The sequence below is a fragment of the Chamaea fasciata genome, unplaced genomic scaffold (assembly GCF_029207755.1).
Source record: "Chamaea fasciata isolate MVZ Bird 193981 ecotype frontalis unplaced genomic scaffold, bChaFas1.0.hap1 SCAF_1, whole genome shotgun sequence".
NCBI lineage: Eukaryota > Metazoa > Chordata > Aves > Passeriformes > Sylviidae > Chamaea > Chamaea fasciata.
The window spans coordinates 143436170-143580348 of NW_027094086.1; the positions used below are offsets into that span (position 1 = coordinate 143436170).

At 39.3% G+C, this 144179-nt stretch overlaps 2 protein-coding genes across 10 annotated transcripts in view; one reads left to right on the forward strand and one right to left on the reverse strand.

Moving 5' to 3' along the window:
- The window catches only part of DIP2C (disco interacting protein 2 homolog C), a 309083-nt gene extending 303480 nt beyond the window's left edge, over positions 1 to 5603 (forward strand). For all 6 annotated transcript variants that reach the window (XM_066200565.1, XM_066200584.1, XM_066200575.1 and 3 more), the window contains one exon: positions 2447 to 5603. In XM_066200565.1, coding sequence (XP_066056662.1) covers positions 2447 to 2699 — 253 coding nt within the window. In that variant the 3' untranslated portion in view covers positions 2700 to 5603. The remainder of the gene's footprint in view (positions 1 to 2446) is intronic.
- A 7811-nt stretch (positions 5604 to 13414) lies between these two features.
- On the reverse strand, positions 13415 to 118620 carry ZMYND11 (zinc finger MYND-type containing 11). 4 transcript variants are annotated; one of them, XM_066200618.1, is made up of 16 exons: positions 118395 to 118620; positions 74514 to 74648; positions 57318 to 57477; positions 44284 to 44328; positions 41356 to 41517; positions 32373 to 32450; positions 31923 to 32015; positions 30376 to 30463; positions 29213 to 29268; positions 28332 to 28409; positions 27666 to 27784; positions 25643 to 25850; positions 23754 to 23822; positions 21715 to 21987; positions 20504 to 20689; positions 13415 to 15838 (listed from the first exon to the last, which is right to left on the reverse strand). In XM_066200618.1, exons 2-16 carry the CDS (start codon positions 74627 to 74629, stop codon positions 15716 to 15718), a joined length of 1854 nt encoding a protein of 617 aa, XP_066056715.1. In that variant the 5' UTR covers positions 74630 to 74648; positions 118395 to 118620; the 3' UTR covers positions 13415 to 15715. The 4 variants fall into 4 exon arrangements, with proteins under 4 accessions (XP_066056715.1, XP_066056724.1, XP_066056731.1 ...); XM_066200627.1 differs by lacking the exon at positions 118395 to 118620 and adding an exon at positions 117930 to 118038; XM_066200634.1 differs by lacking the exon at positions 44284 to 44328.
- Positions 118621 to 144179: the final 25559 nt, after the last annotated feature.

The window sequence follows — 144179 nt, forward strand, 5'->3', positions numbered from 1 at the left end:
ATTTAAATGTCAAAGTCTCAAAAGAGGAACAGAACAGAGCTTCCTGGAATTTACTTAGAAGCAAATTTTACACAAAGCTACACAAGGTATTTGGAGAAGAAAACAATTAGGAGTTCCTTTCCCTGGAAGTGTTTTTGCAACTTCCTTGTTTTTCCTGTAGCATTTGGTGACATGGAAGAGCCATTCCCAGCTCAGTGCATTGACTGGTTTGCATCTATTGGGTGTGACTTGATTATTGTGACTCGATTATTTCTTAAGGAAAGGTCAGCCTTTCTTGTCCCTAGCTCTTTGGTTTGAGTTTTTTTATTCATCAGGGCTAGAAAGTTGATGTATGCATAAGAGAGACACACTAGCTAATGGATCTTCATCTCAACCAGTGAGAACATAAAGAGCAGTATTTCCTTTTACTTCCACTGATCACCAGTGAGTTAGAACCATGACATGTGAAATGAGTTTTAAATTAAATTGAAGCCTCTTGGGAGTGTCACTGATTTTAGGACTTTAAAGAAGCTTCATGAAAGTTTTGGGAATCAGTTTCCTAAATTCAGACAAACTAATTTATTCTGAGCCATGTTTTAGGGACCTGCTCCTGAATCTTGCTATTAATTGCTTTCCCAAGTAACAAGCTAACAGTAGTTTCCAGGCATGGTTTTAAATGCTAACTTACATTTCAGTGAACCTCCCCAGGGGTTTTTTTGTTAAAATATATATAATATTACTTTAGATGTTTGTACAACAATCAATAAAAATCCCAGGACCTGTCTGGAGATGGTCACCTGTGCAGATTGATACTTCATTTTGTTAATATTCAGCATCAATCAAAACTTTCTAGAATGTCTGTGAAAACATAATTACAAATGAAAATTCATTTCACAGCAGTACTAAGTCAAAAGGGGCCTTCTCATCCTTGCTTTGGCTGCTCATTAGTTTTCCAGATCAATAAGCACATAAGAATTCAATCAAATAGTACTTTGGCAGGATCTGATTTTTTTTTTAAAGAGTTAAGTATTTTTCTCCTAAAATCCATTCTGTCAAGCACCAACACTTGAGCACATTTTCATAGCTAATTTTTGGACAAAGTAAGATATGTTTCCACAGTACATGGATTTTCAGAACTGTCTTAAGAGGCTAAAACAGTGTACTTCTGTCTCAATCAAGCGTTGACCTTAGGGTAAGAAGCTCTTTTTGAAGATTGCTTATGTACATAATACATTCTGACTTTCAGATGCTTATGCTCAAGACAGTTCTGGGAAGTTATCCCCTGATTTTATGAGGTAAAGGCGAGTAAAGTACAGGGCTTGATGTGTGGCTTACAGGTGTAGAATATTATTATTTATTCTGTGGAATAAGCTAGAAGAAAAAGTGTCTTAAATACCTGTAAGAAAGAATGAGATTGCTCTTTGTGGCTCAGCTGTGTTGACATCCCATGAGATGCAAGACTCTGGAGACTCTGGAGATGTGAGGAGGAAGATGGAGGGGAGCTGTAAAACTGCTCTGGATGGAAGCACACACCAGATTTGATACCCTCCAAGCCTCCATATTTGGAAGGATAAATGCATTATCCTTACCCAGAAACGGTCCCAAGTAGCAGAACCCAAAATTTACCTTCTTTGGCTCAAGGGCTTAACCAAAACTTTGGGGTCTTACGAAGTTCTTTTAGCAAAGAGGAGATAATGGGGATAATGTTGTTCCCTTGACCGCCTCAACTGTTAATCAGGAATGTTAAAACTCCTGTTCCCTTCAACGCAACAGAAATAGACAAAATAAAACAGATGGAGACACAGCCTTATTTCTGTGGAAACCAATTGGCCCGGAAGAATTGCAGCTTTTTTTGTGCTGAGCTCTGACCTGCCTGGTCAGCAGCCAGCCCACTCCCGACGGCGCGTAGCCATGTTTGCCGAGCAGGCGCAGGGAGGGTGCCCCCTCCCCGGGCACCCCAGCCAGCCTGCACTGTGCCATGTGCCTTCCCAGGGCCCCACACCTCTTCACTGGCAGGGGTTATCCCACAGACCTTGCAGCTCAGACTATGCTCCTGCTGTTCTTCTTGGTGCCTTCTCTCTTAAATTCCTTGGTTTTCTGGGCTGCTCTTCAAAAAACCCCGGAGAAGACACCTCCACACACACATCACTCCATGAGCGCATCAGAGCTGTGGCACTTCCCTGGCTTCAGGGGGAACCACATGCTGTCTTACTACCTCCTTCCATGACAGGCAAGTTTCTGTAAAGTTCAGCCTAATGCCTAAAATTGCAGCAGTATTAAAGAGAAAGCCATTGGGGCTGTTCTGCCCCTGCCGGCAGCATGTTCCCTCTTGCTGTTTACACTTTGTCCAGAGCACATGGAAAGAGCCTAAGGAGCTCCAACAAAAGGTAACCAAGGTGCAAGAAAAGGGATAAAAAACGAAATGGGTGAAAAAAAAACATGACTAATATTTTTTCTTTTGTTCCAGTGCGGTGTTTACCTGGACAAATTTATTGGTCGTTGTAGTTGAGCTGGATGGATCTGAGCAAGAAGCTTTGGACCTTGTTCCTTTGGTCACCAACGTGGTCCTGGAGGAACACTATCTGATTGTAGGGGTGGTGGTGGTTGTGGACATTGGTGTAATTCCTATCAACTCCCGTGGAGAGAAACAACGTATGCACCTACGAGACGGATTTTTGGCAGACCAGCTAGATCCCATCTATGTGGCCTACAACATGTAGTCTTGTACCTTAAAGCTTCCATGGACTTTACTATAGATGTATAAAATTTTTTTGTGTCCACTAAAAAAGTGTGCAGATAAGATGCTGACACTCATCAGAATGGAACTGTTTCTATTACGACTTTTCAAAGCAGTCACGATTGGCAGGAAATATAATGTGAAATGTTTTCTTTTACCACTAAATTTTAGAAAAGAAGGACTATGGGGTAAGGCCCTTCAGTGTGTTGGAAAAGCCCATTTTGAACTTTTTTTTTTTTTTTTTTTTTGCCTATTGGACAATACTGCTTTTTGAGTAAATGTGGCTTTGTATTTTACATTAAGCAAGCTGAAGTAGATTTTTTTTTTAATTCTGCCCTCCAAATGGATTCTTTTAAGACAATTTGCATACTAATACAAATAGTTGTTTCCTTCATTTGTTTTAATGTCATAAAAAGCTGATGAATACAGATCCATTACTAACTTAAGCCATTTTAGATCCCACATCTTAGGAAAATATGTAGTGGTACGAGGAGAAAACCCAAAGTAGCACCTTTCAATTAGAAATCTTGCAGCTTTCTGTCAAAGATGCTGAAAGCCCAAAGGCCAAAGAGCCTTTGCTGTTAGCGTTAGAATGGAAGAAATTTATAAATAAGGTGTATTTCGGCAATGAGCTTGCAAATATCTTTGTACTAAACTAAAAAGATGAAATAAGTTAACTACTTCTTCTGTAATTATGTACAAAACGTTTAATTTATTTTGATCTCTTTAGAAGTATAAAAGAGAAGAAACATTCAAGAATATTAAACTCTTGAAATGTTTGCTAATATAAAAACAAAGTGTTGTATTATCTTGAGTGGATAGTATCACATCAAATATATATATATGAAATATAAATTCACTAATGACAAAAGATTTTAAAGATTAAAATGCAGTACTTGTCACTTGCATGGTGTCTCCCACTGTAGATAATCAAATGTTACTCACAAATTTTTTGGAAAAAGAAAAAAAGCAATCCTGGATTGCTAAGTATCCCTGTCAAAAAGAATCCTCTAGATACCAGCAAGTGAAATTATTGCTGCCTTTAAGGCAGTGAATGAATTTAAGACTAAAAATGCACTACAATAATTTTCTTTTCTTTGCCATGGAGGCAACAATGAATATTCGTGCTGGCATGTGCATACACTTGTTAGACTTAGAAAAGGCAGGTTGAGGAATAGCACTGTTGTCTAGCTGCAGAACTTTGTTGCACAATTTTTTTCATTGTTTTAGTTGGTGTTTTTACTGCTATAAGGAAAAATTTTGGGGTTTTTTGCACAGAGTTATCAATTTGCCTCTCAGCTAGGACACGTAGCTCGGTGGCCAACGCTTCCAGTTTACATTTACAGGAAACGATTATTTCGATGGTCTTTAATTTATTCCTTAACGGAGAGGAGCGTACAGTCACTACCACCCTTGGCACGGATCGTGCATCTGCTAACTAGTCCCTAAACGCATTAAAACATCAGAGGAACCCATCTGCCTGGTTAAGGAACGGAACAGTCCCGTGGTCTCCAGCCTGAGGCCACCACGGGAGAAGAGTAGGAAAACATGCATCACAGCTGCCTTCATTTTACTACCTTTGGAGAAAAGAGGGGTTTGATTCCCCGGTTCTGTTGTCTTCCCTGCCCCCCATGCCCCCTTTTTTAAAACCTTCCCCTTCCTTCATGTGGTTGTAACTGAATTGACCTGTTTGTGATCGAGAGTGGGATTTACCAGCTGCAGTCCAAGAATGCTTTTCTTATTTGTCCCAAATGACGTTCATGTGCTGGCTCTCATTACCGGATATGCATGACTAAGATTGTTGCAGGGCAAATGTTATCATGTTTATATCACGTATAAGGGAGTCTCAATGCTGGGTGTTAAAAATCTTTTTAAAAGGTAGGGACGTTTTAGTCTGCATGTACAGTACAGAGCATCTCGCCACGTCAGACGCGTTTTCTTTCAGGCCATCTTTTCCGCCCTCACTGTCCTGTGAATAGCCCTATTCATGCTCTGCAGACCAATCCCATACTTTGTCAAATTCATTTTCTGCTCCCTAAAAAGAATAAAATCTGTTTTTAATGGCAAGTTGTTGTAAGGTTTCAGACAAGATGTTGATTGATTACAAACATAATTGCAGTGTGTGAACTAACTTGTGAAGTCCTGCTATTGCTGATCTCAGTACTGCAAAACAAATACCGCTGTCGTTCAAAGCATCACTTTAACCTTCACGAAGTCAACTTTGCATTTGTAGAGAATAAAAGAACTGCAATGCAGTTGTGAAACGCAGTTAATAACAGCTCTCTTCTGCAACCTGTCATCTGTGGTTGTTAAATCCTGAGTTAAGAGAAATGATAAACTGAGTTTCTGGTTTTGTTGTGCAAGCAAAAGGAAGGAAACATTTAAGCACCATCAGACTGAGCAATAAAGAAGGATTGTTCTGTATTAGAAACTGTACTGTAGATAAACCATTCATGAGAATGTATAAAATGTTTGTCTTGTGACCTTGTGCTTTTGGAGTCAGACAAAACCATGTAATCAACTCGATGCACATGCACAAAAAGAGAGGGTACACAATGAACATTTAAACACAAAACTAATCAAACAGGAGCAGATTCCTCATGGTGCTTGTTTATTATATATATTTAATCCTGCTTGACACTTTACCCAAGGGAAGACTGTCCCTTTTATCAGTTGAATGTTAGCAGCGTTATTTCATAGAGTGTGGTGACTGGTTAGAGAAATTCATGTAACTCAGCCAATCACAGATTCAAACAAAAATTTTTATGTGCAAAGGACAGCAACCTTCTTGTATGTTAAACCACCAGTACGCTTTGTACATCTGTGATAACGCCTGTTTTATATTCAAATGAACAAATAAAAGCTTTTATTTTTGTTGCTCTGAAAATATCAGTTTCTTAATTAGTCATCTAAAATGGAGCTTCCGAGAGCTGCGGATGCTCGATGGAGGAACGTGGAGAGCTATACTGTAATTTTATTTTGTTTACCTCTCTTGTTGCATAATTTATTAGTACAAATCATTATACTTTTAACAATGTTTAAATACTGGTGTGGGCATTTATTGCTGAAAGACTTTCATATGGCAACAAATGTTTTTTGTGAAATGTTTTTTTAATTCTTTTTAATATATTCAAATATACTGTTCACATTTTTGCTGAAAGTGTAAAGATTATTGTAAGCTTGGTAACATTTTGTGAGAAGCAATAACAAGCATTAGTACTGTAAAAGTCCTCAAATTTGTCACTTATCACTTTTGTTGCAAGGTCTTGCTACTGACAAGCTGCTAATCAGTCACCTGAGGAAGTTACTGATCCAGGTTTAACAGCTCTGGTGGAACTTTCTGCCAGTGGAAGTTTATGGGTTACAGCTTGGTCACTCAGGCATGTGGGGCTAGAACCTCCCTATCTGTTCAGTAGCCTTGGGCAGCCAGATGATCCCTCTTGGAAACGTGACCTGCCCAGTTCCATTGGCATTTTCCAAAAAGACCTTGATTTCAGAGCTGGCTCACAGCTGCTGAGTAGCAGCATTCCCAGGGAAGAGGTTTGGCCCCAGCTCTCATTTTCCAAATGTGATTTCAAAGGGTGAAATTCTCAGTCCTTGTGTCTTTGGAGTCCTGCCTGAGAAATTCAGGGTATAAAAGCCCATCTCTGCTGGATCAGATTTCAGGTTGCTTATCACAAGAGGTAGGTGCAGTTTTGTGAACCCGCAATTACCCTGAGCAGAAAGAGAGATCCAAAAATTGTGGGAAAGAGAAAGCAAATTAGAGACGGCAGAAGGAAGAGGATGGCAGAACAGCAAGTAGTTCCTGATTCAATTTTACAAATCATTTCATTAAAGCCAAAAAGTGGATTGATTTTTATGTTAATGGGATTAAGGTTTTTAAAAGGTTAAAATATTTCAATTCCACATTTTAAAAACAATTTTGGCAAAATGTGGCTATAATGCTGCAAAGCTGGTGGGAAATCTCAACCAAAAAAAAATTTGCAGGGTTAGAAGAATCATGCACAATAAGAACAGCATAATTTCTTCATTATCACATTGATACTAAGAATGTAAAAATTGGAAAAAAGTCTGATAAAAGACCATACAGCTTTTGTTTTCTGGTTTTCAACACAAAGATTTGCTTTATGCACTGTTACTATCAAGGGAGGGAGGGAGGGGCATGCACAGAGATGAACAGCAAATTCTCACCAGTCGCCTTGAGAGCAGAGCTGAGTTTGGGGGAGTTTTGAGCTCTCTCCAGAACAGCTTATCACAGTCCCCTGCTGGGCCATAGAACCCTCTGCACCCCTGGAGAAGCAAATCCAGCTGTGGCTCTTGCCTGGGCGCAGTGGTGGTTTGAGGGGGCTGGGCTGGGCTCTGTCAGGATGGGCAGTGGGGGAGAGGTGCAGCCTACAAGAGTCATCCCAAGGGGGATGGACCCCTCTGCCCCCAGGGTAAGAGCCAACCCTGATTTTGAATTTTTTGTTTCTTTTCTTTTATTGGAAGAAGTTTTTGCTTTAAAACTGAGATTTGAAGAGGAAAAAGGAAACAAGTAATCAGATTTAATATTGTGAAAGTAGAAATTAATCATTTGGGCAGGGGATAAAGTATAAAATAGTATATTGTTAATTTTTTCTTAAACATAAATGTATGTTATTTTTTTACATTTGGAGTGCTCCATTTGGCAACCCACTTTCCCCAAAGCTCTCACTCACCTTACCATGATTTAGGGTTCTCCTTTTCATGGTTTTTCTCATCTCTTTTGAGGGGTATCACCTTCAAGGTGGTACAAAAACCCTCTCAAGCTTTGCCTCATTTGTGCTGCACCTGGCTGAGATCAGCGTCTCTGGAACAGCAGCTCCCCCTTTCTTACACAGCAGACCAGGATGAGGCCATCTCTGCACCTTCTGGCACCATCCTGACACCGGGAACTGCATGGCGTTTCAGATTCACTCAGGTTTACTAAGCAGATCATGCTGCGTCACGCCAGTCAAAGTCAGCGCTCTTCTTTCTGGCCTACACGAATAAGATCTCTCCAAAGGCACTGTTGTAATTCTCCATGATCCACGTGGGAAAAAAAAAAAAGTCTTTTTCCCAGGGATCCTACAACACATCTAATAGTAATTTTAAAAGGATTGCAAAGTATTCTGTGGCAATGACCAGTTAATGGTGGATCCTAAAGGCACAAAGCTGATCTTGTTTTAATTTTGTGCTTTGGCAGATTGATGCTTGTAGGCATGTGGAGAGTGGCTTGAGGAGGGGACAAAGCTGATGGAATCTCCACAGGGAGTGGCTTCCAAGTGTGACTGGCAGCACATGAGAAAGGTTTGGAGACGCCAGGAGAGGCACCAAGATTACAGCTGTACTGAGCTATCAGGATAAAGACACCAGTGGAGGAAACCATAGAAGAAGGGTAGTTTTAGGAAGAGCATTTGGTGTAGAAGGCGAGGCCAGGAGAGAGGTTGTGCATATGGAAGTAAAGATTAAGCAGCTGAGACTATCTAACCCTGTGGCATCAGGCACCCAGTTTTAGGGACCTACCTTTTAATTTTGTCACCTAGGGAAATACATTTCAATCAGGAAGCTCCAGATGCTGGGACACACCTCTCTGCTCTTAGCCACAGGTTCTGACTGGAGGCTTGGATGAGCTACCACTGCTGAATTCAGCCAAGGGCTCTGCAGTAAGACTCAAGAGAGGAAGTGTATGGAGGTGGGAGGACAGACGTGCAAGGAAAGGACAGACTTTATCCCAACCCCAATGGTCTGGGAAACTAAAAAACAACCAGGCCTGTATCAGGTAAGTGGCAGGACTGAAGAACAGAAACCCTGGGAGAAGACAGGAGTAGGAAAAGCAGCTGCGGGCAAGAAGAAAATGTTTCCATGAAGCCAGGTCAGGAGGCGAGTATGGCACGGGCAGTATTCACAGAGCAGCAGGAGATGAAAATTTGAGCCAACAACTGCCCAAAGGAAGCTGGGGGCTGAGGAGGTACAAAGGAATTAAACTTTCCATTGCAGACACACATGTTCATTAGCATTTCTAGGATGCCTCTCTTAAACATTTGGGTTTGGATACTTTCCTGAAATCCGGAGGAGAATTTTTTTTTTTGCATACTCCTCTCTCTCCTAACCACAAGCATCTGCGAGCTGGGGTGAGGCTACACCCTCGTGTGGCTCTGCAGGGTCCCTGCGTGGCTCAGTCCCGGCTGGCTGCTGCAGAGGCAGGGATGGACTTGCACAGCCTGAAAATGCCTCTGGCCACCGGGGCAGACATTGGGCATTCACCGTGGAAACCCACAGCCTACCCTGCCAGTCCAGGGTGTAGGGCCACAAAAACTGAATGGGAATGTTTAAGTTCTCTCGCAGCTCTTTGGTTAGCAAAGAGAAAGAAGAAGTGTGGTCTCAGCTATATATTTTTTTCTTTCAGGGGAAGGAAGTATTTTTTCATCTTGGAGCAAAGCCTTTTTGCAGTACAAGAGGCTTTTAACTACTGTTTTAATCCATAATAAAATGACTGTTATGAAAACAAACCCCACGTTTTCTTAAATGAAAACTTCCATTAAAAACTCCTGTTTCCAGCGGAGCACCTAACAGGGCCATAGACTTGCTGCCAAACTGCTGTGACTGCATTTTGCTATGCCTACATAAGCCACCTGTGCCGTCATTGCCCTTTACTTACAACTGCCAGCACCATTTATTTCTCCAGCATGATAAAGACAGTGCATCCGCAGGAGAGAAACAAAGTCAGGATGCGACCTGTCGTTTTGGGATGTGGCGAAGTCCCATTTTGATTGGGAAATGCTGAGCCACAGGAACAATAATAATTAGGTCTGTAATGGGACAGGCAACTCCAGACACTGCTCTCCTTCACCAAATGGTGACAGCAGTAGTTGGGAGAGGTGGAAACATTCCGTCTGCACAGGGAGGTCTGGAGCAGGATCAGAAATGGGAGAAAAAAAAGGCAATTTCTGAACAAGCTGTTAAGAGAAGTCTATAAATAGATGATTAATAAAAAAAATAGAATCATCTCCACAGATGATCCTGTACAGACAGTGTACTTCCATGAGCCTTGGGCTACAGAGAAAGGCTCTGGGAGTGGATGTAGTACCAGGGGCAGAGCCCAGACAGTCTGGGCTGTGCCAGGCTAAGGAGGAGCTTGGGAGGCCTCTGGCTTTTAGGCTTGGTCTCGTTACAGGGCCCCTCTCTGTGGCAATTGTCCACAGTTTTCCAAGGGAGGCTCCTGCATCAGGAGAAGCCTGAGGTGGCGCAGAGCTTCCCAGTGGTACTTCAGGACAGATCCAGTCCCTGCAGCAGGGACCTGCTGTGTGAGCTGTCTTCTGCTCCCCTTCCCAGCCCCAAAATCCCAGTGCCACCCCCACTGAATGGCGGGAAAGAAACTCCGGGGTTTGGGGGCTTTCCTTGCAAGTGCAGCATTGCCCCCACCCAAATTTGTCAGAGGGAGGCAGCAGGAGCACTGCTGGTGGGAAGGGCTGGGCAGTGCTGGACTCTGGCTCAGCATCCAGCACCGACTCCCAACAGTTTGCCCAGCATGGAGCAGCTCCCTGCTGGGGCAGCCACTGGCACTGGGGAGCCCAGGGTTAAAATGATGCTGGCTCCAGCGTCGGTGGGAAAACACAACAAGCAGTTGCATGACTGAGCTGTACATCTTGCGTTTCTTTGGGGCAAAACTAAAAGGCTTTCCAGCCCTTGTGGTCTTTACGGACTTGTGAAAAGACAGGAAAAGGCTCTGTCACTCAGTCAAGTGTTGTGTCAGCCAAAGAAATTCTCTCCCCAGCACATAAGCCACGCATGGCAGAGTTTCTGGCTGTGCTTCTCCTTTGGAAAGGAGCCACTGTTGCTGCTCCTTGGTGGGGCTGAGCTGCAGGGCTGGTAGCAGGGGATGCGGCAGGGGATGTCCCTGCCTGTGCCCTGGGGTTTGGAGGCCTCATTCTGCCAGAGGGGTGGCCCATGCCAGACGAAACCCTCTCTCCTGGTGACACGGACTCCTAGAATTGCTGTGTGCAAGGCACTGAGTTCCTTTTCACTTTTAATGAAGCTGTTTTACACCTTGAGGGCTCTGTTACAAGGGACAAAAGCACATTGCTGTGGCCAAGCGTGGTGGGATCATGGCTCAAAACCGGCCCAGTGCAGAGCTGGCTCCCACAGCTCCTACAGGAGCGAGAGAAGGAGAGAGGCAGAGCTGGAATGTGGCAGCAAGTGGGGCCTTAAGCTGCCTACAGTGGCTCTTTGCAATAGCTACCTTTCCTGTTAATGAAGTAGTTAAAAATGAAAGTGCTCTGGCTTTATTAATAAACATTGTTTTCTTCTGCAGAAGTCCTTTTCCAAACACTAGTAAAGCAATTTGTGTAACCGGATTCACAGCGTCTTCTGATGCAGAACTCAGTTTATTTTTAGATACCTCTCTAGGGTAAATCCTATTTCCATTGAAGCTTCACGCCAGCTTAGTTTTCACTCAGGGAGTTTACAGCAACTGGCCGGTGGCTTTGTAAACAAAGACATTTAGCATGGAGTGTTCTGGCTCTCTTGGCATTACTTCTGAATAATCTTCAATTATCAGTCCCTTTCCATGTACAAATTATCTACAAAGTGGGTGCTGTGCTTAATTTCAGCCTCTTCATTGTTTGCCATCGCTGAAGGAATGAAAAATCCCTTCTATACCTCATTATGACTCCAGGTTAATGGGGCTGGAGGGGTCCTGGGGCAGGCACGGCCTTGGGGAGCAGAAGGGACAGTTCAAAGTTAATTTTTTCTTGGTTCTCTTTCTTTTTCTGATTTTACAATTTTGAACCTTTAGTAACAAGCATTTCTTTTTCAAAGAGCCTTACTCAGAGTCTATCATATTTTTGAGGCTTTAGACATCTGGAAATAGGTTTTATTAGGGTAAAATATGGGGTTTGAAAGGTCCAAGATAGTTGGTTTTATTCCTTTTACATTACCTATAATTATCTCCCACTTAACCCCAAAAATATTCTAGTATTCTCACAAATGAATGGACCTTTCTACTTGCATTTCCTTAACATAAAACAACTCAAGAAGGGCCTCTCTGGTTTAGATCCCTGCCCCCAAATCTGATTTATGAAAGCATTTGAGAAGCATATACACAGATCATATATGTACTCTCACTCAGGGAGGCTAAAATTGACAGGGTGGCCCCTAACTACCAGTAACAAATCCCAAACATATTTCACACACTTGGTCATTTAAGACTGTGAAAGGCAAACATGCCATGAGCTGGGCAGCGCACTCCACCTAAAGGAAGCAGGAGGCAGAAACCACAGCTCCTCTTTATTAAAATAAAGGAATAGCCAGAGTTTAAAAAATAATAAAAAATAATTAATTAATGACAACAACAGCAATAATGATAATAGTAGAAAAAGGCAAAAATAAGATGTTTAAGCCTTTAAGACTGATGCTCTAGGACCACCGCCTGCAGTGGTGATGCTGCAGGAACTCAGAGAAGCCCCCACTCACCCTGAGATTTCTGATGGAAGGAAACTTGCAGAGCTGGGGCAGTGCAAGGACAGCTCTGCCAGCTGGCAGAGACAGGGCCCACTGTGGGACAGGGAGGGAGTACAGCAGGTCACAGACAATCCGTGTCACACAGTGCAGGTGGGAGGCTGCCTTGGCACGTCCAGAGATCTGCTGGATCCTGATCCTGGCCACACTGGTTACTGGGAAATGCACATGGGGAGGGGAGTGGAGAAGCATTTCCACTGGGGATTTCTGCCATTGGAGTGCGGGTGAGCAGTGTTGAGCTTGAAGAGTGACCGCAGTCATCAAAAAGGGAAAATGCCCTGGGACAGGAGCTGAAGGGAGATTCTGCTTATTCCTGATCCAGCTCAAGTGATTCACTATGCTGGCTGTTGATATTTAATTGAGTTTCATCAAGATGAAGGAACAGAATTTGGCTCGTGTAAGAACAGAACTGTTTGGATAGTGAAATAATAAGAGGGACTTTGAGGGATCCCTTGGGACTTGCAGGTCTTGCCAGGTCTTAATTTCCATACGGAAATTTCGAATTGCCACGCTGAAACCAGCTCCCGGAGCGTCCCTACTGCAGCCCTGAAGTCCTGGTGGAGCTCCAGGGTGACCCACTCTGCCTTTGGCTTGTTCCCACGTGGTCCTTCCTTTTGGGTGGCTGCAGCATGTGCTCCACGGGCCCTCAGCTCCCTTGGACACCTCACAGAAGCGGTGGCTTCACAAGTGAGCGGGACTGTGCCGCTCAGGGCTTGGCAGGAGAAATCCTGCTGCACTCAGGTGGTGCTGGGCTCAGTCCCAGTCCCTGCAGAGGGAATTACTTCATGGATAAAACACAGGACAGGCACAGGCTCAGGGTGGGTGAGGGAGGAGGCAGAGTGGGGCCTCTGCTGAGGGGAGGCCCGGGGCGAGGTGGGGCCGGGCCCCGGCCTGGCTGCTGCCGGGGCAGGGTCTGGCTCTAAAACCAGCACTTGATGGCCCTGCATGGCTGAAAGGATTCATCGTGCGTGCAGAGATGCACGTTGGATGCTGAAGCCCTTCCATGGCCCTGCTGGCTCCCCTCGAGTCAGGAACAAGTTCCTGCGAGTTCAGGCACGGCTCCCCATGCACAGCCCCGGCCTCCCCTGGTGAGGACAAGTACTGACAGCAGCCCCAGGCCTGCCCACCCCAGGATGGGGGGACAACTGGCCAAAATCAACACAGACACATTCAGTGAGGTGGTTTTTTTTAAATACATTTATTAACCAATGTTAACACATTAAATGACTCTATATATTGCTAGTCAGAGCAGCTTACAAAATGCCAGAATGCATCATAAACTGGACAGCCACAATGAATAATTACAATGTGCATAGTGGCTAAGCTCAACACTTTAATATAGCTTTATGATTTGCAGAAAAATTAATTTTAAATCATGGTTCCTAAAACAATCAATTGTAATTTTACCTAAAACTTATACAAAACCAGGCCACAATCTTTTTTTTTGTGTTTTGTTTTTTTTTTTCTTTAAAACACACAGTTTTCACACTGTAGTAACTTGGAAATGTGCAACCGTGTCAACAGAGACAAAAAAGCCAAAGTAACACGAATCTTACTTTCATGCAGCTATCAGTTAAATATTACATATTCTGGAATGATTTTACACCAAAAATATTTCCACAATACTTGCTTTCATAGGGGTGGATCGAAGTTTTGGAACTCGTAAAGTAATCGAACAAGATTGATTTTTAGTTGTGAAGTGTTTTACAGTCACAACACAGAGGCGACAAAAGTTAATTACACATTTATCAGGCAATAATGTAGCTGTGGTAATACAAGTTACCATCTACTTACTATTTTTTTGAATCAACTTACCACTCAATTTCTGCAACATATTGGGCATTATTTGGCGGTATCGAGTCAATTAACTTACATCACCACTGTCAGTAAAAAAGGTCAGGATTTCAGTGGTAGTTCACAGAAGTCTTAGTTATATTTTTGTCTTTACAATGACCCTGACAAATCCTAGAGAAAACTTTTTAAAAGGCTTTCCTCCTGATTCTTCAGCTTCCATCGTTCCATCATGTAATTGCTTTCAATAAATATCAAAGATCTAAATAAATATTTACAAATTATCCCTCTAACTTCTCAAAAAATAGCTGGATGATTAATGGGCATATGACTCAGTCTAAGACCAATCTTTGAAAGAAACTAAAATGTGGAGACACTTTAAAAGAAAAGCTATTTAAGTAAGCTTTACATCTATTTAAAAAATTGTCTCTGAACATGGATGCAATTCATATATCTATATATAAAACAAACAAAAAGAAAATCATTTTTCAACTATCGATCCATTCCTATTGGTAATGCTTCTTAATCCAGACATTCCGCAAAATACAGACTTTTTACAAATCACGGCATCTTTAATACAAGAAAATTAACATGCATTATTCTTCATTCTGAGTACAGTGATGGAGCTCATTATTAGGCAATGACCCATTACTACAAACATAACGGCTTCTGTGAAACTTAAGTGCTTTTTCTCCTTTTATTATCAGTTACAATGGACCAGGTGACACCAGATCAGAGGTGGTCAAATGACATTGAATTGAGGAGGCTGAAGGGGGGGGAGGGGGGGGGGCGCAATAAAGTAATTTGTTTGCCTCAAAATTCCGAGTATGAATAAAGGTAGTTGGGTTTTTTGTTTGTCTGGTTTTTGTTTGGTTTTTTTTGGCTTTTCTTGTTCTTGTTATAAGCACTCATGTTAGAACAAAGACGAAATGTGCAAACTTCAAAATTTAAATATTCATTTTTCTCTAAGATCCAGCTCAGTAAAAGATTACCCCAGTTCCCTGTGATTTTAAACTACAAGATCAAAGCTAATATTTTGTTATAAAAGTTATATATTGAAAAGAAATAATGAAAATAAAACACAGTTGGGAAATATTTAAGAAAAAATACGCAGGACTAGCACCTGCTGTGTGAACCCTGTTCCCTAAATTCAATCATGTACCCACTGGTATAACCAATAGATAATGCCTTTAAACAGTAAAATTAAGCTGAACAAAACCAGCTCAACAAGGTTAGGAAATAAATGTTACATCAAGGTAGTATGCTTCGTTTTTCTGAAACAGTTCTGTACTTCTTACATTCAGAACTAGTTTTTAAATGTTCCTTTTGTTAAACTTGCATCATTTTTTTGTTTTTAGATCTGCTGTTTTTAAAGATTAAAATCTCTGTAAAACCTAAAAATGTCTTAAAATTTGCTGAAAATGCAACAAATCCTCTAGTTTAAAATTATTTGAAGTAACCTGCTCCCACAGATGTTCAATTCGTTTTGCCGACAAAATTTTGGAGGAGCATTTTTAACAGAAGACTGAAATAACTGTGCAAAATTTCTTTTACGAAAAGTGTTTAAAGGCTGGTGCAAAATGGGAAGCAAATTCTAAACAATTTTGGCTTTTTTTTTTTTTTGGAAACAAAAACCGCTCTGTCTGAGAATAGCAATCATTGGGGTGGTGCTCTAGGGGAGGAGTGACTCTTTCATCTTTTCCTGCGGCAGGTACGTTTGTGTTCGGCATGCCAGTGCTCCTGCTGACACTTGATGGAGCAGTAGGAAGTGTTCCAGCAGCAGTGGTACATGGCCTCCTCTTCACAGTTGTAGCACTGGGGAGATCAAAAAAGATGGGGTTACTCCCCTGGCAGGATTCCTCCTCAACAGCCCACCAGCATTCCCCCACCTCTGCACACACCAGCACGTGCAGTGCAATGCTCCTCTTATTTCTGCTCAGGGGCACCCAGGGGCATGAGGGCATTTTTCACACAAGCTGAGTGAAGCAGCAATCTTCAGCAAATCCCCACAATGCTTTCCTGTTTTCCAGAGTCTGGATTATTGCTTTTCAAAAAATTATCTCTCACTTAGAAAGCTCATCTCTCCAAATGGTGGACTGACATTTTCCAGCCACGCAGTGCAGGAACCATCTTTTACCTACCCTACATTTTTGTAACATCTTACCCTACATTTGTGTAATAGCACCCTGATCTATTTCTTAAAAGCTCCAATATATCAACAGGCTCCGCATAGGCTTGAAAATCAATGTTTCTGAGGTTTCTTTATAAGCCAAATCTGTCCAGAGGTTACTTGGGAAGACCCTTTTGGTCAACAAAATCTCAAAAGTCACAACAATAACATCCCAGGAGACAAGAATTATTGGTTTGTTATAGCCCATCTGGGGTCAGCCTGCAAGAACGCTGCTGTCACCAGGGTTTGCTGACTGCCAACCAGCACTACCACCTCCTGAAGGGAAAACCTTTTGCTCCATCAGTGCTACTGAGCAGATCAAAAAAGTGGATTTTCCTCCAAGTCTTAGATAAACCCAAGAACGCCTGTTGTACACAGGTTGGCTACCTGGGCTCTTGCCCTTTGTCGTGCCTGCCAGAACTGCACAAATGTCCTGAAAGAAAGATGCTGCACAGCCCATGATTTTTGCAGAATTATTTGATTCTGGGGAAAGCTGCAGCAAGGATGATTTCCTTGGAATACAGAGAACCCCCCCCCAGCTTTCTAATAGCTGGAAGAGCCACTTGGAAAATAACCCTGTGGCCTCTGAGGGACTAAGAAAGGGAATGCAACATGCTGGTCAGCACTACAGGTGGCCATCAAGGAGGTCCAGTACCCACACAGGCAGTCTTCAGGTGGGTTTATGCCCCATAAAGGAGTGCTGCAAAAGCAGTAACTGTCACTTTGACAAAACTCCATAAAGTAAGGTGGCACTGCAGCTAAAGGTACCATTTATCCATTTATACTTCTGAGCCAGCTTCTAACAACTTCAAATTTGTCTTTCTGAATTTGGTCTGCTCAAAATCAAGAAGCATCTTTAGGAATCCGGTCTGAAATGCTTATTGTGTGATGGGGAACAGGGGAAGGGATATCACAGTCTGTGTAGGCCGCTATCAAACCACAGAATAACATGCAATTTGCTTTTTATGTCCTGTCTATCTACAGCTTTGCTAATAAAACAGGGAATTACAAAGAACACGCACTCAACTGCCTCAAAAGAAAAACCACAACAACCCACACTACTGAAAGATAGATCCAAGAAAGCCAACATTTACATTGGCTAAGCTGATAACCATTCGTTTACATCAGCAATAAAGGGACTACCCTAGCTGTGTGAGAAGGGAACCTCTCCATTTTCCCTTCGTAATTTAGCTCCTGGGAAGTTTATTCGTAAAAATGTCTGCAAACAAGTGTCCTCTTGAGAGCTGTTTTCCTGGTTTTCATGTTGCTGGCTGCCCACCAGCCTGTGGGAGCCATTAGGATCATCTGCTGGAAAGGTGCAGGGAACAGCTGTGTCTCTCCATTATGTACAGCATGGGCCTCAGCCCAGAGACCAAATTCACATCTGCTGGCTTGGAGAGATCAAAAAATGCTACGACAGGAGAGGACAACTGATCTGTGGGTGCTGCACTTCCCTTTACATATGCTGGCCATAAGTGTGGGACATAAATCTCCACTTACAAAAGGAAAATAGTGTCATCTGTGCTGGTACCCGCACATGTGGCACTGGAGGCAAAATGCCAGCTGGCCTCAGGCCTCCTCTTTTCTTTGTATTTTCCTCTTTCTAAATGTTATCAATCACTTGGGGTTTTGTTTCAGACAGTACACATCACAGACAATGCTCATTCACTTAAAGACCACCTGTTGCAAGTTAAAATAAATATATGTGTAAATAAATTTGAAAGAGAAAAAAGTTAAAAGCTGTCAATGGAGATTACCTATGCACCAATTTAAATGAGGTTTATGCACAAATTAAAGAACTTGGAGAAACTAAAACAGAAACATTGTCAAGATCAGCACTCCAGCCTGCACTCTGGAGGCCACTGAGATGCATAATCTCATTATTCCTGCTTTTACATTTCTTCCTTTTTTTTTGCTGTTTACTTGAGGTATCTGTATTAAACCCAAATTTTCTGAAGGTATAAAAATGAAATTGGGCTAAGCCAAGACGATTGTGACCAGCTGGAGAAAGAGGAACTGTTATTCTTTAACTATGCATTAGTCTTCTGAGTGCTGGAAGCACATCTCATGTCCCATTACACCATCAGCAAAATGAGCCCTCCATCTCAACTGCACTTTTTTTTTCGGTATGAGAAAAAGACAAATACAGTGTGAATAATAGCAGCTGGATTCCCAAGCCTAGACATCAGCATTACACAAAAGCAGAGGTCTCTGCTCCTAATTAAAAAGCAAAGCCACCAAAACTCATTTAGTATGTGTGTTAATTACATGAGATTTTGGTAAGGAGGTATCATTATAATAGCGGCATACAAGTGCAGTACTACACACCAGGGACTGTCATTAGTACCACTGAAGGAAGAATCACTGGGGAGTTGTGTAATTGGACCAAGTCCAGCTGCCTGGGGCTGTGTGTTGGCAGGCAGATCCATCAGCTTGAATTCAGAGGTATTTATCCTGACCCTCCCTCTCCTGCCACATGCAAACCAGCTGCCTGCATGATGCCTTCATTTAGGGCGGTGACTGACAGGCAGTTCGGGGCCACAGAAATAGGCAAGATTGTCAAATACACTTTCTATCTTTTGATTGTTTTGCTCAGTAGAGAGGCTTTATGTCTTCATTAATAAATTCAGTGATGTGGTACCAGGGCACCTTCTGATTAGTCTGAAGGATATGGTAAAGGCACATTGGGGCAGATAAAAGTAACTCCAGTCAGTCTCTTTTGAAAATTCTGCCTTCAAAACTACCAAAAAGCAGCTAGAGCTGAGTCCAGCCTCCCAATCGAGTTATTGTGCCCGAGTTACCGCATGGTAGCTGAATGGTGACAATGGTTCACATGTGTGCTCTTCACTTCTGACGGAGCAGAGGTAATTTGACATATTCTATAGCGGGCAAAAGCAATTCCATTTCCCTCTCCAGTGCCACAGGCGAGCACGTGCACACAGACACCAACAGCTGGTGACACACTGAGCGCAATAACTCGATCAAGTCAGTCATAAATAACTTCTCTGGTCTGCAGAGACAGGTAGACAGGGAGGAATTCTCTTATTGACAGAGACCCAAGCACTGCACCGTCATAACACCCACAGTAAAACCTCTGTGAGGAACAGAAATAAAGACTCTACAGGAGCTCTGGCATTTGAAGTAATTCTTCTCTTTCCAAAAACCAAACTCATAACTGTGATAGTCAGCGACCAACTGTCTCGCCTGAGTATTTTTTCCACTCTTCTCCAGAGCAGAGTTTTCCCTGCAGGGACCATCATTTCATGTAAGCAAGGGACTAATGAGGCTGAGCAGCAGCAAAACAGCCCTTTATAGCAGAAGGCAAATGGGGCTGCAGGGGGGTGGCAAGACTGTCCCTTGGCTCGTGCCATCTCCTGGAGGCTCCTGCTACTTTCCAGCCCCACCAGCGCTACAGTCCTGTGCCCACCCCTCTGTGTGTTACAGACAGCTGTCACAGTGCTGTGTGACTTCCTGAACGATGGCTTTTGCTCCCCTGTTCTGTGAAAATCAGCAGAGAAATAGCAGAGTTTGTGCATGTGCCAGGTCCCAGCTCCTGAGCAGAGCAGTTTCCACCTGCACTCTGCTCCTGGCAAGCAGCAGAGTTTATGGTACTTGCAGTGTTTGGCTAGGTGCTGTACTGCCATGTGGGAGAACACACTTCAGCCTGAGAAAACACGAGCCACAATCCAAATAAAACCAGGGAAAAGTTTGTGGTGTGTAACAGAACAGTAAGTTAGATGCCTATTTTCACGTTTCTAAAGGGCACACCAGCATGGTTTTGGTAGCTGATGCTGCAGATTTGCACGTAAGGACCAAACAAGAGAGGAATGTATTTCAGAATGTCATGTCTTAAATAGAAAGGAATATAAAAGAGCTGTAGAAAAAGCAAGGAGAGGAAAAGGCCAAAAGGATATCACTAATAGCCTTATTAGCAGGGGAATCCAAATAGATGCAGCCAGATTTTGTACCCTCTGAGGTCTCAAGATCAAAGGAGTGTGAACATAATGCAAAGCATGTCTTATACAGAGTAAAACTTCATTTAGAGAAAAATATTTTTGATACTATGATCTGATCGGACTCGAGAAGATGTTGCTGTTAGCACTAACAAATTAAGGTGGAAAGTAATCAAAACACCAAGTTGAAATTTGGAGAAGATTTGAAACACGTAATATGAAGGAGAAAGCCTTAGTGCTCAAAGACCAGTGAAAGAGCAGAGCAGTTAAAAGCAAGGAATAAATCCCCTTCAACTGGCCTGCAGGATGGAATATGCATTTCCACTTACTCTCTTGTGACAAATTTTTGAAACTTACCCACTGCTTCTTCTTGGTCTGGGAAATCAGTTGCTTGTGCTGACCTGCTAGTTTCTTAATTTCTTCTAAAAATTCTTCTTTGCACTTCTCTTTTACCTGCTTACATTTTCTGTCCATCTCTCCTTGTGCGTTGGCCACAGCTTTATTTACAGCCTGCCTTTTCTCTTCTTCCATCTCTGTACGCAGCTGCCAAAGACAGTCAGCAAAGCAAGTCAAGGGACAGCTACTGGAATTAAAAGTGTCGTATTTAAACCTCTACATTTTATACCTCTATTACTGATGCAGGTGGACGTCACCTAATTAGAGATTTCTCCTATTTAGGAAATAAAAATTACTCAGTTAGAGATATAACAAAATCAGATTTAATCAAAAATGTCATTGTATTTCTACTCTGCTAGGCATCTCCAATAAGAGTTAAATAAGTTCTATGCATATTTGGTCAATGATCAGTTTATAAACTTATTAATTTGTCTGGAAATGGACACAATGGAAAACACAAAATAGAACATTCCTGAGTTCATTAAGAGGTACCTTTAAGTATTCACTGTCAGTGAGGTTCCTTTGACCTTGCTCGGGTATCTAAATGTTTGGGGTCTTAATCCTACAGGATTAACACTTGAACTCCCTAGGTTCATTTCACAGTCCTCCATCCAGAAGGAAATTCATCTTATCTTAAGACAGGTACTTAAGAGAGGTCAGACAAATCATCCTCCAAACTGCCCTGCTCTCTCCAGTCAAAGGTGACCAGGTCAAGCTTAGACATTGAATTTTAAACAGGTTATTATTAGATAAGAAAATTCAAACAGATTTCAGTGACCCTATTTGATCTTTAGTCAGAAGATGGACAAAAGAAGAATTATTTATGACTAGCAGTTAAACAATGACATTGTTTAGAGTCACACTTAACAATGGAGAGAAAGGCTTTGGAAACATACTTAAGAATGAAAAATTAGTTTCAGTTTTGGATCACAAACTGATTTCAGTGGACAAGAATCAAAAAAGCCATGAGTTTTCTGTTTAAAGTAAGTTTGTTGGTATAGAAATGGTCTAAAAAAGCCATAATGAAGACTATTTTTATGTGGTCTCTTTGGAAAAGGTTTTCTTTAAGTTATTTTGGTAAGAGTGGTTGTTACAAAAATAGAAATGAATGTGAAAAAATCCCTAAAATCACCTCCCTCAACCCAGTGTAAGTGGTGTTCAACAAGCGTTACCTTTTCCACTGCCTCTCGCACAACTCTCTCAGTTTCTCTTTTGTGATCAGCTTTCATCCTGTCCTTGAAATCGTTAAAGATTTTGGTGTATTTGTCATGGCACATGTTCTGACACACTCCATCATTACTGGTCTGGGTGCTCCGATGCAGCATTTTTGGAGAAGAGGCACTTAACTTCTTGGTCTGAGTTGAGACTGAAACTTTTTCAATGGGCTGAGGCATTGTGGGAATTTCCTGGCTTGAACTTACTGCTTCAGTTTCAGGTTCTGGCTCCTGCAGAGAAAGAACAAACTTGTAAATCAGATATCGAAATAGAACAAGTCAACCTGTTAACTTTTCAGTTCCCCCTGAAAAAAAAATATTACATGACTAATATCAGTGTAATTAATGTGAAAGGTGACTGTTGAAGGCCTGTAGTGCTAATGAGAGGGATCCCTGTGGAAAACCAGCTTTAGAGTGGGCAGGCTCTTGGGTCAGGCTTTTCTGACTTCAGCCAGCCTCACCTCCCCAAAAGTATGAAAAACCTTGGAGGCTGTGCTGACTCCTTGGGATTACTAGAGGTTTGCTAGAGATATTTTTTCTCCACAATATTCTGCCTAAAGAGACTGTAGCTGCATGGCCAAGGCTCCTGAATTGTTTTGGCAAACTCTGGGCTTACTCTGACCCAACAGGCTGCACCGGAGTCTGTGATATTCCACTGATTCCATAGAACTGCTGGAAAGATTGATTAGTACTTCAAAGGTCCTTTGAAGATGAAAGGCTAATGAGAGTCTATGTCTTGCTTCCAATAATACAGAACTAAACTTGGATGACCACAGAAGCTCTGTATAATTACACAATTACCAAGAAAGAAGTCACTGTTACTGTAGTGTACTGTACTGAATTTAGCTGCCTGTGTTATTACAATGTAACACAAATTGCTCCTGCTCTTTAGAACAGATCGAAGTTATACTCCTGGAAATGCTCATTGCTATTTGAAATATCTGAAGACACAAACAATTTTTTTTTTTTAATGTTAAATGTTTTAATGCTCATTTAGCAGTGTAGAGACAAAGCCTTGCTCAGGACTGGACTTTGTGTCTGTCTGTGTGATGAGGCATTGCTCACACCATTCAAAAGGCTGACTGTGTATTCCCTTTTGCAATCAATTACTCTCTAAGAGGTCACTGTGATTGACTTCTGGATCACTGATCAGAGCTAAGAAGGCAAATGTTAAGACATAAATATATGAAGCAAAATACAGCATTAGCTTGACAGTAAGAACCGCGAGACATCCTCCTGTAATCTCCCTGTCTTGCACTCAAACACAGTTTGTGCCCCAGGGCACAGACTGTGTCACTGCCTCCATCCATGACGCTGTCTCCTGCAGAGTCAGGTACAATGGGGAGGCAGCTGCCCAGGAATTAGGAGTGGCCATGTCCCTGTTCCAGCCACCACAGGGAGCTCTGCTGCTACAGTACCTGCACCCTCCTCTGCAGTGGCATCCCGAGCCCTCTTGGCAAGGAACGGGCATACGCGCAAATTTTTCGCAGCGTTCCTCAGGCAGCTGGAACAAGGCCAGGAAAAAGTCCTTGGCGGTTCGGGAATAGATTTACGGCTCTCTCTGTAAGTGCCCCCTTGTGTACACGCGCAATAACGCAGCCCTTGGCTCCCTGATCCTGCAAGCGGGATGCACAGGGAAGCCCCACAGGCAAAGTGAATAAGGTAGTTCATAAACTTCATAGTCTCGATTGCACTTCCTAATTTCTCCTGTTTATGGACTTATGATATCCTGAATTTGTTATTTAAAAAGAAATGTTGTAAGCTGTCTTGCTTTATTCACAATACAGAATATTCCCATGATGATGCACATTACTTGGGGCATGTGGGAGGCACAATTACATTTGTTAGCAAGGAGTACCGAGCTGTGGGGCTGGAACTTCCAAGACTAACACTGTAACATCACTAAAAGGCGACTGAAATTGAAGGAGTGTCTATTAAAATTTCAGACTTTTTTATACTTTGCCATCTCTACAAACACAGTAGTTGAGGTTACTCACTTCTTTCTTGAGTTCCATACTCTGGTTACGTCGTCCTTTCTTTGCTCTTGGTTCCTGAGTAACCTTCAGCTGTGAACATTAAGAAAAGCATATTGAATCAACCCAAAAACCAGTTCATGTAAGTGGCTTTCATTGTAACATGACTGATGTGCGTTTTATTTGTGACTATTTGCAATTATTAAGTGCATCAAATAGAAATGTTAATTAAATGTTCTTAAATGAGAAGTGCACACAATAAACTTTCTACATTATCACCGATGACTATGACTGCACAAAGGAACAAAATTAATGAACAAGTTCTACCATTCAATATGCACTTGCTCAAATACTCTTAACCATTCCTTTCTTCATTGCACACACAAGTTCAAACACTTGTTTTCTGAGACATTCTAGTGACCCATACTTAGAAATCAGATCTTGTTGGATGCCAAAAAACAGCAGTGATTATAAAGAGAATGTAAGTATGTAAATAAGGTAAGATCATCCAGACTAGATTATAACTGGAGGGGTATGGAACTTTATGCTTTAGAATAAAAGTCAATCTCCCAGTAGAAACAAGAATGAGATCTAAGTGGATGATAATTATCTCACAGTGCTTGCAGAGAAGTTCTTACGCCTGCGTTTGAAGCATGCAGTACTAGCTAGTGTTAGTAACAGGATATTGCAAACTACAGCAGAACAGGGAGTTTGATGGCTACTCCCGTGTTCCTGAATCTGGGAAAGCAGTAAAACAGGTAGAAGCATTAGCCAAGTCAAGGATGAATAGCTGGCATTGAAGAGAAAATACGTAAATGGACACTTCAGACCCTGTGACTGATACTTCTGAAAAAATGGGAAAATACCAGTTATCTTTTATTTGTGACCATTTTCCTGTTTACCACAAGCCATTGAATGACTGCACACAAGACTTTAAACAAAGGGGCTACAAAGGGTTAGCTAAACAAAGCTAAAAAACCCTAAAACCACTGTGATAAGGAACAACCTTCCACCCCAACATAGGGTCTTATAAACTTTAAAGTTTTTAATTCCAAATTGGACGATAGATGTGTTTGACAAAAGGACAAAGGAAGAGGGTCAAAATACGCTGATTTTTTTAAAAATACAGACTAGTGGTTTTAAATGAGGAAAGATGTTGCCAGCGAAAGGGCTGCCAAAAACACAGAGAAGCATCCAACAAAGAATGAAAGTCTTACTGCCAAGTCACTAGTAGTGAATATATAACATCCTCTTGGACAATGAATGATTAGTAAAGATCAGCTATGATAAGGGAATTTCCATGAGGAAATGCAAAGTTTTGCATCTTGGCCATTTGTGCCCTTTGTTAAAATAATGTAATTTTTCTTGTTTTGCAGAATTATTTTTAATGACTTTAATCAGTTGCTGGTCACATGGTCCTCAAGTGCAACGTTTGCACCTAACTTTAGTCGGACCTGCTGAAAATGTCATGGCTGGTGTTACTTGTGGATCTGGAGGCAGAATAGACCTTGAAGTGAACATACTACAGTTGTGAACAGGCTGAGCAGCTACAGGGCTGTCCCTTGATAGGGCTCCAAGAAGGCAGTGTCACAGTCCATCTGATATCTGTGACATTTGACTTGAACATTCCTATTTAACTTTAGAAATCTTGACCTGTCTCATCAAGGTGCTGTACGTGACAAATGCTTTGAAACTTCACAAAGGTCATCCAAGAAACTGAGGAAAGAGGAAAATCTATATTCTTGCTATTACTGAGCTACAAAACATAGGGAGAATAAGTCTTTGAACAGTCTTGTCATCACAAACCTGCAGACAGAGCACAAGGCTAATTTAATAGCACATTAATCAAAAACACATCGTCTTTGTACTCTTTAATGAATTTCCCCCACTGCTAATACTGTAGCAGCACTCACTTGCTCATTGCTAGTGGAAGAGATACTTGACTCTGCTTCCTCTTCCCCTTTGTCCTCATTCTTTGATTTCCAGAATCTCCCCTCACGGAGAAAACGCTGGTGCAGTTCCAGTTCATCACAGGCCTTCTTCCATCCCATGCTGCGTTTCACGTGCAGCCGGTGGATGTTAACTGTGATGTCTTGAATGTTTTCAGAGGGGATCCAGGCCCTTTTGAATACACAGGACAGACAGGTTCAGAAACATTCAATACAGGTGAAGGATCTCGACCTGAGAAACTGACTTCAAAAGCAGTTTTTCACAATGGCCGATCCCTGACAATTCGTTTTTACTTGGATTTTTTTTTTTTAAACTCAACACATTTGAAAAAAAAATGGACTTCATGCTGTTGGACATTCTTGTTAATATGAACACTTGTTAGCTGTTGGTGCCATGGCTAAAAGTCTCTCTCATTTTTAATGAGCCACAAACGTTTGCCAGCACCATCTCTTACCTGCTCTCTTGCTAAATGCCCTGACTCAGACACAAACATTTTTTCACTGGAGGTTCATATGCTAATCCAATTTAGTTCTTCGCCTCTTTCCTAAAACTGTCAAGGAATGTACCAACTCATCACCTTGAGTAGAGACATTTTGTGTCCTGGGCCCCTGTCTATCAGGACTGAACTTCCATGGGGACTGTCATGCTTCTTTGGACTGAATTCATGACATGGTTCCAAAGTCACTTTGTCGTCTTAAATATGTTCAGAGAATCCTCAGAGAGTTATATAGGCAGGTCTTGACATTTTGAAAGGTTATACCAAGCACCAGGCAACACTGGACATTGAAGATACAGAGTCACTGCCATGCACATCTGCCTAACAGATTCAACACTCAACAAATGACATGTTTATGAAAAGATTCTTGATTCTTGCAATATAAATTTAATTTGAGTAAAGACAAAGAAACAATGCCAATTTACACCAACCAGGAGTTTGGCCTTTTGTCCAATTCCAGCACAGTAACTAAGCAATGACTCTCTAGTTAAACATCCTTTGCCTTCCCTCAGGTGGCAGGTTCCTTTATTAAGTAATTTTAAACTGTGTGAACTTAAAGCCAAAGATAACTAATGAAATAAACAGTATTCATCAACCGATTCAAAGTAAAAAAACATTCTGTGACTGAGGCCCCAGCAGAGACCCTTTACTCACTTTGTGACTAAAACAAAGTCTTGGTAGTTCATATAAAAAGTGAAAGGATGTTATATACTCATGTGCAAGTTACATGAAAGCAATTTAAATAAACAATCTACCCAAACACTGTTACTGATTTCTCTAGGCCCTTTTGGGATGCACCAAAATATACCCTCTCCCAAGAACCATGAATTACTTTAGAAATGTCTCCTTTCCTCACATTATAGGCATAAAAATAAAACAGTAAAAAAATCCAAACCAGTACATCCACTGTCACACTGCTACAAACCTCCCCAAATGCTGAACAACCAGCTGGAGAGAGAACCAAAAGCTGATCTCTAAGAGTCAAGTTTCCAATGTAAAGAGGGATTCTCTGAAATTGCAAACTGGCTCCCAGCAGGAGGCCTGTCAATGTTCTAGCAGTGAGACAGAAACATTTGTGATACATATCATGGTACTAAAGCACAAAATTATAGTGCCTCAGCTCAAATGAGAAATCGCCTGAAGTCAATACTGCTGGTAGAAGGAATACATTTCTGTCCAATTTTCACCTTGGCCTGGATTAGCAGATTGCTATACATTTCAAGAAACAGCTGAAGTTCATTTACTGTCTTTAATTAAAATGGCATTAAGGAACATCCTTCTGGCAACTGCGGAAAGAGAATCTCTGAGCCACTGAATTTGGACACATCAGATGTGTTAGACTGAACTTTAAATTTTCTGAAACAATTATGGCAAAGTATTCAGGATTTCTAATGTTGGCAACAAGCTGAGCCAGTATTAACAACATGACAGATGAGATAAATTATTTTAATATTGTTTGTAAAAGGCAGCACATGGAATTAATAAATTACCTTTGGTGGTGATGGCCAAAAAAGCGAACATCAACTTGATTGTCCTCTTTCTGCATGACTTTGGCTGGCCAAAACCCAAAGCCTTTCATTTTGGCCCAAACCAACTCATGATTCGGTATCTGGAAAAAAAGGTTGTATTTATTAGGGGATACAAAATATTATATTGCTATCTCCCACAAACATTCTGCTGTAATACTATGCTAGTATCTTAAGAGTAAGGTTACTGTTTGTGTCTAGTGCTATTTTCATTTTTATCTTCTTACAATACATTTCCCTGTTAGATTAGATTGGATGAACGTAAAAAAACCCCAAAGCTACAAAGTCTGAAAAGGGTGTAACTGTCTATTGAAAACAGAGATCTTAAGCAGCCTAAAAACTGACTTGTCTTTCTAGCTTCATTCAGGAGCAAAGTTTTAGTTCTGTAAGCTCCTTATTTTCTTGTGAAACTGTTGTAACTGGCTGATTCCCAAGTTTTATAACCTATATTGTTACAGCTTTGAACTTCAATCAACACTTCACTTGTGTAAAATAGCCAGGCTTACAGAGTCTTAACCATGCTTTTGAAATAATCCCCCTGAAATGTAATATTCAATGCCTTAATGGCACCAAAACTGCAGGCTTTCATACAGAAAAGCAAACAAATAAAAATCTGTGTCAGCAACATACACAAGGATAGCAGAACCAGTTGTCAGGTCGTGCATTTGACAAATAGAAACAGTTCTTGCAAAGCTGCAGTTCATCCAGCTGAAAAACAAAAAAAGGTAAATGAGCAAAAAAAAATCCTATTTATGTGATTTCAGTACCATCCCTCTCCCTTAAGTAGTAAATTTTTTCAGCCCTGCTTGCTAATTTGGTGGAGATACTTCCATCCATGCAAACTAAAGGTGTGAAACTGAGGTGGGCTGTGAGAGGCTGAAAGACGACTTGAAGAAACATTATTCATGTTTCAGAAAACCCAGGCAGAGGGAGAAGACTAATTGACATATTAATGATCTATTATAGATGAAATGCAAAGAATAGTTCTTAAAATTCATCAAATATTTAAAGTACGCTGTGAAAGAAGTAATTCAGCTGTACAAAAGGAGAAAGTATGCCAGCTCTGCAGCTGTATTTTTTGGTCTCCTCTGAATGTGGAGAAATGTTTTGATGACAATTACAGAATTTAGTAGGAATCTCATCTGAGATTCAATTTATATTAGTAAGTACAATTATTTCTAGTCCAAATCTGTATTACTCAATTATTTTCAAAACTAAAATTTGAATATCAGTGTTTTTAAAATTATAATCTAGTTGCAAAAAAAAAAAAACCAACCAAAAAAACACCACCAACAAAACCCTAACAACTACAACAACAACAACAAAACTCAACCAACCAACAACAAAAACCAAAAGAAAAAGGAATTCTGAATCAGCTGCTAGACTGTCTGAAAGAAATTTTTAACTCACTTTCACGTGATTTTTATTTTGTAATATGAAGAATGATTTCTTAGATTCTGAAATGAAAATCAAGTATCTTGACTACATCTTGGTTACTTGGTAGTACTTACTTCATGGCAGGTGTCTTTGTAAAGCATCCTTGCTATATCAGCTTGCTCACTGTCCACTATAAATTAAAAATAGATGGTATAAACAATCACAGTATGATCACAGTGCTCACAAAGATTTGCAGCTGTCATTGCTGTGACTTTCATGCTATAATTGTCGTGCTTAAGAAGACAAAACATAATTTAATCACTTGGATAGCCCTTCCATTTAAAATTTTCTAACAATCAGTTCAATATTTGCTTTCTGTGTCATATTTATATGCCACAATACTGCTTTTACACTGAACAATGCACACATCTGAGGAGAAGCAGCAGCAGGGAGACACAGTTGCTCTTAATATTGCTTCAGTTCCTTTCTCTGCCTGTGTCTTAATGGCACACTGCAGTTCCTAAAACATCTCCTCTCTGCTCTGTGCTCTGAGTGATGCGTCACAGACTGTTCATCTCCGAGTCTCCCTTTACACCCATGTATTCCTCTCTTGGCTTATTCACATCTCTCCCCACCAGTCAGTGTGAATCTCCTGGGGCTGCAAACAGACTGGTGCCACCCTCCTTCCACTCTCCCTGATGGGGGCCATGTCTGCAGAGGAGAACCACATCCCTCCTGAAACAGTGGCTCTGGAAAACAGGACCTGACTACAGCTTCTGGACATGGTGGTGGTGCTTTTTGACTTCGTTACCTTCCCAGTGCCTGGCAGCTTCTCTGATGGCTGTACCTCCACACTGTACCAGCAGCACACTCCTGGTGTGGATGTAGCTACATTTGCTGTTACAATATGGCAGATACTGCCCAACAGTAAAAGAAATATGTCTATAGTACATGTTTCTGCTGACACAGCACAGAAAACCCTACTGTGCCCTAGGAAAACCAATGTATGTTGGCAAAAATCTGCAGTATAGACTGACTTAGGACTTTGCTGAAGAAGAAGCAGGATAGAACAAGTGTAGTTCTCACTAAGAGGTTTAGCCAGGGAGGATGAAAATAGTTCTGTAGTAGGTGGGCCAGAAAAGACCCTAGAAAGTCCTTATGCACTTTGATTTTTAAGAGCATTCAAATTACCTCATTCACACTTGAGACTACTTAATACCAAATTCATCCTGGAGTTGTGAGTTTCCTACAGATAAAGAGAAATCAAACATGGCAAGCAGTAAATGTAGTCTTTTACCTCCATAGAAAATCACTGTGTTGTGTAGAAGCAGTTGAGCATCTGCTTTGAACTCCTCATAACTCCTGTACTTTCCTTCATTCACTTTCTACACAAAAGAAAACACAAGACTGTGAGAAAACTCTTCAAAGTGCTCTACCTGCTTTATGCAGAGAAGCTTTCACAGAAATCTGCATTATGCAACACAGATGAGACACTGCTTTTCCCGCATACAAAAGGAATACTTAGAACTCTTTGACATGGTTTGTTAGCAGCGAGCACTGGCTGCCCTTTATGCAATGCCCAGAAGTAAAATAGCTTCTTTAATACTTGACCAAGTTTAAAAAAGATTTTCCTGGTTGTAACAAGGTGAATCTGGAATAGCTGCAGCTTAAGGTGTGGCCCAGAACATTTGTTCAGACTGAAACACGTTCCCTGAGGTGAACATTTTGTACCTTAAAATACCAGCTAGTTTCAAATCAATGTTGACTGCCTTTGAACTTCCAGGATCTTTACTTGATAGTCCGTATTATCTGATGAAAGCTGATTGTCCTAGTCTTCCAAACTCAGAACAAATACCTACATGGAGCCATGCAATTCATTTTCTTAGTATGGCTTTGTCCAATAGGGAATGCAGAGTTTTCAGCTGTGCTCTCTCAAGAACATCTAATGACAATTCCAATTATCAAGCAAAACAACATCAGCTTATAGAATGCCATCAAGGCCAAAAGACCTTCCATGGAAGAAGGAGAAGTTGACAGAGTGAAAGGAAGGCCTGACCTATTTTCAGGCTCAACCAGTATTGCCAGCACTTCTAGACAGGCAGCAGTGCTGGTCTCCAAAACTGTGAGTGAAGCTATTGTTTATTCATGCATTTTAATAACAAAACAAAGGCTCTTCACATCTGTGCTTGTAAAGGGCAAGATATACCACAGCACTGCATAGCAATCCAGTTGCAGGAATGAGTAAAGATGAATATGCTGTTCATTATGGTCATGTGCAGTTGATTTAAATGAGTCATGATCAGACCTTTGGTTCAGAGAAAAAGGGACAATATATTTATTAGTACTTTATTTTTGGAACAATTAATGCAAAACAGATGTTTTGGGTGAGTCTGGTTTTTCATGATCAACAAAGTGATTGGTTCTTTATGAATCATTTAGATGTTTATAAAGCTGACACCCACACAAGGGCATTATGAGTGAAATCAGAATATGGCGAAAAACATTGGGCCAGAGAAGCACACATAGGCACTCGAGTTTATATTAATTGATTTAGTTAAATAGAACTTTCTCTGAAGCTTTTAGCTACCTGCAGATCCTAGCATAACCTTAGTACAAAAGGAATTGAAGATACTCTGTGTCTGAAAACTAGGCATGACTCAAAATGGTTTTACTCGATTACCTATTTATGAGGAAAATTTGACATGTTAAGCTTCCATATCTAATGCTGGATACAATACTGAAATACTGATCATAAAGGGAATTAAACAGGATTAGGACTTTTTAGACTTTCACTGTTAAAAGACACCAAAACCAGTGTGGAAGTTAGAAAGCAAGTCACTCTACCTCCTGTATAGTAGGAACATCAACAGCTGAGTGCACCAGCCTTCGATACATTGGGTGTTTGTTGTCCTTCCCTTTCTTGTTTAGATCTATAGCCTGAAAGGACCATGAGACAGTGTTTGTTACTGCATTTGCAATCTGCTTAAAACACACAAAAGAAGATTAGGAAATGCATTAGCTTGGAATATTTCAGGTGGGGACTACACAAGGGGAAAACTGGGGATCCTCAACCCATGATATTACGTGTCTTTCAAACCTGAAAAATGTCCATGTGACCTGGTGACACTGATCCAAATCACAGGGCCTGATAAGTGCACGTGAAAACACACACAGTGCTTATGACAGAAGAAATAAAAACCACCCTCTTGTAGCCCTCCTCCCTGCACAGTCACACCATAATGACCCTCCTCAGTGCAGCACAGCGCTGAATGAACCTCCCTGCCTCAGACTCACCCGCTCCTTCATACGAGACACTATGAATCGCAGGTATGTGCTCATCTCTTGTTTACTTGTGTTTTTCTTCTTGATACTCTGCCAAAGAAAAATGGGATCATGTTATTATTTCAAACTTGACGTCAAAATCCAGACAATAAACATTTTCTCTGCATTAACACTTGGTTTGAAAAGGTAACTTTGAATCACATAAAATACTATTTCTTAGGGAAAATATTTTCTGGGAAATTAGTAACACTAACACGCCACAATGACTATATATGTTGCTTTGAATTATGTCTGGGCTGAGAACCTCAGCTACAGAAAAATTACAAGTTTTATATCCACTTGTATCCATAATAGTTTGTCAAAACCTCTCATAAAAAAGTGTCTAATTAGAATAATGCAACGAAGAAAATCATTTGAGGGAGCAGGTAAAAAATTATTTAATGGTCTTTTTATTAGCAAGGCATTAATAATTTTAGTAAAATAAGAAATAATTTAAAAAATAATATCCTGTACCATCTACAAATTATGTGCTTACTAAGCAAAGTGACACCATCTGGGAGGAAGACAAATTGGCTCTGGCCAGTAGAAACTCAGAGCACTTTTTACTGCTCAAGAAATATAGCAGTCTGGGATTTTTGTGGTTCTTCCTTAACAAAATATAATCCAGATCCTGGAACACAGATCACTATTTCTTAGCAGTTCAGGATCCAGAGTTTTTTCCTCTCATCTTACACTATTATAGAGACTTATCCCCACCCTTCAAAGTATAACCAGTCTAGTGGGAAGCCCTGCAAACTGAAAATGTGCTGCTAAAGAGAAGGTGTCTCTCTGCAAGTGCCTAATGTGCTCTTACAAAGCAGCCTTTTCATTCCCAGCTCACAGCAGCAGTGCACAGCTCTGCCCGGCCCTACAACAGCTGGGTGGAAAGTGCTACCTCCCTTCCAGCTTTTACCTCCAGTAGCTCTCCAAAACAAAAGCACAGCGAAACAACAGCATGGGTTACAGGTCTATTACCCTGAAGTGTTTCTAACTGCTCACATCCCCTGCAAGGCATTCACTACTCCTCACACCTTCTTGTGCACTGACTGCCAGCTCTCTCCTTCTCATGCCTCATTTCACCACTTGTGTGCAAACTGTGTGGACCAAACTGGCTCAGTTACACCCCCATCCTCAAAATCTGATGGTCTTTAGCAAGATCCACATAACTGTGCTGATGACGGTTGCTTAGCAAACACAAGAAAAAAATGAATCCATGTTCTAATAGGTAAATAAAAGAGGCTTAAAAATTATCAGTCACTAGAAGTGTGCCATTTTACATTGAAATACTTATATATGACTCTGGACATAGGGAGCACACACACTGAGAACAGAGCATCTGTTTTTACAAATTTACTTGGCAAGAGTAAAATTACACATTAGCACAAAAAAGCTGATAGGGTTTGATTGTGTCTCCCCTGTTTATATTCCTTCTGCAAGATACTGAGGACTGAAAACCACAAGCTGTTCCCCTGTGTTACAGCAAACTTGCAACCTATACATCTCAGGACTGTACTTACTACCTTTCTTGAAACAAACTGTACACAGCACTACCTGCAAGGCTGCTCATTTGATTGCTTAACAGCAATTAGAATCATTACAAACTGTGCTGAAATACCAGTTCAGTCACAAACCTACTCAGATACTGCATTGTGCATAGCAACTCTATCGCTTCCACCTGCCTGGGAAAAACTGTGTAGTGGAAAGGGCCAGCCCCAGGTATTTCGAATACCTGCAGTTCCTTTAAGCAGTATTTTCATAATATTAATGGTTGCTTGACCTTCCTTCCAAACTCGGGACTGACAGAGAATTTATCCTGCACTATATATTTGAATCACATTCTGTACATTCATGTTTCACTCTGACTGCTGAGAGAACGTGCATTCTGCTGGAATTCAAATCACCTACTCAGTTTCTCATAAACCAACATTGCCGCTGCAAATGAAAACCCAAATGTGCATTAAATTATCTGCATTATGAAACACTGCTGTCATTTTGTCATTTCAGGCACTGGAGTGCTGTGTGCTTGCTAATGACACAGCATTTTAAAAGACTGAAACTTAAAAGGACACAATAAAACTCACATGCACTGACTAGTCCTACACCTCTTTTTCTGACATGGCTCTGAATTTATCAACCTTTGAAAGTATTTCAGAATTCATGTGAACCATTTTTCATGCCTTGCTGTGCAGGACAGTTTGAAAGAGACTGTTGAGATAGATGGTTTACAGTCTTATCCTTCAGTTCATAAGAAAAGATAGATAGCTGGCTTTGTATAGTTATTGATGTCAGCAATTAATATCAGCTTAGGCACCAATGAAAATTATATAATTAACTTGCCAGTTCTGGCAAACTTTAATTTTTCCACTTTTCTTTCAATTCCTTACACTGATTTATTTTAAGAAAAACTTGATCTCCATGTTCCTCTACTAAATTTTGAAAGGTAATAAATTTAGGTAATTGGAGCCTATGAGCCAGCAAAATGTCTTTTTATGGCAAGGTTGCTCACCCTTTGTAGAAAGCAAGTAACATTTCAAGCACTTCATTCACTTTTCAACAATAATTAACCATTTAGGAGGTAGCATTCACACATTCTTTGGAAGTTATAATGGAAAATGTCTAAGATTTTATTAAAAAAACTCCCTCTTTTGTATTTTGAAGATTTGAAGTCGTCTCAGAGAAGTCGACCTAGGGCCACTTAAAGCAAGAACATAGATAATATTAGATGGGGACTATGATTTGCATAAAATCTATTTATATTGTTCTGACACAAGACAATATACCCACTCTCAGGTCCCCTTTATAGGCAGAGTGATATAGAAGCAAATATAAATTAAAATTAGGTCTGCTAATTTCCTACTTTCAGGAAACAAAGACAATGATAGTGGCAAGCTCCACTATCTTTTCCCTGTCAGATCTACTAAGATACTCTACTGGAAACCTTGTCAAGTTCAAGTTTGTTTCAAGGAGACTGCTGAGATTCAATCCAGCCCCCAAAATGTCAGGATCCTCATGCTTTTAGATAGCCTATTTGTGGGATAAATTATCCTAATGTAGGACTGTACCAGGTCTGGCTGGGATGAAAGTAATTGTCTTTACAGCAGCTCGTATGGTGACGTGGTTTAGAATTGTGACCAAAACAGTCTTGGTAACACATGGATGTTTTAGCTCTTGCTGAGCAGTGCCTGCCCAGTGTAAAGGCCTTGGCAGTTTCTCACTCTGCCCCCACAGTGAATGGTCTGGGGAGGACACAAGAGACTGGGAGAAGACACAACAAGGCAGACAACCTGAACTAACCAAAGAGCTATTCCGTGCCATATAACCTCATGGAAAGGAGGAAGAAGGGCCCTAGGGGGAATTTAGCCATCTTGAACTCAGGAACTGTCTGGGCATTGATCTACCCATGAGGGTGGGGAGGGATTGCCTTTGCACCACCTTTGTTTTGTTATCTTTCCCATTTGGGAGTTGAGGAGACATGAGAGTGCAGCCGTGTGGTGCATGGTTGCCTGCTGGGGTTAACCTGCAACATGGACAATTCCTAGGTCACACCACTGCTTTAGAGAAATCTGCAAACCCTCTGCTTTGAATCAAGGCAAACTGAAAGACTTGGTCAGGCCTGTGTGTTTACACAGGGGATGAAGGAGTGAAGTAATAACCTTCACAATAGCAATCCTCATGTAGAAGATTAATGAGATTTGGTAGGTGAAAGGCCAAGCCTGCAGCCTAACTCTTTTCTTGTGGGTGCAGGAAATACCTTATATGAGCCTTATGCTCTGCAGCACATCTGTTTCTTAGAAGCTGGTACCTTAAGGTTACATTGCTCTTCATATTTAATATTCCAGATTAATTATACGGCCTAGCTGTTCAAGAGGGTAGCAATATATTGATTGCACCATGCAGGTGTGACTTACTTAGCAATTCTGACATGCTTATAGTGCAGGACTTCACTGCGAGACTTTACGAACCACATGAGGCTAAGAGAAGCTAGGGGCACTTCCAAGAAACACTCCATCCTGCAGTAGCACCAGGGATGATGGAAGTGACAAACCTCTGCAATCTGAGTTAGCTCTCAACTCCCAGGGTGGCAGTGGCCATTGTGCTGCAGTTGCTGCAGTCTTTCATTTGAAGAGGAACAAAATAGGAAAACTCAAAGAAACGCAAGGTGTCAATGCCAGCATTCTGTCTAGCTATAAGCATTTAAATTACATTTGCACTGTTTAAAGAGGTTTCTGTTTCCCTATAATCTCCCATTAATGAATACTTTTTCCCTTCCTCTCTCACCTCTCCTGGGCATACACATATCAAAGAGCTGCATTTCAGTTCAGTGATGGATTATGTGAAGGCTGCTCAACGACAGATATCTGTTTCTAAGCCATCAGTTGCATTTTCAGAAGCAATTCAGGTTTCCAGGGGCCTATTTGCAGAGGGGAACTATGAGCATGAGTCTAACATACACTCACCACTGCTCTTTAGAAATTTCTTTCTTTACACACTGGCCCTTGGACTTCTTTGGGGCTTAAATTGCCAGAGGAATTTGGTGCTACATATGGAAAGCTTTACCGCTCCACCACCCTCTCAAACTACCAACCCTCAGGTCCTCATGTTTCCTGTACCATTAAGAAAGGTATGCAGGCACATGAAATGGGTCTCAGAGCAATCAATGCACTGTGTGCCCTAAGTATCACACAGAAAAGCTCCTGCAGGAGCAAAATATGTCCCAAGACTTGCCTCTTTCATGATCAGATGCAGTAAAATCAGACTTTTTAAAGCATCAGGTGCTTTTGGAAATGTTACAACTGACTCCACAAATTGATTTCCACTTGTATGGTGCATTAAGCACTTTCTGAATATGAAGCATCATATGAATTAAATATGCTTTTATCTGCACAAAGAAGGTGGCAGCAGGCTCTAAGTGGAGGTTTCCCAGTTTTCTCACTGCTGTGGACAAAATCCTTTATACTTTATTCAGTATGTCCTGTGCAGCACCCAGTTCTGTCAGCACCCTGATTTACTGCAGGGTGCACGGGAGGGACTGGTGAGGACTAACACCTCACAGGTGTGGGCTCTGTCCACTGAGCCATGTGCTGCTAAAACTGGTCCCACACTAGGACTGCCTTTACCCAGCAACCCATGACTACTATTAGTAGCAGTATACTGTTTCAAGAATATGTTTCCCCATACAGGTCTCAAACTCCTACCATAACACTATGAAATAAGTCAGTAAAGCCAAATTCTTTCCTCCTTCCTTGTATTTTACATTAACCACCTTGACTGGTACCTAAAGCTGGTACCTAAAGCCCCCTGATCTAAGCACTTGAGTAACTTCACTTAAGTAACCTCCATCTTCCTTTGCTTCTGTCTACTGCTTGTCATCCTCACTTGTCAAATTTTGTCTGAAGTTGATTGTGAACTGCATAATGGTTTATTTTTATTTTTACATACTCCAGGAAATGCTCAGTACTGTACCAGAACTGAGAAAAAGCCTATCAGAATACTTACCAGCACAGTATTTAATATCTTAAGCTCTACAGATTACTTTAGTCTCCTATGTATACACCCCAGGAATATTGGAATATTCACTATGATAGGTATATTTGCTCTAAGTCCTTGCCAAGAACATGCATGGATGACCAATCTCTGATCAGATGATTGTAAAAAAAATTAGGAGTCAAGTGAAACCACATGGCTAATTCTTTCCTGCTGTTTCATAAATCAAAATCTATTTCTCTGCGACAAATGATATATCAAAATGCTTAATTTTGCCTTCTTATATATTTTTTTTAATTTGGATTTTTAGACAAGGCATAATAATAGTCAGTTACACCAACATGATCAAAATTCTCTTATTCATAATTTTGTATATATCTATTCCCCTTCCAAAAAATTAGTATTTTGGCAGTACTTTTTGTAGTCTTTAGGTACTATATTAACAGCTGAAGAAAATGAATTCCCTTGTTTTATTTAACTGAAAAGAAGCAATAAATGTACAAGTCTCCTACATCCTTCAGAGAGCAAGTTGACTAATCCTGTCTGGAATGGACTATTCCAGCAGTGAAAAATGTAATCTCTAAGCTCATTTAATATTAATTTTTTCTCCTGTAACCTGTCTACCAGGAATTTTGCTGATAATGCCAATTTATTTCACTTAAGACAATGATTAGTCAACAGTCAGGGAAAAATTTCAATCAGTGCAATGTGGTTTGAGTTGAACTTTGTTTGACTTTTGACTCCTGCTGAGAGTTATATAGGGTACAAAAATATTCAGAGTGGTACCATCAATTTTAAAAAAGAAACAAATGAGGAACTGGACATTGTTGTTTATGGATGCAATAGAGAAAAACCACAGGCAGGCAAACAGAGTTCAGAACAAGGTTTGAAAGGGATTGTTATAAATTACATAGGGGGTAAAAAATTTAAGTTATGAACAAATCCTTAGCAATGGCCTTTATAAAATATTTCTGAGTAGTCAAGTGTGCAAGATAAAGCTGCACAGGTTGATCAAACCAATACACCCAGCAATTGTGAAATGAAAAATCCAAAGGCTTGCTGACCTTGGCAGCATTACAGAGGCAATCTTTACATAAGAATGAAGTGTTCTTAGATGATTTTTCCCAATATATTATGTTTTAAACATGCTTTTATTTCACCTTTGTAAAGAGCTTTGAAATCTCCAAGTGAAAAGTTCTATGTCCAGTTATGGAATTAAATATGAAAATATATGTATCTCTTTGTCCCAGCTATCTTTTTTCTTGAAGATACATATTTACTGCTGATAACGCCATGTAAATCCCCCACTGCCCTTATGCAAGATGGTTAAGCTCTGTTATGCCCTCTGGACATCAGCCAGGGCTCTCTCCACACTATTAGTTTTTTGAATATAGGCCACTTTCTTGCTTTTAAAATGAAATTAGAGCAGTCATTTCCTAGGAGGGTGGGGAGAAAGTAGCAGAATACTGAAGGATGAATACTGACACAGGGATGCTGACTCCCACACTTACAAGGACTGTGCAAACCTCCTTAGTCCAAGTTGCAGAATGAGGGCTTGAAGGGATTTGAATTAACGACAAGAAAAATAGGAGCTGCTGGCAGAGGGGGAAAAAGGATGCCAAGGCATTCACAATGGCAATATCCACAAAAATAGGTTGATCATCACCTGAGGGACTAAGCAAGCCAAAGGCCTCTGGGGCAGGAAGTGTTTAAGAGCCCCCAAAACCTCTTCTTAATATTTGTATAAGAAAAAAGGAGCCAATATGCAGAAAGACAGGCAGAGTGCACATGGCTCAAGTTTCACAGAATTTTTTTTTTTTTAAGGTAAACATTTATTTAATATCATTGCCATAAAGGACTTCATGGCTTCATGGTGAAAGTCAAACTGTTCTCAAAGCTGACGTATCAGAGTGTATTTCAAGCAATGATTCAGCATTTCCACTCTGAGGACATCCATGCTGCAAGATGGATGTTATGAAACCACCTCATACACACAAGGTGGCATAAACCATCCACATTCTCTACTTTCATCAGGCATCATCTAAAATTCCTGGCAAACTAGAGTGGAGACTGGATGCAGTTTATCTAATTTTAACTATTTATAGGAGTTATCAATACTTATTACAAGACCCAACAATTATTAAAGAGATTTATTTAAAAGTCTGAGATTTTCTGTAATTCATCTATATATGGTCATACTTTTTGTTTTTAACAGAGAGAATATTGAGTAGCTAAATTAAAACACTAGCAATTCAATATGGAGTGATACAGTATGTCTTTATTCTTAACAGTTTTTTCCCTGCCACTGCTTCTTTTTCATTACTTTCAGCTTCCTTAAGGCAGGCCTGATTTTCTTGCTGTTTCCCTAAACCTTGGGAGCTCCCAATCTGAGGCAACAGCAACAGGTTTTTTGGAACTCATTCTAAGGCAACAGCAGTCATAAAGTGCTGTTTTGAAACAAAACAATCCACATGTTTTCAACAAGTGCTTCCCCATCCCATAAAGTTCCTGAAACCTTACATTCCTTGCAGCACAGATCATCTTAAGGTCAGTCGGCTGCTCTACAGCTAATCCAAGCTTTTAGCAAAGGAATTGCCTCTCTCTCCAGCAATCCTAGACAAAGCGGAACTGGCAGTTTTATGCCTTTCTGTAGCAACAATTTTTATCTGAAACATTGATATTCATTATTCCTTCCACAGGAAGGGAGCCTAGCTCTGTAGGAAGCCCGGGGAAGTGCTCCTCTTGGGGAGGTGACACAGACATGACAACAGCAGCAGGTACTTGGCTGATTCAAGGCTAGCTATCAGTAAGCACCATCCTGACCAGAATGTTTAATCTTCTAATGACATGTAGACAACATATCTGCCCATTCTTGGAAAGTATATAAAAAATGCTTCTTGCTGTCTCCCTGCCATACTCATAAGAATAGCATTCCTAAAGGAAAAGCAACATAGATATGGATGCCATGAGTGAAATCCATACTGCCCTTTTTACACCAATAGAATCCACACCAGTAAATGAAAAGCAGGATTTGACTCCATATTTTTGATACTAGCCTCACCAGTAACGAGTGTTGCTTTATAATGTAAAATACCATTACAATAAAAGACTAAGAGAATGCAAGTCATCAAAATACAAAAATGATTCATTAAAATGACATTAAGTAAAAACAGTAGCATCTTATACAGCAATTTGTTTACTCTTGTTGAAGGTTCCCACACTTTACTGCACTCAGGTACACACTCTCTGACACAGGGTATTGTGCAAGTAAAACTTGCTAGAGTCTTCAAAAGTGGCCATTTGCTGCATGCACCACATTTTGGTACCTCTGTACAGATGCTCTAGGTATGTACCATTGTTTCAATATTCAGTTCTTTACCCGTTAACCTGGCCAGACCATCTGGACACCTTAATAAATCTATTAATGAATATCAATCCTCTAATCAGCACATGAAATCTCATAGGTACTCACCCTGCAAACTGGGCACTGCCAGTGACTACTGCTGTCTCTAAGCCTGAACTCATCAGACAAACACTTGGAATGATACACACGAAAACACAGGTCACATATCAACACCTCTCCAGGCAAATGGCATTCAAAACAATACCAGTCATGATTTTCTGTTTCCCAGTCCTACAAAAAATACAAAATATTTTGGTATGACATTCTGTCAAAATCTGCAGGAACTAAGAACAAAATTGATATGTCTTGAAATCCAGCAGCAATTAGACATTATAAACATTTTTAAGAAGTGTATAATGTTTAAAAAACAGGGGAAAACCTATGTGCTTAAAGATCTTCATCAATTGAATACACACTAATTCCAATAGAATATGAATGCCAAGTTTTAATTTTTTCAAGTGTCTGATTAGTTACAGTTTCAAATATGAGCTCTGTCCACAATGAAAAGTGGGTTTGTTTTCTACCTCTGTGTAAAACATTTGTTGACCTCTCTGTATTAGACTGCAAACAAGAGTTTGTGCACCTCAACAGACCATACCAATTTTCTTGGACTATTTCACTTAGTTTGATTGTTATTTTATATTTTCAACTGTAATTTTCTGAAGGGCAGTCCCTTCCAGTCTTTACTCTCTTAAAACTGACAACTTTGCAGCATCAAAGTGTTGAGTTACAAGAAATAAATGAAATCATGAACCAATTACTGCAAGAAATGTTTCTGCTAAGCAATCCCAATGCAATCCAAAAAATATAAAACGTTTCACTTGCCGTGCTCAACAGCACCCGGCTCATTCCTGAAATGTTCTACAGAAGACAAAGGATATGGTTCTGCTGATGCACAGATGTCTTTAATATACTCCTCCTTGAAAATTCACCCCCAACGGCCAAATTCTGACCTTTGAAACATGCACAAGCTTTGCTGAAATAAATGAGAGCAGCATGCACATAATTTGGAGGCAGAATTTTGCTCTAGGAATCTATAGTTCTAAAACCAAGCAGAATTGCCAGTGGCCACTGTTAAATGTTTATGTTTGTTATCTGAAATGCCACAGTTTTCTCTACACTTAGAAGACAAAATAGCTGTCATATCTCAGATAAAACTCCCAATGCCTTTTCATGTCAAATGTCACTTTTCAATGGGTTTAGATCTCTGAAAAAAACTACTCCTATTCTTCAATAAATTATCTTGATAAAAATGTGATCAAGCTATTTCTAATGTCATGTTGTAAAGGTGGAGTTAGCAATTCCCACCGACTGCCAGAACTGGCATTTGTCTGATTTCCATTATTCTGTGCCTGGGAACTGCGGTCCTTGTGTGAAAGGTCTCCTCCAGCAGAGCAGTGTAAGAAGTGCCACTCTCAAGTGGCACCTCCAGTCCCTTGTGCTGAAGAGCAGCTGTGTTGTGTACAGAACTCATCTGACCAGAGCCCCCGTGAACACAAGAGATTTTGGGACAGCCTCAACCCAGACTGCCTGCACTAAAGTCGATGTACCATGGATGCTGGATTGCAGGGGCAGCAAGTTTAGAGGGGGGAAAAAACCGTCCTATGAAATCTTAAGCAGTGATTTTTGAACTCAGAACTTTGCCCTCCTTTGTTATGCAGATTAACAGTGTTACTTGACCTTCTGTCATTTCTCCTCATTTCATTTTATTGGCAAATTCTGTGTATCTCAAAATGGCATAACACCACCAAATTTGGCTAAAAAGAACATATTCTTTTTCACCAAATCATTCCCCTCCAAAGTCTCGTGGCTGTGTACTTTGGGAACCCTTTCTTTAGGATATTTTGTTAACAACTAAAGATACTGCATTGTTGGTGTACTTGATTTGCCTGAAGACTGAGAAAAATCAGGATAAAGTAGAGTTTTGTATTTCATTTATATTAACTGTATATATGAAATGGAAAAAAAAATCAGATGGCAGTAAAGGGCCAATTAAGCAAGAAAAATAACCAGGTTTGGTTGAATGTATATTTAGATAAAAATTAAACTGAGAAGACCCCAAGAGGTCCTGCAATTTCACCACAGAATCAGGACTCCAAGGTCCTTAACTTTTATTTGCACTAGTTACGTATTCATATCTCCCAGATATTCCATTGTTAAGAAATATGCTGGCAAAGAGATGTGGAATTTCATAAACATACGGAAATATATTTGCTGGCAAGAAAACTCATACACTCAAGCCAGAAACCATGACATTAAATAAAACACCAGAAGAGGCTTCCTTCAGTATTCGCACTGTAAAGTTTTGAAAATCTCATTATTTCTAAATACAAGGTTCTTCGCAGAAAAAAGTTTTAGTTTAATGCAGTATATTTAGTGCATAAGTATACATAAAACACTTATTTGTGCAATACATTTGAAAAGCTAGTAAAAAACGATAAAAAAGGTACATAACCCTTGTGGACAACTGGCCTATTGACTTCAATAGCGAGGTCAGAGGCATTAATTTTCCCCCAACAGCAATGAAATGTTGGTTATTGCTTCTCTCGGTTTCCCTAAGTGTGAATGGGAGGGGAATGCGCTCCCCGCACTTTATTTGTTAATTTATTTATTTATTTTCATGCAGGATATGGGATTAGTTTAGCTGTGCCCGGCTCCGGCTGCCAACTCTCGGGGACGGGCAGGTCAGGACGCTCCCGCAGCCGCGGGCGCGGCGGGGCTGCAGTTCCCGCTCGCACCGCCAGGTGTCGCCGGGCGCTCCCGAAAGCGGCGGCCCAAGGGCGGCCGCGGTGACAGCGGCGGGAGCTGCGACATCCGAGCGGCCACTGCCAGCCCCGGAGCCCGCCCGGCACTCGGGATGCACACTCAACTCGGGAGCGGGAGTGATATGGATGATGGTGGTGGCTAAGAGAGTAAACTAAGCTATCCTAATGGAAGACAGAAACGTAATAGAAAATATGACAGAATTCAAAACCACATAGTGCAAAAATTGTTCACCTTGTTTTTTGCTGCTGTCTGGGAAAAAGGCTGCATACCGTAGGCCTTTCAAAATAAAAACAAAACAAACTTTGTATCTATACTGTAAGCCATCTGATTATCAGGATATACACAAGGCTAGAAAGAATTCATGCACAGTGACCAGGAAATCAATCTGTTCGTTCTAACTTCTGGTTGCAAACATTTCCTCCTGCATTCCTGGAATGCTACCTGACACTTTCACCACATTTTATTTCTTTAAAAATCCCATGTATTTATATGATTAAAAGAACCCAACACCCATCATTCTTATCCATATACACAACCCACCACCAGGCCAATTTAAAAATCATCAAGAATATTAATGACTGTTAATTAATGCACTCTCTTTGATACGTAAACCTTCTGCGGGCGTCTAAAAAAGATCCTTCTAACAATAATTTACTGCACGGGGAGTGGCCCCACCAAAAGCAAAGCAACACCTTTGCTGCATATTATCCAAGGTTAGGCTATCACTTTACCAATACAACTCACAGTCCTTATTTGTGTATGGGAGGTGGTACATTTTCCCAGGGCCATGCAGACTGCAGGAAGGATCTCCGGCACGGGGACTCGGTTTCCTGGCGCAGGGCAGGGGAGGCCTCCCGGGTCACTGTGCCGGCAGACAAAGGGAATCCTCTGCCGGCCGCCCGAGTTCAGCGGTGCAGCGGCACCAGTGACCGGCCCCGAGAGGGAGCGGATTTGGCAGCAAAGCCGCGTAACCGAGAGCCAACAGGAGGCCTTCCCCTTTCGTTCTGCCCAGCTGCCCGCTGCATTCGTGGATCTATGCATCAGCAGGGCAGCAAATGAATTTGGGGGACTGCGTGTGATAGCCTAAGAGCTACGCTCTGTTAAGCAGAGCGGGATCTTGCAATCGTATGGGTCACAAGTGGTCACTCGTTCTTTATATTCAAATGCGTCAAACACTGTATCATAAAGGTCACTTTGCACTGACAGAAATAGCTGAGATTTCTCAGCAACATGAGTGCAGTACTGCAACAATTTCAAAAATACATCTTAATTTATGACCGGCACGTAAGCTTACTTTTCTTTGTCATTTGTCTTAAGTAGGCTGTCTTAAAGCAAATACATACATTTATTCTGGAGGTACAGAAAAATAACATGGGATAGAAAATGTCAGGCTATCCAGAACATTTGACAATTTAAATACAGATAAACCCAACAGAAAGGAATGAATCATCATGTCGTAGCCTTTACTGTAAAATAAAACACAGAGTTGTTGTCAAGGAAAGAATAATTTTAGAGCACAAAGAAAATGTCCATTATAATGCAAATGTACATGGAAAAGAAATGCTTACTCATTAGTAATGGAGATTTACTTAGCTGTAATTGAAATAGGGAATCTGTATGTTGGAGAATGTGACATCCTGCTGTACAATTAGCATACCATTAAGTAGGAGATGTGAAGCACATACTGACAGTAAAATTAACAATAACTTAGAGGTCACAATTGTAACTATTAGGTCACTTCCACACCACAGCAAGCCCATAATTATTGTAAAAAAAAGATGTTAAAACAAGCAATAAATTTTCATTTTCATATAAATTATTTGTAGGCATAGCAGATGAAAACAGTATAACCTCCTTTCTTAGACTTTGTCTAAAAGGACCACTTTGCCGTTTTATAATGCACATTCCATTAACATAGCTCATTTCTTACCTGTTCATTTGTTTTCTCCAAGTCCCTTAATGGTAGCCCAGATACTCGGTATTAAGTCACTCTACTATCAGGTGGAGAGAGGAAAAGGGAGGGGGGAAAAAAGCAAAACTCTATTCATGAAACTCCCCCTCATGGGGATTTGCTGGTTTCACACTGTTGAACTAGATTTCCCAAACAATCCAAATTTTGGATATCCTTTGGACCCAACAGTAAGCTAAAAAAAAAAAAGGGTCACATAGATGGGAAAGACAGTTATAAGTCAGTTATCCCTTTGGCATGATCATGTTTATTTATGAATAGTATACATACAGTTCTGTTGTCCTAAACTCAATATGAAGCAAATGGAGGAAATAATTTCCCATGGAGTTCATGGTTCCCAGCATTTTCTGTGTGGCACTTGTCCCATAACAGTCTTTGCACCATTTTTCCCCCAGTTGTTCAGTTTTAAGTGCTTCTCCAGTGCTGCCTTTACATGTGTGCTGCTGTGGCGTTCCCCTCTCTCTCCCCAACACTCATGCACACACAGCTCCTTCCAGATCACCGGATTTTCATTCAGACCCTCCTGTGCAAAAATTCACTGTCAGCCCTGCATGGTGTCTATGCTTTAACAGTCTCTAGAGCTCCAGCTGCCCAGTAAATAAGAAACTTAGGGCAGTTTTTCAATAGTCTAAACGAAGAGAATTAGCAGATACACAGTAGGTTTCACCCACTGTGTATCATAACACTTTTGGTCTGTCACAGTGGTGGAATCTAGAATGGCAACAAGGTCCATGCCAGCAGAAAGAAGTAATTTAAAAATATAAATTATTTAAAAATCGTACTATTTGCATGCTACATTTATTTCAAGATATTTTCAAATCACCAGCCCAAGACTTCAGTGTAATCTTTCCATGACTATTTCATAACCCTTTAAAGAATGTCAATAAAACAGTTCCTACTATTTCTCAGATCCCCATCTCCTTAACACATAATGAGATAGGCCATGCCCAATTTAAAGATACAATTTCTGAAGCAAATGTTCCGGATTCTGATATTTTAGGATTTGGGAACAGCCATAAGGAACACTTCCATCTCTTCTCACCTCCATCAGCTTTAACATCAGAGTTCTTTACATTTTCCCCCCTTCAACTAAGAGAGAAGCTTTTCAAATCTTGGATTCTGATGTCAACGTTTCTTTGCTGGCCTTCAGTAACTCTTCACTGGAACCCAACAGAGTTGACTACCAGTCCATATCAAGTAGAAAGATACACTGAAATAAATGCCTCACAAGAATGACGCACTTTTTCTCACCTTTTTGATTTTGCTTAGGTTTTGCAACATGAACCAATCATCATCTGCTGTTGGGAAGTAATTCCTATCTCCTCTACTTTATCTTTCATATTTCAAACTTTCTGCTGTAAATTAAAAGCCTTTATTATCTAAGAAGTGGGGTGCTGCATTCTAGCATGGATGTATCTACCGTTTCATTACTCTTCTCTGGTATCCGGGTCCTCTCTCCAAGAGGACTCAGGGAATGCTGCAGGAACCTATACCCCCACTCACATTAAACGAAACAGAATATATTTCTGTTTAAACACATTTTCCATTCTTAATAAATCAGTTCCTTTCCGTCTTTTTCAGGCAGCATCTGCTCCATCAAAGCTTTCTCAATTAGACATGAGCTTTACTAAAGGTAATTGCTAAAACCTTGCAGTACATCTTTACGACTCACGACTATCAGGACCCACGGTGGGGGTGCACTACCTATGACACTTCTGTCCTCCAGTACAAAACCTGAAGAAATGCTTTTTACTTCCACATTTGCTGCAAATAGCTACTGCCCACTTCATTTATCAGTTTTGTACTTCTCTCAAGGTATAAATACTGGAATCCCTGCCCCACACAAAAGGCAACCTGAAACAGGCTTGGACAGGAGCAATTGTTAACAGCCCTGAAATGCAGAAATACTAAACCAGCATTTAGCTCAGCTTTGAAATGCCTCCCTTTGCCCATCGATCCACTGCTTTTGCAATTCTGTTCAACTTCCAAGCAACAGCTCTGCAGTAAGAGGAGTTTTACAAAGTGTGGCTGATTGTCTGTAGAGCCTTACGCCTTTTTTTTTTTTTTTTTTTTTTTTTTTTCAGAGAGTGCAAGTGGATGTGCTACGTGCACACTGGCCTCTATTTTAAACAGGCTCTATCTCATTGGGTACAGCAGCCAGTAAGAAATCTCCAGCTTATCAGGGGTCTCTGGCAGATGTACTGATTTCCACTCAGACACCAGCATATACCAAATAATACCTGGGTTGAACAAGCACTATGTTTCATGGAAGATCATTCCCAGTATTTTCCTGAATGCAGTGTGGACACTGTGTTTGTTTTTCACCAGAGGCCTTAGCCTACTGTGAGGGCAATCTTCATACTGCCCTTTGGGTCAGCCTTCTCTTTGTGCCACGTCCCTGGCTCCACCTATTCCTTAGCAAGCAGGAATCCTTCTGTAAACATCCTCTCAGTAGCCTACAGGATCTGCTTTTATCTTTTCATCAGAACAATGATGAAAAGGTTAGGCTTCAAACCGAGGAAGGTGTGATTAATTCCTTGATGGCTCAGAGGACTTACTCCATCTTTGCAGCAGGTAAATGGTGAGTTAGCTGTTTAATAAAGTATTTCCCTTTCATCATTGCTGTAAAGGATCCATATTTGATCAGGACGATTGCTTTCCAATGATAAAAGTTTCTTAGATCATCACATGTTTTACATTTAATGCTAGAACAATGCTTTGGGGTAAATTCAGCACCAAAATAAGCTTATTTTCACCCCTGCAGTTTTCCTGTACCCATGTGTTTACTAGCTATATTTCCTCCTGTTTTGCATCTCTGTTTTTCCTACTGCTTTTGCTCATCTTTTATTGCTCAGCAAATAAATAAGCATCCATCTCTCTTTCAAAGCCAAAAAGACTTCAGCAGCTAGAATCCCTTTGTGAAAATTGTTTCACTTTATCTTTTCCTTCTTTTTCTAGAAAACTACCACAGCAGGTAGCTACAATGTGTGCTTTTACAGACAGGATAATCTATCCATTCAGATCAGTTGCCTTTATAGACTCTTTCCTTCACTGACCTGGGCTTTATCTTTAAAATGGATTCCCATAAATTGTCTCTGTAGGATACTTTGTAGGTATTCATTATTCATTTTTTATCACAAAGAAATCCTAAGTAATTAGGAATTCTTAAGTCCTCACAACTACTGAGGCATCTTGCTTTTTATCAAGTACATTTATTTATTTTTTTGTTAATTATGGCCAAGGTTTTAGCATCTCAGCAATTAATTGGAATTTCTTGTTTTACATGATTTTTAAATTCTCTTATTTTAGAAACCCCTTCTTTTCTAAAAAGAACTAACACAAAACCATCAGACAGGGGAGAGACCAAAATCTTCTTCTCCATAGTGCATGTATTTATGGGCTTGTAACAATCCTTTTCCATTTTCTTCACTGGTAACTGCTTCCTGTTCTGATGCACTGATGCAGGAAGACTCAGGTTCTGCAGAGAATTCCACATCCTTTCAGAACACTTTTGGCTTTCTTTCACTGAATTTAATCTGCACGACTAAGTTTGTCTAATTAATTTATTGCCAGCTAGTCCTAGAAGTCTTCAGTTTCTGGCAGAAACCACCCAAGTCTTCCCTGGATTCCTGCCAAGACAGGTAGATTTTTATTCACCTTCCCACCCTTCTGCTGTGTTCTCAACAATTTGGGGTAATAGCCCCCAAAGTAGAGAGCCAGGCTCTAGCTCCCAATGCTAATGAAGTGAGGTTTTTTCAAGAAGTGTAGTAGTAAGTCAGCAGCCAACTTGACTGCTTAAACCCCTGTCACACTTATCTGCTCAGCCTATGAGCTGTGCTCCTGAAGTAGTGAATAAATCTTAATTTCCTTCCCAAGTAGATCATATTTGGGTAGTAGCAGCATATATTATTTAAGGTGAGACAATACAAGTATTCTCCTCCAGGATATTTGAAGTAGAAAATAATTTCAATTAAAAATGTTTTTTCCTTTCTTCACATTCTAAACAAGTTCCAGGTTAATAGAAACTTTCAACTTATCTCCTCAGAAACTGGATTCACTCTGCTATTAATGTCACAATTTTTGATTGAGGTTGAGCCAAGAGGAGGTTTGTAGACTATTTTCATTAGGGAGATAAATCAGTGATGGAATGAAGTATTTGTCAGGTGCAATGCCTTTCATGTCCACATTATGGTTTTGTTCCCCTAGAAAGAAGGTGAATCCAGACCAGAAATAAACCATCTCTTGTAGTTCCAAGTCTCCTTTCAGGAACTGTGCAAAAAAACGGTCTTCTTCCCTTTTCTTGCTTAAAATATGTTTACAGTGCTTCTCTGGTCCTGTTGAGTCGTGTTTCTTTAGGTTGATGTGTCGGCACACACAGAAACATTTTATCTGAACCAACAGCAGAACCTCCTACACAGGTTCCTTAAATCTCTTGTCCATGTGTCCTGTCCTGTAGGTGTGACTAATATTGTTTCAGCTGACAGTGGATAGAAAGGCATTGGGACTGCAGTTATTGTGAATGAAGCATGAATATTAATGAGCCCATCAGCTTCAATGAAGTTTCATTCAGTGACCAGCATGACACAAAAATAAAAGATTCAAATCAGTTGCCAGAGATACAGAGCATTCTGAACCCACAAAGTTAATAGAAACAACACTACTAGGTCACAGTGGGCACGAAAGGGGTAGAAAAATCCCAAGATGCATATTTTCAAAACAAACTCAAGACTATGTCATTATTCTATTAGTGTAACTTAAATCCCATGATGGAACCTTTCTACAGACTAGTTTGACTAGTTTACTTCAAACTCAAAGGTAAATTCTCATTCTCATGAACACCCTTTCAATCAGAAAAGAACATTTCGTGAAATCTGTGAACAACATCATCAGTTTCTCAACTCCAGAACGGAGAGTGAAAGCCTCAAAGAAGAATACAGCATTACATCAACTGAATTTTTAAAAGTCAAGTTGGCAAAGCTGAGAGTCCAGTGAAGATGCTGACAAGGTTGTTTCACCAGTTTAAAAGAAGCAGCATCTGCAGTCAGATGGAGTCTAGTAGTGTCACCTTCAGTAATGTGAAGATATTGCAAACATTGTGAACTCCCTTTCCAGGGAAAAAAAATAAGGATGAGCAGAGGAGAGGGAAGAAATACCCCTGAACAGATGGGAAGGGAAAAAAAAGACTGAAAAACGAATGCAGTAAATTGCTCACTGTTCTTAACCCATCTAGAGGCAAGAAGAACCACTGGAATGGCTGTGAGGCCATTCTCATACGCTGCATGTTAACCTCAGTAAGCCTCAATGCAAACACAGCAGAGAGTCTTGGCTTTAATGCAGAAAGAATTTCTCATCCATGAGTTGGGAATTCAGAATTCTAATTTGGTTCTCTAGAACAAAATAGTCTATGTTTTAATTTGATGATTTGAACATATTTGCTTCTCTGAACTTTCATAAATCCACTTATTTTTGGTTTATTAATAAGCAGGATCACATCTGCAGTTTGTGACAATAATTTGCAAGAAAAATCATTGCATTTAGCACATGGAGGATTGATTTCATGGCAGTCTTTTGGAAAATTAAGCTCCAAATGATGGGACCTTAAAGGATGGAAAGACAGCCAGAAAAGATTCTAAGAGTTTCAGAATCTCGTGTTTCCTGAGTGTTCTTGTGTGACCAGGCTGGTATGTGGCCTGACCTCATACTCTCCCTGATGTGTGGTAATAAGGGATGGAGGCCAGTTTGAATTTTTTCTCTCATGGGATCAATCATTAACTCTTTGCATCAGTGAATCACCAACTGTAAAGAACGCTGGCACTTTCACAATAATTAGGAAGCTTTCTGGAACATTCCAGCCTGTAAAATTCTCAATTTGTTCAATATGTGAAAAATATTAACTAATATGGCTTGGGCTATGTTTGGCTTTGGATCAGTGAATTCACACAGGACTTTACACTAAAGGCATTATGGATGGATAAGGCAAATAGAGAATTTTTTTAAACACTGAAGGAGATTTTTCTTCATTTGGTGTGACATGTTCTTCCTCTGTGTGCTCTCCAGTTGTAAGAGCTTTCATGATGAAGGCACTGGCTGTCAGTATTGCTGTTTCATATTATCCCTCTGCCCCTAACTGAAAAGAATGGGATGCACATTAAAACCATTCCTCAGCCTAGTTATTTAGAAGCCTCTAGCTTGCTAGCAGGAACTGGTAGTTATTCAGGCTGGTTTTGGATTGAATTTGGTTTTGTCTGTTGTTGTTTGGGTTTTTTTATTATTTAAAATGTATTTTATGTACAGAAAATATTCAAACCCTCACAGTGACAGTTCTTAAGCTTTTTACAATTATCTTCACATGTATGGAGACTCAAGATGACATAGCCAGTTCAAAAAACAGCTTCTGGCTACAAATACTGACCTAGCATGGAAAAATCAATATAATTACAAAAGCAATTAAGCATGGCAAGCAAGGAATCAAGCCTTTGCTCAATCTAAAGTAATTTAGATTAACACAAACATAAGAGCCAAAAATATTCCTTTCTCATAAACTGATCCAGGTAAAATTGAACCTGCAACACATCACATCACAAAAATAACTGGGTGTGTGCCTAAGGTCACTTGGGTTAACAAAATCACCTTCAAGACTCACAGTGCTGACAGTGGGTTACAAAAAATGTTAAAGTGATGGGAGTACAGAGTGGAGAGATGGATTATTTAGGCAGCCTTGTGACCTGAAAGTATCTGGAGTCGCTTTGAGCAACCACCAATACTTTCTCAGTTTAAAATACCAGAAAAATCCCCAGTATTGAATTAGCACATTGAGAATACATGTGCATGTTGGGGAAAAAGCACGTTGTATTTCTAATGTTTTCTGAAAGCAGGAAAAAACAAGGAAACTTCCCCTCCAAATGGTACACTCTCCACTAAACTAAAACATCTTTAGAGGGAAGAATTGGAAAGGTAATAATTTAGATACAGAGAGACCAAATACAAAGGAGAATGATCCCCAAAGTCACACTTAACTAGCCAGAAGAATTGCTGGCTCTTTCTATAGGCAATCAATTAAATTATCAGAAAACAGAACTCTGTACAATAATCATTTCTTGAAAATATAATCCCCTTTTATGCATTCTGCAGTGAAGAAACAGCTCACAGTGCCTTAAGTAAGTGTGAAGCCTCACTCTTCACATCTCATTAGAGAATTTGGCCACTATGAGCAATTTTTAAACCACAGCAGTGCTGTGGGATATGTTGCAATCAGATGCAAACAATGAACCCGTGTTATGAACACATCTCCATTTTAGAAGAGCACAATATTGTTTGGCTTTATTGGAAAATTGAAATTATACATTCAGAAAGCCTCTCTCTGGGTCAGAGCAGTTTTATGACTTTAATCATGAGGAGAAGAATTAGCACATTAAATGCTCAAAATAGCTCAGTGCACACTGTAGAAAAATGTAAATGAGTAAGACAAACTAACTCTAAAAACTGCATCTAACCCTCCCATGAAGCCATAGGACATTGGTACTTAAATTCAATTTCCTTCCTTGGGGTTAGACACAGTACTATGTTACACAGATAAAAGTACATAAAAATCAGGGCAGAAGAGAAAATAGTAATGAATAGGTAAGAAGATTCATTATTATTTTCTTGAAGAACTATGTTTCCTTTCTATTTTATCAACTGCATTCAAAACATAGTTAACAACACTGATGGGAAATTTTTTTTCTAAAATCAAAGAGCAAGGAGGGTTTTTTTATGCTGATTATAAATAGCATGTCCATATTCCAGAAGTTCTGTGAGAAATAGAAATAAAGCATTTAGAAAAAAAAGAAAAAAGTAGACTTCCATTACCAGCCTTCAGGACTGACATTTCCCTTGCAAGGCAAGAAGCTAAAGAGATTTTGTTCAATTGTATAATAATGTATCAACAAACAGAAAAATGCAAAATTCCTAACTAAAATCTTGAATAAAAATGGAGAATAAATTCTTCTCTCATTTATTTTGTGCAAATGCATTAATCATCTGCAAGATAAGAAAGCCTGTAAGATGAGAACACAATTTGAAAATGAGCAAAACATCTGGAGACATAGCAAATGAGCAAAAAAAAAAAAAAAGAATACCTGCACAAGCCCGGGAGGTATAATATTTGCAGAAGAGTTCTTGTTTAGGTACCAATCCTTAAATGTCAGTTGGAATACAGTACATTTTGCTACTGACTCCACATTTTAAATTTAGTAACTTATACAAAAATATTTCTCCCACATGTATCTGACAGAATAATTTTATGCTCTTAAATCTGATCATTCTTTTTTTTTTCCAGTTTTTCTGAACATTAATTTTCATGAGCCATCCCTTTTGTAAGAGCCTCCTTATGCCCTCAAACTGTTTTGTTCTGTGCACCTCAGCTTATCTTTTGTGTATTACTAAATATGTGAGGTGGTGCTAAATTTTTTTAATACAGCTTCAACATACTGCTAGAACAATGAGAGCAAAGTACTATATTTTTTCTGAAGACTAAGAGTAACCCTATCAGAAATCATGTCCTTACTGCAAAGATCTATCATTATGCCAACCTATTGGATAGGGCAGATGTTTGGAAACACCTAAGCAAGCACCACAGATTATCAGATGAATCTTTTCCAAATAGAGCTGTGTTTTCATCATCTCTATACTTTCGATTATTGTCACTATTTAGCCATCAGTCTATAGTCACCATCACAACCGGTACTTTCAGGTCATGTGGCATCCTCTAGTCAGGCACCTCTAACAGTAACAGACAAAGGTGCTCAGCAGTTTTATGGCCAAGGCCAGTAATCTTTTTACTTGCTAAAATTCAGATCCAAAACTTCAAAAGTGTAAAACACCACCAAGCAAATACTCAAATAAAAAGTGGGGGGAGGGATGATAAGAATGTGCCCCTTTGCTATCTCCTTGGAGCAGCCTGTGTTTGCAGACTTCCACCGTGGTGCCAGGAAAGAAGCTAAAATCCAAAAGCATTCCTGCACTGGTGCCAGTGGATCAGTTCTTAAGTCTTCTCTTTGCCATTTTGAGCTTTCCAAGTTCCGGCAGTACCAGTCAAACGAAATTTGACAACTAGGTTAAGGGTCTGTGAGTGCTAAAGTTTGAGCCTGAAATCCCTATTTTAACATTAATAACCCTGCTTCGAAGAGTTCCATCTCCTCCAAGTGCACCTCCAAAAAGAATTCTGTGGTTTTGTCCTCACTGAAACGTAACTTGAGCTCGTGGTTCAACAGCCATTAGTACCCGATTTGAGCAGTGCTGAATTACAAAGAACTACAAACTGCCCCTTGATCAAGTGCAGACAAAGCATCTGTAAAACTATGCCGTGTGTCCAAAGCAGAGAACATACCAAACTTCATGGGTTTGCACCAATTGTCGGAGAATGGAAAATACTTGATCTGATGTCGAGTGATGACAGTGACACTTTGTTACTCATTAAAACTTTCTGAATAAAAGAACAAAGAGAATGACTTTATACCAAGTCAATATGTTTTGCTTCATCTGTCTGCGGCATTTTGACCCAGTATTAGGATCAAAACGTTTGGGTACTCTTGAAACATGGCCTGGATCAGAAGCTGACTCTTATTTTTGCATAAAACTGTTAAGTCAAGTGTGGTGCTCTGAACTACCGAGACGGCCACCACACATATGGTCACAGCCCAGAGCAGCAGTGCTTAGCAGTCATGCTGAAAATGCAGTCAATGCTTCAAACTAAAGGGTTATTCATAATGTGACTTGAACAGCATCTTCGGTCAAGTCAATGCTTTTTGCTCAGACATAAAATAATTGTGTAATTCTAATAACTCACTGGGAATTTACAGGATGGTTATCTTTCAAGTTTCGTTACACAAATGTTCCTAATATGCAGCAGGAACATTATTTGAATGACTAAGAAATGGCTACAGTGAGGCATTTTGAAAATCTCTTTTTCTTTTCTCTTAGCAATAGAGGAAACAAACATACAGAATACTTGAGATAATCACAGATCTCAGGCTTTACGTCTTGTTAAGCCTACACAGTTAATATCACTTCTAAACAGATAAAAACTGACGTAAGAAATACCTAAAAAAGCTAAGCTGGAGTTTTGAAATGTTTCCTTGCAGGGAGAATAGTAACATACACTTTAAAGGTTCCCTTGAGGGTTTCTAATGAAATTAGATTGAAAATCTTAACAGTGACATAACGTACATTAAATACAATGTATTGAAATTAAGGTATTTCAATACTTTAAATTTGCGTAAGTGAGATAATTTTGATGATAATGTTTTCTGTTATGGATATTGCTTGTTTCCACAAAACCAAAAACAATACATTGTTTCACTTTCAGGATCTTACTGAAAACTGCAATATTGCAATGAGCATTTTAGTGGTTTTTAGAGTTTTTCTGTGTTTCCTCAAAATGTTATGTATTAGCTATGTCTGAGACAATGCTGACCCTTTTATCAGTATTTAATGCAATTTATATTCCAAAGCAATAGTTCCTAGTTCAAGTATTTTAAAACTTTGCAAAACTCTTTTTAGTTAGGAAAACGTTGCCTTGTGAATAGAGAGACAGGGGTTCTGAACAAGGCAAAAGAATTGTGCAAGCTTTTTCCTGGTCTTTGTGACTATCCTCACTTTGTGTGTTCCACCTCAGCTGTGGAGGGATATCAAAAACATGCTTCTTTTTTTTTTTTTCCTTAATGTAACTTTCAACCAATTTAAATAGATTTTAATATTTATGTTACATGTCTAGTGGAACAGTATTTGATGCCTGTAGCTGATTTGCTGAGAAAATCCTTTCTAATTGAATGCCCTGGTGTTCATGAACATCAGTAAAACACATCTTTTCATGTGTGTTTGCATATAATTTTATAATTCCATGTTGCACTTCTGAAAGGGAGTTCATTGTTCTTCAGATTCATAGTAAAGCAAGATTTAAAAGTTTGCTACTTTTTTTTTTAAATACACCATCTTTGGGATTTGAGAACATCTGAGGATTTCAAGTAATACCAATAATATTTACTGTCTTCCTGTAAACTGTAGAAGAGAATACTACATAAAAGTGAGGCATAACCGAGCAAAGGAATTTGCCAGTTTTTCATAGCAGAAAACTCATAATTCAAGAGGAAAGAGCTTCTATGGAATAGAAAAGGTTAAAAAATTTTAAGAGTGAATTACTTGTCTGTTCACAAGCACCAACACAGAATCTATAAATAGCGTTAAACATAAATTAAAACAAGTTTCATGCTAAGATATCAGAAATCGTGATTTATTTTCTCAAAGACTTTATACTCACAATCTCATCTCCTGGCAACCAATATCCTTCTTGTTCAATACCAGCTTTTGACCCTTTACACCCCACCGTCAGGGTTTCCACAATGAGACCATCCTTGACTGCTAAACTCAGCTGACGTGTGGTTTCTTTTGGATGCATACCATGGACTCGAGACATATACCTGCACACAAAGCACAAAAGTCCTTTAGTGTTAGTTTTTAATTATAAAATGTGTCAGCAAAATATACACATTTGCACATGAGTTAAAATAATACACAGCCTAAGCTTTAGATTGTTTTTGAAGTCAAAATTTATAAAACCTCCCCCTTCAAATCAGCTTTTTTCCTCTTGCAGCCATCATGAACACATTTAGACAAGCAGTAGCACAGTAAACTTCTACCAAAAAAAGAATCCTCAAATGAACATAGGGTGCTTGGGCTTGTCTCTGCCACATCCATTTGTGCCCTTTAAATGACTTTAAACTTGCATTTCTCTACCACTTCCTATAGCATACATACTACAGAATGTACCAATGAATCTTTGCGATGCTTGTGTGTACAACACATTTATGAAAAATGCAAAATTTATATATCACATATGAAAACCCAACAGCTCAAGATACTGTGCTAAGTGGTTTTCCTCATTTTCTTCAGTTAACCACAACGATCACACTGAGACAGACTGCCTTGGTGAGAAAAAAAAAACAAAACACATGTAGCCTTAACTGTGTATATACATGAAATTCAGCTGTGTGATGTTGACCTTTATCCAGTATAATTTGCTTCTAGGCCAACACCAAATATTAACTTGGAGTAAACAACATAAAATTACCTTCTCTCAAATAAAGATGACCTCTCTGCCTTAAGATCATTACAATTCAGTTTTTTAAACAAAATTCTGAGAACATATCTAGGAGTTGCTGCACACAGAGAGCTGCAATCGCAGGCAATCAGCAGATATGGGAATTGACTTGGAACCAATTATTTTGTGGACAATATTTTCCTAGTTATGGATCTCTTAAAGTTACAGTGCTAACTGAATTTCTCTCTATTTTTCCTTCTCCGGGTACTCTGTCTTCACCTGTTTCCTAAGAGAGAAATCTGTAATTTGCGTGCTTTAAGACAAAGCTGTCAGCTATAGTATCCTTGCCTTCCTGCTTCATAATGAATTCCAGGAACCACGATTCCTTTGTGACTGTCATCACAAATACCTTCACAAAAAATGTAATTATGATGACGAGCAAACTCAAGAAAGATGTTATAAAGCAGTAGCATTGCAAAAAAAAAAAAAAAGAGCATTAAATCAGTTTAGATTTTTTCCAATAACATGGCTGACAGGAATTTTTAATGCCTTAGAAGTTATCAGCTTACAATAAGGAGTGAAGACCACCCCAATGGTCAAGTCTTCAACCAACCCCTCTCTTTGAAGACATCTGCCTTTTGAACCTCTTACTGTTTTGCATGAATAAAGGTCTTTTCCTTTCCTACTTTCTCTCTCAAGCTTTTGCTGGAACTGGTATATGCTAACCTGGTATTTTTGTTTTGCTCTAAGCTATATATAAAATTGTATAGTAGCTTTCTGACTGAGTGGAAGTATATATTTGTATAGAAAATTATACAATAATCAGAGCAGCACAGGACATTTATAAATTTTTGCTTGGTATCAGAGGCATTTACATAAATGCAGCATGTTTGCAGGATCTTGGGGTTTATTTTTTTTTTAGCATAAAAACTCTTAGAGGCAGATGCTGCCATTTACCATATTTTACACCACAACATGGTCCAAGCCTAACTGGTGTGTGCATGCTGGCATTGTATAAAAGGTAAGCAATTGATACGGAAATAACAATATTCTTGCAAGTCTGTGTTCCAAGCTAATATATATGAATCTTCTGGTAGTTTACACATAGGGTCAAGGGCCAAAATCAGGAGATAAGGGACTTCAGGTCTGCATCACCTTGGCTGGATGCTCACCTGCCCAGCCCAATCCCTTTTTACTTCTACAGAAAACAAAATTCAACATGAGCACCTGTTCAAGTGAAATTAAATGCCACAAATAAGTTTTCATGGTTTTCCAAATTCCAAGGTCTGAATAAGGCAGAGACTCAAGTCTATTTGCCTTACTTTCAAACAGAGTGCAAGTGACCACCACTGGGCTATAGAAGCATGAAGTGTTGAAGCCTTAAAGCCACATGAAAACAGCTCATTTACTTATATAATAATGTTACACGTATTTTGTGTGTGTGCATATACGCATGTATTTATGCAGACACAACTAGCTCTCTTAAATGCAAATTATCTTTCTCAATATTTGCAAATGTTACTCTTTTTCCACCAAATTTCCATTTTTAACTCTGTACTAACAACCTCCCCAACAGAGCCATAGCATTCATATGTCTGTAATTAGTTCAAGTCCTTAGTAGGTCTCAAAATACAGAGAATAGGCTAACTATCATTCTTCACATTTTACTGACAAAACAAATCAGACTCTGAGCATAGAAGTGGTTACCCTACACTTATATGGTGGGCTGCTATAGGTCTGAGAACAGAAACCAGGTATTAACCCAGTGCCATAACCCTGAGGATATCCTGCTGAAGAATCCATGTATTTTGCACTGCATCATCCCTAGTTGCAGCCCATCAAACATAGCCCAACCAAATTCTTAAATGTAAGCTACAGGTTTCGTGATTTCTCACTCATGTCTGTGAACAGAACAGATACATAATACAAACCAAAAAGCCTTAAACCAACTCTAATCAGCTAAGAGGTTTAATCGGCCTATTTCCACTGTGGCAGGTTGTGCACTAGTGACAAGGAGCACAAGGCTCAGAATCGCCCATTTCTCAAATCCAATCTGTGTTCTCAACCAGAGTAAAAGTACTGCTACCAACTACACTATCTCCCCATTTTCACCAGCTGTAAATCAGGAGTAGGAAACTCTCAGTGGCTTTTTGAAGAATACTTTATTCATTGTTCAGACTGTGCCACTGGAGAGCCACAAGGGCTATGTTTCGTATTTAAAATAAAATGCTACCAGCTTTCATATGAAAGAACACACCTGTAAAGAGAACGGTTTTACTTCAAAGAGTAGAACTGCTGTAGAAAAATGCACCTTCCCCCAAATTTTTACTTTATTAAAACCTGTGAATAGTATATGGCTAGATATTCACAAAGACTAGAAAACAACACTGTAGGGTTTGGATGAAAACATATCTTGTTTCTTTTCAGCCAGAAGGACAGCAGGTGAGCAAAGATGTGACTAAGGCACAGGACTCAAATCAGAAAAGATAGTTAAAGTTCTTTAATAATGAAATGCGAAAAACTGTCATGACATGAAAAATGTTGAAAATATAGAATAAGTTAAAATCCAGCTCAGAGACAGAAAGCATGATGTTTGGAGTCCCAACTACTATGTCAGCCTCATTACTAGATCAGGGAAAACGATACTGAAATGCATTTGTGCAGAAGTGACACCACTAATCCACGGAGTGCAAGTCTTTTCCTGGCACTGCACGCAATGGAGCATCTGGCACCAACAAGGTGAAAAACAAGTATGGGAGATAAAGCAATCCCTGACTGCTGTTTTCAACAAAAGCTGATCAGCCCTACCTAGGAGACAGGGAGTTGAAGGAATACTGGTTTGTTACGCTCTTGCCCAGTCCTCCATATCAACAGATCTGGGAGTGCAATACAACCCAGCCACAAAAAGTAAAGCAAATACACTCAAATGAGTGAGAATTAGGCCCAGAGACAAAGGAAAATCCTCTACATCAGCAAACCAGCCCTAATCAGATAGGGGGCTGGAGAAACCATCTCAAAATACAATTTAACTGTGCTAATCCCTACTATATAAAATGAGGGTCTGCCTGATGAATAGTGGAGGTTAGGCCTGATAATCTGCATGTTAAATTCAAAATCTCACCAAATGAGGCTGCTTGTCTGCAGAATACAGAAGCAACTGAACTGCTGCTGAAAATTAGAGTGTTTATAGGTCAGTATTTTCTCCATTTATGAACTGGCAGTGCAGATCCTCTTGACATTAGCACAGAAGAATCTAGCAAATCTAGCAAAATGACAGTTTTTTAAATCAACTTCTAAGGGCCTAGTAATGCATGTTTTCCATTACTGTAACATCACTTGGAAAGTGAAGGATAAGGATCTTTAGCATGGAGTTTGTTCATTACCACCCTTAAGCAAACCTCACTGCCATACCATGAAATGTATATTTAAATGCGGTGACCTTCAGAAACAAGGTACCACCAACAGAATCAGGGAGATGTACATGTGCATCTACCTCATATATATGTGCATCTGTCTGATGGCAAAAGAAAACCTTTAGAGGAGACTCACAGAGATAATCATTAGGAGATTCATAGACTGTATATAGATGTGATGCTTGTCTGTATTTAGATACTAAATACAGATTTACTTTTTAAATTTACTTACAAAATACTAATCAGAGAAAAGTGAAATAGCAATTTCAAACCTCTTTGGGACTGCAGATGAACAGTAGTCAGGTGTAAATAACAATAAAATATCACCATATTCTTCAGTATATATTATTATATTATTAGCGTTACCCATCCTAAAGTCTTGACCATCTCTCAGACACCACAGGGACAGCTCACAGCGTCAGCACATGTGGAGGGGGAAATTCCACCAGTTCTCAGAGGGGCCACACAGCCACCTGCTGCCCACCCCAGCTGAGCCATGCCGAGTGCTGGGGAGGAAAGATACGCAGGGAAACCTGGTACGGGCCTTTCCAGACTCTCTTTCTCCACAGCAACAAAATCTCCTCTAACTCATGCCCTACCAATTGACAACTGGATCTTGCCACCTCCCTTTGCTAAACAAACTGGACCACAGGAATATCTGATCCACCTCTAAATCACCAGCCTCCCCAATATATGGGACACTCCAGAAGCACAGAAGTCTGTCAGCATATCACCAATTCACTCCTAAAACTTAAAAATACTTTTCTCAAACTAGCCAGAGTCCATAATGTCTTTCTATAAAAAGCTACATCTAATATATGTGCTTCATAACACACCTTAAAACTAAAGAAAGAAGTTTGGTTTGATCTTTGGGGTGTGGAGGAAGCAGACTCTAAAGCTGTGATCACCATGGGAGCAAAATAGACACAGAAGTAGCCAGCACTTGCAGGGGATCAGATGGTGAACTTTTCACCTACAGCTGTCACACAGCTCACAACTCCTGCCCGGTGCTCTGCAAGATACAGCACGAAGCTAAACCCTGTCTCAAAGAGTCAAATCTATATGGCTTCAAAATAGAGCATGGAAAAATAGCCAACTCTGCTCCCAAAGAGTCCTCTTGAAGGCATCTGTGGTCTACTGAGAGGCTGGTTTGCATGGGCACTGCTGTACTGTGGCCCAAATAAGAAAGCTAGGCAGAGAAGGAAGGAAGGAAGGAAGGTTATTTAAGGTAGGAAGCCGACACAAGTATTAAAAAAAAATTTTCTCAGTTTTTCTGAATTCATAAGGAATTGCATTTTTGGCCACCTGAGCTCAATCAAAAGAAAATAACTGAAAAATGTTGGCAAAAATACAGCAAGCGTATCTGTACAAGACTGAAATAAAATACATATCGCAAATAGCTGCAAAAATACAACAGTGTGGCAAGTGTAGGTAGATGTTAATTTTCATGGCAAACTCTGTAATCTTGCTCTGATCAATTATCTCTCTCTGTGCTGGATGCCTCCACCCTCCCCAATGCAAAAGGAAGTAGCAGCCTGCTGCTGCCAGCAGACTATCTGCTGAGCAACTCATCCAAGGATGAATTGAGAACTGATAAATTTGAGGTCCAAGAAACTGAAATCTGATAAAATTGAGATCTGAGAAAATACAGCAGATCCCATTAAACCCGACTGAAAGTCTGCCATTAATTTTAAATGTTAGCTACAGGTACATAAAAATGTCCTAGATTCAGGGACAGACTTTAAGTAAGGAATAATACATAAAATAGAAGGAAAGCAGCCAAAAATCTGTTCTGAGTTTTATATTGGCTTCCTACCTCTAGTGAGAAATTATGCCTTTTGCCTCAGTTTCAGGGCATGACAGCTATTTTATGGAAGGCCCACACATTTCTTTTAAGAGGTTTTTTTTTTAAACACAATTTACAAAGAATAGGCCAGTTGGTCATACTGAAAGAAAAAGTTGAAGAGATGGCTGTGATTAATTTCAAATCTCAGCTCTCCTTGTGGAAAGCCAAGTGAAGATCTGTGCTCACAACTGTATCTCAAGGTCTCAGCTCTGAAGCTCAGGTTGCCTGCTTCCACCATGTAGAACCCTGGTACCAATCAACTCCCATAAAACACAGGCAAAACATTATGGGTGTTTGACACGGATATTCCCTGCTTGCCAGAAACTGAGAGCTGCTCTGAGAGCTGAAGACAGCACAGTCACACAGAGGAACTGGCTACAGTGGGGACGTAGCAGCTGCCTTTTGTTTTCTAGGATACCTTTTGATGTATTTACACTCTCTGAAGTTTCAATTATATGGATTATATTCACTAAGATAGACACAACCAAGGCACAACATTCTTCCTGTGTATTCATACCCCCCAATGAGATGTAGGTATATGAACAGGCTGCATTTGATTTCCAGTGCACTCCACATACCAAAAGCACTTGCACAGACCACGCAGGCACTGACAGTGTTGCTGCCTCTGCAATAATGTACTTCTTACATGATCTACATTTTATGCAGTCCAAAATTCCAAGAATTACAGAGAAATAATGCATTTACTTTTCCCTCTGACAATGGTATCTGCAACATTCATCTTGGAGACACATATAGTATCCAAGCAGGAAATGTTTTTAAAATTTGTTTCATCTCTCCTTTGTAGTCTAGCAAGTCGGAATTTGCATGAATGTGGAAACTAATTTTGTGCAGTGTTTTATAAAACAAAAAGAATGCATAAACTTGATAGTACAACAGTGAAATCCAGCAGTTCAGCTAAATTCAGATCTGCCTGATGTTTGTGCTGCTGCTGCTGCTAAAAGGAAGCTAAGGAGTGATCTTGTTTGTGCATGCTTTAGATATCCCAGGCACCAACCATGCACCTATAATGGTAATCACCTGGGTCATTTCTGTAAAAAGCACAGTAATGTTAACCCAGGTAACTCCTTGATTCAGTAATTTAAACTCCCACTCACATAACTTCACTAAACACTTTAGATTGTGTAATCCACCAGCATGACCATAAAAAGCAAGTAATTTAGGTACCAAGCCATTCAATGCGTATCCAGAAAAATCTCCCCACCACCTCCTTACGGAGGAACTTATCTAAAAAAGAGCTCTACTCCCATTTTTCCAACCTAAAAGCTCCTATGTGACACTGCTGATAATGTACACGTGTGTGCACTGAGCACAACTGGCAAACAAGCACTAATCATTCAGGGGCACTGCATGCACAGGTACAAATGCTTGTGTATCTGCAGGGCCACTCTTCCACCCAGCTCTTTTCTTTGGATGTACCGAAGAGACAAACAAGTATTACATGACTCAGTATGCAACACCCTAGCTAATACCTTGCAAATGAAATATTCAGTCAGCTCATATCGAGCATCTCAATTCAAAACATGTTAAAAAAATGAAGAGTTGAATGCTTTCATGATTCAGCTTTTTAGAGTTCTATCTAATTTAATTTTCATTCTTATCAGGGTCAAAACCTGTCTCTTTCTGGTTTTGGGGTTGGTTTTTTGTGTGTGTAATTTTTTTTTGTTAGATTACTTTTAGTCTAGCTGAGTTTCAGAATCATCACTCTGTCACACAAATGTTCACCTTATTATCATCTAGGGAACAGCACAACGGCTGGAAAAGCCATCAGGGCAGGGCTGCTGCTCTTGGTGATGATATTGTTTATATGAATGGGAATATGAAACCACAGCCTAAAATAGATGGTATGAGTAGTGCTTTGGAGATCATTCTCTCTCCACTGATTACAGAGAAAGCCTTGATGAGCACTTCAGGTCAGATAACAAGCTGTTAAATGGCCATGTCCCACTCATTTTTATCTCTTACTTCTAATAGAAAGTCACATTTATTCACAGCAAAGAAACCAAACATAAGCTAGAAGTTCCACTTTCAAATATCCACTTACAAAGATGTTATGATTTGAGAAAAAACATAATTGTTGTGACAAAAAAATTGGTTTGCTTTTAATAATTAGAAATAAAGCTAGCCTTTTATGTATTTTTTCTGTGTAAAATTACACAATTTCAAGATGAATATTAATAGAAGTGTGGAGTACATGAAAATGGGGACAGTGATTTTCAAATCAGTTCCATCCCTTTCCTTCTCAATATTCCTACTGGAGCTCACAGTTTGCCTGTATTGTATTAAACATTGAATATTACAGCATTTATAGCAATACTCAATAACGAGAGTTTAAATGAGTATGCACTTATTAACAAACATCAAACAAGGAGTATGGCTGTGGTTCATAACAATGTGTTTGTGCTGTTAGTGTGTATCATTTCATTTACCATACTCATGCTCAGCCCAGAGGTGATTTCACCCACTGAATCAATGAAGAACATTGACCTCTGAGACAGAAAAAGAAAAATGCCACACTTGCAATACCATGTAAGAGCATTCCTAAGAGAAGAATTACTAGATAAGGAAAACTGATCAAGGAAAATTCATCAGAACATTTGAGCACCTATTTATTTTTTGCAGAATGAACTGTAGGAACAAGATGCGCCTGCAGTAATATTTCTGATCAAAGCAAATACACAAAAAACTCAAGCTCTAGTCCTCAACAAAATAGCCATTTACGCTAAAACCTCAGGGGTATAATGGTTGCACAGCCAGCTACAGCATCCTTTCCCTTCCCTGTATTCTGCATAAAGCAGGAGAAAAAGGCAGTGAGGCTGGAGCAATCTGTTCCCTGGTGAAGAGTTTTCTACACCAGGCACTGAATTAGTCTTTGACAGCCAGCACTGGAAAGCAGACCCAGCAATTCAGGCAGCAACAGGGACAATGTCTCAGCACCAAGTTGAAGGAAAAAACATCCTTAAGAAATTACAAATAACACTGTTTAATACATGTGGACTTCTTTTTATGTATTCCTTTAACCAGTTTAATTATTGTGATTAAATAGAATTGTTATACAAATTGAAGAAATGAGCTGTATCAAAGAAGCTAAATGGGAAAAAGAGTAATTATTAATATACATTATAAACTCAAGATAATACTTCAACCAAATCTACTAATTTAGCAATTTTAATTCCACTACTACTCAGAGCAAATGCAGATATGTCCTTTATTGCCTTTTTATAAGAAAAGTTCACATTTTTTCCTGCAATCCGTTTCCACTCTCTTTAGTCAATTATGTCGATACGTAGCACTTAAAATGGAGCATTAATACGAGCAATATTAAAACTAAATAATATCCAAACCAAAATTCATTCCAAAATCTTAAACAAAATTAAGATTAAAAAACCTATAAACAGATAGGTAGAAGTTGTATTGGCGAATGTGTCTCTCTACAGGGAACACAGGTGAAATTTAATGAACATAAGCCATTGTGAACACCCCTTGTGCAATTAAATCACAATCTTTCATTCCTTCTTAAGACTTTTATAAAGAGTTGAGCTAAGTTTCTCACTTTTCTTTCAACTTTTTTTTTTAACCTGGGTATTAAGAATCATTATTAGCTTGGTGAATTGGTCAGTCTCAGTACAAATTTAGAAGCAAAACTGTGTCTCAGCTGTGATGCAATAGCAGGTGAGAACCCCTGTACTTTCCTGCACATATGCAGCTCTCAGTATTCTTTTTGTTACTTTACAGAATATAACAGAGCTTTTGATAATATAAAAGAAATTTAACCTGAATCCATCATTTAACCTCACTGCACAGCCATCAGTATAAAAAATTAATGTGTCAAACAAGTCAAGCATTTTGGTGTCCAGCATATTTCTCTGCAATGTATTGCTATGCTTGTAACTGCTAGTTTTGCACCCATAATACAATTTTTATATATGACCAAAGTAGTACTTGTACTAAAAATTCTGTTATTAGGGAATCAAATGCTCATTTTTAGACTTTTTTTTTATTAATATATTGATTTTTAACTAAATCGGTCAAAAAATTGCTGAAAAAGCAGGAAGATTTTTTGTTTCCTGCATTATGATCTCTGACTAAGGATTTACAAGCCTTAAAACTCCAAACTCAGTTCATTCTCTTGATTTAACTTGAAAATAGTGTTCTGAAAACAGAAAACCCCCACACTGGTATGGAGCTTAAAGAAACAGCTGAAGTTTATCATGAGAAACAGAGAAGGAAAGTTAAAGAAGTTACAAAAGAGGTTGACACAGTGGAGTCAGACAGGAAAAAGTGCCTTGTCTTTACCTGTAACAGAAAACACATGAGGAGGTATTGAAAGAGTTTTCTACCCTGTCACCACCCAGTGATGTATTCTGCAATGCATATTATCTATAATTCTGCCAATCCAATACAAACTGAAGTCAGTTTTCTCACAGGTGAACCCTGAATAGACAGGCTGCCTCTGGAAGAAACTATGTGGACTGCTGAGGAAGTATCGTGCTTTTTATTGCGGACCTTGTACTCCACACTTTTGCTTACACTTGCATAACTAGGAATTGCTATAACACTGCACAGCACAATAAAAAAATCTTCAGTGTACTGGCCAGGGCTTCAATAACACTGCTTCAAATAGTCACATTTAAAACATACATGAAAATGATGTACAGATATGGAAAAGGAGTTAGTAATTCTGGTAAAAAGTGAACTTGAGTGATCACTGCATTCTCGTGCCTAACAGAAGGATGTTCTACTTGAAACAGCTGGTTCCAGATAAGCCAGCAAAAAAGACAGATATTTTAGGGGAATGGCTTGACAAAAGTTAAGAAACCAACAAAGCAAAAAAACCCCATTTCTAAGCTTGTATTTCAACTAAAGAAATATCAGGTGGTACAACACTTCTTCTGTTCGTACAAAGTTTAACAACAGGATAATCTAGTTACGAATCCAGGGTCACCTGCTCTTCTAATCTTTCCTATGGCATACTATTTTTGTTTATGCAGGACTAGCTGCAACATGCAGAATACTAGGAAGACTTAAATTTTCATCAAGAGTACTATGAATAGTAACAGATTTCTTTTTTCTAGTAAGTATCTAAGCTTCAAATAAGCAATTCTGTAAGAATCTTGTTCTTCCTTTTTCTTGCCATTTCAATACATATTCTTATTTATATACTTGTGTGATTATTCCCTATCCATTCAAATTGCTCATGTTCTTATTTATACTCTGTTGTGTTTATTCTGTACCTGAGAATAAATTGCTTATTCTCAACTTTACTTTAATCACTGATTCTATTTTTTTTTTCTGTTAAAGTAGATAGGCTAGAAAGGGAACAGCAAAAGAACTAAGGCAACAAAACCAGGTATATGAACTTCAACTCTTCTCAGACATTGACAAGAGAAACTCCAAAGACTGACATATGGAGAAGAAATCCCACTCCTAGGTCCAAATGTCAAACTGAGAGGGTCACATACTCAATCTACAACTGTTACCAACTCCATTTCAGCTGTGGGACCAGAAAATCTCATTATTTTACAGTAATCTTTCATACTGAGTAATTCTTTTCTGGCATGCTATCCCATCAATGCTGATTAATGTCAGTCTGCACAGAGCTAACAGAGTCTACTCTGGCTTGGGATGTGCTCATTTCTGTTTGATGTTCTGACTTAGCTGCACCTATATCAAATAACGATATAGCAAGAATGAGTCCAGAGAAAAAATACAGGAAAAACATCTATGATCCCTATGATTTAGGGACCTAGTAGTGGACCATCCTGTTTGAAAGCCAATTAAAAAAGATGAAAGTCTTTGTATCTACTAATGAAAATTGCGTGTATCATCAATGGGGTAAAACAGCTTTCTGATTGATGAAACAGATGGTTTCAGTACCACTATATCTGAAAATAATATAAAGTGTTGAATTATGGCATTATCAGTTTTATCCTAGCTAATGGTCTATCCATCAGCTTCATCCCCCCCAAAGCTGTGTTACCTCTACCCTGTGTCCTACAGCCACTCTTTGTTTCATTCCCAAATTAATTCTCAGGCTCCATTCTGGAGAGTGACAAGTTCTTCCACCCAAGGAAAAAGCAAAACATCTCCCAGGGGGTGGTTTGCTCGTGCCAGAGAACCCAAGTGTGAACTATGCCAACACCAGGTCCCTCTGCCAAGGGCACCCAGCCCTGCTGCAGCACGCTGTGTGTCCTCAGATGCCTGCACATCGTGCCCAACGGCCAACTATCGTGTCTCTATCTCCAGGTTTCAAGAATAGCATTGCTGTGGGCTGTGTTATTTTTGGTGCTTAGAACTGAGGAACCACACACACAATACAAAACAAACAAAGAATATCTCAGGGCCAAAGAAACACTCTGTGAGCCAAACGCAACGAGGTGTAGCCCTGGCATAAGTGCTCCAAGAGTGCCAGGGCATTCCCAGTCACAGTACATGAAGGTGGTATACACACAGCCTATATAAGGGGCAGAGAGAGAAGACAGTCAACTTAATTAATCATGAAACACAACAAAGGGAGAGAGAAAAAAAATCATGAGGAAGGATGTGCAGAATAAAAAAATTATGTTTTGGTTCTCTACATTACATTTACATTTGGTTCTTTACATCTCTTCATGGAATAGTTTAGAAACGAGAATAATTATCTGTTTACAATGAAAAATATTTTGAAAGCTGCCAATAGTAATTCTAGAATACTAGATTTGCCAACTGGGTATGTTAATAACATTAATTTAATACCTAATGACCTATGAACTAATCATAAAGATTAGGAAATGTTCATATATTGCTACTGAGGAAACCAAATATTTTGTGAGAAAATGGGTATATATTTAATTAATAGTTAATTAAATCTTAGGAGTCCAATTACCTGTAAGGGAATTATGGAGAAAACACTATAAAATGAACTGGAAGACTGGAATAGCCAAAAAAAAAAAAAAAAAGAGAACATTAAAAACATGTCTGTAGAGAAATACTTACCAATCTGTTACACAACTGAATGTCAATAATTTATCCTACTCATCTAAATATGCTTGCCTTTTTCCCAGTGTATTTTAAGGCATTTTATTCCATAGAATCAATTCTTGAGGTTACCCCAAAGCCAGAACAGATGGAAGATAATGAGGAAAAAAACAAGAAGTCAAAGCATAGTTATAATTTTTAACACAATTTAGGGATGAACAATTTGTCAGGCTGCACTCTTGACAGAGAATTCACAGGATATGGAAAGCCATTTCTTCACTACTCCCTACAGCATAACATATACCAATAATGCTCATCTAAATAATTGATATACTAGGGTCAAATTATCCTGATATCAAGTCTAGACAGAAAAAGAAGTCATATTTCTTGATAAATACCTCTTAGAAATGCATTTTTTTTTTATTTAGAAATGTGGTGATTTAGAAATTTTAGCTAGTTCTTGTAGTCAAATTTTAAACTATTGCAATTCATTGATTTGAGATACTCTATGACAATATAAGCCAGGTAAGAATATTTATTTTCTGTACCTTTACAGAAATGCTACTACTGCCTTCAAGTGAGCTCTATCATTAAATAAAAATGCATAAACTGGAGCTTATGTACAAAGGCAGGAACTCAAACATATATTTTAAAGTTCTCTTCCAAAGGTAGTTTGAATTCAGAGTACTAATTCCTTTAAATTCACATCACTCTTCCTTCTTGTTAGTATTGGTTTTCAGTCCTTCATTCAGTTTTTCAAGTTACTGAAGAACGCTTCTCTCCAACTCTTGGAAAGTGCGTTTCCAACTATAATGTACCCTCACAGAAAGTCAGCAAAACTCCAGAATCCCTTCCATATGATAATTTGTTGAGGAGTTTTTTTCCGAGATGCTGGGTCTGTGCATTGTGGTCTCTCCTCTACCAATGCCTTAAGTATTTACATAATATTCAAATTAACTCTGTCATATTCTTGCCATTTTTTCAACCATGTTTTTAATTCTTTACAAAACAGACACCTTTCGTGTTTCTCATTACTTCTCTGCATGCAATGACTTTTCTAAAAAAATTGCCAGAAGTTCAAAAAGCTTACTAATTAATTTCTTAAAGGCTCTAACTTGCATATTCAAATTTTCCAAGTGACTCTTCCCTTGATGTAAGACAGTTTTCAATCACTTCTAATTACGCATTTTTCTGTTCTTGCCTTTCTCCCTCACAAATTTAAAAAGCAAAGCATACTTGATCTAGTCTACTTTTAATTAAAGGGCCTCTTTCCTTATAGGTTTTTCCTGATAATATCAGAAGTACCTTCTAGTGCTCTAGACTCCTCCTACACCATCCTCCTACTCTTATGTTCTCTACAGAAAATATGTGCCTAGTTCTGTAGATTTTTCTTGTCTACTACTTCTGGAAGTAGTCCTTTACCCAAGTAATCTTCTATCAATTATACTTAAAGTGCTCAGATAACAATTTGCATACTTGCATGTGTTATATAAATTTGTTTTGCATATTGAGCTGAAGCAGTTCATAATCTACAAACAATGAATCCTCTTTTTATATTACTAGCATTTCCTCCCAGGTCATCAAATGTAAGTGTTCCTTGAGATGTACAGTGTCTTTTACTCAGCACCAAAAGACTAAGAAACGTAAGAATTAAATTAAATAAACAAGAATATATAAAGAGGAGGGAGACAACCATGCTGAATGCACATTAGGAGAAAAGCCAACAAATTTGTTACTTTTGCTTAAAAGTAAATAATACACAGGACAACTTATCTCTAGCAACAAATGAATGCTTAAACAAGGAGAAAAGAAAATGCATTCAAAAACCAAATCACGAATCTTCTTGTCAACATCTGAAGTTCTCCAAAAGTACCCATTTGTCATCCACTATATGACACATAGGAAGACGATTACTTACCTTAAACATGCATTTATTTAAAAAAATATTATCTTACTGTTTTTATGTATTCTTACTCAGGAATATGACATGCTTCCATGTCACTGTCATTATTACTTTCTGTCAATTCCAAGAGGTATTAGCAGTTCTGAATAATGTTACTACTACAAATATTAAAATCTTCCTTTTAGCTCCAACTATGTACACATGCTCAGAATTTTCAATTTTGACCACTGGTTTTGAAAATTTTTTGTATTCATATGTTTGCCTATATGCCCAGACACTGACTGATCTTTTAAGGAATTGCAGTTGACCTGACGAAATGATTTTGAGCCTGGAAGAATATATTAGCTGCTCAGTTTTCATCAGAAGAGATATTCTGATGCCATGCTAATTTTGGAACTTTATTTTGAATATTATTTATTATGCATACTCATTTACTATGTCATCTGTGTTTCTTCATCAACCACTAGTACCATACAGCAATTCAAAGGTCTTTATCATTTCCTTGTCAAAAGTTATCTCCTTAGGAATGTCACATAATAGAAACTACATCAGTGTTCATCACTCTTGTCACTGATGTGCATGGGGAGAATTCACAATGCCCAAGCACTTTTTACATTACACTTCACTGCTAGCACCTTGTTCATCTTTCTCAAAGTACTAAGGCTTCTTGCATTTCTGTCTAGTCACTTATTTTTCCTCTGATTGGAAATGAGTCATACAATCTGGATCTAGACTTTTTTAAAATATCAAACTACCCATCAGTTACCATGAGCAGTACTTCTTTTTCTAGTATCTGATTATTTGTTTTCTCAACCTTGTTTGTAATGTTTTGTCTGACCTAACTTTACCCAGCTAAATGTTATTCCCACTATCTTAAACTAGGCATCTCTCGTAAGAGTGGGATGAATTCCCAGCTAGACATGCCTGTCTCCCTTTATTACATCTAAAAAGAGCACAAACAGCTAACAAACTCAGCTAATATGTAGCCTAGAGCAAGTAATTTGAAATGTTAAAATGGAAAGTGTAGAGCATTAGTTTACCCACTTGTCTCCTTGGAGACATGATGAAAAAATATATATGCTTTAATGCATTCTAAAACTCCACTGCAACCTCAAAAGTGAAATTCCCTAAAATACAATCTCTTTCCAAACCCTCTTGGAATTTCCTAACTCTGGAAAGGTGCTTTTCAGTTTGATGGTCCATTTTTCTTCTTGGAGAAGGTAGGTACACATTAATTCATCTGGGACATCATCTTTCTTCCTGTACTTCACTGTTCATTATGTTTGGAGAACATGAACTGTTACACTTCTTCCACTTATGAAGCCAGCTTTGCCTGTCACTTCCACCCCAGAACTTCCAAACTCTGTCAGTGGACCCTTGTCATGGACCATGTTATAATGATTTTCACTTCGTTAGTCACCTGCACTGTTCATAACTCTCCCCGTTAGTGGTCTCTGGCTTCATTATCAGTTCACATTGGTTCTGGCAACTGAAGAGTTGCCAGCTGGTTACTTTAGTTCTTTTAAATTATTCATATTGATTATACTTTGACAAATGTGACGTACATGTCAGCCTGGAAATGCAGACAAAGCAGAGAGAGGCACAAAGCCCACTGTTTTTATTACAGTGGCAGCTACAAGTAATATTGTAGACCTTTCTACACAGTGCTAGCTCCACAGAACAAAGAATATATATTTCTTTGTGTATCCAGCACCTAATACACCTTGATGAATATTTTAACAGTATTAATCAAAGGTGGTAATCACCTCACGTCTTCTTTAATAGCATCTTATGCACATCTCAGCAAATATGGCTTCTGATTTATTTGAGCAACCTAACACTTCAGAATTCTCTTTGCCTTCTGGAAAAGTCCTACAGTAGCCTCTCACATTTTCCTAAAGAAATACATTATTTACGGATTCTATTGCCCTTTTCTCCTTAACTATTATACCTACTTCTTCTATTTTGACCAAGCTATCAACTCCAAAATGCTAAATTCAATTAAAGCCCTAGAAATGTTACATATTTCCTAAAGATGCTTATCCAAAAAAAAATTACAGGGTAAGATCAATTCAATGAATTAAACCTTACTTTTGGATCTTCAGGTGATCAGTTTGGTAAATTTGGGGGTTTTTATATATAATTAATTCATTAGTAACATAGAATTGCACGTAGCTGTTTCACAGTCTCTCACAATGTTTACTATCTCTGTCTCCAAGAGCTTTTAATAGTATCAACCTTCCCCCTCACCAAGACTTTTTTTGGAGCAGGTCACTTACTTTGTAATACGGTCAATGTTAGCGATTTGCTTCTGGTTCCGGATTATTTCTATCGCTGCCCAAAGATGCTGGATAGCCTTTGTATCTGCCTGTCGTCTCTTCGTTAGGCGTGCCATGACCTGTGCACCTGGTCAGCTGCAGCCAATAAATAAATAAATAAATAAATAAATAAATAAAGTTAACCAATAATTATAAAATAAATGACATGAAATTTGATTACAAGGAAAAGTGTATTTCTGCATAGCCATTCAATTTGCACGTAACAACATGTTTTCAAGTGCTTAAAGAGCAGTAAAAAGTGAAAAAAAAAGTAGTTTACAAGAACCCCTTTCACATCACGAAATCTAAACAGAAGAGAAAAAGCAAACACTAAAATATATGAAATCAATTGCAAATTTAGTTCATATCTCAGTTTCCTATACTTCATAAAAATGCAAAACTACTCCAGCCTGAAGCTGCCACAGCCTTCTGCATTGCCTGAAGCCCTTAAAAAGGGCAAGTGGTACTTGAATGCATTATATGGGGTAAACACAAATTCTAACACAGAGAAAAAGCTGGACCCACAGTTTAACATAAAACACAGTTATTGAAGTATTATCTTCATGTTCTTATCACTTACAGCTATTTTTAAAAAGTCCATTCTATGAGGAGAAACTAGAAGTATATTTTCATAGACGATAAATACTTAAAAAAATATTTTGGAGCAGTTCCATTTTCTGTAACATGCTAAAACCCAACAGGACCAAAGTGCTTCTGATGGCATTTACCCATCTAACCAACCCTGAACAGGAACATAATGAGCATCTGGCTTTGTTTACAAATTTTCCAAAAGCTGGAGGCAACGAGTACAGATAAGCCATAAATCGCCTACAGCTCCACTACAGGCACCGAATCCCTTTTTAAAAGCTCAACGATGCATTTTGATCACTAAATAACTTTCTTCCATTGCCACCACTTTCTCAATGAAAAAATGACTGATTTATGAGTGCTACCAAGGTCTATAATTTATTTTAGAGCTCTGTCCTCAGAATGAACCCTGTGGTATGCACGCGGATATTTGTAGCTAGCAGAATATTAACTTCAGTAACCCAAAATAATATAAAAAATGCAAAAACATTTCACCATCTGTGCAATGTTAAAGATGGGAATTTAAGTACTAAAAGTGTCCCTGCTCTCAAATTCAGAAAAATGAAACAGATTTGAGTATTCCATCAGTTGCAGCAATGTAATTTTCAAGTCTATGGGACCTACAGGTACTTATCAAAGAGGGCTCTCACGTTTTAGATGTGATATAAGCTCAGCGACGCTCACTAACTTTACAGGTGCAATGAAATGAACAGCAACATTCTATTATTGAGGATAAGAAATGATTTAACAGCATTGTACTTTATGTTATGTAGCCCATTTAAAGAAAAGAAATAAGAAAAAAAGATGACAATGTGAAGTGGTATGTACATGCCCAGGTCCGGGAGGCATTCCTGCCTGCAGCAGGTATCAGGGAAGGGCAGAGCAGAGCAGCGCATGAGAAGATGTGGTGTGGGCACACATCGATCCCACATTTCAGCTTTAAAAATCTCCTCTCTCTGGGGTTTAAAGCAAGGGTGACTATAGGGATCCCCCAGAAAGAAAAGGCCAAGAATACAGTTTTGAAGGAAGGATAAGAAGGAATGTGACAGACATACAACTAAGAGTGACAGCAGTAGATAGCATCGCCTGAAAAGGATTCAGAGAAAGAAAGTGTCTGTTGGGAACAGCAGGAAAAGACACTGCATCCCTGTGAGCTCCTCTGCATTCATTTCACAGAACACAAGGCCATTGCAAGCTAAAAAAAAAAAACCTGCTAATTTGTAAGAGAAACATATAACTGTCTGCAGAATTTAATTTTTAAGAGAAATAAAGCACCAAAAAAAAAGATAGCTCTTAACACAAAAAGCGACAATCTTTACAGACTTACTGTTTTAGCATAAAACTTATTTACTGACACACACATGACCAAAAGATCATTCCTCTTATTCCAGCTCTCTTTACTAACACAGACATGACTGAAAGATCATTCTTCTTATTCCAGCTCTCTACAAACTCTCTGCTACAAAAGCTGTCAGACAATACGGCAGCCAACAAGCCGGACACGGGGTCTCTTGCACAGCATCACATCCCCATGTGAGGAGCAAGCTCGTCCTTCTTGACCCCGACAGCAGTGTGAAACAACAGACCAGTTCTCAGTTTGTTTAGTAATCCCAACTCCTTTAAAAATAGCCACTACTCCTGGCAGCCCAGCATACGGCTGCCATGCGAGTGTCGTACCCGGCACAGGGGACGGCGGGGTTTTCTCTCACACCACTGTGATGCCTGTGCCCGAGGGCCCCAGCACAGCACAGGGTCCTGGGGAAGCCACCTCCCACCTCTGCCTGGCCCCATGCAGCTAAAGGGAAGGCTGGCCTTTGGGGATAAGGAATTCCCAATTCTCCGGGGTGGGAGAAGAAGCCCATGCTCGAGGCAGGGAGAGTGAAGGAGCACTTTAACCATGAGTTCCTGCAGCCCTGTGGCTGCAGGGTGACAAGGGCTCTACGGGATCACTGTTCTCTTTAGAATGTGCTTTCAGAACAAATTCTCTGACCAGCCCCTTGCCCCATCCTTATTGTGCTGTGTTGGCTTGAAGCAGGCCCAGGCTGTGCCCTGGGCTACGGCTAACTCAGCCCTCAGGACACGCGTGCACCTCCCACCCCTGAATGCTGCAGGGGTGCCACATCTCTGGGCCAGAAGTTACCCCCCAAAACACAGCCCATGAGGGTGGCCCCTGCTCCCACTGCTGCACACACGGGCACGGCCATGGCTCTTCCTCTGTGTTTGTCTGGAAATAAAAGTGATAGGGGCACACATGGGACACAGCAATCACACCTGTTCTATTTCCTTTTTTTTTTAAATTCAAATACAGTAATTCTAGCAGGTGTTCTGCCTTCAAAGAATATACCTTTCACTTTCATAACTTTGGTTTACTATTTAGGGGCACTTTTGTTAAACTCAAGAGTTGACACTCTACTACTGAAATAGCAGTTCTTACACACCATACTGCCAAAAATACAAAAATAGGGGTTTCTTTTTCCAGAAGCCCAGACTACTTTTGTGTTATTTAAATCTTTTAATTGCATGGTGTAGAAAAAATACAGAGTCTTTTTACATTACAGAAAAAGATTAAAAGATTGTGGCATATTTCTTGCTGTTCATTGCAGTCACTCTTCCTCTACGGTAAAACCAACCACAACAGTCTACTCCCTGCAAAAATATAAGCAGTTTTCTATATTATTACAATATTTTAAAGGGAACTTGTATCCAACTGTTAATAGTTCATACAATGCCTTCGAATGCTACTTCCAAGCAACAGAAAATCCTCCCAGCGTCTCCACAGGAACAACTTAGTCATGCAAATAGTAGTTTACATTTTAACAGGAGACATGTTAGAGTCTTCAATCTGTATTTATCACTCCTGATTATCTGCTTATGAGTGGGTTCACACACACATATACAGAGGAGATAACAAGCATTAACATGCAGTGTGTGTGAGTACGTGTACAAATCTGTGGCTCAGAGGTTAACTATTGAAAGAGGCTGATTGACCCATGCAGTCCTGTAAAGAAGTTTGAAGTCCAGACTCTTTAAAATCACAACACTGGATTGTACATTTACAGATAAATGCTTGAAAATGTTACTCATCCCCGTCTTTTGGTATAGCATTCATCTAAAAATCCTGGAAACAAAAACTAAAAGCTGAAGTACACATTCATTTCCTTTGAATGATCTGCTGGGCACTATGTTCATTTAGCTATGGTATGCCCTGTCCATATAAAATTATTTGCTCCATGCCACATCATGTTTTGTTAACAAGTTTATGGTAGGATACAGCTTCTGAGAGAAAGGTTGACAAACACAGATGACCGAAAATCTAGGAATTTATATCAGCAGGATCTGTCTTAGGTTTTGTAGGCATCCATGAGACCTGCAGATTATAAGAAATATCCTCCTAACAGAGAAAGTTTTGTGTGGCTGATGCACCAGCTCACACACTTCCATCATACCCTCACTCACACAGGGTCCAAAACAAACTATTTATGTTCTCAATTTTCAACTCTCTACCTTCTCCTCATGCACTCTGAGTATGGTTTTACTTACTTTGTATTTTGCGTCCCTCTTTAATGTCCTACACACATTTTGAAAAGTATACCACTTTACTGTGTGCAGCTTTCCTCAAGAGCCAAATGCTACCCGCACTTCTCACAGGCAGGCTCAACAACCTGTGCTTTATCTTGTGAATACACAAGATAACACACAGAGCACAGCTTATCTTCCCCAGGCCCCCAGCACAGCCTCACTGCCACGGCAGCAGTGGCACAGCAGTGGCAAGGAGGATACTGTCAAAACAACAAGGCTACCAGTCATTAGCACACACTTGGCTGAACCAAATGCTGTACAGCTGTCTGCTGCAACAGTGGTGGATACGGAAATCTGAACTGCAAGTCAAAATAAACAAAAATCACCTTGCAGCACGTCAAGGAATTTAGCCCAAGGAACCTCCTGACCTGCTGCTTGCATCCAATTTAGCAGATACTATCAAGTACTGAGTTTAGCTAGAAACTCTCCCTACGCACAGAAAAAACTCAAAGGTAGTCAAATCTTGCTGTGTGTTAGCTGTTAAACACCATCATCCAAGCAAAACATGAGATGCTTCTGAAAACTTAACTAATAATTTGGACTTTGCACTGCAGCAGACGGCGCTGCAGTTGGGTGCTGCTGCTCTGATGGGAGCTGCTAATTAAGAGCTGACAAGTAGAAGCTTGTTAAATCTTGTGTTCGTACTTCACTGTAAGTGAGGCTACCTGTGGTGCTCAGCCCTTTCAATGCAAAGTCAGACAGGATAAACTCCATCCCTGCTATCAGCCACCATTTGGCTGGGACTCCGTGTGCACTTAATTGCACTGGAAAGAAGGTTTAAGGAGTTGATCCTTGCCACTGCTCAGCTACTGGTTGCTGCCTTTTGGCCTCACAGCCCTGGGACTTGCTATTGTTTCTTCCACAATACACAGTGAAAGACTTTAGGCTCAACAGCAGCAAGGAACTAGGCTCAGTCCTAGTGGCTTTCATGCTTAGTTTTGGTGGTTTGAGAACTTAAACACAGACTCAATTTCATATTTATAAGTACTTTATAATATGGGGTCTGGTGTTTCTTAAAGTGTAACTTTTTATAGAAGGTATAAAACTGTATATGTTAGCAGTACAAAGAGTTCCAAATGTCTAGCTTTGTTCTTGTACACTAAATAAGAGTCTACCATTAAAATCCAGATTTGCAAATTGATGCAGAGTTTGGGTCTCTGGACTTTATACAGATCTTCATTGTACTGCGAACTTCTGCAAGCTTAAAATTTAGTTTACAATTTAAACTGCTGTTAAATCATGTCTTTCATCACTGGTATAGTGGGCGTGTGAACTCTTATTAGTCTTCCCCTCCTACAACAATTGTGATTAAAAGTGGTAATTATTCTATTTTTACACAGGAAAGGTACAGGTGAAAATGTCTTGACTGAGAAGCAGCATAGGTCATGCATGGGGCAAAAACAAGAGAAGGCTTAATTTAATGTCTGCCTTCCATAGCTGGTGATCCAAAAATGTGGGGAGAAGCTGCTAGGGTGAGAACAAAGCTTTTCATAGGAGAAATTCCATATTTTGCTTACCATTTATTTGTCTTCATGAGTGTGCAAGATTATAGGCATAACCAAGGATTTCTGGACACCTGGTAGCAGGAGACTCTCTTTTGTAAGCCTGAAGGTTATCAGAAATACACATTTTGCATTCAAAGCAATTTTCAAATGTTGAAGAATAAGCAAGTGGTTTGGTTTATTAGATATTTATTTTGGACTTAATCCCAATCCACTAAAATCAACAAATGCCTTTCTGCTGACATTCCAGGGTTTTGGAGTAAACTTTCAACTGCTGTCTGATTGCCACACCCTCACAATGAAAAACTCAGGAATGTGTTGAGTGATGTTAGTGAAACTGAAAGATGTAACAAAAGCTTGTGGCTGAAATAGGCAAAATTTCTTCGTTAATTAAACTAAACTCAGAAAATTAGACTTTAAATTAATAAAAGTTACTGAATTCTTCAGTGTATTTTTTTTTATTAGGAGATTAGTTCAGGCTGCTGTAATGCTGTCATTTTGGAAGTTATTAAAATACAGATTTTTGGATGTTGAATATATGTCATTCCTAATGAAAATCTTTTCATTTCACTGTTAGCTTAAGGTCTGCACAGTCTATTCAAAAGAGGAAAGTTTATTAGCATAATTATCCTAAATATTTCCCATGTGTAAGTGCAATACCCTGCTGATCTGTGCAGCTCCACCTTTCGTATTTCCCAACCGCAAGGTTTGTAACCTTCATGTCATACAACTTTTTGAGTGAGGTTTTGCATAGCAAAAGTGCAACACAGACACAAAACAGGACTGCATGAATATAAAACTGTAATGTTTTTCCTTCATTCTCTCTGCAATTTATTTTTTTTTCCTAACTCCTGTACACAGAATACATGGAAGCTTTTGCTTTTACCTTATGCCATTTCAAGATGGCAGTGAGCCACTGTAGAAGTCTGAGCCAAGGACATTACCGAATTAAAGGCCCCAAGAATACTTTTACTACACATATGTGCAAGGTCTGTTTTAATCCCTGATACTGCATTTATTTCATTTGTATTGTATTCTATTCAATTCATAATGATTAAGTGACCTTCACTAAGGCTAAGGCACACGGTGCTTGAATTTTAAGCTCAGACATTTTGAAACATCACTGTACAAATGGTAGAACTCTTTATTTTTCTTTTGGAGCCAAACTTGAACTTTCTTGTTTAATCAACTCACCCTGTTAGAGAGAAATTGACACAAATTTTGAGGTGTCATCCCAAACGAGAATTTCTAAAAGTGTAAGTGCAAACAGAGTATAACAAAATCTGATATGAAGCATCAACACAAGATGCTGAGAAAGACTGAATAATAGCCAAACAAAGGCTGTCAAATTGGTCTTGTCGCTATCAAATACAAATATACGTACAGGACTAAAATGCATTCTGTTGCCTCTCTCCAGCCAATCCCAGTCTAGAATTTCACAAACATCACCAAATGCCATTCTAATATTTGAACGAAACTATCCTTTGTTCCTGTCTGGCAGAAATCACTGAAAAAAACTTTATCTAGCAATACAAGTTTGGAAAAGAGAAAAGCACAGCTGCCAAAGAAAGTAATGTAGTTGAAAGAGCTGAAAGCAAAGAGCCGAAGCTATAACCAGCAATGTAGCTACACCAGCTTCTTTCAAATTATTTTTTTGGTAATGTTTTGGTGATCATGTTCTACTCTCAGTACTGTGCCTAGGTAAGCTGAAGTTCATAATATATTTTTTGCTATGGATCTGTGTTAAGACAAGATTCCACACTGATCTTCTAAAATAAGCAGTATTTTCCTTAATATTTCAACTTTTAATCGGTATTCAATGCACACAAAGTTAGTTTTTATAGCCAGTAACAAAATTAAGTTACATAGGAACATCAAGAACCACACAACAGTTTGTTTACTGAGACAATTTTGTTTCAAAGCAGTTCTTGGGAGGTTTAGACTGGACATTAGGAGGCATTTCTTTACCTGCAGGGTGGTCAAACAGGCTTCCTAGAGAGGTGGTTCATGCCTCAAGTCTCTGAAGTGTTTAAGAGGCATTTGGCATTTTCCCTTACTAACATACTTTAACTTTTGATCAGTCCTGAGGTGGTTAGGCAGTTGGACTCAATAATTACTGTAGGACTCTTACAACTGAAATATTCTTTTCTATTCTACTCCTATTTTATATGACCACTGAAAATGCATACACTGTTAATGCATTTATCAAATTTCTGAACACAATTCCAGTTAAAAAAAGCAATTTCGTTTGATTTGGTTAAGGCTTAATTAATGAAATTAAGTTATGCTAAATAGTTTCCACAATGGAGCTTGCACTAGTGTAAGTTGCTTTAAAAACACAGTTTTTGCAAAATGATGCAAGTTTCTCATGAAGATAAACTTCAGCTTCCATAGTGACAAAGCCTCTTATTTTCAGGATGATGATGATGTACTAGACTAATATTAAATAGAGGTGAAGCTGTTCATCTCTGAAGACTACTCATCTTGGGGCAAAGGAAATTTCTATACAAAAGATGGTCCAACACGAGTAACTCCAACATCACTAAATAATGCATGGCTTATACAAGGTGTAAAAAGATCATCCTACACACTTCTTGTCCTTTATCATGAAAAACAACGAGCTCCCATCAGATTTGTTTGTTTGTGGAGTTATCAAAAATAATGCTTGCACCCAAGTTGCTGACAGCAGCACTCTGGGCTCCCCTGTAGAAATGCACAGGCACGTGGACACAAGCAAGTCACACACACCTTCCTTGATGAGAGAGGCTCCAACTAACATGTTTTACCTTCTATTTGCCACAGACTAAGAGCATGAAGAGGGTCAGTTACAGAAGATTAAATGACACGTGGAGATAGGATCATGTTCTGAATGCACACTGCTCACTAACACAGGCTTTCTGTGGCTTAACTCCACCCACTACCAAATCCCATATTTTCCAAAGCAGCCTGAAGCTAAACCACTGAAAGATGCTCAAGAAGAATCCATGGAAGGAGTTAACTCCTAATGAGCAGTCTAGGCTATTTCCCCATGTAGACAAGCCCTTAGTAAATAGATGCTTCCTGTCCTCTCACTTGGCTGTAGTGAGCAGAGATGATTAATGCAGCTATGCATCCTGACAGGCTCCAATGCTCACTTGGTCGTAAAACAGGAAAAATCATGGCCAAAGAAGGCTGATGATGAAGGCTGGAATTTTGGTTTGGATGATAAATAGATGCCACTTTGATTCTGCAACTCCCTCTAATAAAAAGTGATAGGTGGAAGACATCTTAGAAAATGCTAAGAAATATAAATGAGAAGAGTAGTTCTTTCTCTGAAAGCAAGCTTTTGATCATCATCTTCCTTTCTGCTCTGAAAGCTAAGGAGCTTGGTTGTTCTGTAAGCCTCAACTGAACTGATCCAGTCAATTTCTCTGTCAGTAAGTAAGGTATAATAAATAAGGTATGATGACATAAATAAATTATTTTTTCATGGTATATTAGCAGGGAATGTAATTCTGCATAAGGTCAGTTTCACACTAAACAGTGAGAAAGAGAGCTACATTTTCCAGGTCAAAGGATTATGAATGTATGGAAAAGTACTAAATCATGAAAAAGATAAATTCATTGCAGATTATGTAAGCTATATGGTATAACACAGAGCTGATGTTGACTTTTTTCCAATTTAATGTGAGATTCCAAATTGCTGGGTTTTTTCTCTTTTTCTGAACTACACACAACTGACACAATCTTTAAACTACGAATTGTGATTCTGAAGGTAGCAACAGGACCTAAACCTTAGATGTTTGTAACAACTGTTCCTCTACCAGGCTGCATTTTCATTGACAAAAGGCAGCTGAATCAATTTTTGTTTCTCCTTAACAAAAACAAATCTGCCTGAACTTGTTTCTTTCAAAGCTCTTCTCTTTGGCCTCTCCCTCTCTATAAATAAAAGCACAGCTACAGAACTTCTAAAACTGCTCAGATATTGAATTATTTTAAAAGTGGGTGTGTTATGCAGGCATGACCACTTTTCTCCAGCAATCAGGCCACAAGCAACATTAGCTCAGCGGAGCCTTTGTCTTGTCAACAGTCATCTCTGGGAAAGCTGATACTATATTAAGAAAACAAGCACAATTCTGAACCAACTAAGGTTTCCAAACTAAAGCTCCTTCAAGGCCAGTACACCTGCGTTTACCCTTGGAAACTTTCAGAAATACACTCAGAACTTAGAGTGTTAAAACACATTGATCTGTAACACAGGTAAGATGAGCCTAAGGAAAACACTGCCAAAGCTTACAGACTTCTACAGCATTAATCAAAAGAAACTTTCAGGCAGGGAGAGGATCAAATTGTAAAATCTGAGCTTTAGATCCTGCTTCTGAAATTCAAGGTGAATATCAGAAATAATGGACCTGAAAGTTACATGCAACACCCTCCCAGTAGTGGGACAGTTCATCATGAGAAAGAAAGTACATTGTGGAAATGGAAGCCTTTCCCCTAGTGCTCACCTTGCCTGGCTTTCTCTTCTATGTTTTTTAGAGAATGTATTTCCTAGGCTGGGCACAGACATGTGGCTTAAGAGTACAATCAAGTATATTTGGAGCATATGTTCTCTTCTTCATTGGCAGCACCCAAACTCACTAATTACACGCATTCCTACACAGCTTTCCTTTCATCCTGCCCCAAACCATCTCCATCACCACTTCCTAGAGAAGCCTTAATCCCTATCATGTCTAAGGTCCATTCTTTTTATATATATATATACCTTAAAACCAGGTAATTTATTAAGTTTGCACTTTCTTACTTCAGATTGCCTCAGCTCTCCCCCCAAAATGTTCATGTCTGGACAAGGACAAAGCTTGCCTAGAGGACAATTTACAGACTTGTGAGAACAGCAGTTTTCATGAAAACCAGTGTACAGTGAAAAACAACTGCATTCATAACTAAACGAATCCTGTAGTGGAAAATAGCTGAATATAATCATGATCCTTTTTATCTTTGCTGCAAAAGTTGACAAATGGAAAAAATAAAGAAAATAAGTTTCAAACCCATAAATTTTACAAAGAGAAACCTTAAAAGTCAAAACATTACTCAAACAAAGATCTTCCAAAGATCAGAGCAGATGATGGAAGTATGTTGCCACTACAGATAACACCAGTTTCTCAGCAAACCTGGTAATAGCTGATATTAAGAAAACCTCAACCTACCATTTCAGGTTGGTATGTCCTTCCTATATGCTCTTTAAAAGAGGCAGGGGGGAAATATACCACTTAACTTTATAACCAGCCCTTGGTATGGCCCATCAGGTGGCAGAGGTTGGGAAATGGGTTTTTCTGGAACAGAGATTTTCCCAATACTGTAATCTAGGACTGCACTCTCAAATTTGTTGAGCTGTTTCAAAGACCTTGGTGGGAGTTCTAGTGTAATCTCTTTTTATGTATTTTCTATTACCTATAACACTCAGATGCTTCCAACTCCTATTTCTCATCTTCTCTTACCTGAAGCTGACTTACATGTCTTTATTTTTTAATGCAAAGAATTCTTCTCAAGGCTTCACAAGGACCAGTTGCGGGTGAACAGAATTACACATTTTTTTCCTGAAAATTCATTTCACATCAGCCCAATTCTTGCATGTTATATCTGTTCTGTACCACTTCTTTGGTAAAATTAATACTTTAACCAGAGGCTTGCCATTATATTCATATGCATGTCCATGGCATGTGCTGGAGCTACAAAGAGCCCTGTGCTGCTCTGGGGCCACAGCACTTTCCACTTGCAGAATGATGTTCTGTGTCTCCTCTGGCGAGTGCATCTGAAACCTTTTTATTCAAGCACTGGTGATGGTGATGTTGATGACACAGAGCAGATTACAAAGGCCCTTTGGGGAGGACATTACTTCCTGAACACTCAAGAGCTCTTCCTGCTCTATCATTATCTAGGGCTGAGGTTTATTAAAGGCAACAGGACCATACTGTTCTGTTCTCAGCCATTTCCTTTGGACACTGAAACATGGGATTAATAATTTTGTCAGCAAAACTAGGGCTTCATTTTTCAGATTATTTCAGTTTTCACTACTGCCAGCATTTGGCTGGGGTTTTATATTACTCCTTTAACCTGAATGCAGATGAATGATAGGGAGCTCTGACACTGAGACTCAGCCCTACAGGGTGGGGGAAATTCCTAGATGTGCAGGACATAACTGAATAGTGTGCCATCCCTGTGGCTACCAACAGAAGTAAAAGCCCAGAAAAACTAACTAATCCTACAATCAGCTCCTCCTAAATTTCAGAAAATGTCATTCACGAAATATAGCCTCCTGTTGTGATTTCTGCAAAAATCTTTTGTGTGTGATGCAAAGAAAATGAACTGCAAGAATATCATAATATTATGGTGCTATCACAAAGGCCAAACCTGTTGACTTGCAATTTGGATTTACAATACACTATTCTGCAGGAAATAAAAATACTGGAGTTCTGGCAATCTTTCCAATCAGTATCTTATTTCATTATGTAGAGTTCTTTCAACCTAGGTTGAGGACCTGGAGTCCACTGTGCTGCTGGAGCACCTGACTGGAATGACTCCAGTTGCAATGCCTGATGGTGAATGAGGCAGTAGCACTTTGTGCTACTTCACCAAGCACTAGAAACCATCTGAAACACTTCATCATCCCCTTAAACTGCTCCCTGTCCTACAGGACTGAATGCAGAGTGGAAATGGAGTGGGTAATTTGCTCCTGACAGGGTTTGTGAAGCTGGATCACCAGATTCCTTGATTTCACACAGCTACTCCTTAGAAAAGTGTTCATTTTCTCGCAGGGGTGTAACTTCTCTTCTCATGGAAATCAAATCCATTAATGGAGAACACCAAGTCTAAATCTGGGAGGACTTCGTAATAGTAATGATTTCCTTACAGGTTTATATGGCTGCTTCTCTTTGATACACTTACATGCTAAAATTCCTTCTAAAATGGTTTCTAGAGTGTTCTCAGCCCCTGCTCCTCACTTGTTCGTGCCTGTTTCCTAGAGATTCAACTCAATTTTTCATTTTGCTCTTTAAGTGTGACAAGACATAAACCAGGACAATGAGCGTTTCCTTTATATTGAGGAGCAAGGTTTCTTTGCTTCAGTGACACCGAGGCCCCAGTGAGTGACCACAAAGTGACCAATGCTTTACTGTACCCCTATACCACGAAACCTAAGATGTTTTTCACTGTTTTCACCTTCATTTTTAGAAACAGAATGTGTTCATCCAAGTGATGACATGCTGAAGGAAAATATACGGGATACTGAACTGGTCATTTTAAACTGAAGAAAGACAAAAAAGGTATTGTTTTTAAACGCTTCACATCTGTTCCACCAGTGCTGAGAGATTCGGACTTTTACCACCGTTTTTCTGTTGCAAATAGTTTGTTACATATTTTTAGACATGAGATTTCCTTCTGAAATCAACTGTGGGTTTACAATCTTTCCTGAGTTCCAACAACAGAAAAAAACTCCTTTTGAGAAGACTTTCCAGAGAGTGTTTATAGGAAACTGCTGCCACCACAGTGGTCAAACTAATTTAAAGCACTATGTTAAACCAACTGCAAGAAATTTTACTGTCTAGTCTAGCAGCATGGCTGTTAATCCAGACACTGTCCTGTCTTCATTCGGGCTCTTGCTGCAGCCTTCAAGCCATAATGGTTTTGCTGTGCAAAAGAAGACACTGACATTCATGTCAGTCTCTGGATTGCAGCTTCTGAGTTTATGACAGATGGGAAACCAACAGAGGAGTTAAAATCCTGTGAATCCACACACAGCTTATAGCCAGTAGCCATCTGGCTAGGGATCTACATAATACCACAAGAGGATGACAAAAGAAAAAAAAAAATTTAAAAATGGGCAGTTTCATTTGCACTTTCATTTCTCATCCCCTTCTTTGTCCTACCTGGTTTGAATACACTATCTTACTTACTACAAATAGTCTTTCAGCTATTTCATACAGGTTAAACAACTACATTATTTTCTTACTAGCATTTTCCACACAGAAAAATAAAATCAGTGTAAGGCACAAAGTCATATAAGTCACATGACAGCATATAAAGTTTACTATGGGAACAGACAAATAGGCAGCATTTACGTGAAGTATAAGCATTTGAGGAAAGAACAGAGAAGGCAAAGCACCAAGCAACCCCATTCAGCAGTGCTTCCAGTTGCTCTAAAAGCAACTCCAGGGAGAAAAAAAAAGTAACACAGGGCCCCTAAAGCATAATTACTGGAGAAAAAAATGTGGCCAACAAAAGTTACCTAACCTGTTCAGAGAAGAAAGAAGCTCTTTACCCCTAAAATGTGCTGGAAAGGCTGAAAATCTGGTTTTCAAAGCAAAAAAAGTAAAAGCTTTAGTAAAAGCCCCTTTTGCGCAGCAGTGTGTTCAGCTGGCTTGAAGCAGGAAACATGCAAACCTTCCTTACAGACAAAAACCCTTTTTTGCCTCAACCTGCTGAAATGTTTAGATAGGCACTTTCAGCCCCTGCATGTTTGTTGGGGTTTTAGCTTTCTCAAAAGAGCAGATTCCTGATGTAAAGAAAGAGGAGAACCACTGCACCAAGAATTCTTTTCCCTATGAGCTATGTTGCAAAAATGAGAGCATATTAAGCAACTCGAGAACAGGAAATAACATTGACAAACAAAACTGATATTCTTTCCATAATGTGGTCACTCAGAGGAGGACATTTGAAACTTCATCTCCCCAAATCAAGAAATGTTTATTCTACTTTTGGCAAGGCTCCTGAATGCCTGCGTGCTCCCTCCTCCTAGTCCAAGTGTTTTATGATCCTTTCAGTGAAGCAGATAGCCACACCAGAGCAGAAATGAACACTGAGCTGCAAGTTTTCTCATAAAGCTCTCTCCTTCAAAAACTGTTTTACTGGTCCCAAGACGGTTTGTGGAAATACAGTAGCAGACATGTGGGAACGTATCTGAGATCCCTTCAGCTCACCTGGAGCATCAGGCACTGCAGGTGCTGGGTGCTGAAGCTCCAGCTCCACAGCCAGAGTCCTCCTGCAGCTCTGTCCCTCTGTAACACAGCCTCCAACGTGAGAGGCTGGAAAAACGGATTGAATGCCGACGTCTATTCCTGAGCTAATCACTCCACGCTCCCTTCACACTTGACATGATCTACTCAAGGCTACAATTCATCTTGTTGTGAAGCAGACATCCCAAATAGGTCAGATGAATTAAGCCCTAAAATTAACCATTTCTCTCCAGGGAAGATAAAGTGAGATTAGGATGAGGAGTTCATGTGGCTGGATTTAAATCACACACACATTGCACTCAGGCTGCCAGTTTTAACCAGTGCCTACACTTGCCTGGTATAAGGTTGTGCTTACAACTGAATTTCTTACATCTCAGCTAGCCAGCACATTATTGATTTTCCTGCTACTTTGCCTTTTTTGGATGAAAAATCTCATCAATATGTTTTCATTTTCCATATGGACATCTTTGAATAACTGATGATATCTTACTTTCCCCATCTGCCTAAAGAAAAAAGTGCAGTTGTGTTTTTCATTGAGAAAGGCTTAAATAACTGCAGTTTTCCTAAAAGAAACCCAAACAAAGCCTGGGATATTTCCTTTATAACTCAAGTAATATCATTGCAATTCTAGTAAAAGGGCTGATTAATGACAATATCTGATATATACTATAGTTTTCAATGGGAATAATGTATATTTTGATTTTTTTCTTGTCAGATTGAGTTTTTAATTAAGAAAAAGTGCAGTGTAAGATACTTTTAAATTTTTCTTGTAAGAAGTGTGATTTTAATATGTGTAGCTATCTATCCAGACAAAATGGAACTGCAAAAGCATAACTGCAGAATTTTCTTCAGTGTTTTACAACAATACTTTGATCAAGTAGAAACTGAGCTAGAAAAGAAAATTAATATCCTTAGTTATTTCAAGAGGCTAACTTTCTCTAACTTTGACTCCTAGGTCACAAGGCTATTTATTTCAGATCAGCAGTACCTTCATTTAAAGAAAAGTGTAAATTTTTCATCCCTTTGTATAACGTTGTGGCTTTTGTCCTCTCATATCACTTTTGTCCTATCACATCACTACTGGAACCCTCCTGTCTTTATCAGCACTCAGTTAATCAAATTTATTTGGTTGGTCTGAGCTTGATTCCTACATTCATTTTCCGATTACCTCCAAACAGTTTAACAAGTTCAATAAAAAGAAGCTGCAAACATATAAGCAGTAAAAAATTTCCATCCTGATGTCTTTGGCTTCAATAATTTAAAATAAATACCTTCCTTTATTCCTTCAATTTGACCTTGACTTTTGTGGACTCCATTGAAAGTTATAAAAAGGAATGTAAAATAAATTTTAAATTGCTGAAACCCAGGTTTCAAGCTCTGTTCCCAGAGAAGCTGTATATGGAACTACATCCCATGGGCCAGAGAACCTGCTCACAGGCCATGCCCCAGTTCCTTCCAGGACTTCACTTTGGAGGAGTCATGCAGGACTTCACAGTTAGGAGTCATCTGACACTACAATTCAAGCCTTCAGCCTCAGAAGCCATCTTTATCTTTTCCTTTGATTTATTAAGGGTTAATACAATGTTCCTCTACCTGCTGAAACGTGTTACTCCTTCTGCATTTTCTGACTAAGAGGAAACTGCATCTAAATTCATTCCTATAGGTTTTACAAAGGAGGACCTCACATAGGAATTAACTCTGCACATACACCTCACCTTGTGCTTCAAATAAAATTTTTTAACCAGCAGTTGTTATTTAGAGCAAACCACAGATATAAAAAGCTAAAGCAAAAATCAGATGTAAAATACACTTCCATTTTTATGCTGAAAAACGTTGCCTACTTCATGCATTTAATTATCTGACTGTTGTTTATAGGAGATGGTGGGGGGGTTTTGCATGAACTATAACAACCGATTTTTACAAAGGAGTTGAATTAATTCTCAAAGTAATGTGTGAAAACCATTCAAGTTCACTTCTATTTGATGTTGGCTCAGGCAGTTTTGTGCGTTCACAGCATCACATCCCCAGGATCTTTTGTTTCAGACCATGCCGGTGTCACTCAACGCAGCAGCAGCACAGGGAAGCAGGGCACTGTTCTGTGCAAGCATTTGATATCATATGATGACATACAGAAGACTGTATCCTACCCCTAACAACTGCTAGGAGCAATACTTCAAAGAAATTAGGCACTACAAATAACCAGAATGAACCTTACTAATTGCAGAAAGCTTTGCGGGTGACAGAGAGGAATGAGGCCTTTCCAGATGCTACAGGTAATGCGCTTATGTCTTAAATCATGAGATTTGATTACCCTTCTCTAGGCATGCTTTGCTGCCACTGTTATTAGACTTTATATCATCCAGCCCTTTCTGAAAATTGAACCACTATATTTAACTATATGACCTCCATGGTATTCTACAGGCTAAATGCCCACTGTCCAAAACATTATTTATACCTTATAAAATTACAAGTTACTCGTAAATATCTGATTTCTTGATCTTGTTTTGTGAAGCTGAAAAAGAAGAAAGAAACACTGCCTGATCATTTCACCTCATTTCATATTATTAGATATCTCAAAACTAATTTTTTTTTACTATTTTATTTCCAAAACACACAGAATACACGTCCATCCCACTCCATCACCTTACAGACAGGACCTATCACTCCTCTTTATATTACTTGTACTTCTATACTTTAAAGCACTTTGAAAATTTTTAAATGTTAATGTTATGACTGAAAACATAAAAGTCTTTATCTCTTTGGTTTTTGGTCTCTCTCTTATGGTTACCAACTGCAGCAAGATGACTTCCTGATACAATCCTTTAATGCAAACCCCTCAGGCAGGACCACAGAGGAATGAAAAGGAGTTCCAGAGACATTTTTTCCCCTTCAGCTATTCTCTTTAAGAGTTATGGATTTTTCTTTACTCTTTGAAGACATCTGTATTAAATTAAATACACAACAGTAATCCTAACAAACATAAAATTTATTAAAACAAAGAGAAAATGGAATTAAACCAAAATAAATTGTTTGCTTAACATAGCTGAATTTACAGTTCTCATACATTAAACTAGATAAGGCATAAATTAGAAAATCTTGACTTCAGATAAACAAAAAAAAAAATCCTGTATTTTTTCCTTTGAAATTAAATATCCTTTCTGACCACACCAGTCAGCCTGTCAATGCCACTTGCTGCTTGGAGACCAACAATTCTGTTTTTGTCTCCCACAGATATGCTTAATAAACCCTGGTTAAGGTTTCCTAAACACTTCTCTGAACACAAAAAAAATGGGCTTTGGTAAACAATTTCAGTCTCCATTCTCTGAAGAGTTACACCATCGAGGAAACAAAAAACCCTAATTATGATTTATGACTGCCTTTTCAAGGTTTATGACCCAGCTCAAATATTGCCTTTTGCTAACCATCCTGGCTGGGTGTCTAGGTTTTGGCCAGACCCATGGGCAAATCTCATGTAAAGTACACTCCCTTCCTCTCCCACTTGTCACATGTGATGAGTTATAGACAAGGAATAAGGGCTACTCTTAAAATCAGCTACGTTTCAAAACAAAGTCCAATGGACATTTGGAAAAAATCAGTCTTGGTTGATGTCTCAAATGACAGATTGTTCTTTGCTTCCACCTTTATGGGTTTTAGGAGTCACATACACAGTTTTTGCGTGAGTACCCTGTGTCATTTAGCAGGTGGTATTTCCCTGATATACACAGAGCATGACTCTGGGACGGGTATCATAAAAACCAATCTGTAATGGAAAGTTTTGCCACTTTGGAAGTATAATGAAAATGGCAGGCTTGTTCTTTCTCATATGCAGCCACGGATGCAAACATGCCAGCAAAAATGGCTTAGATAAGCAGAACTTCTTTCTGTTAAGCAAATAAAGACAAGCTGAAGAACAGGCTCCACACCGAAGTACCAGAAGAACGAGGAGAGCAGTGGTGAACAGATCCCATCAGTATCCTGTGATATTATATGTAACTGTTCTCATCTTAGAGCATGGTCTAAGCCATTCTCAACACTTTATTCTCCAGCCTCTCCAATAAATTTGAAATGAGAAAAGAAGCCAACATCCCAGACAAGGAACACTGAAGCCATGAAAGTAATGGAGGTGTTACAGAGCTACCTAACACCATCCACACAGGCGTGTCTGACGTGATACAACCCCAGAGCTAAACCAGGGCTAGTGTAATCAGCCATGAAAGACAAGTAATCATGACTCGAAAGCAGATTCCTACAGGAGAATGTTAGCTTGTGACTCCCAGAGCTGGAACTATGTCACATACCATTTTTGGTGTAACTGGAGGCTTGGAAGAAGCCTTTCACCAGCAGGAATTCAGGGCGTGGCTGTATTTTAGGTTCCCTAAAGCCAAAAGCAAATGCACTGTGATCTCAGATCTGTTCAATAGAACATTGTATTATTTTATTTTTTTATTATGAAACCATACATAGGACAGTCTTTCTAAGCTCCAGATCAAGTTCATTTCAGTCATTACAGAGGCAGAGTTACTCAAACATTCAATTAAAATAACCTTAGAGAACTGTATTTAAATTGTATCATCACTCTGATGATATCCAAAGCAAAACATAAAATAAAGGTCAAACTAGAGAACGCTATAGAGCAAGTTAATACCCATGAAAAATGAGCACAAGGAAAACAAAACTATTCCCCAGTGAAAAATGGTAGCAGAGGATATGAGAAGGGATGCTATTCTTCTCCTTTACTGCTGCTCATCTAACAGAGAAAAAGAAAGAGAAAAGAAACTTCAAATTTTCTAATGGTAAAAAGACAACCCTGCTTTATCACATAACAAGAAAAGACAGAGCTAGAAAAGAAGGTGCATAACCAAAATAGGACCTCACTGCTTGCACATCTCCCTCTCAAGCTCCAGGATACACAGACCCTGCCCTGGGTGATTTTATTTTTTTTTTAGTTTGCTCAACAGTTTCTTACAAGGATATAATTTTGCAATTGACTTAAGGCAAGGATTCCTTCTTAAAAACAACCAGAAAAAAGTCCTAATGCCTTGGTAATCTCCCTCTTAATCCTCTCTATACATTATCACTGAAAAAGACTTCAAAACCTGATGAATCCAAAGATCATTATACTCAACTGTTCACCAATGAGGAATAAGAATGTATTGGAAGGCACCTAATACACATGTTCCTTAAAGAAATAAATTACATATTCTTTCAAAATGCTTTCAGATGTACATATTGATAATAACAATAAAAGCTAATGAATCTCACCAAAAAAATCTCTATTTGATTCCTTTCAAAACAAGGTTTTTCTCAATTTTATAGTTTCTGCACACATTTGAGATGAATCCAAGAATCTACCAACGCATTTAATTATTTCTACTGCGGCAATGTTTAGATAGCATGCCTAGATCTGTGAGAAGGGGAAGGCCTCCTTGTTTTTACAGGAAAAATATGTAATATGTTAGCCATAAATTTGCATGCTACTTTGAGTAGTAACCATGAAAAATCAACCTTGATACAAAATTCAAATTATTCAGAAATACATTTATTTTAGATCCTGACCTTCTGGCTACCACTGCAGTGGAATACAATTAACACTTTTCTGAGGCTCTCACAATGTATATTCAGAGGGTTTATGACTAAGTGATATATGAAATGATACAAGGGACTCTTTGAAGTACTGCATACAAAAAAGAACATTGAAAAACAGTATCTGCCATGTTTACACACAAATATTCTGCATAAGCAATGCCAAGCTAAACACATCACCAGGATAGTGTCTTTAAAGGTGGTGAATTTAGAAAAATATTACTGGCCTTACATTAAAAATATAACAGAATGGCAGAAGTGTGTTAACAAGTGAATGCTTTAAAACAAGAGGGTGAGGACAGAGTGTATTTTAAGCACTCATTTAAACTCTAGTGTCAGAATGGTCAGCGGAGTTTTCATAATTATCCATACTTGGGGAGGATGCTGGAAGAGTGGGAGTTGAGGCCCCATTTCAGGGGCAGGTAGGTGTGTACCAATGCTGCTAAACATGCTAAGATTTTGTCTTATAAAACCTTCAAGTACTTTAAGTTTTAATAACTGAGTCATCCTATTGCCAAAACCCTACACAAAGTGATTACCAATTGTGAATATGCACCTAAGTTCTGTGCAATCATTTATGGACTCCTGTAGGTAACCAACATATGTACAACCCAAACCAAATATTTGTGACATCTGTGCCTTAGTATTTGCCGTCATTTATAGAAGTTAAGGTAGGATCTTTTAATACTTGGGCTATAAAGGTATGATTCACCAGGGATTCAGGAATGCTCAGCACCACCCTCCATTGCAAGGAGCTGTTCCACACCAAAACTGGAGCAGCTGATGGAGAGCTCAGGCTGGAATTGCTCAGCTGCCCTGCTGGAGTGCTGCCACTTGCACAAATAATTAAGTATTTATTCTAACATGACACAAACCCTCAAATCCTGGATAGCTGCACAATCCCTAAGGTTAGAGACAAAACGTCCATGTGCCTCACTTACCCACTAAATGTAAAAGCTTTAGATCATACAAGGCAGGAGAGACTAACTTTCATGTACATTATAAAAACCTCCAGTGAATAAACATTCATCACTGTGATACTATTAGTTTGTACCTGGAATTAAATTTTTTCTCATCCCTATAGAAGCAAGAATTAAAATTACAGTTGTTTTTCTTCTTTTAATTGTACTTTTAATTGTACTGACTATAGAAAGTAAAGCTCTTACAAAATACAGGTATTTTTTAAAACCATACCTATTTCAATTTTCACAAAAGAATCCGGAGAAAGGAAATTATGTGCTACATTTTCTTAATACATTAGGCCTCCAGTGACCTTCAGCTCTGACGAAAATTGCCACCACTCATTTTTTTAATTACTAACACAAAGCTCTGGATTAGTTAAAGAGCTTATGAACTCTTCAATACTTTAAATACATTGTTAAAGGCAAAATTGTGAATGGCCTTCACTCATAACACTTTAAATGCAGGTGATAATTCTCACAATGGCACTAAGAAAGCAGAGGAAATCACTTTCTATGGTTTTGAATGACCCCAGGACAGAAGCTGGCATGTCCAGAGCACTGTGAGCAGAGATGCCCCCACACAGGAGGATAAAGACAAACGTGTTCACAGGTGCCTGGTGAAGAAGAGGCCCCACAAGGTCAGGGCCTGAAAGGGAGAAAGCTCCTCAGACAGATCCCCATGAATGCAGGATTGGGAAATGCTTTCACTGCAGATAGCTTGGCACCACTGTGTTCAGAAACCAGGGTGATGATGGGATGATAGCAAGAGCTGCATAGAGGTAGAAACTGGCAACAGAAAATTTCTATGGGATGATTCAAGCTAATCCTGGAGGAGAATCCTCCACTGGCTCATGTCCACAAGTTGATTCCATGGCAAAATCCCACCGCTCAAACCATAAATGAATGTATTTGACCAGTACACTCAATACTGAACTTGTCATAGGATACAGAGCTCCAGGGCACTAAATATTATCCAGGCCCCCAAAAAATATTTAATTTCCAAAGTTCATAGATAACCCTTCAAGAAGACACTGAGACCAGGTGACTGGGTAATAAATTTTCTCTGTTGTAATTCCTAGCATCCTACAGAAGTTGATTTTTTTGTTAAAATCTTCCAAAGAACTTCAAATGCCTGCCCACAATCTAAAGCCGGGGGAGTTGAGTCTTTGAAAGGTTAAAGGGCTTGTCCAAGATCTGTAAATAGCAAAGACAAATCTCCAAGCTCCACCTCTCCTCCCTTACTCTACTATCATGAGTCAGAAATAATCCTGCACCAGAGCTTTATCCCAGGGATTACAGAAATTATTTTGAAAGCTGCATATGGGAAAAATGCATAGATCTGAAGTTCTGACATGAATTCTAAATTATTAGATTTTAAGAGAAGTAGAGTTTCAGTTCAATTCTCTGCTCCAGTTATAGTCTCTCTTCTAAAAATCAACTAGAAGAAACTCATTTCAAAATAACCAAGATGAATAAACAATCTTTTCAGCACAGCAGCAAATCAGGTAGATGGATGTCTTAAAGATATGAGTTCCAAGTTTCACATCTCATTATTGCCTACAGCCCTCCAGTCTCAATCCTGACAACAGCCAATAGCTTTTATAAATAAGCTCGTTCTGGAAGAGACGCTGGACTACATGGCTGATAAACAGACAGATAAGATGGAACAGAAATACCAAATGTCAAATATGCACTCACCACAGGTACCAGCCCAGGAGCCTGCAGTGATGTTTATGCAGATAGGAAAACAAAGATCAAAAAGAAAGCTATGCAAATAGTTTGGTTCTATTACTTATTATAAGGTTTTGGCTTTGTAGATATAAATCAAATACAAATGTACAGCACTGCCAAGGAAATAATTTATATTAGATTTCTATACATTAATATATTCCAGTAAACTAGTCTAAGGAACAAATCTCGCCATAATTCAGTCAAGAATCTGTACAGAACTATACTATTAAATTTCTATCATATGTGAAGAATAAAACAAGTTTAAGCAATACAGTTCTTCGAATCATATCAAAAGCAAAATGACTGCAAGCTCCTAAAGCAATGTTACTAATTTATCATTGTTACAGCTTAAGAATGTAGCCACATCACATAAATTGCTTCTCCCTCATGCAGTATCTTTGAATCGCTCAATTTGGAAAAAAAAAATAAAAAAATCCGAACTGTATTAGAAAGAGACCACACTTTTATAGCACAGGAGGTAGCAGACGGTGAAACAAGAAATAATATAATGGCACAAAGAATTATACGCATTTTACATTGAATTTATCATTTATATGACAAATAACAAGTGCACAAAAATTTGAGACACTCCATTGTTTTTCTTGAAGAAAAAAAATCTGTTTGGTGTAAGGCAGCTAGTTGGAAGACACAGATTTTTCAGTAATTCTGAAATGAAAATAGTCAGTAACAGCTGAAATGTATCTCATACTACAAAATGCCTTCCTAACCATTTTGGGATGTTACCAGGTGTGCAACTACTTCAATTAAAAACAGGATAAAGATATTTGGAATCCTCAACAACAGCTTTGCCTTCCCTGGATCTCATCCAAGAAGGAGTAGTAGACTTCATCCTTTTTTTCTTTCATAATTAAAAAAATGCTGAATTTCTCTTCCACTCAATTACATATTTTTTCTGCAAATCCTTATTTTAAAAAACAAGAAGACAAAGAACAAGGGAGACGTCGGGGCACTTTATTTCCTTTCCATCACATTGATTCAATTTTCATACCCTAAATCCTGTCTCTCCCACATTCATGACCTGCTCACTGCTCTTCTTCTTAGACATAGTATCTGAGTACTTCTCTGCTGAATTCAGTTTATTTTAGTCATTTTCCCACACCAAAAGCCTTCTCAGTTTTCCAACTGATTTGCTATAAATTTTCATAGATTATAGGCCACCTCCCTGACATTCTCCCCTCTCCTTCTTATATCTTGTTTCCTGCAGTCGTGGGAAAGGGATACAAGATGTTTCATCTGTGCTCTGCCTGGTTTTCTTGAAGGTCCTTATTGCCTTTTTTTTTCCCATTTGCCCACATCTCAAAAAGCCCAAAGATTTTATAAAAAGCAGTACCAATCCATAAATTAAAAATACTCTTTTAAATCACCCCAAAATTGCTTTGAAAGTTTAGTGCATACAGTGAACATGAAAATGTTAATTAGAAGGAATAAAAAATAAACTGACTTATGTTTCTAATTGGCCACAGCTAACAGTTAGAAGAAAGCAAGCAGCAGAAGTACATATTGGGAAGCCAATCTCATTATTTAAAAAATGCAATAGTTCTTTTTATTGGGAGTGTTTTAGCTGCTGTTTCAAGTAAGCAACATGAGGAAATGGGAGAAGTAATTATATTGTCTCCATGTACTCATTTTTTTTAAAAAAAATCAGTATTTTTAATAATTTATGATCCTAGACAAGGAAGTTTTCTTCTCAGTCTACCTTCTCTTGTTTTTCTTTAGAAAAGCTTGTGTAAAATCTTTGCAACTATTTTTTTGAGAAAGAATTAAAACAGACTGCCTGACCTGATAAGCCCTCTGGAAGACTCAGCTAAAAGTCTAAGAAATAGAAAAGCTGAGCTGCAGAAAGATTGCACTGACTATTCTGGTACTAAGTCTCCTGTCACATGAGCCACTCCCATCTTTTTTAAGCAGAAATGACAATGCATGGCTAGTTGCTGACAGCCAGCTTCAACAGTATAGCAGATAAATTTGTTTAAGAAGGTCTGTCCTGCAGGTATGTCTAAGTTCACTTCCTGGCAGTGCTACAGGCGTGCTGTGACACCAGGAATGTTCCTTAAGCAGTTAAAAAATTTTCTATTTTCTTGAGATTTCATAAATCTTCTTCATTTTTTGTAAAATGGAAAAAAGGCCAACATACTCATGCTGATTACTGAACTCTCCAGTCACTCTTGAATGATGGATATTAATTCCATGAGTGAACACTCAGATTCAATGAGTGAACATTCCTGTTTAATTATACTAAAAAAGAAATCCAAGAGGGTGTTTCCAAACATAGGACTGGATCAACAGCACAATCACCCTCTGAGCTGAAGCCTGAAACCAGACAATTTCTGTAAATTCAGTTTTCTCAAAAGCTCTGAGGGCAACTCAGGGAAGAGTGAACTGTCTCAACTCTGAGAAGAGTGAAATGTACTTCAATTTACATTTGCTCATAACCCATTTTTTACTTTTTGCTGTGACATCAGAAGTTCTGTTGTCATCAATGAGCTGAGACATTCACTCTGAATGAAAAAATAGCAGCACAGACCTGGTAAGAGAATTGCTAGCAAGATTAGTTGTCTCTTGGTGAAGGTTTTAAAGGAAGGTATTTCTCTTGAGGAAAATGATGCAACTTCTCATGACATTCCTCCCCAAGTTATAAGCAGTTTCTCAATTTCAAAGTAAAATTAATTTAGTTACTAAGTACAAAATTTGCTAGTTTTATTGTAGCACGTCCTTTAAAACTAATAGGAATATCATAGTAGCAAGTGTTTTTCTAGGACCTAAGCACAATTCCATTTCCTGCTACTATGGGAATACCAGCAACTCGAAGTTCCAGCCATTTTTACTGAGCTATTAAAAAATTTAGCATACTAAATCTGCTTGCTTTTTGCTTTTGCACTTGCCTTCATTGTTATCAATACCACTTTCTCTCCATCTCGTCTCTTCTTACTTCTAATTTTCTATTCTTCTAGTGCTAAAAGTATCGGCATATTATCTTTATCTCTTTCTGCCTTAAAAGCAGACCTGTTCACAGAATGAAATGGAAGTGTATGCCTTAGCAACTGTTCCCCCTCTAATTTATACTCCAAATGCCTCGTAATACTGCAAAGTGCTGATACTGCTACTTTACAGGGAGGAAACCATGCCATAGAGAAGTATATTCAGAATCTGTTACAAGCACAAAAATGAGACTGGTAAATCATTGTAGAAACATGATGAGTTACTCTCACCAGCCCATGGTGGGCAGTCACGGCTCCTGGCTCACAATAGCCAGTTCTCGAGAGGCTGCCAGTCATGTACCTGGCAGCAGGGTCATGCTGATGCCACGAGGGCTGAATAAACTCAGATCACTGGATTTGGAAGAAACCAGTCAACAAGGGTCACTGAAGCAAACACCAGCCTAGCACCCAACACTGAGACAAGTCTGAACTTCCATTTTGGGAGCTCTCAGCTATCCAAAGCACAGGGTATAGGGGTTTTGGCTCATATCCACATAGAATTTTAGTGTGCAAACCCCACAGGGTGAGACAGTTTGGCCATATTTGCCCCACAGAGTAAACACTTAAAAGCAGTCACAGCACAACATGTGTGATATAGACATCATGTCAGGTTCCTCCATCTGAAATGCTCATGTTTAGATCCTACAGCCTGGCTTCCAACCCACTTACCCAGACTGGCTGTGTGCCGTCATCCTCACACTAATACTGTGGCTTAAGTGGCTTTTTACTCTCTTCCACAATCACCTCCCTCCAGACATATTTGTAGAGATCATAAGAACCACAGGGATTGATCAAAGACACATTTACGAAATTCCTGGTGCATGACATGAAGCTACTTAAATATATGGGATACTCCAGGGCTAAGGATGGAGAAGGCAACATAAGTAACAGCACAGTTTCAGCCTCCGTTGGAATACCAGTGTCAACATTTAATTCACAACAAATCTAAATCCTAGCTTATTAATATAAGCAGGCTGTAAATAAAAAAGTGATAAAGATTGGGTATTTTTACTGACTCAGCAAACAAATCTGCATGTTTCAACCAGATGCCTTTCCATCTAAGACACCTGTAAGGCCCACAAATACCAGTTCTTTTTCTAAATCAAGCTCTGACTAGATGAACTGACTGCTACAAGGAATCTGGAGAATCTTTTAATTTGAAGAAAACATTAAGTGCTCTGAGCCTTTCTGTTGTGCTGAAGAGAAGGAGTCCTAAAGAGAAATCTGTCCTTAGCTTGGGGCCACTAAGGTAGTGTTGGCTACTTGAATCCTTGGAGGCAAGGGTCTCTAGCCTTTGGGATCAGGAACAAATCTCAGCTGAGCAAGTTACAGGAACTAATTCATGGAAAACTGACCACATGTCTGTTCTCCTGCCTGAAAAGTTTGCTCTAATCCTCTTCAGTTGATGGGGCAGACAAAAGCAAACAAACTGGGCCAAGAGCTCTCACAGTACCTACAGCAGATATTCCTCTACAGTCAATTTTGAGAAAGCAAGGCAAGAGGAGTGGTAAGTACTCCATGGTGAGTAGCAGCTGGATAACGTAATTAGTGCTTTTTCTGCAAACCATCTTGGCAGAGGATCTTGTAGCCTTGAACATTCTTATGCCCACAGCACTTTGTAAGATTTTTTTTTCTTTTTCTTCATTTTACTGTTGGAGAACCATTACACAAAAAACTGAGTCTGGAAGGTCTAGTGAAGGTACCCAGCTCCAGCACCACAATTAACAGTGTGTGCAATTTAGGAAGTCTGAAAAGTGGCTTTTACGCTTTGCTCTCCGTGAGATTAAAATAATTACACTCAATAACTAACACTGTCCAGGCAATTCTGCTGTAAATAGGCCTGGGCACCTCCAGTTAGCTTACAGCCAATGCACTATTTTGGTGACTTTCTGCCATACAGAAACAGTACCCATCACAAATTTCTACTATAGACAAAAATAACATGAGCACATTAAGCTGCTTTCCCCTGTCACCCCTGATGAACTTCATATGGCAACCAGACCAAAAGCCCCCGCTGAGCCCCCGAAGCTGAATGTGAAACGGAAATATCACAAAAAACCACTGCCAGCATCCCAGAACATGACTCACACTGCGTAAGTACCAAATCACTACAATTCGAAGATTCTTGTCTGGTTATTTTGTATGGATGGAACAAGCACTCTGAAACTCCATTTGCTGAAGGAAGGAGACTGAGCGCCAGGGCTCCTCACTTGGTAGTTGCCTCCTGTGCTAGTTAACTTCAGGCAAGTCACTGCATATCTCCACACTACAGTTTCCAAATGCAAAACTAATTACACTAATCCCTTTTCTGCAGCACTTAAACATTTATGGATGAAAAGAATTATCCCAAGAACTATTTACGTTATTAGAGCAAGGAAGTAAAATATTGCATGGAAAGCCAGGGCTAAGTCTCTTCTGTCAATCTATCCCTCCTGACAAGAATAAACTCTTAGACATAGAAATTACTACAAAATCCTGTTTCAAACTGATGGACCTTCCCGAGCAAAGTAAAATGGGGAACTGCTACGGGAAAACCACTGAAACAAGAGAAGGAAAGATGTAAACTTGATGAAATCCATCCTAGGCTGGGATTTTCAAAGATGTCTGAAAACAGATACCATGTCCATACGTGATGAGATTTTCAGAACCAACATTTATTCAAAGTCCTGCCAACATCAATTGAAGTTAATTAGTGCTGCCTTTGCCGACAACTGCAACTTTAATCACTCTGATCATTGAAAATCTGACCCCAAGTGAACAAACTAAAACAACACTGTTTAATGTTGCTTGTATGACTATTGCGGAAAACTTCTTTAGACAGAAATGTGACTTTTAAACTGCAGTTTAGCAATCCATAAATGCTAATGAGATCATGTGCTGTTTTGTCTTGTGATAATTTTTTCCTATTAAAATCTTGTTCTTTTTTTAACCTAATAAGCACATCACTAGTCTAAGCACGTTCTTTGTTCGAAGTTTAAATTTACAGCTAAAATAAAGAGAGGTTGCTTACCAATAACCAGAATTCTTTGAGACATGAATTCTTCCAGACAGGAATTCTTCAAGTATATTCAAACTACTGGGCTACATATATGCCCTTTCACTTAAGACCAGTCTTTTATCTTTGCAATGAATAAGTATATAAGGTATTGACTGTGCCACTTTTAGTTTCCTCCCACCCACAGAAAGAAAACTCAGAGAAATTAAAAAAATCTGAGGGAGAACAAAGTAATCAAAACAGAAAACATTTATGTGAACTAAACATATTTTAAAAAAGGTGCCTATTGGTATATCAACCCTTTTTATATTTTGAGTGCACTAGTACAGTTTATTATAGTGACTTCAACAGCTACACCTGGCCACTAAGCACCTGAGGGCATGGAGTCTTTTATAGAAACCGTTTTAAGAGGACTAAGAGCATATGGTGAAGCTACTGATGGAGCTATGGATAGCATCACCTCCAGTACCTCAACTATTTCTTAACAATGTTTTGTGCTCTGGAGAAGTACTCTGTAGTGACAGTGGGAGATTCATCCTAGCAGTCTGATAGCAAATTTTGACACAGTCTCCAACCGACTTCGACAGTCTGTGTGGAAATGGCTGAACTGTTAAACCCCCCAGAAAACACACAAAGAATAGCCTGAAGCATTTAGATGTGTGAATACAGAAGTAGACAACCCACGACATAAAAGTATAAAATAACAAATTCTGCTTTAGAGGCAGAACACCAGCAATAAAATTTTGAGTTTAAAGAAAACCTGCTGATTAAAAAGTAAAATTCTATCATGATTTGAGACAGAAAGTGAAGGATGTTATTCATAAGAACATATGTGTCTCCTGCAAAAGCCTCTGAGGAAGTGGCCTTGATGAAAGCAGAAGTAGTAAACACCAAGCCCAAGACCTTAATGAGGCTAAGTGAGAATTCAAACTCTTTTAGCCTTAAGCAGATATTCCATAACAGTTTTAATAAGTGATGCAGAAGGAGGAAAAGAAAAAAAAAAAAAGGTAAGAAGCCACATGGATCTTATTCCCCATAATGTGCAGCATGTGGATGCTGGATGGCTCTCCTCGTTGAAGTATATCTCATATTTTTCATAGGAAAAAGTCCACAGATGACAAAAAAATCCAACTAGACAGACATAAAAGTGGGTAAGATACCTGTCTGTCTCAGAGCACTGACAGATGGGGCTTCAACACTTTCCCTTACACACAACAGGCTGGCTGCTGTCACAAGGGCTTGTGATGGCATTTTCACTGGGTTGGATACAGAAGAAATAGGTACAATTATTTAAGCTGTGTTACATAGAAAAGGTCTTTCCAAAAACAATGCCAAGCCATTGAACATACCAAAATTAAAAGAACAGCAGTTCTCAGAAGCCCATACATTGTTGTAAATTTTTGTTGCCTAAGTACATATTACATTATTTACTATTTTTACTAGAAACGAGGTTATGTAAAAAGAACTACTAACAATAAGAAACATCACTGTTAACATGTAAATTCTAAGATATCTTCAAAATATTTTTCCCATATCTAGAAAACCAAAGAAATCCCGAACTTCTTTTTGTGAACAATCTATTTGATGTGTATGATTTCACTCACAAGTACTAGTCAAAAGCATTTTTCTTGAAATCATTTTCAAACTGAAAACTTTTTCCATCTACTTCTAATATCTTTGTCGAATGGGGTACATTTGCACTGTGGATGAAGCATCTCTAAACAGACAAGTTATTTTTGGAAGAACACTGCAACAGTTCTTGTAAATATTAGACTGCTATGGTTATGCAGTATGGTCCAATACTGGATCATTTTGACCTCCTCTGGAAATCCATTCCAGGTTAATATTGACTATTAATATCAATCAGTTTTAAGAGCAAGCTTGCAGCTTTGAAGTTCAAATTTCTGCAAAATAACTCTCCACAACAGGATGTGGCTTGGGTTCTTTTTCATCTACCTCTTACCCTACAGTAACAAACAGCAAGTGCTTCCTACTGTAATTTAAGCAGGATTCTGAGAGACTGAGTGGTAAATGATAAATGTGCCTTTGTATATAGAAGAGGAACATTTCTGCGCCAGCAGATGATTGCCACGTGCAGATCCATGATTGCCTAAGTCCTTTTGACATCACCACATAAATTGGCTCCCACCCCCTTGTTGACACACATGTAAAATCCATGCCTGATAACCTTGTAAAAATATATACAGTTTAACTACAATACAAACAAGCATTATTTCTTCTACCAGTAAATTATATCCATTCCTGCTGCACAATATATCATATGTTTAACAGTGCACACTACTCAGCAACTTAACCTATTTCATAAACTCTGAAAACCTACATCTTCTATGGATGCTATTACTGAATATGCCACTTCATATTTTTCTGTACTGTATCATGCCACACTATACTTATTAATGCCTAAATACCAAATGTAATTTGGAACAGGGATTTTCCTAACGTTTTTCATCCTATGATGTTATTTTATAAGTTTCCAAGTACATATGCATTACTATTTAAATAAACAACAGTAACAAAATCCAGATGAAACTTTACAGAAATGTAGGTACTCAGAATGTAATTAGCCACACTGGAATTCAGCCAGGGCAACATCCCTACTCTTGTGGAAAGCACTAACACATCACAGAAATGGCTTGAATGGGTCAAAATTTTAAGTACATAAATGTACACTTTAAATGAAATTTCCAAACACAATACACCATCATCTATCACTTTCTGATTATCTAGCAAAGGTGCTAGAGCCTCATTAGCAAACACCTTCTCAAGGCTACCTCCATTGCAGCCTGCTGTAGTCTGAGACGCAGGAAGTGAAGGTCATCATTTAAATTCAAGACAAAGCGACTGTAAATCAGCACTTCTGCCCGACGTGGGGTTCCTGCGACAGCGGCTCACCAGCAGCTTTCCACCCGGTCTGTCAGCTCAGCTAATTTCATTAATTCAGTGGAACTCGGAAGAAACGCTGGAAACCAGGGCTGTAATTTCAAGCTGTCAAAGAGCCCTTTTTGTTTCTTAAATTTAGCAACACACACGTGAAAAGGTTTGATACCCACTGCAATATTGCACCTCATGTATTGTTTGATAATCATCTGGTCACCACACCCACCAGAACGGGCTGAGCTCAAGGGATGCTTGTTTGCTCTCCTGCCAGGACTTCAGCTTTCCTTAACACCCTGTCCTTTGACAGCTCCTAAACTGCAACTCAGCCACCCAAACCCGCTTTTAAGAGGCATCTTCAGCTCTTCAAAACCTGAAAGTATGTTGCATTAACTCTGACACTTTGCTTTTATTGTCACTGAATTCTCATTTTTCTTTGACATGCTGCTGATTTCAGCACCTTTCTTTCTTTAACCTCACCGAGTTGCCTTCCATGACCGAATTCCCTATTTACTGGTAAAGAAATACACAGTGAGAACACTGCACATTCGTCTGAGTTTGCAGCCCTTTCAATGTTCTTCCAAGAGAGCAAAAGTATCATACCCCTAATAAAAATGCCTCACTGAGGTCTTACTCAGCAGTGGGATGGCATTCATTAAACCTTTAGTCAAATTCCTCCTCTACTGTCAAACTCCTCATGTACAGGTATCACGACATCCCAGAATGCCCAGATGAAAGTATAACAAGAAGTTGTACCAAAATTGTAATAAACTAACATAATAAAGCAGAGGAGCTATTAGAAGTCGGAGAGTGAAATCACCGAACAATTTGCTGATTAAGAAAACACTAAGTAAGATGAACAACTGACCCCCTCCCCTGTTTGGAGTCTTTGTGTTGAAGGTACAGAGAGATACTTAATATGATCATAACTTCTCATCTGACAAAGCTTTCGGTGTAGCTCAGGAAAGCACGAGGAAATAGGCCAAGGGAAATAGACACAAACAGATGGAATTGGCATGTCTGGATTCTGAGCCTTCATGGAACAAGAGGAAAATACAATTCCTGTCTTCATATGAAACACGACTTTCTTGTTCCACCTGCACTCAGACAGACAACAGTACCTCACAAGAGCATGAACTTCTCTTTTCATCTCTGCAGGGATATAACGGGAAAGCACATGGGTGACCCTTTAAGAACCGTCAGTGCCAAGTGCATCACTGCCAAAGAATTTACCATCTCTCTCTGGACAAGATACTTGCCTTTTGCATACCAAGAGGAGGTTTATTTGATTGTGAGTAGCTCCCTCTCAGAAAATACAGGACACTTAGAAGCATCACAACATCCTCCTCTGCTTTTCACTGCCACCTATTAGCTGCTGCTACACTTATTTCCCTCTTTATGCATTTAGGTTATTGGGTTTCTGTAGTTGCAGTATTTAAGTCTAAGGTATTAAATTTTCTAGTTGATGTTGACATAAAATGCAAACTTCTCCCACTTTCTTTCACATGATTATATTTACAGAATAAGCCATTTTCAGAGTAATATTTAAATTCAGAAAGTTATTTGGGGTTATAATTTTAAAATGTGGCTTTCATTTTCATGCTCACAAACTATGTCTGTTATGAAAATATTTCATACAAGCTGCTGCCTAATTAGATGACTTAATGTTGCAAAACTCTGTATTTAAAAGTAAAAGAACTGCCAAAAATATCAAAATCAGATTTTTTCCTTTGTTTGCTATGATGTGCCTTTTTCTACTTATATTATGTACAGAACAAAAAAGAGTTAAGTGATAAGACCATGAATTCACATTCTGTTTTCCTTTATAATGTTCGTCAGCTAACTGGGGTGTTCATAGGTTGTTTGCTTTTTTTGTCTTTTTTTTTTCAAAAGTGACATTTAGAAGCCAACAACCCAAAGTGTATTACTGAACACTTTAACAGTGTCCAATAGGTAGACGACCTAGCTGCACAGTGATTAAATGATTCAACTGCTAGATCAATGAATGCAGCATGAATTAAAATGGCTGCAAGCTTTTCCAGGCATAAGATGAGACCTAAAAAAAAAGGTACCTTACTTTTTATTCCACATTTCAAAGAAAATGTAACCATTTCTTTTAAAAAGAAAAAAAAAATGTTTTCCTGACAGAAATAACACAGCTTTATTCTAATATATATTGATTAAACCATATATTTTAATTGTCAAAGATTTGACTGCATTTTGCCATTCTCATACTGAATAACCTCACTCAAGAAAAAAAAGCGGTCCCTGCTCAGGAAACATAATGGTGTTAGGATCTGGTCCAAAGTGAACTGTTATCTCACGCGTGAAGATAATGAATGTTAATTTAAAATAATGTTCTTTCAACTCCAGGGTTTTTTTCTTACAATCAATCAGGCCTGAAAGTGTGTGCGTGCGCGCGCTCTCTCGCATGCACTCTCTCTGTCACTCATCCATGAACACTTCGTTTTATATTCTCGTTCCCAGAGATTCAGGAGAAAATTTTCTAAAGGTGTAAACTAATATTGCTCCACTAAAGCCAACAGAGCTGCACCAAATGACATTAGCAAAGTCAGTGGTCCTGTCTCCTGTGACAAGGGTCTACCTCGACTTCCACTTAATGCGCATCTCACAACAAACTCTCCCTTTCTTCCTTTCATATGCACATTTCTCAGCTCTTACCGGTACTAAGCAGACAACCACTACAGCCTTTCACTAACTCGCCCCTCGAGGTCTCTTATCTCCATCAAATCCCTCAGAGAAGCAGGGGTACCATGGCTCTTTCCTGCAACCTAGGAAGAATCTCTTGGAAAATGTGCAAAGAGAAAGAGTACTGCAGTGGGAGGCTGCAAGGCATGTGGAGAGGACAGAACAGGCTTGACCTAAAAAGCAGTAGGTTTCAACATTACAGCTGAAATATTCAGTTATTATAGGAAAGAGAAATTAAAACATTCAAAAAATGGAACAAATAAAACTTCTGCATGTGTAAAAACAGGAACCATAATCTAAATTACTATTGTTTGGAATAGTACGGAAAACAAGTACTCTGTAGCTTTCTGCTGCAGAAAATTGCCTGATTTTTTTGACACCTTTTTAGGAGACATCTGATGGCTGGAAACAAGACTGGATTATATGACATGCTAGTTTGATCAAGAAAGACAGTTCTCCTGGAAGAAAAGTCAAGCAGAAATTTGGATACCTTTCTTTCCCACTGGCCCAGGAAACCCTGCAACTGCCTCTCCACTAATTTGGCAGAGTGAACTGTGTTCAGCTCCTCAGTCCTTGGTGCACCTGTAACTCCAAGGATCTCCACCACCACACAGCTTTAGCTGATGTTTCCTGGTATTTCCTGTGCCTGTGTGAGGAACAAAAGTCTTTCCATTTTATTGAAAGCCCCATGTTTTCAGGAATTAGTGCTACAACTTTGGCTAACACTTGGCTGACTGGAAAATGGGTTATTTTTATACTACTTTTTTAAACTATTGAGAAAAAGAATATCAGCATGAATTTAAAAAAAAATTAATAAAACTGGCTCCTGGAGATGGTTGACTCTTAATCTGTATTTCCTAAAAGGTGCAAGTTCAGAAACACGAGGAAATTTCATGTCTGGAACCAGAGAGAAGTTAGGAATATGCTTCCAATTAGGAGATTTACAAAGAAGCCTTCTGGGAGCCAGCAGAGTGGAAAGTGTGCAGGAAAAGGAAGAATCTCTTTCTTACAACAAATATTTCCTGCAAAACTATTTAATTCAGGTCAGAGTAAGCAGAAGATGAACACAAAGCTACAAAACTGAAAGACACAATTACGGACTGGGAGTGTCCATGCTTCTCACTTTCCAACACTGTCAGTCTGAAATGCTCCCAGGTACGCATCAGCACTCTCCTTCAAAAAGTTATGCCAGTTAAACAAAACATTTTCTTTTAACATGCAAACAAACAAGGAATATTTTAATATGGCAGCTTTAAAACAGCCTGATATTCCATTCTAGTCAGACTGCTAAGAGGTGAGACACCCTGAGTTATCTGTTAGCAAAGTATAAATCCTTTCTCACTGTTCCTCACATTTTACTATGACCAAGAAGTTCTAAGAAAGCTAGTTTTATTTGGGAGGTTTGGGGGGGGGGGGGGGGGGTTTGTTTGTTTGTTTGTTTTTTGTGTTAGAGCCATTGACAAATTATTCAGTGTGCCTTATTGTATTCAAATGTCAGCTTGCATGTGATGACTGACACTGAAGCTTCCAGAGGAAAGTCCATGCAGCCAGTGCTTAGGAACATCCTAAATTCTCAACTAGTTACGTGAAGCTAAAAATGATGTCATTCTGGTTCCTGCGAAAAGAACTAATAACAGTTCTTCAATTTTAATAAAAAAGAAAGACAGAAAGTTTTCTGCAATTCTGAATGTTTAACAAAGAACGAATAGAAGCACAAGGTGAGTAGAAAATTACCCTCTCTAAACAATTTGTTGTGTGGAGCAAAAAGGATTGCCTAGATTTGCCTACTGCTCGCAGGCAAATGATAAGAACAGGATGAATTAAGATAGCTTTCAGAACTCGGGTTTTTAATTTAAGTTCTATGGTAAAAAAAAAAAAAAACACTTAACCTGCTCAAACATTCACAATTTCCATAATTTTGAAACTATGTTAAAATAGAGTTTCCTGACATATCTGTTTTCTAGCTTTCCTGATGTAAGAATAAACCTTTCTTCTCATATTGCTATTATTGGTTTTTCCAGTAGGAATTTCTTCTTTTGCCATTTTGTTTATCTATAATTAAGGTTTTCTACAACACACAGGATTTAAGATATACAGAAAATGGCAGAAATCACTAACAGAAAAACATTATCCACATTTACTCTGTTCTTTCATAAGCACTGTAAATTCCTTCAAAGACTAATTTACAAGTAGGAAAAGTGCCTTCAATGGAAACAAGCATTAATATAAAATTTAGCATGTGCAAAAAAAACAAGTCATACTGTTGATATTGAAAAGGCATAAAAATGCCTATGTAACTCCACAGAAAAATCAAAATACAGCATTACATTAAATTATATTGGCACAACTAATTTTGACTGTGTTCTTCCTTGAATGTTGGAGTAATATATAAGGTTTTAATTTTAAAAACTATTTTGTGAAACTAAACTTATTCATCAGTATGCTCCAAGGCCTATGCATTTTCATGCCTGTGGGAAACAAGTGCTTATATGATCAAGGTCTCTATCATTATATTAATATAAATCTATGGGTAACAATGAATTTTCTGCAGTGAATATCAATTTTCATCAGTGAACAATCAGTGACTGTGTGGCCTGTGATTACATTTTATGAAATAGCAATTCTTTTGTTTTGATTTTGAACAATTTTGAACCTGGATCCTAGTAATTGCTTGGGGGAAGGAGAATATGTATCAAGTCTTGGTTTCAGCTTGTCTCTCAAGTCAATGACAGCTCATAAGACGCTGATCACAAAATTAACAACTGACCAGAAGGAAAACTGGAGAAATCCCCCCCATTCTGAGGCAGAATTTCCACTTTAATTTGTGCATGTGAATGCACACACTGCAGTGTTATGCAAGACACACACTTCGGAAGTTTTCTTTTACCAGCAATGACACCAAGAAAACAGTAATAAGGCACAAGCAGCCAGTGCAGACTTGGCTGGTGCTTGGTTTCTGGATTGAGAAGCATCTGTAATTGCAAACAGGTATCTGTAGTGTGAGATCCTCTCTTACTGAATGCATAAATGTTGTGTGAGACTTAAAAGAAAATGATAGCATGCTAAGAAAGATTAAGCTCTCAGATCAGTCTCTCAGATCTTAAAGATTCGTTGAGCAATGAACATATCTTACATACTTTTAATTTCTTTTTCACTGCGTGCTATTTCTAGCTACTTTGGGATTCTGCTAATCATTTTCTCTCAGCTCCATTTTGTTTCACTTCATCGCTTTTCCAGAAGGTTCAAATAAAACCTAATGTTGACAGATAAGAATCGCTCTGCTAAAATTAGTAAACTAAGTGCCATGTCCCGTGAGTCACAGCACGCAACTCCCATCCAGCTCTCTTTAAAAGACCAGATAAAAGTGCCATGCCCTAAGTGCATGGGATCAAAGTACAAATACCCACTTGCCAAAACACTGCTTTGGAGTACTACACCTACTAGCAGAGTCTTACAGTCTGTAGCCAAAACATCATTGTCAGCTGCATTGAAATCATAGATTTAAATAGAACGCAAGTCGGTTTAATATTTAACATAGTAACAAACATAAGGGAAATGAGAGGTAAGAAGGAATATGTTCAACTCTTCTTTTTAAAAATTACCAGACCTCAAATCAATACTATCCTATTATGGATAAAAAATTAATTAAGACAGAGAGCCCAGTTCTTCGCATGCAAAAAATGCAATTTCCACAAAAAGGGTGAATGGATATTACTGGGGGTTTTTTTTGTATATTTAAATGAATATTCTGATGAATAAATGGATTTTAGTACTTTAAATTTTGCTATGTCTGATGTTAAAATTATTTATAATTAAATATTATAAACATTTGTTAAGAATCAGTTTTATATGATAGTATATGTGAGGGTTGTATGAAGACTCATACACATGAATTCACAATGTTTTATTTTGCAATTATTTAATCCAAGGATTTAAAACTAAATAGAGTGTAAAGGTACATGCAAAGATATTCTGATTGCTAGTAAGTACACCAATAAACCATATTTTACTTTTATTTTTAATGCATTTCTAATCTTGAAATTACAAATACTACTGCATTTTTAATCAGTAACATACTTTAAACTCAAATTACATTTCTCTGTATTTTTGTAACAGACACCTTTTGCATTCTAGTGAAGTGCAAAATGAGAGATTGGAAGAAAATCAAAACCAGCTTTTTGTACACAAAACTCTCAATAGCCACACGCTGGATTTATCTACATGGTACAGCTACAGGACCAGGCTCTGATGGGATATTACCAAAGCTGGCTAAAATTAGACACCATGAGCTTTAACTTGGGTTCATGGACATGTCAGTATGTATCACCACTGTGCCTGCTGTTGCAGGCCCACAGGACTAAAAGACCCTGGTCATTTCAGGGAGAAAAAGAAGAAAAATAAATATGAATGAAATCTTACGAAAATGTTAGGTTTACCCCCCTTTTTTTTTTCATATAATTCAATATTCACAGCATGATAGCTTTCAAAATTTACTTGATGGCAGACATTGTTTTAAAGAGATGACAGAATTATATTAAAATACTAGAACTGAAAATATGGTGAAAAAAATGGGCTCAATCCAGCCCTGGTGTTTCTGGGAGCTGCATGTGGAGAGGCCTTGGACGCCAGACGGCCCCACGTGCCACAGGAATTCACCAGTGCAGGCTTGAGGCCACAGTGTTTATTGTACTGGACACAGCCACTCTGGCGTCCATCAGTCACCTCCACTGGAGGAATGAAGGGGTTTGGGGAGTTTTCCACATTTGTTTTGCACTTCATTTACTCTCACCAGTAACAAATAAATTCCTGAAAATGGAGTCATTACATCTTATAAACTTAAAACTTATCAACTACCTATTTTGCAGGCTGTACTCTTGCGAATGGAAGATTAAACCTTAGAACAATAACCCAATTATGAGCTAAATTTACATTCAACTGATGAAAAATGATCCAGAACCTGACAAGAATAATCTTTGTTCACAGTGTTCAGCACAAGCAACACTGACAGCCTCAAATGTATGAGCTATATAAAAGATGACATATGCTGCACTGCCCAGCCACCAAGGGCACCATGCTCCAGGTACTACACACACACTATGGGAGTGTTCACCGCATCCTGAGACCAAACAAACCCAACAAAAACCAAGGCACCAAACCCTCTGCAGATAAAGAACAAGATCCTACATTACCTCCTAAACAATCAGGGCAAGAAGGACGGCTAAACAAAGTCCTATTACAGGGAAGGAAAACCACTGGAATTAGTAAGATCAGTGGTCAGGATCAAAACAAAGTTATATATTTGCTGGATAAATATGAGAAAAAGAATTGCTTCAACAATTCTGACCTAACTTTCGAAAAAATCTCCAAACTTTACTTCATTCAGGAAAGTAAAATGGTGTGTGCATTTTGCCAGTAATTTTAAACAATTCCACATTTTACGAACCAAGTTCATCAGTAGAGTGAGGCACCTGTATCTTGCACATATTGATTTTGTTTATAGTTCTAGTTAGCATTTCTAACAACCTGCATTATGAGTAAAGACATATTTTACTGACATATATGCTAATCTGGAACTAGCTAAAAAGTCATTTAAGAAGCAAATCAGAAATTTTCTGAAGATATCTTCATCATCACCTTGTCCCGCTTTCAGAACTTTTAGCCTGGACTGATTCACACTGCCTGAAGTCTTCACACATTTCCAGAGATAAATGCACTGAAAGACTGTGGAAGGCAGTTACTATGAAATTAAGTTACAGGTATGTCCAAAATTTGTGAACTTTAGCTAATGGAAATTGAGTCTTCAATTTCAAAACACGTCGACTAAATCTAAAATTCCCCCTCATTCTCAAACTGTGTGAACTTAGACAATTTGCTAACTAACTAGATAATGCAGGCATCTATGGAGATGTTTAGATGCCTAAAATTCAGAAAAAATCTTCAATGTCATCTTTTATCTATTTCCTTTTGAGGTATTTCATCCTAACTCAGAGACTGCTGATGGCACATTTCAGTGGTCCCCAAGCTGTGGTGCACTGGTAGAAATGCACAACGGTCTAGATGGAGCCTGAGCCACTTCAAGGTGAGTTTGAGGCCAAATTCATGGTCCATCCACTCAGGGAGCACCATGCCACCAACAACACCCAGTATGTTTTATTTACGTGCAGGCAGAAATACCAAACACACTTCACACCCTTTCACAGTCTCACTCGCTTTTGAGATGACCTTAGGCCAAAAACACGACCCAGGCTCTTCTGCTGCAGAAGCCGCAGGTCATCCTGAACAGACCCTTCTCTCTGCCCTCTCCAAGGCAGGGGGAAATCCAGGACACTTGAACAGTAGATATTCACAGAATGCCCACTGCCTGCAAACAGCATGGACACACAGCACACAAATTACCAGTCACACATTGTGTACACAGCAATTCCAGGCATGAAATTCTTGTCACTCCAATAGTGCTCACTTTTTTCCTGAAAAGTTAGGAAGCATTGCTCTGGCTCACACTACAGAAGGACTACGTCGACTATGTCAAACTATTTAGAGTTTTGATTTCTGGTGAACAAAGTCAATTTGGTTTTTTTATATTTAATAGCTGCCAAGTGCTTGCTTAGATTTAAAAAACAAAACAAACACCACTTTCAGAGAACTACCTGTAAAATTTTTCCTACAAAGCTTCAAACTGTTCAAGAGTATCTTCTAGCACACCACCAAAGTTTTAAGGCCCCCTCCCAACACATCCACAGACCCACAACTCCCCTTACAAAGTTGACTTCAAGACAATTTCTATCACAATATTCAGTTCATGAGGTGGAGAGGAAGAGCCATTTTTCTCACTCAGACCTTTGCTACTGAACCCAATACCAGGTATTATTCGCAGATGCAGAGACCACCATCCATAGCACAACCAACAGAGCCATCAACACAGTCACTTTTTTTCCCCACTCTCTAAAACCAAACTCACCCTCAGCAAGACAAAGTGCTCTCTGATGAACTACTTATCCCAAGAAACATTCCTTTCTCTCCCTTTCCTATGCAACTATCTGGTCAAAGCAGAGAGGGTTTGTTTAGGCATGGAAAAGCTGGCATTTTAAGGCCATAAATCCACAGTGGGAGTTAATTAATGCCATAAATTCCATAAAAGTGGAAATTATTTTGTGGGCACTTCCACTTTTATACAAAACATTAGTCAGCAAACAGTCGATTTCCCTAAAGACTTTCTGTAGCACACTCAAGAGTGGTTGATAATTAAAAAAAAAAAAAAAAAAAGGTGGAGAGATGCCAGGTCCTTCATACTGAAAGATGAGGAACTAGAAAAACCCAAAGGAGTGCAACCTGAACCACAAACTGGCATTTCTCCTCCCACTATCCCCTCTCCTCACACCTGTCTCAGCATTCACCCCTAAAGAATTAAAACAATTTCCCACAAAAGCAAGAGAAATGAAAAAATATCAGCGTTAAATAGGACAAGAAAGCATTTTCCACTCTTTTTCTTTTCTACTGCAATAAGACTTTCTTAAGACTACAATAAATAGAATTACTCCTACAATACAGAGACCATGCCAGATGATTCCAGATTAAATTATAAAACCAAACACCAGCAAATCAAAGTTTTTTTCACTCCTTTTCCTCTTCACCCCATCTCTGGCATCTGTAAAGCTCACTGAAGATCAAAAACAAATTCCCAAAGTCTGCTGGTTTCAGGATAAGCCCCAAAAGACACACAAAAGTTTCCCAAATCCTTAACACCAGCATTTTACAGAGGGGCTGTTGTGTGGAACACACGGAAGGTCAGGAAAGCGCACCGAAGCTCCCCGTCATCCTTACCACGGGCACTCCCACACCTACACTTCCACCCTTTCCCCGAAAAAAAGACGAGACAGGCCTCGGAGCAGCCCCGAGGGAGGGGGTGAAGGCGAACAACCCCACAAAGTGCACCGCGGGCAGTTATGTGCAGACACGGCTTCGGGGGTGCACACACACAAAGATCCCCAGGACTCAAACAAAAGCGAGACCGTCGCCAGTTCGCACTGCCCGAACCGCCGAGTCCGGCGCTGCCCCGGGGGGCCCCTCCGAGCGCCGCTGCCCCGGAGGGCGCGGGGAGCCGGGGGGGGGAGAGCGGAGAAACTGCCCCCTCTGCCCTGGGGCCCGGCCGCACGGCACACGGGGCAGGCGAGGAAGCCCCCGCGGCTGTGCCGGGGGCAAGGCGATGCCGGGCCGCTGGTGCCCCGCCGGACGGCGAGGCCGTCCCGGCCGCGGGGGTGGCACCGCCCGCCGCCGCCGGGGGAGGAGGGCTGGGGCTCTGAGTTCACCCTTTCCCCGTCCCCTCCCCTGCCCCCCGCGGGCACGGCAGCCATGGCCCCTCGCCCGGCCTGCGGGGGCCCCGCCGTCTCTCTGTTGTGGAGCCTCGGCGCTGTCGAGCAGCTGCCATTGCTCGGGCCAAGACCCGTCCTCCAAGCAGGCATCCCCCTCCCCAGCGAGGAAATGCGGCGGCGGCGGGGGTGTGCGAGCAAAAGGAAAGCGGGGGAGAGTGGGGAGCAAAGCGCTGGCCCCGCGTGTGAGAGAGAGCGGGGCCTGGGGGTGACGGGGCTGAGGCCGGGCTGCACCACACCCTGCCCGGCCTCGCCTCTCACGCGAGTCCCCGGCTCCCCCGCGCCCAGCAGGCCCGCGCGGAGCGCTGGAAGCGGCGATTCTCTCCGGAGCGCCCCTCTCCCCACCCCACCTCCTCCCGCCCCGGCCCCGGGGCTGGCTGCAACTCGGCACGGGGGCGCGGGGGACCCGCCGCCGCCTCCCAGCCGAAATTGGACCGGGGAAGGTGCGGGGACAAAAATAATCGCTGTTAATAATCACACGCGCTCCGCCGCCGTCCCCTTCTCCTCCTCGGTTTCCAAGCGGGCTGCCAGATAATCCTGCCCACTCCGAAAAATGAAATAATAATAATAATAATAAAATCCCGCCTTCCATCTCCCCCCCGCAGCCCCACACATTTTATTATTAAGTATAATTGCTCCCCCCTCCTCATACGGCACCCCGCGGGGAAGGATTGCCCCCTCCCCTGGTGCCCAGCCCTTCCCCTGTCCCCTCTCCCCCATCTCCTTGGAACAGTGTGTACATGATTTTGTAGTTTTTTTAAGGCGCCATGTTTATAATCCTCCATCATATTAAAAAAAAAAAAAAAATCCACCCAGCATGAGACACGGCGTCTCTCGCACCCCAAAGCCAGGGAGGCAGACACAGAAATATCCACAGGGCTGTAAATTCACCCCCCCTCCCGCACACACACCCCTCCTCCCCAGACTTAAAAGTCTCTCTCACCTTGTGCTGCTGGCGCTGCTTCTGCTGCTGCAGGGGGGGAGAAGTTAAGCCAGGGGAAACTTTTCAATCCCTTCCCCAGGCCGCTGCTGCCTCCTCCTTCCACATATTTTTCCCCTCAGAGTTTTATTGTGTCTGAATTTTCTCTCTCTCTCTCCTCTTCTGTCTGTCCACAGTTCAGGTTTCTGGGGTAAACAGGGTTTAGGATGGTGCTAGGGATATTTGGGAGAAGGAGAACTCTAGTGGTGTCTGCTGGAGTTGCTGTTTGTTTCTTTTAATATTATTTTTTTTTTAATAATACATTTGAAACGGATCTTTAACTATTTCTTATGTATGTATTTTGTCATACTCTTAGGTCTGGACCCTCTCTTGTTGCGAAGGGAAAATATGGTGCTTACCTGGCCTTGATACATGAAAATTCCTCCTACCATGAAGTCCAACTTGGAGAAATGACAGGTAATGTTTTTGGAAGTAGACACTCACCTTGAGCAACAGAAACTAAAACACAGAGGATCAACGGTCTGTCTCAGAGTTGTCAATGCATCATGAGCTATAGATCACGGAATCACAGAATAATTAAGATTGGAAAAGACCTTTACCATCACTGAGTCCAACTGTTAGCCATAGTGCACTGCAGGGTAAGGAAATAAATATTAATACAAAACCCATAACTTTATAGGAACACATATATGTATTCAAGCAGCAAGAAAGCATGTACATTTTATATTTTTTTTGGACTGTGAGATAAATATTAATAAATGTCTATGGAAATATATTCTGAAGTTTCTGAAATTCTTCAGGAATTATTAAATAGATAAGTAACACACTTCACAATTAATTAACTTGACTAGAATTTTACTTTTATTAAAATATACACTAAGCTTAGTTCTATAAACATTTATGCATGCAAAAAATTTAGTCATATGAGTAGTCATTAATATTACTAAAATAGTAGAAGGAAACAGTAATGCTAATGTTGAAAAAGATGCATCCATTGTGCCTGGTCAGTCAAAGATTAAACAGAGTTTGCATCATGAACAGTGAAAGTTTCTCCAGTGTGTCCAGTAAATAAAATTTCTAGTAGTGTCTAAACCCACACAGTTTCTTTGAGACTGCTGCATCAGGACTTTACATCCACTTCAAAAATAAAACGCAAATAATGGTTAGTTGCACAGCTGTGATAAAGTCTTACTTCTATTATGCATTCAAATACGAAAGAACATTTTACATTATCTAAAATAAATAGCTAGGAAAGAAAGTGCTGGTAATCTCCTTTCAAAGAATGCTTGAGGCATTGGGCAGATACCCAGTAGTGGTACTGTAATTTATTAACTGCATTATATTGGTTGTATTAATAAAAAATCAAATGAAATGTACAGGCAATTTTTTTAAAGTAAAAAGGGGTTTACCGTCAATATAATTACAAAAATACTACCTTATGTTAAGCATTTATTTGTGATGTTGGCTGTGATTTTGTTAAGTCTTGTCATTTTCAAAAGAAGTTTGATAGAAATACATGCCAAGTTTCCATGGGATATTTCTGGCCTGCCTGTCTTAGCTTTCTTTCAAACCTTCTCTGTTCAAATTGCATCTGAGCTGTATTTATATGATATACAGGGTGGAAAAAAAAGAAGTTGGGGTCGTTACAGTTATTTCTGTTTCCACCATCCAGTCAAGCCACCGGCTCTGCTCAAGGTGACATGGTTAAGGCACACTGATTTTTGCATCCAGAATCAGAGGACAAACATAGCTAGCAGCCACATAACCATTTTTAATTCTTCACCCCGAACAACCAGGTGTCCCTAACAACTGGGTCGGCTTGGGGGATTTTTGCATAACTCCAAAACAAAGCTCTAAAGCCAGTCCCAGCTTCTCTAGTGAAAGATTTATTGCTCTGCCACAGTGCCTTCTCCTTACCTATGTAAATATTTATTTAAGGCAGAAGTTCAGCTATCTTCAGTATAAAGAGGTTTTAGCCCTTTATCTCTCACAGGACCCATAGAGAGCTGTCAAATAAATACTTAGGCTGCAGTTTCACCAGCATGGAAGCACATGGAGGGTGGAAGACTTAGGGCTTGCCTCCCGTACGGGTTTTTACCTGCAGTCTACCACTTGCCAACAGTCTCCTGTACTTAACATATTTATAAAGGCTCGTCTGGACTACCTCCAAATATTTGTTTCAGGATACAAATATTTGATTTTGGAAAGAACAAGGTATCCTAAAGCAAACATGTAGGGAGTGTCTGCAACCATAGCCACGTTACCTTCTTTGAGCTGGTGGGCAGTGGATTAAATCAAGTGTAGAAAGACAAGCATAGGACTCATAAATGGCTGTTCATGAGACTGGTTTTGGGATATTTTGATATCCTCATTAGGTCCCCTGAGTAGCTGTTTGCATTATAGAGCCTTCAGGATGCACGTTGAAGGATTAAGAGGATGCATTTTTGTCTCGTTTTGACTTATTTTTATGTGCATTGTGAAGACTTTTTAATGCTCGTCAGTGTACAGCTTTGTAGGCCGGCTAGCCGGGCCGGGCTGGCCCCGACCCCCGCATTTACCCGCGGTAGCTGGGTGTCTAACACGAGCCCTGCGGCGGGTCCCTCCCGGCCCTTCACTTTCACTGGGAGCGGGGGCCGGGAGCGCCGAGCCCGGCAGACAATGGGAAGGAAATCCCCCCTCCCCCAGCCCCGGCCGCGGCGAGTTTCCTCATCGGCACAGGGAAATGTTTGTTCCAACAAAAAGCGGGCTCAGGGCCGGCTGCAGCCCCCCTTCCCCGGGGCGAGGGCGGGGGGCGGTGCGAGGCCGCGGGGCCGCGTTTCCTCCCGCCCGGCCGGGAAGGGCCCGGGCAAGGACGAGCAGGGGCCGGGGCTCTGGGGCAGGACCGGCACCTCTCGGGCTGCAGTGGCTCGGTTGGGGAAAGGATTTGCTGGTCCGAAAGGTTAATGGTGAGGGCTCAAGTCGCCTGCTTGCTTACGTGGTTGTGGGGAGAGAAAACGCACCACTGCGTCATTGTTACAAAGAAAACATGATAAAGTTACTTCCTTCCGAGTAGAAAGTACTTGCCATAGGAATACATCCGTCTGCATTTATGCTGTGTGCTTTTGTCAGTAGTGCTGCACTGGCGTGTAAACAGGCGATTTGTAGGCACTGCTTCCCTTGGAAAGGGACTTGGAGCGGGGAGAAGAAGCTGCGTAAACAAGAAGCACAGAATTAGCATCATCCAGACCAAGAATGTAGTCTACTGCTGTGAATTAAAGGGGATACCAGCCAGGTTCGTGGGAAAGAAATCCTTTTCAGGTTGGAGACACACAAACTCTGACTTGGGAAATCCCTGAGCTGACCCCAGCTGGAGGCTGGGACATGAGTACCCTGTGTCCTGGCTTTTACTGTGTTCCACCAGGTGTGTCCACTACACTTTCCAGGCATGAGAAGACCGACACTGCCTAGTGTCATGCAGACTGGTAAATATACCTCCGTGTTCCTTTTAAATGCTACTCTTCCCATCCTCCTTTTCAAAGGATCGTTCTATTTTCAGTTCTAATACTGGAGAACACAATCCTGTGTGTATATGGCTTTTTATTCTTGCCACGATATTCTGCCATTCTCTTGCTTCAGTGGTACAACTGTCAAACCTGCAGGTGAACAAGTACATCACTGCTGGTGGGTTCCAGGTACTGGGCTTGGTACCAGGAAATCATCCATTGAATGCTGCCCTTAGGAGAACAGGGAGAGTTGTGTCCTTTCCATTGCAGGACTTGTGCTAAGCTAACAAATGCACATCCCTGCCATCTCCAGGACTTTCTACCATCTTTCTATCTGAACCAAACCCACCCACTATAAGATCAAGTCTTTATCTGGCTTGGTAAGATAGCTGTCTTGCTGGTGGTGCCAACCCACTTCATTGTGTACTCCACTCCCAGCTGCACTGAAACAAAAGTAATTTGAATGTGTTTCCTGAGAGGCAGGTCTGCTGTGTTGTGATCACAGAAGTATTAATGCAGAAAATTAGTGTAAATTTTTCATCAGAACAAAGTTTAGCAACAGTTTTCTTTGCAGTAAAAATCTCAGCAAGGCATTTAATTTAGGAAGCTGGGGGAAGGGAACAAAGACTTAATAACAACAGGCTCAGGAAATCCATGGAGCTGAAAACAGTTGGAGGATGGGAGAGTCTTAAGCAGAAAGTTATGCTGTTCCTTTTTTCCCCAGGCATTGTAAAGAAAATACCAGGCTCAGGAGCGGGACACAGAGCAGAGAATCCCCAGTGTCTCGTGCTCCATGAAGCTGTCTAAGAAATGAGTTTAAGTCACCCAGAGATGCTGCCTTGCAGATGACATGATGAGGATTGAAGTAGACCGTACAGCAGCCAGGATCCTTCCTTCCTTTTCAGCTTCCCTCTCCTTTGCTATGTCCCTGGCCATGCACCACTGGCTGTGTGGTGCAGGCTACCCACAGTGCTCGGAGGAGCTTGTACAGGCAGAATTTCTAAAAGACGTTCTGGGGTATTCGTTGAAAACAGTACATTGTGGGGAGGGGGATCTTTGGTCTGACTCCCTGTGGCCAGTACTCGCATGTGTGAGTGAGTTCCTTGTGGGTATAGCTGGTAATAAAAAAATCACTCAGAACTAAGTCTAGCAAGTATAGATGTAGACTAAGATACAAAAATGCACTCTTTTTTTTCCTTCACTGTATTCTCTCTTTACATTTTCATGCACAACTGGGAATAGAGGTTTATCCTAAAAAGTTTACCTGTGAGTAAACTGACATATGTTTATGACATATGACATGACATGTGTTTACACCAGCATTATGGTTCATGAAAAGTGTATGCCTGATTCAGCACAGAGTCTGCCAAAGGAAACTTAGCTCCATATTTTTTAACTAATTCTAAACAACTGAGTGAGTTTGCAGCAGTTGCATACATGGTGGAAAATAAAAAGCTTTAATGTCAGCTTCCAAGTGTACATCAAATTTATCTCACACGGGTCTATGTTGGTGCAATATAGGAAATAATTTATATCTATGCAGAATAAATGCTCAAAATTTATATTTGATTTTAGACTGAAATAGCATCTATTGTTATTTTATGAGGATGCTGTCATTGGAGAAACATCATTTGCCAGAAAACCTGCTGAGATTATGAGGAAATAAGTAGTACCTTTTGTTGTTAAATAGCTACAGAACTAGAACTTTTACATGGATACATGATGAGTGCCGTAATTTTAGGGAAAAATAATTACACTGCACATCATGTTAAATGCCAGCATAGAAAATAATAATAATAATAATAATAATAATAATAATAATAATAATAATAATAATAATAAAAGAATCCTGTGTTTAAAGTAAGTGGAGTCTTCCAAGACAAGGGACACACATGGCTAAGGGAAGTGCATGCATTAGGAACATGCAGAGATGTTCAAGTGCCTTTAAAAAGAGTTAGATCATGACAAGCCAGGTTTAACCTGTTTTGGTCCAGCACTGCCTTTGAGCTAATTAGTGCAGAAATACTCTGTGTCTGCCCTGTGTGTAAAAGCCTTCTGTGTTCAGGCTTGGCTTGTTAGCTTCAAGGTAATGCTGGAACCAGGCTGGTTCCATGCATTCATGTGGCACTTCTCTGAGCTTAACAAGCCCTTCTAGTGTACAAACTTTTGTCCCTGTGCGGAGCAGAGACATCCAAATGAAAGAGAGAATGAGTTACCATTAGTACTTAAATGAAGCTAATGCACCATTTTAGCCCAGAGCTGATCACCAGTTCTGGCTCTGTACAGCTTTTTCCCAAGCTCCAGTTTCCAGGAATATGCTGTTTTGCATAACATTAGCTCCAGTCTCACTCTGTTTATTTTTCCAGTTGCAATGCTTCACAAAAGAGACAAAATTGTTTCTGGAACAGAGCTGCTCTCGAATCTAACACATTGCCTGAGCTAAAGATCCCTACCAGACTGAAGCTGTACCTGGCATGAAGCCATCTTCATGTGCTTGGAGCTTTGATGTGTCTTGATATCATCTGCAGCTTGACTGCACCTCTTAGAGATATCCCTGATTGGCTGGACAAGGATGGGTTTAATTAATAGCAACATTTGTGTCAGTTTTGAACCGTTATGGTCAAGATGAAAGCCAACGTAGAAACAAAAGAACCCCACATCTGTCATACTGTATTTCAGACACCTTATTTGAAAGCTTTTTATATTATCCAAAGTTAAAGATAATATGTTGGATAAGATAAAATAGTTGTGATCTATTATCACCAATTTGACTTTTGTTACATTCTGTAAGGAATCAAATGCTTAAAATCAATCATAATATTCTAGTCTAATTGTCTTTTCACTCCCAACCTTCTTACACTGATGGAATTGGAAGAGAATGCCATGACAAGTTAACCAAACCGGAACTTACACAGTGAGACTGATTGGAATTATTGGATTTGAAAAGAGTACTGGGACAAATAAATTGTGTATTGCTTGATCTTACATGTCATGTAGGATATGTATTATGTATATACAAGTAATAGATTTCATTTACATATTTGTCTGTGTACCTATTTATCTTAGTTAATAGCTGCATTATGTTCAGCATTTGGCAATGTAATCACTTAAAGATTTCTCATTAAAAAAATATTAACACCCTATTAACTTTAATAAGAATAATGTGGGGGTTTGAAATATCTTGTAAATTTACCAGTCATACTAATCAAAAGTCATGGTTAGCTAGTAGCAGGGTAACTAATTACAGTTACCATTGAAATAGTAGCTCTAAATATGCTGCATTGCTGAACTTAAAATGTCTGCCTATTTCCTTGATCCTGAATTAAAAAAAAAAAAAAATCAGATTTTGACATCCCGTACATGTGCGTCACTCAGGGCAATCTTGATAATACATTTTCTGTTCAATACCTGCACTTAATAAATTTTTTAACATTGAGATATAAATCCAGATATTTTATTTCTAGTATTTGCATGCTTTATAGCCTCTTCTTAGTGCTGGACTAGTTCTAATTTTGTTCATTTTTTAACATAACAGGAAAGATTTATCATCCCCATGTTTCAATTCTTAACTATAGGTCATGCTACTTTTCATCTCAGTAATTTATGTGAATGTTTTCCCTTCTGGGTGACAACTATATTGCATTCACTATGAAAATGTTGTTGCCTTTGAATGGGTTAGAACAACTCCAAGGTGTTGGGACAGACATACAGACATGTTTTTCATTCTTTTCCCCATAACTCTCTAGAGATTGAGAGAAGCCTGCCCAAGTGCCAATTAAATAAGAGTTGTGTGTATTTTTTCTTTTTATTTTTAGGGGGAAAAAAATACTGCATATAGTTTCTTATGCATTACATAAGATCAGGCTAGTCATGATGTGTGGCTACAATTTTGGGGTCTAAGCAATTTCTGTGTGACTTTTTAAAGAAAAATAAAGCATAGTGCTAGTACTGAAATTAGTGGGTGAAATAAGCAGAAAAATTGTGAAATACCAGAAATATAAAGATTTGTACTTGGAAAATGAATCAACAGAACCAGTGTTACATAATCATTCTTATATTTAAAATTATTTTCCTAATGCTTCTCAGAAAAGCTGGAAACTGGTAGGTGTACACATGGTAGAGAACAACACAGTTCTCTGCTGATAAAAACTCAGGAAGCTGCAAGGAATTTACAAAAAAATTCAAAGGGGATGCTGTAATAAACATCAGGCAGCAAAGCATTGTAATAATTCCTCAAAATATTATTATTGGAAAGGGGAATGAATTTCCAGATGGATTCTCTATTTGAAAAGGGGGTAGGATTCCCCCACATCCTCTTAGCTAGTGTGCTGCATTTTAGAGTTAAATTCAGAGTGCTTGAAAATATAAAAACAGGAGAAATCAACTCACACAAAAATCCATGTTTGAATTCTTATCCTGAACAAATTTGTGTCTATAAGAAAATTTTGCAGAGGTTTTAAATGAAACACTGTATCAATTAGTTTTCCAAGAAGGTGACCATTCACTTAAGAAGTTGTATTTGTTTTCAGCTAGGAGCTGTGAGCATATGAGGACATAGTACACACCATGCATATGGGGAATAAGGAAGATAATATGTGTCTTCTTAAAATCAAAAGACTCATGATTACTCTAGCAAGTGATCAAAAATATTAGGAGGGGCAAAAAAGTCCCCCTCAAAACTCCTCTAAGGCTAAAACACAAATAATTTTTAAATAGCCTGAAGATTCAGACCAAGCCATCTCAAAATATTTTTTTGTGCATGTAAGGATTCCTGAAGAGACAAATGAATCCTTTTTGTCAAGTTGTAAGCACAGTCCAGTGTGTATGGATAACATGTTCAAGCAAGGACTACAAGAATAAAATTTTCCGTTTGCTAGGAATTTAGTGACTAGGAATGAACTCAAAGTATCCCTGTGGTAGCAGTATGGCGGCTGGTCATGTTAATGGGCCCAAGTGTCCCAAATTTGTATCCTCTTTTATATTTTACTGGATAGTAAGGCCACCTAGATGAGAGGTGACACTGATGCTAGCAGTGAACTTCCTGCCTTTTCGTTACCACAGTGAAATTGTTCAGACCCCCAATGGTAAAAAAGATAGAACAGATTTATGCACACTATATTAAAACATGGTGTCCATAGGGAAAAAAAATTCAAACTACAAAACCCTTGCAGAACACTAATTGAATTGTTAAATTGTGTTATTTACAAGCATTTCCACTCAGTCCCATGGAATTCCCAGGCTGAGGGGATGTGGGGAGGTATGAGCTATTTGTAAGCAATTAACTTGCCATGAAGTAATAATGGCAGTTTTGTTGGAATGTCTTCATGGAAACAAAGTGTGATAAGGAGACATTCCTTCCGAGGATTGGAGTCTTGATTATTTTTTGCCTCAGTTACTAGATTTACGTGGCACAATGAAGACTGAAAAAATTCTGCTCTTGAGTTCTAGCAGAACTTTCCTGGGAGTGTTTAAGTCAAACCTGAACTCATTATATATGACAGCAATATAATTGTACTTTGTAATTGTATCTTTTTTTAGGGAATACCTGTTCAAATATGATACTGAAAAATATAAAAAAGCCTTTAAAGTTGGCAAGCTCATAAGCTGTTAAAAGTGCTAATAAAGAGATGCTTCCAAGCTTTTTCACAGATGACCCCTTCTTTAAATTTTTTTTAAAAAACCAAAACATTAAAGAGATCATTCTTCCTTAGAGAAGCAAAGAATAAAGACCACAGTTATATGGCTGTGGAATGTAAGACATGTATTTAGTAACTCTGAAAGAAGCCAATAGTCATGTTGGATAATCAGTTGAGCATGAACTTGTGTAGTTAATGAAAAGAGAATATTGTTGCAATAAGTAAGGTGAAGTAGAATGGATTACAGGAGGTGTAAGGAGTGGAAGACCAGACTGAAACCAAAAAACTTTTGCTACATTTGAAGCAGTAGGTCTACAGCAAAGCTTTTACACAACTGACTTACGGTTTAGATGGTGTATTTGGACATTGTTGTTGAACCTGAGGCTTCAAAAAGAGATAGTAAAGAATAAAATGCAGAATAAAAGGATGTCTGTAGTTTTTTTAGTAGAAGATTGTGTTAGTATTTTGATCATAAGTAAAAACATTGCTGATGAATAAATGAATAAAATGTGTCCCTCACTGTTATCTAGCCCTAGCAAGAGTCCACACAGCATTCCTTACATTCAAGTGGCTAAATTCTGTTACCTGCAAAACACAATGTTCTTGTCTAAACAATCTATTGGGAGTAGTGTCTGGGTTATAATGCCCTTAAATCTGGCTTTTTTTTTTTTTTTTTTTTTTTTTTTTTTTTTTTTTTTTTTTTTCTCTTCAAAATCCATGTTAACCATTTAACAGAATCTGTGACCGCATGCCAGGGCCTGTGCTTGGACCTTAGCTCTCCTTTGTTTATCACTACAGACATTGCTTCTTTATTGTACTGCCTGTACACTCAAATTGATAGAAGTGTATGTGAGTCCAGTTAATCTTAAGAAAAGTTAATCTATGCAGACCACCCCAAAGTCAAAGCAGAATTCCAATAACCATTGCCCTATACAAATAACTTTCGTGCTGTTAATGTGAGCAAAATGTTTGCTACAAGTCTAGCAAGCAGTGAGAGATTGATTGGAATGTGCATCCATGGAAATATAGTTTACAATTACTAGAATTAAATGCATCGTGTCTAGTGCCTGTTAGTGTGTGAAAGACATCAATTTAAGTGTTTACTGTAATTGTCTTTATAATATACAATTTCAAAAAAAAAAATGAGAAGCTTACTTTCTCTGTATGGAAGGCCCAAGACTTCCAAGAAATACAGAACTTCTATTTCTTAAACAGCTTTTTTTAACTTTTCAAGACATGCACAAGTTAGCAAGCACAATAGTGTCTTAATATTTGAGCATACACATACAACCTGTCTTAGTTAACAACACCAGAAATGTTAAAAATACAAGTATAAAAATAAGTTTTCTAAGTCAGAAAAGTTAATACAACCGTAAGCTCCTCATGGCCCTTGTTTTGAAAGAACACAAATGAAAAATGGAAACGAAAAATGTATGGCCTTTATTAATAGCAACAGCTGTCATGTATTCACTTTTGTCTCTCTCAGATATTAAAAATGGCTAAATAGAATTGATTAAACTTTGCTTTAGAGCTGTCCTGGGAAGGAAGTAGCTATGACAGATTTCATCCAACAAATTACATATTTTTTTTTAAATTGAGGCTTATAATAAAAATGCCAGGGGATATTATACAACATTCCTCCTGTGATACTATGAAATCGAAAGGGGATAGTGGAACTCTACTGCCATTTGTCATTTTAGAGCCAGAGAAGCTGTCTGCAGTCCAGAAGACTATTGCTCAGCTTGCCTGTGGTTTGCAGGAGCATATGTGTGAATTATTTAATTCAACAATAGAACAGAGATCATACTGATTATTTCGTTTACACAGAGATATTACTGATCTTTTCCCATTCCACAGTTTATTTTTGGAAAAAATATTCTGATTTTCAGATAGTCTAAATATTAGTTGTGCTAGCATTTAGAAAGCACAAAAAGTTGTAAGTAAATTTCACTAGGATTTTGGAAGGGGCAGTGGGGAAAAAAAAGGGATCTGGTCCCCAACATCTTTTTCTAAACACATCAGTAGTAGTGTATGCATCTCTCATTTATTAAGGCCATGAAAGTTGTAGTACTGCGATATCTAAATAGAGGTATAACAGTTTGTGTTTTAAAAATCCCTTTTTTTTTTTGGCCATGAACAAATGTCAAATCTTTAAACATGGTGTGTTGGTAAAGAGACACAGAAAATTCAAATTACAGTGCCATTTTAAAATACCTGCTGAGAACCATTTGAAAATATGTAGAATTTTGAACTTGCTTTATAGACCATAGTAAGACTTCCAGCAATGCCAGAATTTCTAAGCATAACTCTGAGAGATCAAAAAAAATCATGACTGATTTCTTGTGCTTTCATATTTTCCTTGCATTTGTACAGCCAGACTCTCTGTTAGACCACATTTTACATCTCTAAATTCAAAGGTAATTTAAAGCCCTCTTGAAGTCAAGAAAATTTAGCTTGAATGACGACCTTAGAGCTGTTCCATTTCTTCTGTTTACATTGAAATCTAGCAAAATAATCTTAAAGATTTGGAGGCTGTTTTTACAGGCATGAATACAAAAGAGAAATAGGAGCTCACTTTTAATATTTTACAAAAGTGATTTAGCAAGGCGGAACAGGAAACTCTATTCTTTCTAGCAACTCAATAAATCATTCTCATGCTACTAAGTTTCAGAGTTTACTGAAGGTCTCACTTGTAAATGAGTTCGGGCCTGCTTTTTCCCTGGGAAATTTTTGTAAATGCTTAGGTGAATGTGAGATGAAGTAAACTTCTCTGTGATATAGGACGAGCCGAATCTGAATTCCTGTGAAACTGCATAGAGTGAGTCTTCTGCCTTACACAACGGGAAAGAAGTCACAAATCACATGCATCACTTACAGAATCCATGCTGCATCAGACTGGAGAGTGATTCTTAAAAGAGAAAACAAGCACAAGCCCTTGTATCTGGGGACAACAGTGTCCATTTTCTATCTCCTATGGAGTGGTGTTTGTGACAGCCAGGAAAGTGAGGGCAGGAGGGACCTGAGACCCTTCTCAGCAGGAGCAATCAGCAGCTGCACAGTCAACAGAGATACCAGGGAAAAGAGAGGACAGGAGGGTAATGGGGGGTTTTAATTTGTTGTCTTGCTTACGTTCTATTATTTTATTTCTTTTTCTTACCATTTTCAATATTGCTTAAGGGAGCACCGACTGTGTGAGTGTTCCATCACAGAGAAGGACTTATGTGGACTTTAAGGGAGGAAGGAAAACATTGGAGGCACAAATCTTCATGTCTGAGTGGACATTGCTTAGGAGGGGATCAACATTGTGCTGGTGTGCCCTTGGTTGAATCTATAGTTTCAAATCTTAGAAACATTTGTCTGCAACTGGGTCAGTATTTTATTTTCTAAGATTTTTCTTCCCCATGTATTTTGTAAGTAATCAAAAGCTTGAGAGGGGAGGAGGGAAGCCTTTGCTCAAAACACTCAGCCCTGTATATTTGTGCAAAATGTAAAATAGATGCCTGGCAGGAAAACATGGAGTACATACTTCCACAGTAAACTGGTGATTGTTTTCAAACCACTGCTTTCTACTTCACTGCACAAAAATCAGATCCTCCTAACCTCTTTTCTGGAGTTTGACAAGAAGAAAATCACAAGACTTCCATGCAAGAACAGCTAAAAGCAAAGTAAGACAGATCATCTTGGAGAAAAAGGGCAGATGGGGCTCACTGCCAGAGCAATAGACCCTAAAAGCACTGGTGCTCCTGGTTTGTATGGTCTAAGGTACCATTCTTATTGCCAACTCTGAAGATGTAAAACTGTGATCAGGTCTGCATCTGAAGGCACTGTTTGCTCTCTCTTGGTAAGGCACTGCAAGTAGAAAGATGACCTGATTATACTGCCTGTGAATGGTTGCATGCTTTTCTATCAGAAGGAGGGATTTTATCATTTTGAGATATTGTAGGCTAACCCCTATGGGAAGATCAGCTCCACACAGCCACTCATGCACTCACTCACTCACTCACTCAATCACTCGCTCTACCCCAGTGGGAAGGAAGAGAGCATTGGAAGGGTAAAAGTGAGAAAAATCATGGATCAAGATAGAAACAATTTAAGAAACTAGGTAGGTAAAGCCAAAGCTTCACACTCAAGCAGAGCAAGATAAGGAATTCATTCACTACTTCCATGGACAGGCGGGTGTCAGCCATCTGCAGGAAAGCAGGGCTCCCCTCGTGCAAAACAGTGACTTGGAAAGACAAACAGCATCACTCCAAGTATGCTCTTCATTCCTTCTTTCCTCAGCTGTTACTGCTAACCGTGACTCCCATTGTGTGGAATACCCCTCAGTCAGGTGGGGTCAGCTGTCTGTCCCCTTCCCACCTGTTGTGCACCCCCAGCCCTCGCTGCTAGGGTGGGGTTGGAAGCAGAGAAAACCTTGACTCTGTTTAAGCACTGCTGAGCAATAGCTAAAACATCCCTGTGTTACAACCATTGTTTTGGTCACAAATCCAAAACAGCACCCAACAGGCTGCTCTGAAGAACGTTAACTCCATCCCAGCCAAAAGCAGTACACAAGATAAAGTTGTTACAATTCATCATATGACTCAAATCCATTGAGAAGGGCATTCAGTAGCTTCTCGCTAAATGGAATATCTGCCACAACCATTGGACACAAGTGCTTCTCTGATCTCTGCATAAAGTTTAGTGTTGACTCCTTCATATGTACACATGCTCAGCCTGGGACTGGATTGCTAACCAAGGGGAGCAGGTTCTCATTATGTCCTCTATGTGCATTCTTTTTGAGTGAATTCTTTAAAAAATCACTTTTAAAAATATGTTTTCACCCAGAACACAGTCATAATTTTCTTTTTTAACCACTATTTTATTTGGGAACATGAAGCTGGGAACAATGTTATTTAATTCTGATAGTTGGAGATCCAAATACTGAAGAAAATTGCCACTTTTTGATTTTTAAAACAAATTCAACCAATGACAATGCATTAATTTTGAGGTGGATCTTTTAAATATTCTTATCTAAAATAATTTTTAAAGTATTCTGGAAACCAAGAATGAAAAATGAGAAATTGTTTTGGAAAGAATGAAGCCTTTATTAACAATTTGTATAAAATTATAATGTAAGGAAAGATTGCTGAAGGTGATGAAGAAGAGCTTGAGGAGATGGGAAGGTAGACATAATTGCCACCATGAAAGCTTTTTGAGAGAGAAGACTTTCAGAATTGGTGCACAGCAGAGGTGGAAACAGCACATAATATTTTATTGAGGCTACGACATTGCTGAATGTACTCCATCCACTTTAGTATACATATCAAAATGTAAATGAGAAGGAAATCAAATCTTGCTATGGATGCTGACACTTGTATATTGGAATGTATGAATTCGCCATCTATGCGCGTATCTGTGCTAAAAAACCTAGGTCCCCCTTATTTGCAGGAACATCTTAAAAGACTGCTAGTTTTTCCTACTGAGTTTCATTGCAATTGTAGTTATAAAAATAAAGTATAAAAATCCATTCACTAGGTGGTGGGGATACTTAGATAGTCTTTGTTGGATTCTTTTTCTGCTCTTTGAAGGAACATGGGCAAGTTAAGGACTGTTTGTAATTTCTCTTCAGGTCTTACAGATTGCTTATCTTGCAAGGCTACTATCGATGTCAGTCCTGTGATTTGGCCTGCAGTGTTGAAAATGCTTTTTCTCTCTTTCTTCCAGACACTGCCAGTGTTATACTACATCAGCTGTTGACAATACGTATGAGAGTAAAGTAATGAAGCTCAGCTTGGAAAAAATAGCAGTCCTGGTGAGGATGTGAGGACAGCTCCTGGGTTTGCCAGCGTGGCTTGCAAAGTTTGAATTGCCCCAGGCTGGGATCACTGCTGGTGTTGTGTCCCTTCACAGCACTCATGTCTGTCTGATTTGCTGGTGCATGTTGCCAGCATCACACCTCTCAAGAATTCAGAGCTTGTTTAGCAGGGAGTTCATACTTCTGCAGCCTGCTTGCTAAGGGGGAAATGCTAAATTTTTGAAAGCCCAAGGTTGCAATGTAAGAAGTTTTTTACGTTCATTTCTGTGGAGAGGAAATGGGGCATTTAGTGAAGGCTTATTTGATTAATTTATCTGGTAATGACTGGGTTTTAATTATTTCAAATTCTCACATGCCAAAATTATTGGGCATGTGAGTGCATGTCAAAGAAATGGGGGTTTTACTTTAAATAGAGATTTTGAAAAAAATTGAAAAGTAGGGGAAAGTAGAGGACAAAAAGGGATAAATTATTCACATGCTATGTTTTCCTGTCTGTGATAAACATCAGATAACAAGCTCAGGCCCAAAGGGTATATGTTGGCAATCAATTCTGCTCAGCCAGACATTCATAAATATGATTTATTTAAATTATGTGGTGTTCAATAAACATTTGAATCTTTATTTATACCTCTTGATTTGCCAAAATGTTTTTCTTAAAATCTAAGGCTATGAGGAAATATGATAAGGACTACTGTCACCATCTGTTAAAGGAGAAATCTTGACATATTTTTTGGAAGAAACATGCATATTTTCTTCTGAAAAAATATTGTGAAAGATTGCGTATGCCATGGTCAAGGAGCAAAAGGAATGTAAAGAATATTTTAACCTACTTTTTTATAGGCAAGTAGCTAAAACAGTTGTTTCAAGAATGTAAGGGAGTTACAGAGAAGTAATAAAGAATTTTTGTAGTCTTCCACTGCTTTTCCTTAGACAAATGTTGCAACTGGAGACAGTTTCCTTACCTTTCATTTCTTTACCATAAGCAGTTTGTTGTCACAAAAGTGGGCTCATCTGTGCATGAAAGGGCTGTGTAATTTCAGAACATTATGGGAAAAAGTAAAGAAAGTAATTTTTATGTGAAGCAAATTACAAACAAGCAGGTACATGAATTTTTGGCACATTTTAGGAGATTGAACTTAATAAAACTTGTTAATCCCTATTCACAGTGGTCCCTGTAGATATTCTTGGCTTTCTTTTGGCTTCAGTTCACTTTACTGTTATGACAGTTAGAAGGTATGTGTTATTTTAACTCTAAGAAGCCATAAAGGGATTAGGCCGACATAACACTAGATTCTTCAAGAAAATATAGAGAAATTATTTTCCTTCCTAAAGGTCTTACTCTGTTGTCTTTACGGTTGGAGAAAGAAAAGGCAGTGAGAAGAGATGTGGTATGTATGTAGAAATATGAATTTAGTGTGCAACTTTAGTTTTGGTTCTTACCTGTGTTTTATTGGGTAATATGTAAATGCTTTTTATCATTTTGTTATTTTGTTCCACAATGGTTTCTCTCCCAAGCCCTTTTTGAAGGGAAAAGGAAACCAAGGAAACACTCGGTCACATTTTGTTTGTGTGGAGAGAGGAAGCAAGAGAAAAAAAAAACTGTTACAAGTTTTGCAGAAAGTTGTAGTAGGATGGAGAGACGAGAGTCTGCAGAACATTTATTACATGATCCAGATCCACATTGCTACAAAAAGCCACTGGAAGTGGCTCCTCTCTCTGAAGAACTGCTTTTGCCTATTGATAAACGTCTATGCTGTCACTTTGTTTCATCATTTAAGATGTATTTGTAGTTTTAATAGTTCATGTGCTCTGAAAAAGGAACTGGGCTGTCTAGATGTGTAATAGGGCAGTTGGGCACCTAATTTTTTAAAAGTGTTTTCTATGCTCTTTAAAACCCAGAACACTCTGTTTGCCTTAACAAACAATGTCCTTCAGCAAGGGATTAATCACAAGCAAAGGAATAGTATTTGATAAATACTAGATGTTGAAAATCACCAGGAGTGGTAAAATAACTAGCTGGTCCCATGGAATCCAAGCAATTACAACAGGAATATTTCCAGGACTAGTAGTGGTAGTTAATAAAATGGTTGCCTCCAGGCATATAACACACCTTTCTGTCCCCTTTGATTGTTCAATCTGTTGTGTCTGCAAACAAAACGAATCCCATCGTCCTGCAAGAGACAAGAATCTCAGAAGCACCCCTTTGGGGGTACTGCACTGAGCTTGGAAGTAATAATAGCTTCTGAGAAGACACATCTATCACTACTATTCTGTTTGACTATCAGGAATGCAAAAAATACTGAAGTATTACAGGAGATTTTATAGCAAAATTATAGATGACATGCACATGTCTGACTTTGCTTAGCTTAGAGGAATTTTAATCAATTTCCCAGTGAAGACATTTCGGTGTTACACATTTAGAAGCTTTTATTAATGATAACCCCTTAGGCACCTCCGATACGAAGTTTTGGCATGAAGCAGTTTGCTTTCAGCTATACCTGTGCAATTCTTCTGAGTCCAGTATAAAAGGCTTTTCTCATATCACTCTCACATAAGTATGATTACAGAACTGAAAACACAACTGAGAGCAATCAAACAGAGCGCTGATGGAATTGGAACACAAAGATGTGACATTGCCCTTCATGAGAAGGCACAATACCTAGCAACCACACTAAACAGCACCTTTGGCAGAACCAGCATACAAAATGCTTTCATTTTAAGAAAAAAAATCTGATAATAATCAATTTTTATCTAGACTCTCAACTGTAGGATTAACGAGTTGCGTACGTTCAGTGTTCTGATGGTAGATTAGATGGTCTCTTCATTCCAAAGTGACTTGAAGTAATGGAGATTTTATTGACTAAACCTGTCAATCTTCTGAATGTTAAATCCCTTCAAAGGCTCACAAAACGCACATCTGAAAACCTGGAAACCCCATTCATTGTCCAATCTTAAAAAATTGGGTTCTGAAATAAGGAAGAGGTTGCTTGGTTTAAAACCTGCTTTTGTTTCCATTTAACTGAAAGGTAAATATCTTACTGGTTTAAATGGGAACAAGAAGAGATTCTTGGTGTATTTTATGTTTGAGATTTGCAAGCTGTTTTGCTTCTGCAGCACTCTGAACTATGGTTTAATTGAGTTATGCTCACAGGAGTTAATTTTTCAAATAAAAGAAATACACAAACCAAAGCTTTTTTTTAAGTTTTAGTCTGCATATTCCTGGGGATTTTAATGCTGTCTCAGTTTAGTAAGTTACATGTATATATTTTTAAGGAACTTTACATTAAAAAAAATCAGGCTCTAGATATTTGAATACTGTCTAATGAGGCACTTCTATGTATACAGAAAATGAAGATATACTAGTTCTGTTGTTTATGATTTAAGTCATATGAAGCAATTTTTCAGAGAAAACTCATTTTCTTTGAAGAAAGGCTTAGGTGGCATGGGTTTACTTAGGATTAAGAATAAAATTTTAAAAGTGAATCTTCTTATAACAGGGCCAGGTCCTCAGAAGGTGTAAATCATAATGGCTCAATATAAGTAAAGCAAGCTCTGACAATTTACATCAGTTTAGGATTTGACCTTCTCACCAGAAAATTATTTCTCTCAAGATCATACTTCCTATATTTGTCTTACTTTGTGCCTGGCAGAGAATTAATTAGCACATAATTGCTTTGGTGAATTCAGGATAAAACTTCTCTGTTCAAGAACTCTATTCATTTACTGATTAACTTGCTTCATGGCTGAGTTAGTTCCGCAGGGTCATGCTGTACTAATGACCAGAGCACAGGAACGTTGTCAAACCAATGAGGACAAGGTAGGCTTGGAAGTATTCCAAATTCTGTTCAATTAGTCACTGAATTTTCAGCTTTGGGGACAGCGTTGAAAAGTAAGTTGAAGAGAAAGTACTCAAAGAATCAGATTCCTATTCCAGACGGAGGGAGTGGGAGGGAGACATTACTGGATGAGACTCAAAGAAAGATGAATTGGACAAAAATGTGAAGAAATATTTTTTTCTAAAACTGCATATAAGAGGTTACTGATTATTTTTCAAAGCATTGAAATTATTCCTTCTTTAGTGTAATTTAATTTTTTTCCTCTCTGACACTGCTTGATAGTGCAATCTTTGCTAGCATGATGACCTGCATGCGTACTGACCATGACTACATAAAGGCTCATCAAGTCTAGCTCAGATTTTTTTCAAAGTTTCCTCTTTCTTTTTCACAGCCTAGATTTTATGCCACAACACACTACTATATGTAACCCCCCAAAAATATGCTGTGTTTAAGACCCAAAACTTGTTAAGGTCAATGAGAGGTCAATTGCAAATTCTCTATATCCCTCAGAGAGGTCCCAGAGACAGGAATGGTCTCTGGACACATGGTTCCAAATCCATGAGCACTACTGAGATAATGACACGTGAACTCAAAGGAAAATAGGCTGCTCAATGATTAGGGGAGACTGTGTTTTTCTCCTACTCTGCAGTTCTGTTATTGATTTTTTTCAATAGCACTCAGTTGAAAACTTTCAGCAGGTGCAGTACCAGTCCAGCTTCACACAGGCTACTGCAAAAGCTGGGTTTCAGGAAACTGGGCAGAATCTTCCTAGTTGCATCTTAGATTTTCAGCTATTTTTTAGGCTGCTGAGAATTATTGTAGTATGTGACTTGAAGTTGAATGGTAGATACTAAACACATCCCAAATGTAATTTTTGAAACAACCCTGGCTGTATTTTTTTTTCTGGGCCAAAAAATTGATTTCAGCTTTACCTAATTGAATCATCTCTGGTGAATTAAATTCTGTTGAAAGATAAGCTCTATTTTTAGCTTTCACATCAGTTAGTAGATCAAGTAAAAGATATACCTATGAGCTTATTTCGACCTGCCAGCTCCTGTCAAGGTTGCAAACTCTCTGGACTTCAGTGTTACCTTGCATGACTTCACAACAGTATGAAAATTCTAGCTTTTCTCCTGTAAAGAAGAGAAACTAGTACTTCTATTTCTCACTCTCTAGAATCTGGTTAGTATTTTGATTTAATTTTGTAGGTGAGAAGTGAAACTCAATTCATTAAGTTTCAAAAATTCATCAAAATGTGTGATAGAGAAAATCGTCAAAGTTAGGTGCTATTAACAAAAAGAATTTCAGCAATGTGTGTCTAATGCTGTAAGGACAATACAATTATGATTGAGCTGTAAAAATTGAGTACAATTTTGATAATATTTAGATGCATATCATAATAATGTAGAGTTTTAGCTTAATAAATAAAGGTTGATTGGTTTGGTTTGGGTGTTTTTTCTTAGATACAGTAAAGTAAGTTTCCAGAAAACCAACCAACCAGCTGAACGAAATAAAAAATTGTTTCTGGTGTTGAAATTTTTCGATCTATTTTTTTAATCATTCAGTAAAATTGAATCCTTTCATGTCTATAAATCTGCTGTATTGCACAGCTGGACTCTGATATTCTGCTTATTATGGCAGAGCATTTCTGTAGGAGCTTCTACGTACCTCTCTGTGAACCAGTGAATGTGGTTGAAAACCCTGCCACATTCCAGCTAACAATATATAATAATAATATACTCAAGATCTTCTAATAGATCAAGAGGAGTTTGGACTATTTTTTCAATCATTTGTCTGCTTGAAGCTCTTTCTTTTGGAATAATGAGGAAAGGATTTTCTTTCCACTTCCTCTCCCACTTCCAGAGACAGAGTTATCCATGAAGAAGCAGAAATCTTCTGTAGATTTCCCCCCTGCTCTACTGAAGCCACTGTCACACCGGGCAAACAACCTTCAGTTTCTAAACTGGCCCAGATGCAGGTAAATGTTACAGATTGTGCAGTGACTGTCGTCAGCCTTTGCAGATTACGGAATTCAGCTTTAGGAAAGGCTTTGAAGGAGGTGACTGTGGTGTGTGTCAGACTTGGATCAATTTAGATAATGTAAGTCTTGCAACAAGCCCTGGTAAAGCATGTTACAATTATACAACTTTGACTGAAATGAAGAACTGAGGCTAAAATGAGACCTGTTCTTTAAATTGATACTTATTAGTGCTTGATACTGTATTTTTATGATTGGAATGGCAATAACTTGACCAAAGATTGGTTTACATTTGAGCTAGTTGCAGTAGTCAGTGGAGGAGCACTTACTTTTGTCACTATGGTCTAGGTATAAATTAATTTTCTTCTCCAGACAGATGACTGAAGTGGAGCAGAACACAATCCCAAACCACATTTTAACTCCTTATAAAAAGACACTGAAGTGACTTGTTTATCTGTAAATCTCCACGTGGTTGGTGCCTGAAGTTAGGTAAGATGAATACCATAAATCAAGGGTAAATAAAATCTTCTTATTTAGAGGTGTTCTCTATGGAGAATTTAGGACTTTGTATGTTACAGTGCATTTCTTATTATGCAGTCAAACATCAAGAGATCGCTACATTTACTAAATGTCCAGAAGAGTGGGAAGAGACAAATCCTAGACCCTGCTGTAGGAGATACTCATTTTATGAAGAGTCACAGAACTCAAGTAACACATCAGGGAAAGGTAGGCGTTGTCAGTAAAAATACAGATGACTTTACAAGTTAATTATATAAATAAAATATGCTGGAAATTTTAAAGCATCAATGTGGGCTTGCTCTTTTCTTTAATTTTTGAACTATATATAAAACCCAAGGACAGAATAAAACATACTTAGGATTACTTGTGCAAGTAAAGAGTAATCTGAAAAAGTTTATGATTTACATATATATATTCTGGACTTATATCACCAGATACACGTAGATGCAGAGATAAGTAAAACCCTCTTTTGTTTCTTCCTTTACATTTATATATTTCACAATTTTACTTCTCAAAATAATTAAAATTATTATAATATTTCAAGTTATTAAAATACAGAGGTAACGACTTTCTCTTTAGAAAACAGAAAGAGAGCAAGGTCTCTGGAATAAGTTACCCAGACTGTCCTTCCATATGGGGCTGTGGGGAGGTGACAGACAGCCCACATCAGTCTGGTCTTTTTATTGGACCTATCACAAGGGTATTTGCACTGCAGTTCCCCGCTGCTTCCCCCCCAGTTCCATTTAACAGTCTGCACTCCTTCCACTCGAGCTTTGAGGCAGAGGCTGTGCACACTGATATCACTGACTTTCTCACTGCATGTCACCTCTCGGTCTCTTTGACAACCAACAAAAGGAGCTTCTCCAGAGGAGGCAGCAGCAGCTGTTGAACAGCTTCTAGTTGGAGATCTCTGGTAATTAGGGGAACTTCAAGTGCATTGATTACTGAGGGAAGGATCTGGTTTCCTGAGTGCATCCATTTACCTTGTTTACCTTTGCAAGTAATTTGTGTAATTCAGAATAGAGGCATAGAGTTCGTATGGCAAAATAGTTTGGAAGTCAGCATCTGTCATGGAACTGTATGAAACATTTTTGCCTCAGCAATCTCATAAACTGCCTTTTGTCATTTCTATTCTACAGCTCCTAATTTTTAATCTGAAGCATCCCAACTTCCAGTATTACTGGTGTTTTGATGAAAATTTTGAAGCAGGTAACTGTTTGAAATTCAACTTGTAGTTGAATCTGTTTGAGAAGTTGATGCAGAGCCTTTCTCATTCCTTAGATGAGAGCAGGAGTGATAGTCCCAGGTTATAGTCCCTCCTTTGGCTTCCAGTCAATGCCACCTTAAGGTTTTAGTGCTAATTTTCAAAGCTGTGTGAGACTCATGCCACCAGCTACTTGAAGGAGCAATTTTTTAAAATGTCAATCTATTCTATAATCAGTATGCAGAACAATGCAGAGTGTGAGACCAGCATCTGAGAGCTGAAGATAAAGCCCTGGCAGCTAGAAAGTTCCAAGAAACTTGCAAGGAAGTGGTTGCATCAAATAAGTCCTTCGTGAGAAACACTGCATTCTGAAAGATCCTTTTCAGCAAATGAAGGATGTTCTAAGACTTCAAACTCTGCCAGCTTTCCCCCTCAGAGGACAAACCAAAAAGAAGTTAACTGACTTTTTATAATTACCATGGCTTTTTCAAAATGTGTCCATTGTTCCCAGACTTGATCCTTGTCCAAAATGAGATACAGATGTTAAGAGAATGTGACTTTGTTACATGTTTCAAAAAATGTTCAAAATTGCAGTGATACATGAATGTTCAAGATTTCAGATGAATAAACTAAAAGTAATAAATGACCTGCAACTAATTTGCAGACTGATTGCAGGCATTAGTTTTCAGCAACATGCTACTGGAAATTGCTTGTACCTCCCATTTTACAATAGTTGTTATATATTTGTCAAGTCTCAGTGCACAAACATTTCCTTTGCCTGTCACAAGATGGCAGAGTAAGAACATCTTTAGCATTTGTTCACCGAGTGCTTTCATTGCCACAAAATACTGCCCAACTCGCCTGCAGATCCTTCAGGCCCTGGCAGCCAGACCCCTTAGTGGGACGTGCTGTCAGCTGAGCACTGGGGCTGCTCACACACCGCTGTCCCCAGGACATCTCTGTACTCCCCTCCTCTTAGGAGGAGGCATCAGTGGTGGGGCAGGACAGGTGTGCAGAGACCCACTCCATCCTCACCACACATCCTCCTTGAGTGCAGAGACTTGCTGATCATCCCGTGAGATCGAGGGATGCTATGTACATGGAGCCTTTATCACTCCTCATTTCTTGAGCCCAGGCTCATCTCTCTGAGGTAACAGTCTATTAGTTACTGAGAAATGTCTTTGGTGTGGTAGGGATGGCTGTGGCACAGGGTGCCTGAGAGCTGCTGCTGAATTGTGGAAGAGGCAGATGGAGCAGGCAGGGGCAAGTGAAAAGTGCTGTGTGAATGTCCCTGCTGTGATGGTTTGGTTTTGGATGAGTGGGATGGTTCTACCTCAGACACCACGTGAGAGACATATAAAAGTAATGGTAAGTGTAATCACATGCTGTTGTTCATCTACACTGTGGTTTCCAGCACCGTGTGTGCTGTCAGGACTCCTCTAATCCCTTTGGGTTCTCCTTCCCATCTCACTGAATGCCCACAGAAGTCCACAGCACAATGACAGGGAAAGTGTCTGAAGGGTTGTAGAGAAAAGCAGGGGGTTGTGTAACCACTGTTCACCCAGGATGTCCAATAGAAACCCAATAAACTGACATCCTGCCCACTCTGACTCGCTTCTATGAAAAAACAGGGAAACATTTCTAGCACCTGGCCCAGCTGACGGCCATTTGCTCTGTGAAGGGACAGTAGCTGGTAGAGAAGATCTACACATGCTTCCCCGACAGACCGATGGAGGCATATCTTTTTTTGGGCTCAGGCAGAGTGGTGTTCCCTGGCTGCGTCTGCCCTGCCTGCAAGTGACAGAGGCCGAAGCTGTGGCACAGCCTGCACAGTTGCCCCTGAACAGCACGCGGGACTCTGGAACGTGTACTCCCCTTCCATGGGTTGCAGTCCTTCAAGAAAAGGCTGCTCCACTATGGGTCCTTTGGGATCAGAGGTCCTGCCAGCTGACCTGCTCGAGCATGGGCTTCCCTTGAGGTCACAGCCTCCTTCAGGCATCCACCTGCTCTGGCATGGGGTCCTTCCTGGGCTGCAGGTGCATCCCTGCTCCACCATGGACCCCCATGGGCTGCAGGGGCACAGCTGCCTCACCATGGTCTGTGCCAGAGGCTGCAAGGGGCTGGAACACTTCCTCCTCCTCCTCCTCCTTCTGCACTGACCTTGAGGTCTGCAGAGCTGTTCCTCTTGTATTCTTACTCCTGTCTCTCTTGACTGCTGTAGAAGTTGAGCACTTTTATCCCCCCCTTCTTAATGCGTTAGCCCAGAGGCATCACCACGACCACAGGTGATGAGTTTGGCCTGGGCCACTGGTGGGTCCACCTTGGAGCTGTCTGGCATTGACTCTGTCAGACATGGAGGAAGCTGCCAGCAGCTTCTCAAAGAAGTCACCTCTGTAGGGCTCCGCAACCAAAACCTGGCAAAGCAAACACAGTACAAGCCTGTTGAAGAATTAGGAAATAAGTTCTCTAATGATGTTGTCAGTGAGCTGGGGCCCAGACAACAAAGAGTGATGAGTCAAACTGGTAGTCTCAATCTACCATAACACTGGATGTACTCATGTGAGCGATTTATCTTTCAGACAGCAAGGACATTGTGTTTGTTTAATTTTCCACCCTTTCCTTGACTAATAAAATCATTAAAATGTAGAATTTTATCTTTTATTGATTTATAAGCTACTTTTACCATATCTGTTCCACAAGCTAAGTACTTTTTATTTTGGTTTTAAAGTAAACTTATGCTATTGTAGTGGAATGAATTAATACTTTGTGCTAACTTGTGTTTGGTTGCTGGCCTATGTGCAGTGAAATAAAGACCTATTTCCTCCTATTCTCGTATTTTTAGGCTTTAAATCCTGGTTTGCCCAGAGACATTTCTGGTCCCTGAAGTGTTGTTATATGTCTGATAAATGGTTTGAACATTATCTAGCAGCAGCTTTGCCTGTCTCAGGTTGGACTTTCTTTGCACCCACCCTACACAGGAGCTCCTGGCAGTGAGGACTGGCCAGTCCAAAGAAGCATTTGCTTGCAGGCCCTCTTTTGGAGACAATGACAGTTTGCTAATACGGTTACAGAGCACTCCCTGCCTCTTGGTGTCTGTGCCCAGGCGTCCCCAGTTCAACTGGGATAGAGCACTCTTGACCGGTGTCTCTAGATTCTCACCACAGCTGAATGCCTTGGTTTGACTTTTGAGCAATATCTGAATCTGTTGGACAGAGCTTAATGATTGTATTTCTCTCATGTTTTCATACAGCAGGTGAACATGTGCTTGTCACAACTTAGTTTCTTGAGCACTATCAACATAATTTTAAAAAATAATAGAAGTGGTGAATTACGGAT

Bases quoted from the DNA above. Each gene is read 5' to 3' on its own strand.
- ZMYND11 (XM_066200618.1), bottom strand. From the start codon at position 74,629: ATGGCACGCCTAACGAAGAGACGACAGGCAGATACAAAGGCTATCCAG. The intron at 41,518-44,283 runs GTGAACAATTTT...TATTTTTTGTAG, and splicing joins AGACAGCAGCAAAAAACAAG to GACTGGGAAACAGAAAATCA. The intron at 27,785-28,331 runs GTATGTTGCTGA...CTTTTTTTCCAG, and splicing joins ACTGGTTCTGCTATCCTTGT to ATACCGAATCATGAGTTGGT.